The sequence below is a fragment of the Urocitellus parryii genome, chromosome 9 (assembly GCF_045843805.1).
Source record: "Urocitellus parryii isolate mUroPar1 chromosome 9, mUroPar1.hap1, whole genome shotgun sequence".
NCBI lineage: Eukaryota > Metazoa > Chordata > Mammalia > Rodentia > Sciuridae > Urocitellus > Urocitellus parryii.
The window spans coordinates 115,221,360-115,365,538 of NC_135539.1; the positions used below are offsets into that span (position 1 = coordinate 115,221,360).

The 144,179-nt window shown below is 42.5% G+C and overlaps 2 protein-coding genes and 1 non-coding gene across 3 annotated transcripts; 2 read left to right on the top strand and 1 right to left on the bottom strand.

The window, feature by feature from the left end:
- Positions 1–5,602: 5,602 nt before the first annotated feature.
- LOC113188693 (alpha-1,3-mannosyl-glycoprotein 4-beta-N-acetylglucosaminyltransferase-like protein MGAT4E) lies at positions 5,603–17,088 on the bottom strand. The gene is made up of 4 exons (XM_077802944.1): positions 17,083–17,088; positions 11,463–11,592; positions 7,271–8,401; positions 5,603–5,643 (listed from the first exon to the last, which is right to left on the bottom strand). Exons 1-4 carry the CDS (start codon positions 17,086–17,088, stop codon positions 5,603–5,605), a joined length of 1,308 nt encoding a protein of 435 aa, XP_077659070.1.
- Positions 17,089–23,307: 6,219 nt separating this feature from the next.
- Positions 23,308–102,548, top strand: Kdm5b (lysine demethylase 5B). Its single transcript, XM_026397155.2, has 27 exons — positions 23,308–23,687; positions 52,888–52,965; positions 55,088–55,210; positions 56,159–56,329; positions 60,814–60,948; positions 63,668–63,764; positions 64,048–64,157; positions 65,351–65,509; positions 67,285–67,404; positions 69,217–69,375; positions 71,163–71,344; positions 72,530–72,692; positions 77,573–77,692; positions 78,535–78,729; positions 82,251–82,432; positions 82,586–82,710; positions 84,144–84,294; positions 84,440–84,554; positions 85,272–85,627; positions 86,684–86,822; positions 90,342–90,521; positions 91,019–91,177; positions 94,217–94,702; positions 96,267–96,378; positions 98,110–98,264; positions 99,957–100,277; positions 100,790–102,548. The coding sequence occupies exons 1-27, from the start codon at positions 23,484–23,486 to the stop codon at positions 100,925–100,927; spliced, it is 4,635 nt and encodes a 1,544-aa protein (XP_026252940.2). The 5' UTR covers positions 23,308–23,483; the 3' UTR covers positions 100,928–102,548.
- LOC113188769 (small nucleolar RNA U13) lies at positions 59,705–59,807 on the top strand. Its single transcript, XR_003301582.1, has one exon. It is a non-coding gene; the product is annotated as a small nucleolar RNA U13 (small nucleolar RNA).
- Positions 102,549–144,179: the final 41,631 nt, after the last annotated feature.

Consider the following 144,179-nt stretch of genomic DNA (forward strand, 5'->3'; position numbering starts at 1 on the left):
AAGGTTTGGATGAATGAAGAAAAAGTGTCACTGCTGGGTCCTAGGTAGCAGCATGGGTGGGTGGGGGAGGGCTGGGCTTTTGGTTGTAGTATCCATCAGCCATATGGGTTTCTGTTTTTTGTTTGTTTGTTTTTGGTACTGGGGATTGAAGCCAGGGGTGCTCAATCACTGAGCCACATCCGACCCTTTTATTTTGTGCATTTTATTAGAGTCAGGGTCTCACTGAGTTGCTGTAGCTGGCTTTGAGCTCAAGGTGCTCCTGCCTCAGCCTTAGGAGCCACTGGGATTACAGGCAGGCACCACCCACTTGGCCTGTGTGAGTTTATCCATCTCTGGGAGTGACGGACCTTCTAGGCCTCTGCAGTCTCACCTCCACAGCCAGAACTTGTCTCACCTGGCCATGGCCTTTCTTAGCAGGAGCTGCTACCAAGTTCCTAAATGCCTGTGCTCTAAACATGGAGAACATGAAGGGCCTGCTTTTTTTCCTTCTCTGTGGTACTGGGTATTGAACCCAGGAGTGCTTTACCACTGAGCTACACCCCCAGCCCTTTCTATTGTTTTATTTTTGAGATAGGGCCTCCCTAAGATGTCAAGGCTGGCCTCAAACTTGCTATCCTCCTGACTCAACCTCAAAGCACCTGCTCTTGATAAAGGAAGGATGTGGCCAGAACAAAAAAAGAAAAGAGGTCTGCCTCTGGGATCCCCAGAGGATAGAAGTGGGGGGGCCTGCAGGAGGATGTGGGGCTTACACTCTGCCTTCACTTTCCTTGCCCCCCACAGGAGCCCAATGGCTCAAATTGGCCAGGGTCAAGTTGCCGGTTGCAGAGATAGGAGTATACCTACATCCCCACATCAGTCTGAGACCACCTCAGCCTTTCCCCTGGTGAGGGAAAGCCACATCCATACAAGGTTTGAGTGTGGGGACAGTGTGGATGAGAGGGTCAGGATGTTTAAGTGTCCCAGATTTGTTGGTGGGTCAGAGTTGGGAGTGTGGAGATAGGGATCACCTTCAGGGGAAGTGCTGGGTGTTGCTGGCAGGTAGCTTGGTGGTAATTTCAATGAAGTTTCTCAAAAGCCACCTCCCTCTGCTAATGGGAGGCTCCCCAAGACACCCAACCAGATGGGGTGAAGTAATTCAAGAACCTCAGGCAGAATCAGGGTGGTAGCAATCTAGGGGGATCCATGCAGTCTCCAGGGAACCTCTCTCTTTCATATATTTTACATGCTGGGGATGAAACCCAGGGCCTTGTGCATGCTAAGCAAGAGTCCAACCACTGAGCAACATGCCTGGCCCTTCATATACATGTCTCACCTGTAAAACAGCCGCTCTCCCTCACAGTGTGCTTCTGATGATTAAGTCCAATAGTATATCCTTAGGAACTTTAAGAACTCAAGGGACCTACAAAAACAAAGGGGTATTCACTCATTCCACAAATGTCCACTGAACAATGGATCTGGAGATGAAAATGGAACTCAAATCCAGCCACAGATGTATGTGGCTTGGAGGAGGGGATGCCAGGTGAGATATGGCCGAGGAGGCAGGGGTTATAATGCAGAAGAGGAATGAGGGGGTGGGGGTGCGGGGAGCCACGGCACACCTGATGGGAACCACATAAGCTGCCTTTTTACTGTATAACTAAAAAGAACCATTACATTTGAAACAAAATTGAGCTCCAGTGTTCAATGCACGTTTCACTTCATAATCCTCATTCTAATCTGTATTATCACCCTCATTTTACCTGATAAAAAACCAGAAATACAGAAGTTAAAGTAGTTCTCTGAAGTCATTAAATCTGGTGAATAACAGCTGAACTCTGAACTCTGCCACTCTGACTTCAAAAGCCATGTATTTAAACTTACTTTGTTCAATTCTCCATTAATAATTCTTCTTCTTCTTCTCCTTCTCCTTCTCCTTCTCCTTCTCCTTCTCCTTCTCCTTCTTCTTCTTCTTTTTTGTACTGGGGATTGAACCTAGGGGTGCTTAATCACTGAGCCACATTCCCAGTCCTTTTATATATTATTTAGACACAGAGACTTACTAAGTTTCTTAGGACCTCACTAAGTTGCTGAGGCTGGCTTTGAACTTTATCCTCCTGCCTCAGCCTCCGCAACCACTGGGATTACAAGCGTGTGCCATCATGCCTGGCCAAAAATCCTTTGAAAGCTACATTTTCTTTTTTAGAGAATGTCACCTTTATCTTTCTTTCAGGCAAAGTCCCCAATATCGGCCACTTTTTGTGAGAAGGTATCTGACTTATGAGAGGCCAGAACAAGGTCAGTAGGGCACGAAGAAAGGAAAGATCTTATGCAGGAATCAGAGTCTAGGATGAACCAGAAATCAGACCCCAGGCCAGGCCCCCTACCTCTACAACACTCCAGTCTCCAACAGCAAAAAGCTGGGGAAGAACAAGAACAGAACTGATGCTCAGAGAAGAATCTTGCTTTCTGGTAGCCACGGCTAGTCTCCCTGTAAAGTTCACTTCCCCCAGGAAAATTAAGGCACGTTTTATCAAGCTGACTTCTGTGCTAACCCTCATCTAAAAAAAAGAAGACAGGGAGGGCATCCACTCTAGGGGACAAAGAATGTCCCAGAGAGAAGGTCCTGGGGAAGGTGGGCCAGTAAGGATCGGTTGAGCCTATGGTAGCAAAGAGCCCTCACCAGAGATTGGGACTGTCTTTAAGGAGAGGACTGAAGGATGATGGCATTCTCAGTGTCATCACCAGGGCTCTGTAGCTCTCCTTCAGTGACCTGGGTCACCTTCTGTCCTAACCGCATTTCTTCTGCTAACCTCATAATGACTTACCTCCTGTCTGCCTTCACCATTCAGCTTCTTTGAGGTAGAACCCCACAACCAAGCACATGGAGTGGGGGCCCATCTTGAGGACATGGCAGCCTGCTTCCTTGTGTCTGATTTTAAGTCACATCACGCTCCAACCAGGTGCTCAGAGCGCTGTGCAGCCCCGATGGCCTGAGCTCCACCCTAATCCCTGAACTGCAGCAATCCCTTTCAGAAGCTGGCCACAAGCCCACGGCTCCCCTGTCTCCCCTGTCAGGATGACGCTGGAATTCCTGGGTTCTTACACCAGGCCTGCTCTTCCCATCTCTGTTACCTACGGCCCGATGGACACAGGAACAAAGCCTCAGCCACTGTTTAGGGCAGAGGGTACCCTGATAGGATCTGAGTCCCCGAAGAAAGAGGGAAGTGACAAATGTCATTTATCGTCTGTCATATGCCAAGCAAAGAAATAGGCTTGGCACACGTTATCTTGTTTAATTGGTTTCCTCATCCTGAGGCGCTTTTTTTGAAAAATATTTTTTTTTTAGTTGTAGTTGGACATGATACTTGTATTTTACTTATTTTTTTATGTGGTGTTGAGGATCGAACCCAGCGCCTCGCACGTGCTAGAAGAGAGCTGTACTACTGAGCCACAACCCCAGCCCTCATCCTGACACTTTATTAAAAATATTCTTTTAGGGGCTAGGGATGTGACTTAAGTGGTAGCGCTCTCACCTGGCATGCACAGGGCGCTGGGTTCGATCCTCAGCACCACATAAAAATAAAATAAGATGTTGTGTCCACCGAAAACTAAAAAAAAAAAAAAAAAAATTAAAAAAATTCTCTCTCTTAAAAAATGTATATATTTGTAGATGGACACTATACTTCCTTTTTTTAAAGGAGAGAGAGAGAGAATCTTTTTTCCTTTATTTATTTATTTATTTATTTTGTTGGACACAACACAATGCCTTTATTTATTTTTTTAAATGTGGTGCTAAAAATCAAACCCAGGTCCCACCCATGCTAGAGGAGTGCTCTACTGCTGAGCCACAATCCCAGCCCACAATACTTTTTTATTAATTTCTGTATGGTGCTGAAGATCAAACCCAGTGCTTCACACGTGCCAGGTAAGCACTGCACTACTGAGCCACAACGCCAGCCCCCAACCTGACACTTTTGATCTAATATTATTCACAGGAAACCTGTGTGATGTTTCCAAAATACCACAGGGCTCATTTTGCTGTCCTCCTAAAACTTCTGCAAAGATCAAGTCCCTGCTGTCATCAGGATAATTAAAAAACAAAAACAAAAGCCCTTTAACTGTCTTCTACAGTCCTTTCTATGATAATTTTGTTTATATATTTATTTTATATATTTATTTTTGGTACTGGGGGTTTAACTCAAGGGTACTTTACCAATGAGCCACATCCCCAGCAATTCCCCCCAACCTTTATTTATTTATTTATTTATTTATTTATTTATTTTTGAGGCAGGGTCTTGCTAAGTTAATTAGGACCTCACTAAATTGGTAAGGCTGGCTTTGAACTTTCAATCTTCCTGCCTTAGTCTCCTGAGTCAGTGGGATTACAGATGTGTAATTACCCAGGTATAAATGCCTGGCTTTTTTAAAAAAATAACTATTTTATTGAAATATAATTCACGGGCTGGGGATGTGGCTCAAGCGGTAGCGCGCTCGCCTGGCATGCGAGCAGCCCGGGTTCGACCCTCAGCACCACATACAAACAAAGATGTTGTGTCCGCCAAATACTAAAAAATAAATATTAAAATTCTCTCTCACTCTCCCTCTCTCTCTCTCACTCTCTCTTAAAAAAAAAAAAAAGAAATATAATTCACATACCATAAAATTCATTTTTTAAAGTACACAAGTCAATGTTTTTTTTTTAGCTTATTAACAGAGTTGTACAAGCATTCACAATGCTAGAACATTCTAACTACACCAAAAAGAAACCCTGTATTAATTACCAGTCATTCCCATTCCAACCTTTTTCTAGCCCCTGGGCACTAATCTGAATTATTTCTATGGATTTTTGTATTCTGAACATTTCATATAAACAAATCCTGTAGCACATGGCTTTTTGAGACTGGTTTCTTTCACCTAGCAGGATGTCTTTAAGGCTCGTACACATTGCAGCACGTATCTGTACTCCATTCCTTTTTGTTGGCAAATAATATTTTATTGTAGGATGTACCACATCTTTGTTATCTTCCATCAGCTGATAGTCCTGTGTATTGGGTTATTATGTTATGAACATTTGTGTAGAAGTCTGCATGAATGTTGGTTTTCATTTTCTTGAGTAGAAGCCTAGGAGTGAAATTGATGAATCATATTGCCACTCTGCTTAACATTTTGAGGAACTGCTAAACATTTTTCCAAAGTGCTATACCAGAAATATATGATGGTGCTCATCCTCGCCAGCACTTTTTGTGTGTATGTGGCATTGGGACTGAACCCAGAGACTCTACACTGAGCTACATCCCCAACCCTGATTTTTTATTTTGAGATAACATCTCCCTAAATTCCCCACTCTGGCCTCAAACTTGGGATCCTCCTGCCTCAGCCTCCCAAGTTGCTGGGATTACAGGTGTACATCACCAAGACCATCTTTTTTTAAAAAATTTTATTTAAAAACAAATTTTTTAGTGGTTGATGGGCTTTTATTTTTATTTTACTGTCGAGAATTGAACCTCTCACATGCTAGGTGAGCACTCTATCACTGAGCCATAACCCCAGCTCCATCACCTTGTTTTTCTTTTCTTTTTTTTTTTTTTTTGATTTTTTAAAATTTATTTTGCATTACAATTCTTCATACACCATTATACAATGATTTATCATATCTCTGATTATATATAAGGTACGTTGACACCAAATTCACTTCTTTTTTTTTTCTTTTAAAGGTTTTTTTTTTAAAGAGAGAGAGAGGGGGGGAGAGAGAGAGAATTTTAATATTTATTTTTTAATCATCGGCGGACACAATATCCTTGTTTTGTACGTGGTGCTGAGGATCGAACCCGGGCTGCACGCATGCCAGACAAGCACACTACCCCTTGAGCCACATCCCCAGCCCAAATTCACATCTTCATACATGTATTTTGTATAGTGATAAGGGTCTCCTTTCACCATCCATGCTATTCCCCTCTCCCTCCCTTTCCCACCCACCCCTATTCCCTATCTAGAGGTAATCTTCCTCCCTTGCTCTCCCTCCCAACCCCATTTTGAGTCACCCTCCTTATATCAGAAAAGACATTCGGCATTTTTTGGGGATTGGCCAACTTCACTTAGCATAATCTGCTCTAATGCCATTCATTTCCCTGCAAATGCCATGATCTTATTATTTTTTATTGCTGAGTAATATTCCATTGTGTATAAATGCCACATTTTTTTTTTTATCCATTCATCCACTGAAGGACATCTAGGTTGGCTCCATAGTTTAGCTATTGTGAATTGTGCTGCTATAAACATTGATGTGGCTGTGTCCCTGTAATATGCTGTTTTTAGGTCCTTTGGGTATAGTCTGAGAAGAGGAACAGCTGGGTCAAATGGTGGTTCCATTCCCAGTTTTCCAAGGAATCTCCATACTGCTTTCCAAATTGGCTGCATCAATTTGAAGACCCACCAGCAGTGTATGAGTGCGCCTTTTTCCCCTGCATCCTCGCCAACACTTATTGTTGTCTTCTTAATAGCTGCCACTCTAACTGGAGTGAGATGGTATCTTAGAGTAGTTTTAATTTACCTTGTTTTTCAATTATAGCCATCATGATGAGTATCAGTAGAATTTCATTTTTGTTGTTTTTTGGGGGGGCAGGTTGGAGGGAGTTTTGGTACTGGACAATGAACCTAGGGACACTCTACCTCTGAATTAGATCCCCAGCCCCCCTTTAATATTTTTTGGTTGTAAGTGATCACAATACCTTTATTTTTATGTGGTGCTGAGGATTGAACCCAGTGCCTCACACATCAGAGGTGAGTGCTCTACCACTGAGCCACAACCTTAGCACCAGATCCCCATTTCTTTTTAATCTCAATTTTGAGACAGGGTCTCCCTAAATTGCTGAGACTGGCCTCAGCTTGTGATCCTTCTGCCTCAGCCTCCTGACTAGCTGGAATTACAGGTGAGCGCCATTGCGCCAGCTCCCCAGTGACGAATGATCATGAAACACATTTTTTTTCATGTTCTTATTTGCTATCTTCTTTGGAGAACTGTCTATCCAAATCCTTTGCCTATTTTTTCAGGGTAAAGGCGGAGCACTGGGGATGAATCTAGGGGCACTCTACCCTTGAGCTACTCCCCCAGACCCCACATTTTATTTGGAGGCAGGGTCTCACTAAGTTGCTGAGGCTTGTCTGGAACTTGTGACCCCTTTCCTCATCATTCCCTTGTACCTTTCCTACGTCACTCACACAGGCCAGAAGGAAATGGCTTCATGACTTTAATTTTTTCATACTTTTAATGATGTACCGCCGTCTCTGATGAGCTTTTCCTTCTTGGCCTTTTCTTCCCAGAGGTAGATGTGCCTGATCATGAGGCCCCCATCCTGTTTGGCTTTGGCCACCAGCCTCACACAGTTCACTTGGTGTCCCATGCTTTTTGGAACTATCTCCTGAGACAGCTGCCCCTCCACCAGATGGCCCAGCACGAAAAATGAGGCACAGTACTGAGGCATCCCCTCGGGGTCGTAGCCCAGCTCCACCTGCCCCTTCCTCAGGGCATACTTTCCCTCCATGATGGAGCCTGTCATCACCTGCACTTTGGTCAAGTTCGATGGATGGTTCAAGATCACGGTCAAGTGGTCCCCTGCATTAACATCGTGCGTCCAGAAGTAGGACTCATCCAGAGTGTAGGCCTCCCAGGGGAAGTGGACATTAGAAACTGTCATATCTGTGAACACGGCAGCAGGGGGGTTGTCGGGACCAAAAGGGTCGGTTTCCCGATCGAGTGTGGCCTTTTGGTTGTCATCAAAGGTGGGGTGGGACATCCTGTAATAGAAAAGAAATGGTCTGCAGATGATTGATTTCTCCTGGACCATAAGGGTGCGGAAATGAAGGAGCAGTTTGTCAAGGGGCTTCTCCTGGTGGAAGAGGAGCAGGAAATGGGCCAGCAGTGGGAGGTCCTTGCTGTGGAAGAGTTTGCCAAGGAAACCTATGTCCGAGAACTCCAGGATCACCCACGGACTGGACTTCATGGTGGCCACCTGTGAATGGATTTGGGTGACAAAGTTGGGGGAACAAAAGACATTGTCCTCGATTAACAGGAAGTAAGTAGAGAGATTTGTGGCAAAGCTCACGAGGAAGGCATGATCCACGTTCTGCTTGGAGTACAGTTCCTCTCGACTGGCCTCATTCCGGGTGCCATTCACAGAGGGATAGACATCAGATGGAGCGTGGATCAGTAGCAACTGCCCGGCCAAGATCTGTGGACTGAAGAGTCTTGAAATTTGGGCAATGGTTTCTTTGAGCCAGAGGAGGTCAGAATCTGCCAGGTGGACCAGTACAGTGAGGTGTTTCTCCTCCTCCGGAGAGGAGGCTTGGTACAGGGAGACCAATGTGTACAAGAGGCCATTCGGAGTCCATTGTGACGCTGAGGAGAGCCCCACTGTGAGCCATGCTAAGGAGACATAAAATAGGGACAATTATCAGTGTACAAGTGGAAGTGAGGGTTGTCAAAAGAAGTGACCCAGCTATCCCTCTCCTCAATCTATACCCAGAGGACTTAAAAACAGCATACTACAGGGACACAGTCACATCAATATTTATAGCAGCACAATTCACAATAGCTAAATTGTGGAACCAACCTAGATGCCCTTCAATAGATGAATGGATTTTTAAAAAATGTGGCATTTATACACAATGGAATATTATTCAGCAATAAAAGAGAATAAAGTCATGGCATTTGCAGGTAAATGGATGGAGTTAGAGAAGATAATGCTAAGTGAAGTTAGCCAATCCCAAATAACCAAATACCAAATGTTTTTTCTGATATAAGGAGGCTGATTCATAGTGGGATAGGGAGAGGGAGCATGGGAGCAATAGAGGAACTCTATTGCTCATGAGAAAGGGGTAGGAGGGGAAAGAAGCGGGCATGGGGTCATTAATGAGGGTGAAATGTGATGGACATTATTATCCAAAGTACATGTATAAAGACACTAATTGGTGTGAATATACTTTACATACAACCAGATATAAAAAATTGAACTCTAGGGCTGGGGATGTGGCTCAAGCGGTAGCGCACTCGCCTGGCATGCCTGCGGCCTGGGTTCGATCCTCAGCACCACATACAAACAACAAAGATGTTATGTCTGCCGAAAACTAAAAAATAAATATTAAAAAGAAATCCTCTCTCTCTCCCTCTCTCTCTCTCTCTAAAAAAAATTGAGCTCTATATATGTAATAGGAATTATAATGCATTCTGCTGTTATATATAAATAATAACTAACTAACTAACTAAATAAATAAATAAATAAAGTGCAGATGGGGATGTCATTGAGGACCTTCTCTCTTCTCTATCCTATTTCTCATCTTTTCTTTCCTTTGGTAGAGGTGATGTTTATATCATGACTACTCAAAGTACGGTTCTTAGTCCAGAAATGTGGGCCTCATCTACAAGTTTATTAGACACACAGAATCTTATTTATATATTTATTTTGTAGTACAAGAGATTGAACCCAGGGGTACTCTACCACTGACCTACATTCCCAGTCTTTTTTTGTTGTTGTTGTTACTGGGGATTGCACCCAGGGGCATGCAACCACTGAGCCACATTCCCTAGCCCTTTTCTGTATTTTATTTAGAGACAGGGTCTCACTGAGTTGCTTAGGGCCTCACTAAGTTGCTGAGGCTGGATTTGAACTCAAAATTCTCCTGCCTCAGCCTCCTGAGCCTCTGGGATTACAGGCATATGTCACTGTGCCTGGCTCCCTAGTCCTTTTAATCTTTTGAGACAGGGTCTCACTGACTTGCCCAAGCAGGCATTGAACTTGCAATCCTGCCTCAGCCTCTGGAGTAGCTGGGATTACAGGCAAGCACCATCATGCCAAGCTAGACATCCAGAATCTTGCCCTTTACCTCAGAATTTGCATTTTAATAATAACACCAGGGCTGGGGCTGGGGCTCAGTGGTAGCGCACTTGCCTGGCATATGTGAGGCACTGGGTTAGATTCTCAGCACCATGTATAAATAAATAAAGGTCTATCATCAACTAAAAAAAATTTTTAAAAATATTAAAAAAAAAATAACACCAGACGACATATACACATGAGAGTACTAGGCTAGGTGATGCTAAGTCCCTAAGGGTTCCTCTGAATCATTAAACCTTAAAGTTTGAGACATATGGTTTATGTGCTCAATAAATAATAGATATTATTATAGTTATTATGATTTGTTTTGTTTTTTTTTTACCCAGTTCATCTTCTCAAAAGTCTCATTTGAAAACAGTGTATTAGAAAAAGGATTTTCTCTAGAAATCAGGAGCCCAAAGTTCTTGTCCCAGTTGTGCCACCGACTGTGGTCTTCAACAAGTCCTTTCACCTGTATGTTTAGTTCTAAATCCATAAAGCCAAGGGACTTGGACTATGTGATTCTTAGACACACACTAGCCCCCCCTCCTTTTTCATGGTACTGGGATTGAATCCAGGGACACTCTACCATTAAGCTATAACCCCATCCCTTTTTTTGCTTTTTATTTTGAGATAGTATCTTGCTAACCTGGGCAAATTGACCTTGAACTTGTGATCCTCCTGCCTCAGCCTCCTGAGTCGCAGGGATTATAGGCATGTGCCACCATGCCAGGTTAAGACCCCTTCTGATCCAAATGTTCTCTTATCCAATGATTGCACCACCTTCTTATAAATATTTTATCTTTTTCTCAACTTTTTTTCACAGTTACGTATTTTATTATTTTTCTACCTAAGCATATAGATAACCTCAACCTCAATTCATTTCTTTTTAATACTTCATACTTTTTTTTTTTTTTTTTTTGGTACTGGGATTGAACCAAGGGGTGCTTTACCACTGAGTTAGAACCCTGGCCTTTTTATTTTTCATTTTGAGATAGTCTCACTAGGTTGTTTAGAGCCTCACTAAATTGCTAAGACTAGCCTCTGGAGTTTCTGGAATTACAGCCATGCACCACTGCATAGAGCCACATAGTCATTCATTCCTAGGTTATCAGTCATAATTGCAAACTCAAATATTAAGTTCTATAAAATAAGGAGACTCATGCTCTTCATTGTTTACCTAATATGAACAGGTACACTCTTTTTTTTTTTTAAAGAGAGAGAGAGAGAGAATTTTAATATTTATTTTTTAGTTCTCGGCGGACACAACATCTTTGTTTGTATGTGGTGCTGAGGATCGAACCCGGGCCGCAAGCACGCCAGGCGAGCGAGCTACTGCTTGAGCCACATCCCCAACCCCAGGTACACTCTTGAAGATGAGAGTAAATACAGTGTAATGTTCAGTAATATTTTATGTGATTGACATATTTATTCTATATTTGTTTATCTTTTCCTTCTTCTCATACTCCTGATAGGTAAATGCCTTGGGAGTGGGGAGAGAATTGTCTGCCAGATTGAAATTCTCCTGCCTTTTCTCCTCCTCTGGCTTCCTTCCTCCCTACCTCCCCTACGTTCCTACTTCCTGGTACCATCCTTCCCCTCCTCAACACTCACTCTTTCTTCTGCGTTGGATTTTTTCCAGATATTTGAAGGTGATGGTTTGCCAGTCTTCTAGTGGTCTGGGGGTCTTACGGCTGCTACTGGTCTCCTGGGCATCGACAAAGGCAAAGCATACACCTCCTTTCTTTAAAAAAAGAAAACGTACCCCCCTTCCAGGGGTGACCCATAAGCTTTTCTAGGGAAAGTGGTGGAGTGGGCCACCTTCTCCAGCATATTTTCGGGATGTCCCAGTCATGAGTCAAAGGATCCAGGGCCCAAGCGGTTTTCATTCCCTCTTTAAAAAATACATGCAGCTTCTTTAGGGACTAATGGGCCCAGATCCATACCCCAATTCTCTTTGGAGCTCCCTGTTCTCTGGTGGAAAGGTACAGGGAAAAGGAAAGCCCAGGTGCTTTGGGGAATCTGCTTGTCCTTGTTGAGAGCCACAGTTTAGTTGGAATGACACCTGGCATTTTGCTAGAGGGAATGGTTGAAAGGTGACCCTGCTCTGGGATTAGGGTGGCTCAGGGATTAGGGCGGATCCTGCTGGGATTAGGGCGGATCCCGCTACTTTGGAGTTCCCATTTAGTTGTCCAGGGGTTCGGGGAGAATTGGCGCCTGGAGCCCGGTGGAGGGAGTGTGTTCCCGGGAAGTGTGGGTAGAGTGCCGGTGAGAGTTCGGGAATAAAGAGTTGCTGTTTGAACCTACAAGGCTTTATGGCATCTCGGTTATTTTGTGCCCAGTCAGACTGCGGCAGTCCTCACTATTCCCAAACTACACCCCCAATTCCCAAACTGAGAGCAAGGGTTGCTACTTGGCCCTTAATAGTCACCATCTTTTGGTCATCTTCAATTTCCCTAGGGATTTTCAAAATGAAGAAGAGCCACAGGATCCCCACTGAGGTTAGGAAGCATCGCCTGGTGGACCCCCACATTGTACCTGCTGCGTTGGGATGTGGGTCCTGTAACAAAAAGTCCACATGTTAAAAAAAAAAATGTCAACATGTAAAACTGGAGGACTCTTACCCTCCTGCCCATGCCTAGATCTTCCCTTCTATCCTTCCAGAAGGCTCCTGGCTTGTCTGCCCTACCCCCCAAATTCTGGCCTACCTCATGATCATCCTTAACTTCTGTCCAAATGCACTCTTTTATCTGATCTAGAAATCTACATGGAGAGAATACAGCTTTATTTGCTGCCTCATGAAGGAAGATCACGCAGGGCTTGGTGGTGCATACCTGTAATCTCAGCGATTTAGGAGGATTGCAAGTTTAAGGCCAGTCTCAGCAACTTAGTGAGACCCTGTCTCAAAATAAAAAATAAAAAGGGCTGGAGATGTGTCTCAGTGGTAGAGGGCCCTGAGTTCAATCCCCAGTATTGAAAGAAAAAATAAATACAACAGGGAAGGTGACCTGTCCTGTGATGATGTTTGCTTTGCTAACTTCACTTCATCCATTTGTTGGGAGATGATAAAGGCTTGCTGGGTCTTTACAGATGTGGCCACTGAAGCCCACCCAGGCAATGCTTTTTAAAACAAAAATAAAACTATTTATTAAAATAGCTAAAATTGAAATGTTGCTCAATCCTATGCCAAAATAGTGCTTTTCTTGCTTTAATTTTAAGAAAAAATGACACCCTTAATTAATTCCAATCTTTAATCTTCCAGATCTTGATTAAAATATGATTCTGTTTTTTTTTTTTTAAAGAGAGAGTGAGAGAGGGGGAGAGAGAGAGAGAGAGAGAATTTTTAATATTTATTTTTTAGTTCTCGGCGGACACAACATCTTTGTTGGTATGTGGTGCTGAGGATCAGAACCTGGGCCGCACGCATGCCAGGCGAGCCCGCTACCGCTTGAGCCACATCCCCAGCCCATGATTCTGTTAACTTAGAGTAAAACAATTTTTTCATGAGCCTTGGGTTATTCAGGCCACCTCAGCCTCAAAAGTACTTCTATGCTGTCCTCTTCCTCTTTAGTGTCTTTTCTGTAGTGAGAATGTGTTTCTCTGATGGCTTCTAGATTTTCAGAGGAAAAGCTTTAATATGCCTCGTCACCCACTCTCATTTCTTTCCCCAAATGCTCAATACACAAAAGAAACTGTAGTCAGTGGTTTCCATGCCCCACAGACTATGCTATTCTCTGATGTCCCCCATTTTAAGGGAAGCCTCCCTTATTTATTTTGGTAGAGGTTAACAGGTTTCTCTCTTTTAACCATGTAGTTTTTATTATAGTTATAAAATAGTACTTACAGAGTGATGAGCTATAAAAATAATACATGTAGTCGTAGGCTTTACAGAAAGCTGTTCTTACCTGAATTCCTTTAGTAAAGACTTTTTGTAGCCCAGGTGACTCAGATACAAACTTTCATGGGAAAGAACGGGACTTCTCTAGACCATAAACACATGCACAGAGAGAATAAGAAGGCTTTACAATGTCAGTTAAAGGATTTCACCCCCACAGACATAGCTGTGTCCCTTCTGTCCTGCTTGCCATGTTGACCAGTCACATGGGAGGATTGCTCTCACTTGGCCCACGGGGATCAACAGACTTCTGGAAGGTGGAGTAGAGAGAAAGAATAAGAGGAGCAGGGGTGATGAGGGTCAGTCACTGTGAGTAAAGAACAGAGGGTGAGGCTGAGCACAGCCATCTGGGGTCTCCACCGGTTTCCACCCCTGAGCTCAGCTCCCTCTGTGATGCTACTCTTGTGTCCCTGCCACCTACTCCCTAGCATCACAGGGATGCATGCTCAGGACTTACATGTGAGAAGATTATGCTTCATAATTGGGAGCTATTCATTTGCTTTCACCGTCAAGATCAGCTGCAGTAGGACTGTATCTTTTTGCGAGGAGGGGATTGAACTCAGGGGCAAGCGACCACTGAGCCACATCCCCAGCCCTATTTTGTATTTTATTTAGAGACAGGGTCTCACTGAGTTGCTTAGCACCTCACTTTTGCTGAAGCTGGCTTTGAACTCTCGATCCTCCTGCCTCTGCCTCCCAAGGCCCTGGGATTACAGACGTGCACCACCATGCCCGGATATTACTGTATCTTTCAACAGAGAAAATAGGAGAGAGACTCGCCGACGCTGCCCTCCCCATGTCCTCTGTTTCCTTGCTGCTCTGCCATATTCCCTCCTTCTCTGCCATCAGCTCCAGACATACTTGGCCTGGACTTCCACTCCCTCAACCTCAAGCTCTTTGCATTTATCCTTTCTCTTTTGGATGACCCCTTTGTCCTCTCTAGTGAACCACTCCCACCACTATGGAAAGAAGATTTATCTCCCAATGGGGGGCAGAGGAGGCAAAAAGCAAAATGCCTCCCTGAATTCATGTTCTCAAGTTCTGTCCCATGGCTCTGAAACTCTATTCGGAAAAGCCCTTGAAAGTGTTGCCTTTCTTGATTTGCCCACTTCCTTTCACCTTCTGTCTCATCCCACGCAACCTCCCTGCAGCCTTGGCATGCTGATCACTGCCTCCGCCTTGAAACATTTTTTTCTCTTCACCCACTCTTGCTGCACTGGACCTTTCTTCCCACTTTCCTTTCTGCCTCATCCTCAACCTGCCAGTGTAGAGGGGTCCCAGGGCTCTGTCCTTGGCTCTCTTCATACACATTCTCCCTGGGTGATTTTACCCAGGTGCCATATAAGTGTCTGTAGCTCAGTGGCTGTCTGTCTGTGTATATCAGGTAACTCCCAAAACTTTTTTTTTTAATTAATTGATTTATTTTAATTAGGTATATATGACAGCAGAATGCATTCTAATTCATCATACACAACTGCATCACAACTTTACTTTTCTATGGTTGTACATGATGTAGCGTCACACCATACATGCAGTCACACATGTACCTAGGGTAATGGTGTCCATCTCACTCGACCCTTTTTAATATTTTATTAGAGACAAGGTCTTGCTGAGTTGCCTAGGGCCTCGCTAAATTGCTGAGGCTGGCTTTGAACTTGTGATCCTTCTGCCTCAGCTTCCCTAGTTGCTGGGATTACAGGTGTGCACTACTGTGCCTGGCGCTCTCAACTCTTATCTCCAGCCCTGTCTCCTATTGTGACCCCCATTCTGAGCTCCAATTTGATTATTCATTTGTGTGAATAAGAGGAATAATACTAACAATAATAATAAAATAATAAACATTTGTATGAGTAAGAGGTATTTCAACATTTTTTTTTGTGTGTATAAACTTGGAATCAAAGAGGTATCTCAAGTTTAACAAAACCAAAATAGAACTATAGATTCTGCTTACTTCCTGAGTCATTGACCCAGTTTCTCTCTTTTTAGTAAACACCACCACCATGTACCTGATTACTCAGAAAAAAAAAAAAAAAGTCTAGGAGTTATCCTTAATGCCTCTCTCTTCTTAGCATCCCATATTCAATCTATTTAGACCTGTTACCATTTTCCCCAAAATTTGACCCTTTCAGCATCACCTCCTGCCTGGGCTATTGCAACCACTTTCTAATTGGTCTCTCACCTCTACCCTTGTTCTCTTGTAATCCATCCTCTACACTATGGATGGATGGTCTGAGATCTTTTAAAATTTGAAATCAGTAGGCACAGTGGCATCTAGAATATAAACCCCTGAAGCATGGGGACTTTGTTTTATTCAATGCTATAACTAGCACTTGGAATTATACTGGTCATAGTACAATCATGCTCAACAGTTCTTATCAAGTCACTGATTATTAGGAACCCTTTGATAGTAGGAAGGGATCATTTGTTCTTCAGCAAATACCACATGAGGTGTTGGGGGCATAGCAGTGCCAGGAGGCCTGGGCAGTATTAGAGAAGGGCAGTAGACGCATGATGATTAAGAGCTTGGATTCTGGACTTAGAGAGTTGGGCCAGAATCTGGTTCTGCTAAACTTCTTGTCCATGTGGCCTTGGCCACATGACTCAGCCCCTGTGAACCCCAGTTCCTCATATATCAAAAGAAGATAATAGCGATGGCCTTAAGAGTTTTTACGAAGAGGGAAAACAGATCATCCCTACAAAGATGCCTGGCACATAGCAAGCACTCAATAAATGTTAGCTCTTTTGTATGAAGAACTAGCACTTGCAACAGGAGAGGCCAGCACCACTTTCTTTCGCCTCATGTTTGAAAGGTCCATCTCCCCTTATTTCTAAACTCCAGCTAGGTTTTGCTTTTGGATTCTTCACTCTGAGAACCTTTCTGGATATTGCCATCAGATTCCCACTTCTCTGAGGGATTTGCAGGAGGGGAAAAAAAAAAAAAAACAGGGAGGGGAAAAATAAATATGAAAAAGCTCAGCTGGGCGTGGTATCACATACCTGTAATTCCAATGCTGAGGCAGGAAGATCCCAAGGTCAAGAGTCAGCTTCAGGGGCTGGGGATATAGCTCAGTTGATAGAGTGCTTGCCTGGCATGCACAAGGCCCTGGGTTTGATCTCTAGCACCCAAACAAAGTCAGCTTCAGCAACTTTGTGAGGCCCTAAGCAACTTAGCGAGACTCTGTCTTAAACAAAAAAAAAAAAAAAAAAAAAAAAGTCTAGGGATGTGGCCCAGTAGTTAAGCACACCTAGGTTCAATCCATAGTGTTCAAAAAAAAAAAAAAAAAAAAAAAAACCAAAAAACAAAAAAACCCAACCTGTGACATCTTCTAGGCTCCTCACCAACATGGTTGTTATGGGTAGGACACCTGCCACATAGTGCCAGTTGCCACTTTTAGTATGACTCTGACTTAGCTGGAAGTCAGGGTCCTCCTCAAGGCCAAGGAGCACGAATAGAACCCCTTGGGATAAGAATGGGACATGAGGCACCTTTGGTCCTGCCTCTCTCCCTGTGGCTCAGCAGGCGGTCCCTTGGCAACCATTGTCTCTGCTAAAGGACTCAAACTCATCCTCCCACTGGTGGCTGCTGGCAGGTGGAGAGGGAGTGGGTTCCACACAGAACATAGTCAAACTAAAGCCATATAGGGCCGGGGATGTGGCTCAAGCGGTAGCGCGCTCGCCTGGCATGCGTGCGGCCTGGGTTCGATCCTCAGCACCATATATATATATATATATATATATATATATATATATATATATATATATATATTTTTTTTTTGCTGTCTTTGAAAAATGTGAATAAAGATTGAACATTGAAATATTGGCATTGCTTACATGAAAGCCTAAATAATTAGCTTCTCATGAAAAACTTGGAACTTGGTGCAATCCCTTGTCTATGCAGTGATGGTCTGAGCAGTAGCTGGACATGCATTCTCACTTCTCCATAGACTCTATGTGACTGACTTCACTAGTGTATTTGTTAGGCCCCAGAAAGCACTGAGGTCTTTGTTTTTTGGTCCTGGGCCTCTAACCCAGGGATGCTTTACCACTGAGCCACATCCCCAGCCCATTTAAAAATTTTGAGACAGGTTCTCACTAAATTGCTGAGGCTGGCCTCGAATTTGTGATCCTCCTGTGTCAGCCTCCCAAGTCGCTGGGATTATAGGCATGGGCCACCACTCAGTTCTCTTATTTTGAGACAGGGTCTTGCTAAGTAGTGAAGACTGGCCTTGAACTTGTGATTTTGTCTTGGGTGCTCAAGAAACTGGAATTGTAGGCATGAACCACTGCACTTGGCAATATTTGAGTTTTATTTGTTTTGTCGTTTTGATATAGGAGATTGAAGCCAGGGGTGCTTTACCATTGAGCTATGTCCCCAGTTCTTTTTTTTTTTTTTTAATTTTTAAGTTATAGATGGGCACAATATCTTTATTTTTATTTGGTGCTGAGGATCAAACCCAGTAGCTTACATGTGCGAGGCAAGTGCTCTGCCACTGAGCCAAATCCCCAGCCCCTGTTCCCAGTTCTTTTTAATGTTTTATTTTGGGATAGAGTCTCATTAAATTGCTGAGGCTGGACTCCATTTTGTGATCCTCCTACCCCAGCCTCCTGAATCGCTGGGATTACAGCCACGTGCCGCCCACTATGCCTGGTGAGATGAGTCAGCATTTGAAGCCACTGTAGCATAGCAGGAGATAATGGATATTGACAGTTTATGGGGCAGCTGGTAGTGAACTTGAGATCAGGCCTCTATGTCCTTTTACCTTAGCTTTAGAACAGTCAGCCTGGTGTTTAGGGAAGATCAAAGGCAGGTACAAAGATGGCCATTCTAGTCCTGGCCCTGCTATTATTATCGGTTTGATTTTGACTGATCAGCCTTTCTGAATCTCAATTTCTCTGAAAGATGATGACAATAATACCACATACTTCATAAGTTCAGTCAAGTAGACTGTGAATTACTCCTGGCTGGTGGCCCTGTCTTATTCATGTTAGAATGTTATTTCCAGGTGTTCACAAATCACCCCTTCTTGCCAAGGAAGAGAAAAAGGGGAATGAGCATTTACCATTTACTGTCAGACGCTGTGCTCAGCATGATGTGGTTGAATGCAGAATTTCAAAGGGGCAAGGTAAATGGGGTGGTGCTCTCTCAAGTTTTGACATAGTGTTGCAGTCTTTTATCCTGTTAAAGTCTTTCATCCCAGATACAGAGGATTCCAAACATTCCAGCTATCCAAGGCCATTGAGCATACTGACAGGGTCCCCTCAACTCTGAGACCTGAGTTGGGGTGCTGGTGGTAGAGTTGCAGGACTAATGGGGAATGTGGGGTTCCCTCTAAGCTTCTCTCAGAAGCATGCACAATATTGCTCCTTGGGAGTTCCAAGCCTCTAAAGTGGCCCAACCGGAATGGGAAGGCACACCTGGAAACCCTGGTGTTACTCTGCCCCTCCTATAGGCAGGGTAGCCAAGGTAGCTGGCACCGTGGGAACATCCCATTTGCCAGTGCCTGACCCATACCAGGGTCTAGTCCTTTAGGTTCCACACCCAAGTAAGCCAAAATTTAGGAGGAAGGTGCAGTCATCTTGGATCTCAGTTGGGCTGAGTCAGCAGGGAAGAGATACCAGGACTGGAGAAGGTGCTGGTGGGTGTAACTCTTGGTATAGCCCTTTTCCTACCATGCAGAAGGCCCTGGGTATGATCCCCAGCAACAGAATAAAGAGAAAGGAAGAGCCAGGAATGGAGAGGGAGAGGAGATGGGAAGGAGGAAAAGGTATTTAGTTACCAGGAGCCTCCTTAAGACCTATACTCAGCTTCCTAAGGGCAGAAATGAAACCTTTACCCTGGTGTGAACTGCAGCTGGAGTTGAGGTAGAACAGGGAGCACTGAAGTCCCACAGAAGAGACCAGTGCAGCCAAAGGGAAAGGTTGAGGGTTCCAGGGAATTAAGTAGGGCAGGGGACTGGGCGGGGGAGACTGAGAGAAGACGGGATTTTCTCGTGTTCACCCACCATGTGGGCGCCCCCAATGCCCCACCTCCAATCTGCTGTGAGCTTCTTTCCAGCTCCGTGTGGGCAAGCAGATTCTTTCCCACAGTTGCCCAAAACTCTATCCTCAGCCTACTGGAGTCACAGAAACTCAAGCCCATTTCCCCTCCCTTTCAATATTGGTGAAGCGTCTATCACGTGTCTGGTTCCAGGCACAGAGAGGGACTTCAGTCCTTCCCTCTAGCGGCTTACTATCTGAGGGAAGAGGCACGTATGTGGAAGAAAAGACACTGGTGGAAGAAAAGACACTGGTGGAAGAAAAGACATAGCGAGTCACATGTGCAGCGATAAAGGGTAGGACCCAGTATTGTGGGAATCAACAAAATCAACAAGGAGACAAATCCCATAGGTTTGTGGTTTGTCCTGAGGGCATCTGACACCAAACATTCCAGAGCTTGGTGAGCTGAGAGGATGGCACGCATCCGAGATGAGCAGCTGAGATGCGCTAGCTGTGCACGGGACCCTCGGGAAACCAGGGAAGGACCAGCAGGGCTGCGGAGGGAAGGGTGTTCGGAGGCGCAGACCCGAAGTCTGGGCGGAAGGGAGGCGCGCGCGACAGCCGGAGCCCCGGGAAGTCGTCCCTGGCGGCCGCGGCGGCGGAGGAGGTGGGGAGCGGGCTCTACACGTGCGCTACGTGCTGTGCTGGCCGCCGCCCCCTCCCTGGTCGCTGGGGAGCCGGGCCTGCCCCCCACCATTCGTTGGCCGAGTCCCCGGCAGTGAGCGGAGGGCTGGGGAGGTAGAGGAAGGTCGCTCTCTCCGTTTGGAACCCAGGAGCGTGGTCTTCCCATCGCGGCGACCGGAAGAAGCTCCGGGACGCAGCAGCGGGCGGGCGAGTCTCGAGGCGAAGGCAGATCCGGGGGAGCAGGCCGGGAGTGGGACCCAGCAGGTTGGGGGCGTGAGGTCTGGGGGCTGAGAGGAGCGGAAGCAGATGACGATCCTAGCAATGTATCGCTACGATCTGAAGCCGCACAAATGGGGTAGTTTGGGGGACGGAGGCCCGGGCGGGGGTGGAGTGTTGTCCAAGAGTAAGGAGGGGGTTCCTGGAGACGTGGCACTCGGAACGGGGTTTGGTTCCGCTCGGGCCGCCCGGGCTGCAGCCCCGCTTTCCCCCGGGAACCTGGATCTGGCCCCGCCCAGGCCTTGCTCCCGGCCCTCGGGGAGCCGTAGCCCCAGCACCTCCCGGCCGGGGTTGCCCAGGTCCGGCCTCTGGGGCGTCCAGCCGGCCCCAGAAGAGACAATGCGGCCCGGGCTCCGCCCCCGGAGGCTGATGCAGCCCGGGCCGCGGCCAATCACGGCCTGTGGCTAGGCTCTTTAAAAAAAGAAGAGCCGGTCGCGGTGTGGCTGTCAGCTGGTGAGGGATCCCTCCGCCCATGTAAACACACATCATAAAGGGCAAGGGGAAGCGTCTTCTGCGGGGCGGGGGAGCTGTCGCCTTCCAGGAGAGCTCTCCCGGTCCCTAGGTTCCCCTAGCTATCCTGGCAACCGCCCCCTTCCTTAACGTCACATCGGGTGCGTGCAGAGCCAAACAGCTGCTGCCTGATCTGGGAGCTACAGTATCTCATCCTTTAGGGGCACTACCGGAAATGGAGGAAGCAGGATTGGGAGACCTTGAGAATTGGGAGCGAGAAGGAGTTCTACCATACTGCTGAAAATTGAAAAAGATTTTCTTAGGTTCATTCCTCCTGTGCCCTTCGGTTAAATAATAGTCTCTATTCACATATATCGAGATTTCTTGTCGAAGTTATACCCACCCAGCTCGTAGGATGCCAACACTAAAGGGTCAAAATTCTTACTGCTCTCCCAAGAAATAGCGCATGACAGGAAATCAATTCCAGAAATGCCCCCCAAATACAATGACTGCTCTCCCTAACACTTTATTGTGAAAAAATTTCAGCAAAGTTAAAACTGCACAAATTCCTCTATATCCACTGTCTAGATTCTACCATAATAACTTGCCATATCTGCTATCTTATACTGATTTTTTTTCCCTCTAATGGGGTTGCCAGCTGCCCCCTTTGCTTGAGGCTCTATTTCAGTGGGGAGAAGGAAAAAGCTTATCCAAAGCCCTAGAGATCTAAGAAAAGGTCTACCATCTCCAAGGACTGCTGTATACCTCTGGGAAGTTTAATGAAGAAGAGGCCTTCTTTTCTTTTCCTCCCTCCCTCCATTTTTTTAAAATCTAATTGGAGATCCTTAAGGATAAGATAAATCTGATGAAATTACTCTTGAAGAATTTGAAAGCAGGGGTAGGGCTTCAGTGATGACTCCTCAGGGCGATCATGATAAGCAGTCCTTTCATGGAGATGGCTGCTTTCTGAATAAAGGAGATCAATTCAGTGTTGAAATTCTACATTTTGAACTGTTATCACCTTTTCTGGGGCTAAACGTACTCCCCCATCCCCCAAAAGTGCTTCAAATATATTTATATCTCCAAATTAGTTACCCTTACTATGCCTCCCTTGCCTTTGCTGCAAAATGGGGATAACAGCAATACCTTCCCAGTGCCTTTTGCACGATTAACATTACATAACTAATAACTATTACCTATATGCTAATAATCCCCAGATTTATGTCTCCCCTTCAGATTTATATCTTTCAACCTGTTGGATATCTCCAGCAGTATGTACCAGAGACACCTCAAATTCAACACATCCAGAAGTGAACACATTATCTTCTTCCCTAGAATGGCTTTTTATGTATAGTATGATGAGTGAATGTCCAGGCGATGCTAGGGGGCCACTCAGACAGGTATGCCACATACTAGATTCATCCTTAATACTCATGGTTCCTTCCCTTCATCCCTAATTTTATTTCCTGCATGTGCATCTCTTCCTCCTAATCAATAGCATCACTGTCTTAATTTTAGCTCCACGATTTCAAGATTATTTCAAGAGCCTTTGTTCCTTTCAAATCCAACCTTGTCATGTGGTTGAGGATAACTCGTTTCCCTGCAACATGTCTACCTCCTAATAAATAGTTCCCATCACTTAATAGTTTTATGTATTTGGACAAATTGCTTAATATTCCTTTTTGTAACATGTAAGAAAGAATACTTAACTCATGGGGTTGTTGTGTAGACATATAAAACATTTAGAACAGTAGGATACGCAAGTACTCAAAAGTACTACCATCCTTACTGTTGTCTTCTCACATCCATGCTATTCTTCTGTTCAATCTGTTCCTTTTACCTGGAAAATGCTCTCCTATTCTCAATACTCTTTCTGCCCCTCCTGTATATATAAGTGTATACTTATATCGTGGCACAGTATACTACACGATTGAATGATCGCCTTGTGGGTCCGATCTTCTCTACCCGTCTATTAACTTCTTAAGGGCAGTAACTCTGATACATAGTAAACGGTCAGTAGATGTTGGCGCAACTCAATCCGAAGGATAGACTCCATCCCAGGCGGAAGGCCCGGCCCCTCCCGACTCGGGGGCGGGGCGGAGAGCTCGGCGCGGGGTGGGGGTGGGGGTGGGGGTGGGACTCTTTTTCCTCGCCGTGGCGGCGGAGGCGCACGGCGTGGGTTAGCGGCAAGACGTCCTCGGAGGAAGGCTGAAAAAGCCCAAGGTGCTGCCGTTGCTAGTACAAGTCGGACTTGCTATCACCCGAGCCGCGTCTGTACAGGTCTCGGACGGAGCGGAGCTCGCAGCCGCGGTCCCGGAGCCCACCTAGTCCTCGGCCCTGCCTGACCGCCGGTGATGGAGCCGGCCACCGCGCTGCCCCAGGGCCCGCGCCCGGCTCTGCCCCTTGGGAGCCCGGGGCCGCTGGGCGAGTTCATGCCTCCTCCCGAGTGTCCGGTCTTCGAGCCCAGCTGGGAAGAGTTCGCGGACCCCTTCGCTTTCATCCACAAGATCCGGCCCATAGCCGAGCAGACCGGGATCTGTAAGGTGCGGCCGCCGCCGGTGAGTCACGCCAGCACCCCGGATTCTGCTCGCGGCTGGGGGAGGGAGCGAGGACGCGCGGGGCCCGGAGGCCCGAGGCGCGGGGGGCGGGGAGTAGTCGCCCCGCAGGCCTCGTCAAGTTTGGGGCTGCCCGGTTGAGGCAATGGGAGGAAGACCCGGGCTTCTTCTGGGTGGGAGATAAGGAGTGTGGAAGAGCGGGGGCTTCGGCGATGCCATGCGTGGGCCGGGTGGCGGCCGGGCTCCGGCGGACGAGTGCGCGGCTGGGCCTGGGGGTTCGGGTTCGGTTCCGGACGGAGTGGTGGCAGGAGCCGGAGGTGGTCGCGGGGGAGTTTCCTCCCGGAGCTCAGCGGAGGCGCGGGCGTGGAGGGAGGGCTCTGGGCCCGGCCGGGCTCCGCAGGCTGGTCCTCGCCTCCTCCCCCGGGGTGCGGGGGTGTGTGATGGGGTGGGGGTGGGGGACTTTCGAGTTGTCGTGCGAGGAGGAAAGTTTTCAATATGGCGGCGGGAGCCCCTGGTCCTTTGTGTGGTGGCGGCGTCGGCCCGGAGCGGCCCTCACCTGGGCGCCCCACCCTCCAGACCAGGGCACCCCCCACCCCCTGGTCCCCGGGTCTCCAGGTGGCCCCCAGGCCTGGGTCGGGGAGAGGCGGCCAGCGCTGCCGGGGGGCGGGGAGGAGCTGCGGGTTGGGCCTGGAGCGGTGGTGTTTTGGGGGACACAAGTGTTTGGGGGGCACTTTTGGGATGATGTGAGCAGGACAGGCGGCGGTGGGCCCCGATGCCCGCCCACGCTCGCGGATGCTCCCACACCGACTTGTGGCCGGGCCGCGCGGCTCCCGGGAGAGGCCTGGCGGGGTTGGTGGGATGGGGTGGGGGAGATGTCAGACGCCGGACCGCGGCCGATTTCACCCCTGGCTCCCGACCTGCCCGAGCTGAAATGCGTCCACCCAGCGAGCCCTCCAAGCCCTGTCTGAAGCGCCTTGGGTCGGGGGGCTGTGAGTGAGGGGTGGGGTGCTTCCGAAACATCCCTAACGGCTCCAACGTCCGCGGAGGAAAACCCGGCCAACCCCTCCCTGTCCCCCACCCCCCAGCCGGAACTGGATGCGCTCCGACACCCCTGTTTTGTCGCCCACCTTTTGGGATGGTCCGAGCCGGAGTTGGCCTTGGCCTAAACGACGGTTGGACGGGCTGGGACGGTTGAAAGGAGGTTTAACTGCCTTTCCTACTGTTTTTAAGAATTTTCTCCCCACTCTTCCCCCGCCCCCCCCCCTCGGTGAGTGGAAAAAGACCCCCCTCCCCCTTGTCCCTTAAACTTGCTCTTTGTAATGACATTTCGAGTTGCCGGGATTCCGTGTGTAATCACTGTGTTTTGGAAAGCCGTTTTTGAGGGAGATCTCGAGTAAAGTCTTATCCACCCCCGCCCCCGCCCCCCAATAAAAAATAAAAACACGGACTCCAGACGTTGCCTTTTTTGGGGGGAGAAATTTTAAAATGGAGATGAAATATAGCCTCAAAAGACAGCTGGCCAGCTGGTGTGGGGAAAATGTTTGAAAATAGATCCGTTTCTTCCAGGGAAGTGGACAAGGTTGATTATTGTTGCTTACGGGAAGTACATTTCTTTAGAGTGTAGATAGGCCTGCAAAAGTTACACTGGGTTTGGTTAGAGTCAAGATTTTAATTCATGAAGAATAATGTTTCCAACATTCAGCAATTTAGCTTTATGGCAGATGTGGGGAAGGATGAATATGAATGTTGGACGTTTGCATTAATGAGATTTTATTCAGAAATTAGGCAACCTGAGCAAGTTCATGGTAACCAAAACGTGAAGAGTTAGGTTCCTGGGAGTTGTCCTCCATGTTGGTATTGTGGTATACTAGGGCTGGGGTAAGTCCTTTATCTTGCTTTCTTTTCCTTTTATAAATCCCTTTTACCGAAAACATAGTGTTGCTCTGGTTAGGTTTTGGCAACCCATTTCCTCATCTGGGCTAGCACACTAATGGCAGTCTTTGCAAAATGCGATTGTGTTGCCTTTTCCCACCCTGAATGTCAGACAGACATGATGGCCACCATTTTGTATTGAGAGTACTATATACTACAGCCTGAGGAAGGGGTAAGGAGGAACAAATAATCTACAAACAGGACCAGTGCTCTGTTTTGTAGACCTTCTTTGTGTGAAGGGGGCTTGCCTCCTCCTTTGTTTAACAAACTCCTTTCCCAAATGGAAAGAGTTTGGGACTATTTGCTGTTGATATAACCAAAAAAAGGGAAATCTTTCCAGAAGTTATAGTCTTGAAGAGGGGTCTTGTTGGAACAAAGGCTTCTTAAGATATGTAAACATTCTTTGTTTTAGCAACTGTTTTTTGGGAAAACTAACTGTGAACAAGTGGTTTCATACAGTTGAAATACAGCAAAAACAACAAAAAACACCTGAAGAGACATGAAATTTTCCATGGTGATAGCTTTATAATGTATATGTTTGTAGATGATTTTCTTGAGTTTTTGGAGTACCAGTGGCTGTATTAAAAGGGGCATTGGGACCTTTGGTATTTTCCTTGTTAGGAGGTAAAGGGTAGAATTATAAAGCATTTCTGTTCCCTTTTGTTTTTACCTTTATTAATGGTGCTTACATAGCTTAGGTTTTTACCTGTTTTCTTAGGGTACAGAGCTGCTTGGCTTGTGAAAACTTAGGATATTCATGTTACTTTGTATGTTGGGAGTATAGGAGTACACAGAAATTTGTGAAGATACAGTAAGATTAAAAGTGATAAAAGTAATAAGTCAAGAAGACTATACTCAAAACCTGGGTTTTGGTTTTAAAGAGAGAAATAAACCTTTGTTTCAAATGATAGCAAATACTTAGGATAACCAGATTTTCTCAGCAGAGATCTTTTTAAATTTACAATTAATCTGGTTTCTGGTTTTATTGCCTTTAAAATGCAAATTTTAATTTCCTCTTTTAATAAGATTTCTGTTTAAAGTGGTATTTTCCATATCACTTTCGGTGTTTGGAGATCATTAATTTTAGGAGTGTAACTATTAGGCAAGAATAGTTAGCTGCTTAGTAGACCCTTTTTTGAATCCTCCAAGTTTTATAGGGACATATTTGATGGCTTTAATAACTTTCTTGCCTTAAAACAGCTAACATTTGGCCATAGATAGGCAAGTTCCACTTTTGTCCAAAAGTAGATTTAGATCAAACCCCAAGTGGCACAACGGATACTTTTTTTCAGCTTTAACTTCTGTGGTCATTAGGGTTTTCCTTCACCTTTATAGCCAAGGTAAAAAACTACTTTGTTTTAACATAGTCAGCATCTTTGAGTAAGATCTTTCTTTGGTTGTGGTTATTATTTGGTCACATTAAATTTAAAAATAGGAACATCCTTGAGCAAAAAACAAACAAAAAAAAGGCAAACTTGAAATTACTTTTAAAAATTAACTTTATTAAAATAAACATATGCCATGCAATTCACCAGTTTATAGTGTACATTTATTGGTTTGAGGTATTTTCACAGAGTTGTGCATTCAGTCAATTTTTAGAACATTTCTATCTTCCCCAAAGAAACCCTGTACCCATTTGTACCTACATTTGTTGCTGGGGATATTGGCGATTGAACCCAGAAGCCTTTGTAACACTGAGCCACCTCCTTATCCTTTTTATGTATATAAATTTTTAGTCGTAAGTAGTTGGACATAAAACATTTATTTTTCTAATTCAGCGCCTCACAGGTGCTAGGCAAGCGCTTTACTGCCGAGCCACAACCCTAGTTGAGACAGGGTCTCTATAAATTGCTGAGGCCAGCCTCCAATTTGTGATCCTCTTGCGTCAACCTTCCAAGTAGCTGGGATTACAGATGTGCACCACTACTTCTAGCTTGTAACTGCTTTTTAAGACAAATTTAGGACTGTAAGTTATTGCAAGAGCGCTGCTGGTCTGAAGCAAGGCTATCCACGCTATCCCAGTGCTTGGCGCCCTTCCTGCATATGGCCATTTCAGTTCCCACTTGTGTGTCTGTGATGCAGCCAAGGAGGCCCTCAGCAGAGGCCCAACAGAGGGGGCCACCAACTTTGGACTTCAACCTCCAAAGCTACGATCTTTTAAACGTACCCAACTCTGGCATTTAGTTATAGCAACAGAAAATGGCCTCATTCAGAAACTAACGTAGCCTTGGAAATTGTAGGGTAAATGCAGGGACAGCTAGTACCCTCAGGCTTCTCCACCTCTGTCTCTGGAGAAGCACCCCCACCATGCCAGCACACTCAGGAGACTCCAGGCCAGAGCACGCGGTGGCGTCCCAACTATCTTGGAGCTGAGGAAGACTCTTCCAGCTCCAGAGGCTTCTTCCACCTCAGCTGAACAGAGAGCTGGGAAGCTGCATTCATGACCATGAAGAGGGGAAAGTCAGTTTCTGCCTCCCGCTCCATGATCATCATGTGGGAACAAATGGTCTCAAAGACCATTGAGCTGAGGCTGGGGCTGGGGCTCAGTGGTAGAGCGCTCACCTAGCATGCTTGAGGCACTGGGTTCAATCCTCAGCACCACATAAATATAAAAGATATTGTGTCCACCTAAAACTAAAAAATAAATATTAAAAAAAAAATTTAGGACTGTAATGCCCTGGAGGAAAAACTTAGTAGAAGGTAAGAGTTTGAATGAAGTTCTGCAGTTCTAGGTCACAAGTATTTACCTTAAACAAAGCAAAAATATACTTCATTTGTTGTAGTGTGTAAGAGGATATTTACCCAAATTTGACCTACTAGTGGCAAATGGGATGTACTATAGGAGTCAGGAACATCTATTCATCTATACAATTCTTACTGAGCTAATCAACAAATAGAGTGGAATGTGAATGATATTGCAAATACGTGAGTCAGCTAAAGATTGGTCCCTACCCCCATTGGAAAAATTTCCCTTCCCATGATTATAGGATATGATTTTAAACATGCAATCTAAAGTAAAATAAATTTTACTTTAAAAAGTAAAATGAATATAGAATTGCCTTTGTAAAGTGTTAAATAAGGGTTCTCTATTAAAGCCAGGGTTTACATTCTTTTATTTTAGAGACATAAAAAGGAAAAGTATTAACCCTTAAATTCTTTTTTCTCTTTTTTTTTTTTGCACTGTGGATTGAATCTAGGGGCACTTTATCCCTGACCTATATCCCTAATCCTTTTTACTTTTAGACACAGGGCCTCCCCAAGTTGCTTAGGGCTTTGCTAAATCACTGAGGCCAGCCCTGAACTTGGATCCTCCTGCTTCAGCCTCCAAAGAGTCTGGGATTACAGGCGCCCTGCCCTATAAACTCATTCATTTTTTTTTTTGAAGTATTTAGTCCCCCCCCCCTTATTTTTGTAGTGCTGAGGGTTGAACCCAGGGCCTTGTGCATGTGAGATAAGCCCTCCCCAGCTACATCCCCAGCTCTGAAGTATTTAATTTTGTTTATGATCTATTAACCTACTCTTGGAGCATTTCTGGTTGATAGCTTACTGATAAACGTATAAACGTATTTATTTGTTTAATTTGGGGGACAATAACAAAGTCCAGTATGTTTGGGATACTTGAATATATATATATATAGGTAGGCAGAAATCTGCCTTTGAGGGAGTTTTCTTTTAGAAAGGTAAGAAATTATTTGTAAACTAAAAAAAAAAAAAAAAAAAAAAAAAATAGAGCCAGGCCAGGGTGCATGCCTATAATCCCAACTTGCTGGGAGGCTGAGGCAGAAGGATCCAAAGTTCAAGGTCATCTTCTGGCAAGTTAGTGAGACCTTATCTCAGATACATAAAAAGGGTCTTCGATGTGGCTTAGTGTTAACACCTTTCTGGATTCAGTCCCCACTACTTGCCCCTTCCCTCCAAAAATCACCTGGTTTATGTACCATCATGGGATCTTTTTGTAGGTTCTTTTTTTACAAATGTATTTTCTCAGTTCTGGAGGTCAGAAGTCCAAGATCAAGGTGACTTGCTGGCACCTTTCTTTTTTGTGGTGATGGGGATTGAACCCAGGGCTTTGTGCATATGAGGCAAGCAGTCTACCAACTGAGCTATATCAGCCCTTTTTGTAGGTTCTTGTAACCTTATTGTTGTCTTAATTGGTCCACATTAATGTAGGCCATAGAAGAAGATAAGGGAAAGTCCATCTGCCCCCAAATAAAAATGCTAATTAGGTTCTTGGCATTTGCATTTCTTGATGCCTACTTATGTGCCTCTTTCCAAATGCCATTTCTGAGTTTGAAAGACCACTAGGAAGATCTTGCTTTTGTCCTTGCACATCTTTTTGGCTTGGTTTGTGTTGAAATTGTGTGATTCTTCTTTTTCTGGGAGCATTAGGTATTTTCTGGACATTATGCTTATGTTGCCTATTTAAAGTTTTGCCAACCTAAAAAAAAATAATAATAATAATTAGGTGAATAAATGTTAGGAATTGGAAGGGTCTGCTTTATAAAATTTTTATTGTTTGGGTTTCCTGAAGAGGAATCACCAAGAGGAGTATTGATGGAGCCCTTAGGGTGAGTGGGATTTTATCTTGGGAAGGCCATATCCCTGGGCTGCTGTTACAAATTTTTGTTATTTTGTTTTATTTTATTTTTGTAGCAGGGATTGAACTCAGGGTTCAGCCCTGTATTTTGTATTTTATTTAGAGACCAGAGTCCCACTGAGTTGCTTAGCACCTTGCTGTTGCTGAGGCTGGCTTTTCTACTGCCTCAGCTTCCTGAGCAGCTGGGCTCAACTTTTGGTTTTAAAGTTTGAGCAACTTTAAAAGTGGTAGAGTGCCCCTCCCCATCCTGATGGAGAATTGAACCCAAGACCTAGTGCATGCTAGGCAATTGTTCTACCGCTAGTCTGCATCCCCAGCCTGTGGTAGCTACCTTTAAAAAAAATCTGAGTTGTAACTGGGTGTGGTGGCACACACCAATAGTCCCAGTGATTTGGGAGGCTGAGACAGGAGGGTCATAAGTTGGAGGCCAACCTCAATAACTGAGTAGTGAGATCCTAAGGGTCTGCTATCTCAAAATAAAAAGTAAAAAGGACTGGGGATATAGCTAAGTGGTAGAGGGGCCCCAGGGTTCAGTCCCTTGTGTCAAAAAGGAAAAAAACAAAACAACAAAAAAACCCTGAGTTGTGAGGAACTTGGTTAAGATGTGAGAACTGTATGCACTCTAATAAGGATTTTTTTCTTCTTTTTTCATTTATGGGTGCTGAGATTGAACCTAGGGGCACTCTACCACTGAGCTATGTCCCCAGTCCTTTTTTAATTTTAATTTTTTTGGTACAAGGGATTGAACCCAGGGACACTTAACCACTGAGCCACATCCCTAACTCTTTTTATATTTTATTTTGAGATAGGGTGGGCTTTGCTAAGTTGCTGATGCTCGCTTTGGAACTTGAGATCCTTCTGCCTTAGCTTCTCAAGTTGCTGTGGTTACAGGCGTGTGCTTGCCCAGTTTAATTTTTTGAGACAGGGTCTTAAGGGCTCCCTCACTAAATTGCGGAGGCTGGCCTCCAATTTGCAATCCTTTTGCCTTGGCCTCCTAAATATAGGTGCACACCACCACACCTGGCTAGGATTTCTTCAGTATTTATTAACTGCTATAGTTTGGGATTGAAGATGACCTTTGTGTACTTTATTTTATTTATTTATTTTTTTTAAAGAGAGAAAATTTTTTAATATTTATTTTTTAGTTTTCGGCGGACACGACATCTTTGTATGTGGTGCTGAGGATCGAACCCGGGCTGCACGCATGCGAGTGTGCTACTACTCGGGCCACATCCCCAGCCCCCTTTGTGTACTATATTAAAATAAGATGACCTTTGTGCATCTTCAAAAAAGTTCTTTTTCTTGGGATCATTAACTGTTAGAAGAGTTGTATGGTGAATTTGCTTTTATAGCTAAGTTTATGAACTAAACCATACTAATGAAGAAAAGCTACCTCTAGGACATTGAGGCATTTCATCTCCATACTTATAAGATTTTTGGAAAAAAATGTGGAATCTGACTAAGTGCATTCTTTTTAGTACTTTTTTCCTCATCATGGTTTAAATATATCCCCCCACTCCCTTTCTGTCCCCAACTGCCCAGGGTCTCACTTCAAAGCCCAGGCTGGCCTTAAACTCCTGTGCTCACACCGATCCTCCTGCCCCAGCCTTCCAAGAAACTTAGACTAGGAGTACCCACAACCTTGCCCAGCTTAAACATTCAAATCTTTAATTGTAGGCCATTCCTCCCAAGGCATTGTTCCTGTGCACCTTTATATATGATCTTAGATTCATTCCACTTTTAAAAATTCTCTTTTAAAGTCACTAAAACTTTCTTAGATGTAAAAACTGATTACTTTGTTCTGCCAGGGTATAAATTTTTTTATTGCAAATATTTTTTTATTATGAAAAATTTCAAGCATACACAAAAGTATAGAAAATAGTCCTTTAAACTATTTTTTCTGTATGTAAGAGCAGAAAGAGTATCAGCATTGGTATTGAGACAACTACTAATTAATATTCAGTCATAGACTGGACAACTTGACCTAGCTCTTTTTCTTGGTGGTGGGAGGCAGTTCTGGAGATCAAACCCAGGGCTTGGTGCATGCTAAGCAAATGCTCTACCACTGAGCCATATCCCAAGCCCCTTGGCTTACCTTTGGGTCCTGTTCTGGTTATAGGTGATATTTGGGCAATTCAAAGTAAGTTTAAAGCCTTTAGTGAGTGATGGTCACTTTGCCCAATTAGTGTGGAGATTGTTTCTCTTGAGTTTTAGCAAGTAGCTTTGCTGCATTGATACATATTTTTTGTGACCTTTGTAGAAACGTGTTCATCTGCAGGCTGCAGGTGAGGGAGTGGCTGGAGTGCATTTTCTATCAGCATCTTTCCATTCTCTGATATTTGTCCATTTCGTGTTGACCGACCACGTTTTATCTCAACTTATGGTCAGAGTGGGTAGTTAATCTGACAGAACAGAGTTGGTAGTTAGTCTGATAGAACAGAGTTGGGAGTCAGGAGTACCAAGAAACAGAATGAAGTCCCTTTTTGGAAAAGGAGTTTTAGGGAAATGAGAATTAGAAGAGTAATGTAGTTGATTGTGTTGTTTTCTGTGCAGAGTGGTAATTTGACTTGAAGTAGGATGGATGTTGCAGTTTCTGTTTAATTTTTATGTTAACTAACATGTTTTCAGATTTTTTTTTAAAATGGGTAGTTTAAAAAATAGATCCTCAAAAAATGTCTTCTACCAGTAAAATCTTGGGGCTTCCCACTCCCTCCTTCTGGGGGTGACTTAATTTCTTAGCTAGGAGACACCACCAGGCAGAAGTTCACATAATGATTTAGAACTTGTTGATTCCAGTTCATATGGTAATCTCTTGTGAAGTGCTGTAAAATTTAAAGATTGTTTTGTAGAGATAAAAATTAGTTATTATGTGGCTGTATTTTATTTATTACTTAAAAGCCAGTTCTTTTATTATGTAAAAGAGAAACGGAGGTGGGGGGTATTGTTTCTAGATTTTAAAAACCTGGTGGATAGAGTTTTCAATCTAATTCCAAAATGACCTTGGACAAAGTTGTTGTACCCCGTGTGTGCCTTCTCATCGGCTCTAAGGAGATCTGACACTGACCTAGGGCTGCTGTCTAGATTAATTAATTGATGGATTGCAAAGAGCTTAAATCCCAAAGCTTTATTTGTCCATTGCTAAGAAGAGTCTGGGGGCAGATTTAGTGAGACACAGTGCCAAATATATCCTTCATTTTCCTCAAAAGTGAAGGGATTTTTTAAGTGAAACTTGAAAAGGCAAAAGCCTGTTGTCAAAACCAGAAAATGTAGAATGTTATTCTTCTATTGTTTTAGATGAATGAAGCTTTTCTGTATTTGGATTTTCCCCCCACCAGGAATTGAACCCAAGGGTGCTTGCTTGACTATTATGCCACATCTCCAGCCTTTTTTTTATTTATTTAATTTTAAGACAGGGTCTCACTAGGTTATACAGCCTCACTAAGTTGCTGAAGCTGATTTTGAACTTGTGATCCTCCTGCCTCACTTCCCAAGCTGCTTCTATTACAGGCGTGCACCACTACACTGACTGAGCTGTATGTATTTGGATCTTTTCTATATTTTTTCCTTTTTTTTTTTTGCAGAGCTGCGGATCAAATCCAGGGCTTTGTGCTGCTAGTCCAGAGCTGTACCACTGAGCTACACTCCTAGCCCTGTACCTGGGTCTTTTTTTTTTAAAAAAAAATATTGATCTTTTTTTTTGGGGGGGGCTGTTATAAATTATTGCAGAAAATGTGCAGTTGCATGTGTGTTTCTTGTGCACATGCAGGAATTTCTTCTAGGTGAATTTTTATTTGGTTTATAAATTTACCTGTAAATTTGCAAGCAAATGTTTATCATTATTTTCATTTCTCCTAGTATGAGACACCTGATGCTGTGGAAGCCATGCAAATGGATGGGCATATGTATTTAGCAAATTTAAATAATCCCAATGCATGCCTAACAGGAAGAATCAGAAGACAAGAGTCCAATGTTTTTTCAGTTATCCCATTTGTAAAGTGAAGAGAAATATAAAAGAGGTAGCAGGAAAAAATGTTTAGTTTGGTCTTTAAAAAAAAAACTACATCAGTCTGAATGTGGTGGTCTATACTTATAATCCCAGCAACTCAGGAGGGTGGGCAGGAGAATAGGATGGCATGTTCAAGGCCAGCCTTTGCAGTTTTTTGAGGCCCTGACTCGAAATAAAAATAACAAGGGCTGGGTGGTGGCTCAGTGGTAGAGCGCTTGCCTAGCATGTGTGAGGCACTGAATTCAATTCTCAGCACCACATACAAATAAATAAAAAACAAAAGGTCCATTGACAACTAAAATATATATACACATACACAAAAAAATTAAAAATAAGTAAATAAAAATAACAAGAAGGGCCGAGGATGTAGCTCAGTGCTAGAGTGCCCTTGGGTTCAGCACTTAGATCAGGAGAAAAAATGAAATATATCAAGATTGTATTTTATTCTTTTCTAACGATTAGACAAATTACTACTGTATATAATCATACAAACTTAAAATTCCCAAATTTTTGTTTAAGTATATCTTATGTTATTGTACCTTGTAACATTACTTCTTAGGTTGGCCCTATATGCTGTGGTCTTACTATGACTTAATGGCTTTTGTTTTCGGCGGACACATCTTTATTTGTATGTGGTGCTGAGGATCGAACCCAGTGCTGCGCACATGCCAGGCGAGCGCGCTACAGCTTGAGCCACATCCCCAGCCCGACTTAATGGCTTTTGTGTGTGTGTCTTGAGTCAAGTATTTTAATAATAATGCTTTCTAGATGTATTAAAATACTCTGGAGTTGGGAGCAGTGGTGCAGACCTGTAATCCCAGCAACTGAGGAGGGTGAGACAGAAGGATCTCAATTGTGAGTCCAGTCTTAGTCCCTGTCTAAAAAGACCAGTGTGGTGCTACATGCCTGTAATGGTTTGGGAGGCTGAAGCAGGAGGATTGTGAATTCAAAGTCAGCATGAGCAATTTAGTGAGGGACCTAAGCAACTCAGCAAGACCCTGCCTCTAAATAAAATATAAAAAAAAAGAGGCGGGGGTGGGGGGACAACAGATGGGACAGGACATGGCTCAGTGGTTAAATGCTCCTGGGTTAAATCCCCAGTACCAAAAAAAAAAAAAAGTAATTCCGTGTGATATATATCAACTTTTAAATCTTCAAATGTTATGTTAGTTATTTTATTTGGGAACAGACATCTAGGCTAGGATTTATCTTCTCAGCTCTTCTCTTTGTATGGTCCTAAGCAGATTTTTGTGCATTTTTGAGTTAATTTTTGCTAACTCACTGACTTGTACTGGGGATTGTTAAACCCAGGGCCTTGTGCCCGAGATGCAAGCAGTCTACCAACTGAGCTATATCCCCAGCTCTAGCTTAGTGTATTTTGAGCACCTGGTCTGGGATTTTTATTAAGCATGTATTTGAATAAGATGTTATTACACTATAGGTTCCAGATCCTGAAACATTGCCAATTTACTCTAATCATATAACTCCAGAAACAAAGAACAAATCCCTATCAAACCCACATAATTACAAGGTCTTTAAGGCAAGATCCTCCCAATTTTCTGTGTGGTTATACCAACTCATCATTTGGTGATATTTAAACCATATGGTAACATCTTGTCCTTGCCATGCTTTAACTTGTAGGGAAGAGATGGAGAGGGTTGGCTCTGCTTCATTTGTACTGATTCTTTTTTTATTTGTTGTGCAGGGAAGGGAATGTAGAATGAGAAAGGTCTGTGCAGAATTTTTGGGCTATAACCTCTACTTTGTAAAATTTCCAGGTATTTAAGCTCTCTGCCAGTATTATGATGCATGGGACAAATTGAGAAGAGCACCAGATTTTCCAGTGGGAGGCTGGCTTTAGGGTTTGTGTAGGTTGTGGGTTTGGAGTTTTAAAAAATTGTACTTGATGGCAGCCCATTCCTCTGGTTTCCTCTATAACTGCTGTTTTCACTGTTAAGCTAATGTTAATGTCTTTTTCCATCTTCCACTATAAAATGTGTTTTTGATTTATATAATAGATAATTGGTCATCAAGATCTTTTTTTCTTTTTTTCATTTTTGGTACTAGGGATTGAATCCAGGGGTGCTCTACCACTGAGCTGCAATCCCCAGCCCTTTGAGAATAGGGTCTTGCTAAATTACTTAGTGTCTCAGAAGTTGCTGAGACTGGCCTTGAACTTGCAATCCTCCTGCCTCCTGCCTCAGCTTCCTGAGTTGCTGGAATTACAGGCATGGTCACCATGCTTGGTTTATTAAGGCGTTTTTTTTCTTTTTTTTTCTTTTTGACTAGGCATGGTGGTTTATTCCTGTAATCTGAATGATTTGGGAAGCTGAGGCAGGAGGCCAGCCTATGCAACATAAGAAGACCCTGTCTTAATATAAAAAATAAAAAAGGGTTGGGGACAGTACAGTAGTAGAGTACTCCTGGGTTCGATCCCCAGTACACCTCTCCCCCCAAAAAATTATTTTGAAAGGAACAGGGTTTAACATTTGATTTTGGATTCTAAAATAATTTTTTTTTTGTGTGTGTGTGTGTGAGTGGGGGAAATGTTATTATCCAGTTACCAAATGAAAACTTTTGAGAATAGGGCTAATAGGGCTGCTGGTATAGCTGAGTGGCATCTTGCCTAGCATGTATAAGACCTTGGGTTCAATCGCTACAACCAAAAAAAAAAAGAAAATTTTTAAGAGAATGGAAACTTCATGAGAAGAAGACTAGAGTAAAAGTAAGAACATTTGGCTTCTGGTGTGTATCCCATTACTTACATGTTATCCTTGAGCTGCTAGCCTTAAGAGGGGACTATTTTCAGAACTTTATTCCTGTTAACCTGCCTATAAAAGGGGATAATGTTTGCCCTTCTTTACAAGTGAAGCCTAAAGAGGTACATTTGCCCAAGGTTTCCTGGGTAATAAGTGGTAGAGCTAGGATTTGAATCTAAGCGGTACAGGTCCAGAGTTAATGTCCTTAAACATTTTTTAATATTGCATCTTATAAAACCATAATTATGATGTAGTTGTGATTACATGAGATAGTTGAAGGGAAATTATGAAATTTTATTATTTTTGCCTACATCCTTTTTTTCATTTGCTTTATATTTTTTCTCATTTTTAGTGATGCATTAAAGTTGTGATTTATAATTACATATTAAGAAATGCTTATTTTTGACTAAGTACTTTCTTTTTAAAAAAAAAAATATATTTTTTATGTGGTGCTGAGGATCGAACCCAGTGCCTCAACACATGTGAGGCAAGCTCTCAACTACTAAGCTACAATCCTAGCCCTTGACTATGTACTTTGTATTCTGGTAGGCTACCATTTTTTTTTTTAATTTGGCAAAAGAACCTTTTATTTTAGTACTGGAAATTGAACCCACGGGAGCTTAACCAGTGAGCCATATACCCAGCCCATTTTTATTTTTAGTTTATTCAATGTTTTTATTAGTTATTGATGGATCTTTATTTATTTCTTTGTTTATATGTGGTGCTGAGAATCGGATCCAGTGCCTCACAAATGCTAGGCAAGCGCTCTATCACTGAGCCACAATCCCAGCCCCCCATTTTTATTTTTTATTTTGAGACAGGGTCTTGCTAAATTGCTCAGATCCTCACTAAATTGCTGAGACCGGCCTCGAATTTGGTATCTTCTTGCCTCGCCCTCCTGAGTTGCTGGGATTACAGGCCTGTTTTTCTTTTTTTTTCCAATTCTTGCTAAGATAGATCCATTTTACTGATGAGAAGAGCCAGAGAGCTGTTAGGTGACTTGTCCAAATTGGCATAACCTTTAGAAGAAGATTGGGGTACTGGGCCTGTTGGCGCATGCCACAACTCTAGAAGCTAAGGCAGGAGGATCACAAATTCCCTTAGCAAAATGCTGTCTAAAGCAAAAACAAATGAAGTGCTGGGGATGTAGCTCAGTAGTAGCATGAGTGAGGCCCTGGGTTCAGTCCTCATTACTACCTTAAAAAAGGCGGGGTGTGTGTCAAACCATGGCACTGTTTCTAAATTCAGTGTTCTTCCTTCTATTTAATATATCGTGGCTCTCCTCATCTTGTTTCTTTCATGTCCCCCAATAAGCCTTTTGAGTGTGGTTTTCCCATCTTCCTTTTTGTTATCCAAACACAACTACAGGGAAATCAATGCTGCATCTATATCAAAGTACAATTTAGGTTATTTTGTCTACTATATTTATATAGTTCAGTTTATCAGTAAATAATAGCATATTGCCTTTATATAATTTTTTGGTTGGGTGGCTCCTTTATATGGAAGCTCCTGATTCATGAGCTTTTCAGTGACTGTTAACACATAAGAAGTATTTAGGACTAAGGGCCTCCTAAATGTCTTCCTGCCTCCCTTCAAAGTTTTTTTGGAGGGTCCTTTTGAATTAGAATCTCATGTTGGGTTAAGTGTTTGAATTTTAAGAAGCTCCCCCGGTCATTCTAAACCTCAGCTGCCCTTGAGAACCACTGGTTTAAGTAATTCCCTAATAGGGAAAATAGGAAATTCTCTTGCCTGTTGGCTTCAGATTGGTCAGAAATTGTCATCTCTACTTCAGGAAATCCTTTTTATCATCTCTGTTGAATGAAGAAATGAATTGGATCTTTGGCATTAGTTGTGATTTCTTTCTTTTTTTTGAGAGAGAGAATTTTTTAATATTTATATTTTAGTTTTCGGTGGACATAACATCTTTATTTGTATGTGGTGCAGAGGATCGAACCCAGCGCCGCGCGCTTGCCAGGCAAGCGCGCTACCGCTTGAGCCACATCCCCAGCCCACTAGTTGTGATTTCTGAGAAGTACAATTATCAATGTCAGTAAGTACTAGGCGTTGTGTAAAGGTTCTAGGGCTTCAGAAGTAAATTAAATAGCTTTGACTTGAAGGAACTCATATAATCTACTGGTGAGAAAGGTCTAAAAGATTATAAAGTATGACGTGTGGATGTCTGCATGGAAAGAAGTTGTATTAGAATGGCTGGAGATAACCAGGGTTAGTGGGGTAATGCAAGTGGGGGGAGGGTGGAAACAGGAGAGGCTGCTAGGGGTGCTCTGGAAGGCTTTGCTTCACCTGAATTGGAGTAAGAGTATATGAATATAGAATTAAAATTAGGGTCATGACAAACTCCAGAAATACCAACATTTAAGGAAAGAAAAGGATCTGGTTCGAGGCACCAGGAAATTGATGCAGGGAAGCCAAGTAACCTGCTAGATAAATGCAGGTTTATTGATAGTATTTCAGGCTTGCATGGCGAAGTGGTAGTGATTCCTTAAGTCTTAGATGCAGCTTTCATACTCTTGTATTCAGAAGCTGGAAAAGTAGATAATTGCAGTTTGTACAGAGTGATTCCGGGCAGCTAAACTGAGTTAGCTGAAGTGAGTTATATTTCAGATCAAATTTATTTTAGGATGCAGCAGTAAATGTGAAGGAAATAAAGCAGTCAATAATGCTAACTCTACTATAGTAATACACAGAATGGTCTGGGTTACAGTGTTGAATAAGTTTAAGATCTTTGGAGATAATGACCTGTTAATTTACCATCTTAAGTGGATGTGCATCATCTTAAATGTTTGTGTCTCAATACATCCGTTATTCTTTCAAACGGGCATCTATCCATGAAGCCTGGTCACTGTCTTAATGTGTTTATGCTGCTAAAACAAAATCCTGGACACTGGGTAACTTGTAAATAATAGAACTTTATTTTTCACAGTTCTTGGTAGGTTTTGATATTTGGTGAGGGTTAGGTCTCTGTTTCCAAGATGGTGTTTTGAATGTTGTGTTCTACTTGGGTGGAAGGGTAAAAGGGTCTGGGCTAGTTCCTCCAGCCCTTTTATAAGATTTCTAATCCTATTATAAGTACTCTGCCCTTGTGATTTAATCATTTCCCAAAGGGCCCTACCCCTTAATACTATCATTTTGGTGATTAAATTTTAACACATGAATTTTGGGAGGGGCAGAGACAATGAAACCATAGCGATCAGAATCTATTAATATATTGAATGGACTAGCAGTTTGCCTTGTGTAAACGTTTAACAGTAGTGGGGTCAGCTAAGCAATTTCCAAGCTAATTTCAGTTCAGGTTTAAGTTTAGGCTTTGACTTTAAATATGACTATTAGGGGGGCTGGGGATGTGGCTCAAGCTGTAGCGCGCTCGCCTGGCGTGCATGCGGCCCGGGGTTCGATCCTCAGCACCACATACAAATAAAGATGTTGTATCTGCCGAAAACTAAAAAATAAATATTAAAAAATTCTCTCTCTCTCTCCTCTCTTTAAAAAAAATATGACTATTAGGGATCATATGTAGGGTTTAAGAATATTTCCACTTTGAATGTTAGGCTTAAAGTTAATGAATCTTAATTCTAGGAGGGCTAAGTATTTGCTGTTAAATATTTGCATCTATTAAAATAGATAACCATTTAACTTCCTTTTTTGAATATAATTACAAATGTATGTTTAGTTGGGACATCAACACAACAAAGTTTTTGTGATCTTTTTCTATCTTTTCTGAGGCTCAAGATGATTTTTAGTCTTACTACTATCCCTTTCCTGACCCTGGCTTTGAATCTCTTCAAGTTACCCAGAGTGATTAGTTCATACAAGACCAAAGGTAGAGCTTCTGTTTACAGTCTAATGAGACCTTAAAAGTAGGGTGTGGGATGTTTGACTTTTCCTGCCTTTGGTGCCCAGGTAGGTTTGGGTGTTGCTTAGGGAAGGGAGTGGGGGCAGAGTCCAACCAGAACCCCATTCCTTTTCCTTAATGGGATCGTAAGTATGGAAGTATGGAAGAAAACTGAACCAAAACTACTTATTAAATAATAACTTTCTTGAGAGAAAAGCTGTGGTGTTACATCTATTTGGTCACAATCTGGCTTGGTGTAAGCATTCCAAAGTAATGTGTGTGCCTGTAATGGTAACAGTAGGGAAGAAGAATCTAAAGTTTCTTCTGGTCCCATTCAGTGATTTACATATCATAACTATGAGTGACCAAAAAGAAATATTAGTTTTCTGTTAACTTGTCATGATTAGCCCACATCATGATATCAGTCCATTTGGGTAGTAGGTGATTTGTTCTAGGGATTCAGTTAGCTTTTTTAGAATCCTTCTTTGTGAATTTTAAAAAGGATATTTTCATTATAGGCCTGTTAAGACTTTCGGGGATATGCCAAAATCAGTATGAATCATTTCAGTAGGTGATTTTTGGAGACTTCTGATGAGGAAATTTGGGAATGGTAAGGTATTTATGTGGTCTAGTTAGCTTCCTTACTCTATTGTTTATGAACAACATGATACTTGGCTAGTTCCTATAAAGTGACCTGACAGGAAACTATTTCTTTGAGGTTTGATGAAAAAAGATCTCTGAGAGCCATTTTATATTTTCTTCTGGTTTTGAGGACCTGTAATTGCCAAGTTTATATATACATATGCATATATATGTACTTTTTATTGTTCTAAAGATTGAACCCAGGGCCTAACTGGCTACATACCCAGCCCAATTACCAAGTTTTGTTAAAAGTGGTGAAAAGGGAATTTATAAACAACTCAACTTAAAATTAACACCCCAAGCCCCAAAATTAACCCAATTAATAAATGGGCAAATGAATTAAACAGATACTTCTCAAAAGAAACATACAAATGACCAACAAATATATGGAAAAAAATGCTTAGCATCTTTAGCAATTAGGGAAATGCAAATCAAAACTACATTAAGATTTCATTTCAAATTAGAATGTTAGCCATCAAGAACATAACAATACAGCTGTGATTTGGGAGGGGGTAAAGTAGGAGGATCAAGTGCAAGGCCACCTCAGCAATTTAGTGAAGCTCTAAGCACCTTAGAGACCCTATCTAAAAAAAAAAAAAAGGATTGGTGAGGTAGCTCAGTCTTGGGGCCCACCTGGATTTAATTACCCTCCCCCCCCCAAAAAAAAAGGAAGAAAATACAAGCAATAAGAAATGCTGGAGAGGATGGGAGGAAAAAGTAACACTTTTAAACTTTTGGTGGGATTATAAATTAGCACAACCACTATGGAAATCAGCATGGAGAAACCATCATATGACCCAGCTATTTATCTTAAAAAATTAAAGTCCGAATACTGTACTGATACACGCATGTTTATGTTTATAGAAGCACCATTCACAATAACCAAACTATGGAACCATAGCCTAGGTGTCTCTCAGTGGATGAATAGATACAGAAAATGCGGTGTAAACATAATGGAGTTTTATTCAGTGATAAAGCAGAATGAAATTGTGTCATTTGTGGGAAAATGGATGGAACTTGAGAACACTATATTAAGCAAAGTAAGCCAAACTCAGAATGTTAGAGGGTCAGTACGTTTTCACTCATGTGGAAGCTAGAGAGGAAAAAGGAAAAGAAAGGTTGGGGGAAGGGGTCTCATGAAAATGGAAGGGAGATCCGGTAGAGTAGAATAAAGGGACCAGTGAGAGGGAGAAGGGTAAGGGGAGATCCTGGAGAATGATATATGAACATATGTGTTAGCAATGAATCCCACCATTATGTATAATTAAATACACCAATTAAAAATATGGGGGGAAAGTAAAAAGGAATTTACTAGTGCTTGGAAAGTAAATACCGCCCCCCACCCCCACGTGTCTCTCTCTCTCTTTTTTTTTTTTTTTTTTGGTACTGGGGATTGAACCCAGGAACACTTTACCACTGAGACACATCCCCAACCCTTTTTATTATTTATTTTATTTTGAGACAGGGTCTTGCCAAGTTGCCAAGGCTGGCCTTGAACTTGTGATCCTCTATCTCAGCCTCCTGAGTAGCTAGGTGTGTGCCACTGTGCCTGGTTCATAGCATGTTTTTTTATTACCACTATATTTTATTTACAAATAGACGATCCACCAAACAAGTTCTTTAAAAACTGATGGCCTTTCCACAGGCTCTATCTCTATATATAAAGTTCTAATTTTAGTGAAGGTTCTTATCCCTTGGCACCCATTATTTTTAATATGACTATTAAAAGTCCACAAATGATTGTGCTATTTTCGGGATCTTTTTGGTGGTAAGACTTCAGGGAAGATTCAGTTGACCCAAGTATATCTTTTCTAAAAATGTTGTCATTATACAAATACATCAAAAACTGTTATTCACGGAAGATTGAAGGAGAACTTCATTGTTATATAGAATACATATATGATGTTGTAATGAGAAAACGAAAAAAGTGTGTCATATTAGATTGGATAGAGAGAAAGGATGGGAGAGGAGTGGAGGAGTAGGGAGGATGGGAAGGGCAACAGAATAGACAATATGATTGATGTATGTACAATCCATGTTTGTATTATATGTCAAAATACATTCTGCTGTCATGTATGACTAAAAAAATAAAAATAAATCGTATGGTAAAAATGAATTGTTATATTTTTTTTAATATTTATTTTTTAGTTCTTGGTGGACACAACATCTTTGTATGTGGTGCTGAGGATTGAACCCGGGCCGCACGCATGCCAGGCTAGCGCGCTACAGCTTGAGCCACATCCCCAGCCCCCAAAATAATTGTTATTAATAGTGAATGGAAGAAGAATTTCAGTATAGTTCTTTGGAGGAACAGATTAGATAGGGGGATCACTAGGGTTTGTTAGGGCAGTTGGTTTTTTTGCTTTTGGTAAAGGGATTGAACCCAGAGGGGCTTAATCACTAAGCTACGCCCCCAGACCTTTTCATTTTTTATTTTGAGACAGGACAGGGTTTTGGTAGGTTGCTGAGGCTGGTCTCGAACTTGCAGTCCTACTGTCTCAGCCTCCAGAGTTGCTGAAATTACAGGTACGTACACCACAGCTGGCAGGGCAGGCCAGTTGAAAATTTCCTAAGACCCTTTTAAACTTCTCATTTTCAACTAAATATCTGTGTGAAGTCAGATTTTCTTCATATACTTTTTTTTTTTTTTAATGGGTGAAATATTTATTTATTTATTTATTTTTTTATTGGTCGTTCATAACATTACATAGTTCTTAATACATCATATTACACGGTTTGAATCAAGTGGATTATGAACTCCCGCTTTTACCCCGTATACAAATTGCTGTATCACATCAGTTACCCTTCCATTGATTGACATTGCCTTTCTAGTGTCTCTTCATATACTTTTTAAAGCCTATATATATATATTTACTGTGCTGAGAATTGAACCCAGCACCTCACACATGCTAGACAAGTGCTCTTCTACTGAAACACAACCCCAGTCCTCTTCATATGCTTTTAACCAAAATAATATGCCACAAACCATTGAAGAAGAAATGAAAACATGGCTTATTTCTATTAAATTAGACATTAAAAGATTTGGAAAGTATTTATAAAATAAAACTGTGCATTTAAGTATTGAAGAGCTTATTTAAAATGTCTTAGGTCTAATTTCTTTTTTTTTTAAGAGAGAGAGAGAGAATTTTTTTTTAATATTTATTTTCCATTTCTCAGCAGACACAACATCGTTTGTATGTGGTGCTGAGGATCGAACCCGGGCCGCACGCATGCTAGGCGAGCGCGCCTTAGGTCTAATTTCTAATGTGATAAAAATCAGTAGTGTTAAAATATCTATGTCACTGTTCTATGAAGGCAGATAGAAATTTAAATTTTTCCTTAAAACCATTTTCACGTTTTATGCAGTTGGTGTCTGGATCCAGAATAAACCATAATTCTAAAAGGAGAATCTCGGGCCACTACGATCACTGTGCTAAAGTTTGTTTTTTCTCCCGAAGGTTGGCTCTGTAAAGTAGGATCTGTGTGAGAGTGCTGTTTTTTCTCAATTTTTACCATGCCTATGTGTGTGTGTGTGTGTGTGTGTGTGTGTGTGTGTGTGTGTGTGTTACTGGGGATTGAAACCAGGGCTTCACACGTTAGGCAAGTGCTCTACTATCAAGCTATACCCCAGCCCATTTTAACACAAATTAAGGCCATTTCCCCACTAGCTCTTTAAAAAACACAGTGACACTGTTTATCTTAACCTTGTACTGTACAGTAAAATAGATATATAAGAGGACATGTTGTGGAGTCACACTGCCTGGGTTCAAATTATGACTATCGTGGCTATTTACTATCTTTTATATAAGTATGTTAAACTTGTCATACCTTACGTGTGTATTTGTGTGTGTGTGTGTGTGTGTGTGTGTGTGTGTGTGTGTGCGCGCGCGCGCGCACTCACATGTGCACCTGCCTGTGCGTATATAATAATAATTGTGAAACCTGAGTACAATAATAGGAAATTCCTAAGACAGTTAAGTAAATGGTAAAAAATGTTAGTGACGATTAGGAAAAGATTCATGTTAAAATTGCTATGATAAAAAGGGCTGGTTGAGGGGCTGGGGAAATAGCTCAGTTGGTAGAGCACTTGCCTCGCATGTACAAGGCCCTGGGTTCAATCCCCCGGCACCACCAAAAAAAAAAAAAAGTGTTAGTTGAGGGCTGGGATGTAGCTCAGTGATAGAGTGCTTGCTGAAAATGTGAGGCTTTAGAAAAAAAGTGCTAGTTGACAATTAGATGCCAACTCAAGTTAGGCTAGAAGGATAAGGTCCTTAAAAATAAAGTTAAGAGAGCAGATTCTCTTTACCATACCCTACCTCACCAGCCCTTTTTCCTTTTTTAAAAAATTTTGCTCCTGCCTTAGCCTCCTGAGTAGCTGGCAAACAGTGAATTTTATTTGCCCAGGGTAAGATTACATTTTAGAGGTCAAAATTAAATGTAATGACATTGTCATTTTTGTTTCATAATTTCAATAAAACCTTTAACTTGTAATCTCAATTCTTACCATAGTCCTGAAAGGTAGCTCTTTTTCATATTTTATGGAAGAAATTGAGATCCTTTAAAGGAAAGAACAAAAAGTCAAATCCAGGTCAGTGTAGGACAAGAAGAGATGTACTGAAAGTATCTGCCTTAACTATATAACCCCTTGGCTGACATTCTCAGAAGCAGATATCTTTTCCATTATCATGTCTTGGTTAAGTAGCAGGAGGAGTTGAAAGAGACCAAGTATAGGAGTAATGAGATAAAAATGTAGAGGGGTGATGAATTTTTTTGAAACCCAGAAATATAAGACATTCTGGAAAGTTTATTTTTAAGGTTATAGAGTACTTTGTGACCCTGTTGAAAGCTGTGGGCTGTCTTAGAAAAATCCATATATACTCAATTCTACGCAAAACATAAAGCCTCTCATTTAAGGCATAAAATATTCTATAGTAAATCTTCCAAATTTGTTTGTTTGTTTGTTTTTTCTAGAAGGCTTATAAGAATGGGAGGTCTTAAACCCTTTGAACAAATGGGTAGCTAAGTAAAGCTGGTTGGTGCCAAGCCTGCCCTGAGGACAGAAAGAAGCAAGGGTAGAGTGAGTAAGCAGCATTAGCTAAGGAATTTTATTTTTGCTTTTGTTTGGAAGATATATATATTTTGGGGGTACTGGCTCTTGAACCCAGTGGCATTTTACCCCACTGAGTTGCATCCCCAGCCCTTTTATTTTTTTTTGAGACAGGATCTTGCTAAGTTACTGAGAGCTAACCTTGAACTTGGGATCCTTCTGCCTCAGCCTCCTAAATTTTTGGGATTACTGGTATGTGATGCTGTGCCCGGCTGTTTGGAAGACATTGAATGCAGTTCTTCCAAAGGTGTTGTAGTTGGTCTCCATCAGGGTCTCATAAATAATAACCCTGCTTACTTGTTTGTAAGAGATTTACAGTGGTGGTGGAATTATCTGGTTTTCCTGCAGGTGTTTTAAGGGCATGTTACTGACGGGTATGGTGATGCCCGCTTGTAATCCCAGTGACTCTGGAGTTTCAAAGCAGGATGATTACAAGTTTGAGGCCAGTCTGGGCAATTGAGTCAAGCCCCTGTCTCAAGAAAAGAAAAAGAAAAAGAAAGAGGCTAAAAAGACTAGGATGCTCTTTAGTAGAGCATCCTTGGGTTTAACTTGGATGTTAATTTTGATATACTAAGAAAATATGTATGTAGAAAATGGCTCTTACTTCTGTTGGCTTTGGGTTGAAAATCCTATGAGCACATTTGTTTTGTGATGTCTGGGTTTCATAGAACATATGCAATTAGAAAAATGCTTTTGTTCTTAGTTAATGTTATTCTTTGTAAACTAACAAGAATGTGCTTTTGACACTGATTTTTAATTGGTTTTGTCTGCAGGGAGTCAGAGAGCCAACTTATGTAGCCTCTGTCTAGAGTACACTTTTCTCATTTTGCTAATTATCAGATCTCAAAATGATGACAGTCTCTATAATTAGAAAGATTAAAGGAGTATTCTAATATGTGAAATATGGATGCTAATAGTAAGTCATCTACAGAATGAATTTTCATGGCATTTAAGAATTTTTAGCATCCTTTGAATATTATTTTCTTACTAGTTGATTTAGTCTTTGAAATATTTCAGTTAAATGTGTTTTAAGTTGTTGCCAAGTTAGTGCTGAGACTGAGGAAAATGTTTACCTGATGCTTTGCAGCCTCTGAGGATTTTGAAGCTTCAACTTCTTACTTAATTGCCTGTCCAAGGAATACATTTTTGAGTGCTAATAATTGAACCTTTTTTTCTGTCGCTGAGGCTGGCTTTGAACTCGCAATCGTCCTGTCTCAGCTTCCAAAGCAGCTGGGATTATAGCTGTGCACCACTGTGCCTGGCCTACCTTTCCATTCTTGTGGGTTGTACATGATGTGGAGTTACATTGGTCGTGAATACATATATGAAAACAGGAAAGTGTTAAATAATATAGTTCTTGTAGTTTTTATTTTGAAAGTTAAAACTGTAAAGTTTTAAAAATGAAGGAAATTAAATCTCAGCAGGGAATTTATTTAGATCCACTTGTAATCTATGATTTCTTATTACTTTATGGACTGAAAATACTGTTTTTCTGTAAGAAAAATGGTTTATTATTGGGCTGGGGTGGTGGCTTGCCTAGCATGTTCGAGGCCCTGGGTTCGATCCTCAGCACCACATAAAAATAAACAATTAAAGTATTGTGTACAACTATTAAAAAAAAGAGAAATAAAAAATGACACTTTTTTTGGGGGGGGTGTACAGGGAATTGAACCTAGGGGCACTCACCAATGATATACACCCCCCAACCATTATTATTTTTTGAGATTTAGGTCTTGCTAAATTGCCTATGGCCTCACTGAGTTGCTGAGGCTGTCCTTGTGATCCTCCTGTCTCAGCCTCCCCAGTTGCTGTGATTACAGGCATATTGCATCACCATGCCTGGCTAAAATTTTTTAAAAATCTTTTTTTCTGTAGTGCCATGGATCAAACCCACAGCTTTGTTCATGCTAGGGAAGCCCACTACTGCTGAGCCACATTCCCGGCCTTTAATCACTTTATTGATTAGGTTACACGATATATTCCTTTTAGATTAAGTGTTGAATTAGAAAATTTCACAATGTTTGTAAGTGGAGATCTTATTATTTGACTACTTAATTTGAGAATCATTTCCCTTAATTTTTACTTATTAGAGCCTTTTTATTATGGTTTCTTACCTTTCTTTCTTAATGGCTTATTTAAAACACATGACCCAATGAGGCCATACTTTGCCAAGGCTGTCTTGGGTTCCCCATGATAGTGAGCACTCAAATAATGTGCAGTTCTTGTGTTGTTTTTTTAACACTGGGGATTGAACTGTGGCACTCATCCACTGAGCTACATCCCCAGCCCTAGTTTGTATTTTATTTAGAAACAGAGTATCACTAAGTTGCTTAGGACCTCTAGTTGATGAGGCTGGCTTTGAATTAGTGATCCTCCTGCCTTAGCCTCCTGAGCCTCTGGGATTACAGGCACATGCCACCGCACCCTGAAATTCTTTTTTTTTTTTTTTTTATTGGAGTACACCTTTGTTACTGAAAATGAAAGTCCCAAAAGGAATGGCATTTATCTTTTTTCCTCTAATTTGCAACTGAAAGAGGAGGCAAACATTTCAGTAGATATTTTAAAATGAAAAAAAGATTTTTGAAACTTTTAATTATAAATTTTAATTGATGTGTCATTATAAAATATAATTGAAGTGACTCTTGATGTGTCACTTTTAGTATTCATTTTATTTGAGGCTACAGGCTAAAATAAGCATAAATTACGTATATAGAAATATAAAGATATACTTTAATTTTTCAAAAGTTTTACAGGCTTATCAGGACATGAAATTTCTATATCATTGTGTTTAGGGATTAGAAGGCTTATTATTTATCTGATCAGTCAGGGAGTAATTTATATCACCTTTAAATCCTTTTGGATGGTATAATAAAACTAAATATTTGATCACTTGTTTGTATATGTGATACAGGGATTGAACCCAGGGATGTTCAACCACTGAGCCACCTCCCCAGCCCTATTTTGTCTTTATTTAGAGACAAGGTCTCACTGAGTTGCTTAGGGTCTCGATAAATTGCTGAGGCTGTCCTCAAACTTGCCATCCTTCTGCCTCAGCCTACTGAGCTGTTGGGATTATAGGTGTGTGCCACTGCGCCTGGCAGACTTTCATCTTTAAAAAGATGGACACAGCACTTTTATTTTGTTTATTTAGTTTTAAGTGGTGCTGGGGATTCATCCCAGGGTCTCACACATGCTAGGCAAGCGCTCTACTACTTAGCTAGAACCCCAGCCCCTAGACTTTCATCTTTTTGACTAGTATGGAGTATTTTTAACTTTCATCTTTAAAAAGATGGACACAACACCTTTATTATTTAGTTTTAAGTGGTGCTGGGGATTCATCCCAGGGTCTCACACATGCTAGGCAAGCGCTCTACCACTAAGCTAGAACCCCAGCCCCTAGACTTTCATCTTTTTGACTAGTAATGAAGTATTTTTATTTTTTTAATTTTATTTTTTTAAAGAGAGAGAGAGAGAGAGAGAGAGAGAGAGAGAGAGAGAGAGAGAGAATTTTAATATTTTTTTTTAGTATTTGGCGGACACAACATCTTTCTTTGTATGTGGTGCTGAGGATCGAACCCGGGCCGCACGCATGCCAGGCGAGCGCGCTACCGCTTGAGCCACATCTCCAGCCCTAGCAGGGAGTATTTTTGTCTTGAAACATATTTAGTATGTCATTAACTACCATTTAAATATTAGCCATAGTCTTTATTTATTTGGTACCGGGGATTGAACTCAGGGGCACTCGCCACAGAATCATATCCCCAGCCCTATTTTGTATTCTATTTAGAGGCAGAGTCTCAACTGTTGCTTAGCGCCTCACTGTTGCTGGGGCTGTCTTTGAACTTGTAATTCTCCTGTCTCAGCCTCCTGAGCTGCTGGGATGGTCATAGTCTTCATTGAGAAAGGAGTGTGACTGAAATGGCATTAAACTTGTGAAGACTTTTCCTGTAATTGTATTCTTAAACAACCAACCCTCACGTGTCCCCCCCCCCCCCAAACATTCTTTTGGTGTGATGGTAAATACTTTTGTACTAATTTGTAATCTACTTTTTAACTCAACATTTTATTAGAACTTGCAGGTGGGCATTTCAACTGGAGTCTTTCATATCACTAAAACAAAACTAAACTTTTAAAGTTTTCTTTTCTATTTTTTGTTAACCCCCCCCCCCAATCCCTGGTACCACTGGGGATTGAATGCCAGTGTGCTCTACCACTGAGCTTCCTGCAGTATAGGTTCGAAAGGTGAAAAAGCCTTTTTTTTTCTTCTTCCTGTTATGGTAGTCTTTAAAATAGGTAAAACTGTGAACACAATTTTTCATGTTTTGTTTTTGTTTACTCATTGAATCTTAGCTATTTTCAATGTTGAATGTCTAGATGTTTTATTTATTACCGCTGAGTAGTATTATTATTTACAGATATACCAACATTTATTTAACTTACTCCTCACTGATACATATTAGGGCTTTGTTGTTGTCATTTATTTATTTTTGTTTTGTTGTACTGAGGATTGAACGCAGGGGCTGTCTACTGCTGAGCTATGTCCCCAGTGCTTTCTGTTTATTTTGCTCAGGCTGGCTTTGAACTAGTTATTCTCCTATCTCACCCTCCCAATTAGTTGGGATCACAGCTGTGTGTATCACCATGCCCATCTTAGTGTATTTGGGTGTGGGTTTTTTAAAAATAATTTTTTATTTATATGTATATTTTTAGTTGTTGATCAACCTTTATTTTACTCATTTATATGTGGTGCTGCAAATCGAACCCAGTACCTCACATGCTAGGCAAGTGTGCTACCACTGAGCTACAATCCCAGCCCATGTATTTGGTTTTAAGTTGAAACAATTCCGCAGTGAATTTCCTGTGTCTACATCTTGTTATTGTGAATACTAATGCATATTTATAAATTCCTGTCAGGGAATTTCTTGGTCAGAGGGCATATGCCTTAATAAGCTTCCTAAATATCTTCCAAAACTTATCTTACCATTAAGAGTGCACAGTTTGTCACAAATTTCTAATATTGATGATATGAAACAATATAAGCTTTGATTATTTCTTATTTGGAATTAATTTGGACACCAATCTTGGGATGATTGGTCATTTTCCATTTCTTTTTAAAAATTTGGTTTGGGGGATTAAACCCAGGGCCTTATGCATGCTAACACTACTCCCATTTTTTCTTATTGATCAGAGATTCTTTATAAATCTGGCGTTTTCAAATGCTGTATGTTATTCATTGTTATTTTAATATCCTAATGTTTCTTCCTAACATAATACTGCAGTTAATTTCACACATGTAATTTGTTCACTCTGGTTGAATTATTCTCTTAGGATAAATTTCTGTGTATGAAATTGGGCTAAAGGATATGAACTTTCTTGAATTATATCTTTTCAGTATTTAATTTTTCTATTTCAAAGCCTCTTTTTCTTTTTTTCCCTGATCTCCTTTATTGATTTCCCTGTTCCTATGATTATGATTATGATTATTTTGGTTGAATACATTTACATTGTTGTGCAACCATCACTGCTATCCATCTCTGGACTTTTTCATTATTATTTCAAATGAAATTCATTAAAAAGCATTTTAAAAATATTTTAGCTCTTCCCTTATTGTAGATTTTTGTTTGTATTAAGTTCCACATAGGTATGCATTTATATGTTTTTCTTCTTTTTTTTTTTAAAGAGAGAGAGAGGAGAGAGAGAGAGAGAGAGAGAGAGAGAGAGAGAGAGAGAGAGATTTTTAATATTTATTTTTTAGTTCTCGGCGGACACAACATCTTTGTTGGTATGTGGTGCTGAGGATCGAACCCGGGCCGCACGCATGCCAGACGAGCGCGCTACCGCTTGAGCCACATCCCCAGCCCTATATGTTTTTCTTCTTGTTTGATTCTTTCCTCATGATCTCACTTCTCCCAGTATAGAAGGATTCTCTAGAGATAAAGTATCTATATGAATAGACATGTTAAGGATAGTGAAAATTGGTTTTGGATGTCAGTTCCTCTTTCCCCCTATTGAAGAACTTATCTTCAACTTTTTAATAAAAGCTAATGTGACTAGAAGTTGAAATATATAAAAATATATATTATAGTGTTGATATAGTATTGTAGTAAGATACTTCTGTAGTAAATAAGAAGTTAGAGTGTCTTTTCCTAAACCTGGTTTTTCAACACAGACTGGGGCTTAGTGATGTTGCTGGGCGGCTCAGCAGGGAAGGGAGGGAGTATATGGGATATATCATTCATTCGTATATATTCTGCTACTAAATGTCAAATAATTAAAAATTCTTCTAATAAGAGCTTTTGCTCTCTCCTAGGATTGGCAGCCACCTTTTGCATGTGATGTTGATAAACTTCATTTTACTCCACGGATCCAGAGGCTGAATGAATTGGAGGTAATGTCTTTACTATTGTTCCTGTTTCTTGTTTTCCTGAGGGGTCCACTTTGAAGAGGATTTGTCACCAATCTGGTAGGGAAAGAAAATATGTCCAATAGTTGATCATGGTAAAACAATTTGCTGTAAGGCCATTGAAACAGACAAATTTTATTAAAAGCAATGATACTTGTTAGACACTTTTTGGTCTGTTAGTAAATCCTATATTAAGGCGATAATCATTAGAATTTAGGTTTTGAAAAGAATTACACAGTAGAACAGATTCTATAGTCCAAATTTCTTCAAAGTGCATAACTTTGTTACTTAGATTTAATAATACTTTAGTTTCCTAAGGAAGAGTGAGGAACACAGAACATTCTCTAGAGAACAGGTGTTTCTTCAGTTTCTAGCCACCAAGAACTTATAGTGCAGAGTAGATAAGACTTGTGTTGTTTGTAGTTTTAAAATCTGATTTTAATATTGAACTAAATATCCTTAACTGATACAGAGCACGTATCCAACAGAATTTTATAGACATTGATAATAGGATTAAAATGTGTATATTGTAAAGAATTTCAAGTTCAAATTAAACCTGAAAACAGGAGATAAGTACTAACTTGAAATCTTGGTATGATTGAGAATATCTGAATATTGATCCCAGTTTTGGTCTGGCTTCCAGTTAAATCTCCCCAAACTGTCCAGCTTATATTTGACAAGGATAGTAAAAATAAAAATGACTGTATAGTAATAATATGTTTAAAAATAATATTTAAAAAAGTTTCCTTTTTTATCTTTAAATATAGGGGCTTTTAAAAATTGATATGGGGGCGCTGGGGTTGTGGCTCAATGGTAGAGCATTTGCCTGGCATGTGAGAGGTACGGGGTTTGATTCTTAGCACTGCGTATAAATAAATGAATAAAATAAAGATCTCTCTTTTTTAAAAAAATATTTATTTTTTAGTTTTTGTCGGACACAACATCTTTGTTTGTATGTGGTGCTGAGGATCGAACCCAGGGCCGCACGCATGCCAGGCGAGCGCACTACCGCTTGAGCCACATCCCCAGCCAATAAAGATCTCTTAACAACTAAAAATATATATATTTTTAAAAAAGACTGATATAGGCTGCATCTGGTGGTGCATGTTTATAATCCCAGATACTTGGGTGGCTGAGCTAGGAGGATCAGAGCTGGGAATGTACAGTGTTTATCTAGCATGCACAAGGCCCAGGATCCAATCCCCAGGACCATTGAAAAAAATTTGCTATAGAAGCACTATTGTAAATCTGATTTTAGATTTGTGTTTGAGCAAGTAAGAAAATTTCTACTTGCAACAAGCCTTTGAAATCTTGTTGTAAAAAGACCAAGGTGGGTATATAAAAACTTGTCACATGGACTGGGGATGTGGCTCAAGCAGTAGCCCGCTCGCCTGGCATGCGTGCGGCCCGGGTTCGATCCTCAGCACCACAAACAAAGATGTTGTGTCCGCTGGGAACTACAAAATAAATATTAATAAATTCTCTCTCTCTCTCTCTCTCTCTCTCTCTCTCTCTCTGTATCTCTCTCTTTAAAAAAAAAAAAAAACTTGTCACATAACTTAAGCAGTAAAATGAAATTGTGATTACTCTGGTACCTCTTAAATGAAGCACCTTTTAGGTAACCCTAAAAGGGACTGTTTATTGAATAAAGGACTGTTTATTGAATGTTGAACTTCTTGCCTGGCGCATGTATGGTAAGGGCTAAATTAAGGTTTTGTTGAGTTAGTATATAAGTTTTTAGCCAACTTTATTTTATATACTTTCAGCTATTTCTTTATTAAAGTATGATTGTTTAATCAGGTTTATCTTGTTTCCTTTGATTATTTCTCTTGAATTCAGAAAGTAGTTTTGCACTTAAATATTCTAAGAATGAAAATATGGCACAGGCAGGTAATAGACATGAGCTTTAAGATAAACTAGGTAAGTTTATTTTGTAAGCAGGCATATGTGCCTGTGGTCTGAGATATTCAGGAAGCTAAGGTGGGAGGATCCCTTGAGCCCAGGGATTCAAACTAATCTTGGGCAACATAGTGAGACATGTCCAAAAATAAGTAAACAAACACATAAACAAAATATTGAGATTAATGCTCAGTTTTTTGTCATTTAGGCTCAAACTCGTGTAAAATTGAATTTCCTGGACCAGATTGCAAAGTATTGGGAATTACAGGGAAGTACTCTAAAAATTCCACACGTGGAGAGGAAGATCTTGGACTTGTTTCAGCTAAATAAGGTAAAGGGCTAATGACCACCTTACTCATTTATATAATTGTGAGCAGTGCATTTGGTTTTCTTTGCCTTATGAAGAAAATTGTTGTTTAAAATATTTAAAGTGAAGCTGGGTGAAATGGCACACTCCTGTAATCCCAGCAACTGGGTAGGCTGAGGCAGGAGGATCGTTAGTTCAAAGCTAACCTCAGCAACTTAGCAAGGCCCTAAGCAACTCAGCAAGGCCCTGTCTCTAAATAATTAAATACAATAAAAAGGGATAGGGATGTGCCTCAGTGGTAAAACACCCCTGAGTTCAATCCCTGGTAAAATCCTAAGTAAAGTGAGATTTTTAGTTCAGTTGAGTGTAAGAATCTGAAAGTCTTGTCTGATCTGGAAGTCTTGTGGAATATTTTGCTGCCACCCGTTTTTGTCATTTTTAAACTCACCAATAATTCTGAAAACTATTTCTTTCCATTTTAGTACACACAGACAAACTGAAGCTCATGGAGATTTAAACAAACAAACAAACAAACAAAAAAACAACCCAACCAAAATGGCTGAGCTCATAGTTAATTTCCAGATCCCACTTTAATCTAAAGCCTGCATTCTTTCCACCAAACATCATTTCAGGCTTTCTGTCCCTTAGTTTGTGGAGATTTTAAGGGTCACGGAGTAGGACCAAGTACCCAGGGCCTTTTTTTTAGTAGAGATTTGATTATTAACCTTATTCTTCTAAGATGACTGCTTTGGGGAAGCGAGAAGTCATTTTGGGAGGGACAAAATGTTTATGAACATGTTGTTAAAAGAAATGTTTTAATTGTCTAGCTTGAAATTAACAGCACATGCATTTTTTCTTTTCACTTAGGAAAAATATTTTTAAAATATAACCATAGCCAAGAACATTTTGTTCTTGGAGTCTACCTAGACATGATTTCCACATAAGTGTTTCTAACTTTTGCTATTTTAACAGTTAGTTGCAGAAGAAGGTGGATTTGCAGTTGTTTGCAAGGATAGAAAATGGACCAAAATTGCCACCAAGATGGGTTTTGCTCCTGGCAAAGCTGTGGGTTCACATATCAGAGGGCATTATGAACGAATTCTCAACCCTTACAATTTATTCCTGTCTGGAGACAGTCTGAGGGTGAGTTTTGGGGCTCGCCACAAACTTGTTTCATTCACTGCTTGTTGGTACATTATCTTTTAGGGGGAATGAAAAAGCCTCAGTTGTGTTTGAATGACACTGTTCAGAAGACTTTGGTTTTTGGCTGTTTTCTCCAGTGTTGTTATTCTGTTTCGAGAGCAACCATACTTAGACATTTGTTTTTAGAATGAGTAAGATTATAGAGGACATGTCGTTTTACTGTCAAAAACTGAAATCTGTATTTACTCCACTACAGGTGTTTCTTTACAGCAAGAAGTTAATTACTGTGTAGTCAAATACTTTTGCATTTGCTTGCTATTTAAAGCATCCCTGGTAGCCATATTATGAAAGTATAACTTGGAAAATAATTTATTTGTTCTTTTTTGCCAGCAGAGATTCCCAAGGAAATGGTCATGTAGAATGCTTATATTTGTAAAGGAGAAGGAATTCAAAAATACTGCATAGCTTCAGGCTGTGTGGTGGGATTACAAACCTGTAATCCAGTTAATGGGAGCCTGAAGGAGGAAGAATACAAAATTTAGGACCATCTGGGCAATTTAGTGATGCCCTATCTCAAAATCAAATTAAAAAAAAAAAGGCTGAGAATGTAGCTCAGTGGTAGAAGATTTGCCTAGCATATGCCATTCCTGGTTCAATCCCCTGTACCACACCTCAAAACAAAAAACCCCAAAAGCTTTGTAGCTAATGGGTTCCTTTTTCAGTAGTTATTACCTAGCCATGTTTGTTTCCATACAGAACTGGTATTTGTGAATTTACTCAGATAAACACTTTTGTTCTCATTAATTAAGGTAAAACAATATTGTAGAAACTTCCTACCTATTTCAAGGTTCTGGCAAAAGAGTGTCATAATTTATTTACATCCTTTGAGTTATTCTTAAGACTAGAGCAGTGAGCCCTATAATTTTAAAAGTTGTTTCTGTGTTATAGAAAGGTAGATAATAACATGGTTTCTGAAGGCAAACCAGTAATCAAAACTCTGTTCTAATATTATAATCTAGTACCATCTGTAATGCTTAAATCCTATAGATTTTCTTCCCTTTCTTCTTTCTTGATTCCAAGTAAATTTTCTTTTTAGCCTAGAAGAAAGTGACCAATCTGATATTCAGAAAGCTGTGTGTCTATTTTTGTTACTGGGAACTGAACCTAAGGGTGCTTTTATCACTAAGCTACATCCCTATCCTACCACCCGCGCCCCCACCTTTTTTTCTTTTTTCTTTGTTTTCAATTTTGAGGCAGGGTCTTTTTGTTAAGTTGCTGAGGCTGACTTTCAAACTTGATCCTCCTGCCTCAGCCTTCTGTGTAGCTGGAATTACAGGCATGTGCCACCATGTCCAGCTGTTTTAATGTATATTACATGAGTGGTTAGTGAGTCCATGGATGAAATTAAAAACAATTATTGAATTTGGAACTTTTATGGTTCTGTTTTATAGTCAGACCTAGATAGAGTTGTCCATATAGATTTTCTCTTTTTGAATCTGAAGTGTGGAGGTTACAGTGAATCAGGGGAGAGAAAGTTCCTGCTTTAAAGTTCCAACATTTTAGAAATATGTCATCTGTATACTTAGGCAGTGGAAATATCATGAAAATAAATTGCCCCTAATCCTCCCACTTGTTATTTCTCATGGCTATTTTTATGCATGTATATATAAATTGGCAATGGGTTCTTCCTATACAATATTGTTATCCTGTCTTTTTAGCATATCATGAGCATCTGCTATGTCATTGAATGCTTTTAAAAACAGTTTTGAATGATGGTGGCTTTCCATTTTATATTCAGGTCTTGATTTAATTTCTTCTACTGTTGAAAGTTTATATTGGTCCCCCTTTTTTGTGGTGGGGGGTGTGGACAGGGAATGGGAATCTGGGATTGAACCTAGGGTCTCACACGTGCTGAGCAGGAGCCATACCACTGAGCTACACCTCTAGCCCCTGTGCTCATTTCTCATTGTCAATATTTGTTTTTATGGTAAAGGAGAATTAGAAAATATAGAGTTTTAAAAAAGAAGTGCACATAGTGAAGGATTTATTGCAAAAGGGTGAACTTCAGCCTAAATTTGGAGAAACTTGAGAAAAGTTGAGCAGTGATATATGGGCATTACAGAACACAGGTCTCCATCTTGCATCATCATGTTTTTTAAATGTCTTAAGAGATTACTCTGTGGGATGATGTGCTTATGTTATGAATCTGTAAATCCCTGTTTCTCAAGTAGAGGTTAAAATTAGTGTTTTTGATAGCATTAGATATAAAACCAAAGCTTCAGGTGTGTGTTTTGAATTATGGTTCGGACAAAATAATGAAGCTCTTCATGTATATTCTAAAAAGCTGCTAAGCTTGTAGGTCTCAATATATAGAGTCCCTATAGAACTGAACTGATCATAGATAATGGAAATCATTGAAACTAGTGGGAAATAAATATGGTCTGAATATTTAGTATCTGAATTTCTGACCCTCTTTACAGTAATTAGTATTTCCCAACTTTGGTGTCTCAAATAGAGAGTTCATGGAACACATAAAAGGGTTAATTTATGTGATGGGCAAGTTTATTCTTCTCTGTTTGCTTTGTTTAAATGTGCTCCAGATGCTCAATAGAAGACTTGTTATAGAATGGTAGATATTGTTTCATAACAATTTTTTTTAAAAACTCAGGTTCTCTCACTTATTACTGGTGTTTTATTCATAAGTTTTTCAGACTATTTAATTATAATATTAATAATATAATAGTTGACTTTTCCAAATAAAATCACTTAGAAAGAACAAAATATTTAGTATGGATATGTTGTTGTGCCTTTGGTGTATTCCTTACTTGATGTTCTGTTTTATATGTTATATGTTATATATGTTTTATGTTTATATGTTATATTTCTTAAACATTAGAAATTAAAAAAAATTGTATTCTAATGTTTAAATTTCTTAAACATTAGAAACAAATTGTTTCTCTATGGTTTCTTTTGTTTCTTCTCCCTACAGTGTCTCTATTTTCTCTGCAAATATAAAGGAAAAGGAGCTAAACTTGTAAATAAGACTATATGGTAGTAGTGGTGCCCATAATGCCAATAATTCTGGAATTTTGTTATTTTAGTACCTATCATACCAAATACAAATGATATGAAACATCTAGATGGTTACATTTTGGAACATTTTGCAGGGGGGTTTGCACAGCTGGTATAGGGGATTGAAACCAGGGGAACTTTACCACTGAGCTACAATCTCGGCCCTTTTTATTTTCTATTTTGAGATGGGTCTCACTAAGGCACTGAGGCTGTCCTGAAACTTTTGATCCTTCTGAGTTGCTGGTATTATAAATGTGCATACTGTGCCTAGCTGGAACTCACTTTAAAAAAATGCTTTGCATGATCCTTCGGTTCATAAGCGTGACGACTGGGTGTTCATGCTCCTGTGTGTGAGATGTTCCTCCCTCTAAACCTTGTTACCACATGGCATATTACCTGTCTGGTGTGGAAAAAAAAAATGCTTTGCATGCAAGGTAGGATGGTGCACACCTATAATCCCAGCAACTCTGGGCCTCTGGTTGGAGGATCTAAAGTTGCAGGCTACCCTCAGCAATTTAAAACAGTAAGACCCTAGGCAACCTAGTGAGACCCTGTCTCAAAATAAAATAAAAGGACTATGGATGTAGCTTAATGATAAAGTGTCCTGGGTTTATAATCTCCTCTATCTCCACCTCCTGAAAGCTTAAGATGTTTGTGGGTTCTCTTATGAAATGGAAGTGCTAACTTAAAATTCATATTAGCTTCAGTGGTGATACTTTGTTGTGTTATGCTGTATTGGCATTAAATACCATCTTTTAGCCAGCTTAGAATTAAACTAAAGGAGAAAGTGAATAAGTAGAGACTTGTATGATGAGCCAGTTATTGCTTTGAGCTACTGATTAATCTTTGCTTTGTGAGTTAGACTTTGTTGGAGACATGCAAACCTTGGAATGCTTGTCACATGTCCTGTTTTCTCAATTTAGGTGGTATATTTTGGTGACAGAATTGCTTAGTTATTTCTAAAACTATAAGATGGTAAAATTGTAAAAAACCTATTGGATTCCCCTTCTTATTACTCAGCACTTTTTGAAAAATAATAAGTTCTAGTAGGGGTCTTTTTAAAAGCTTGTCTTCAGTTAATTGACAGTTGCAATCAAGGGAAATTGCAAATGGCTCTTTGGGAGTGTCTGGAACCTGCTGTGGTTTCCTGTGACTTAATGAGATCAATGAAATAAATTGAAGAAACTAAATTCAGTTGTTTAAAAAAGTTTAAGCTGTTGTACTTATTTCATGTATGTATATTATTAGTTGTTAGTTTTTTAAAACAGATGCAGACTTTGTCTTTGTATTTAGATTTTAAAAAATAGACCTGTTTGTTATCTACATAAATAATTGTACCATGTAAAAATACATCAAAACAAGATTAAAAAAAAAGAAGGGAGATTCATTAATGCAATTTATTTTATGTTTAGTGTCTACAGAAGCCCAACCTGACCACAGACACAAAGGACAAGGAGTACAAACCCCATGATATTCCCCAGAGGCAGTCTGTGCAGCCCTCAGAAACCTGTCCCCCAGCCCGAAGAGCGAAACGTATGAGAGCTGAGGTGAGAGCTGCACCAGGTCCATTAGCAGGCATTGTAGAGTTGTGGTGCTACGGCTGTCCAACAACTGTACCTCTCTCATAGTATGCTTTTTATAGTTTTGAACCTTATTAGTCTCACACAAGGAGGCTTTGTGTATTCCAGCATTTACACTTGTGGGGTGGGGTGGTGGGAATTGTGCCAGCCTAGGGATAAGAAATTGAAGAGCTTTTTCTGGGCTTATGTTGCTTGGATAGCTGCTGAGTTGTAACTAGTCAATACTTGGGAAGAAGAATGGGTGTTCTTGTGCTTCTATTTGGATTGCCTGTTGCCCTTTTCTTTCTTTCTTCTTCTTTTTTTATTTTAATTTTTAGTTGTAGATGGACACAATACATTCATTTATTTAATTTTATGTGGTGCTGAGGATCAAACCCAGTGCCTTATATGTGCTAGGCAAGTGTTCTGTCACTGAGCTACAACCCCAGCCTGCCCATTGCACTTTCAAAGGTGATATACATTGGAGATTAAGGGTGGGAGATGTGAAGATGGGAAGTTATCAGTTTTTTAAAACAGGTTAGAGAGTGAAAGGCATAATTCTCAGACTTACTGAAAAGTAGCATGGAATCAATGTCAAATACTTAAGCTGGGAGAGAATTGGGCAGCTTAAAGTAGCTTTAAATATATGAGGTGAAATAAAAGGAAAATCAGGAGGAATAGTAAAAGACTGATAAGAAGTTTCCCTGGAAGAGAAAGAATATTTTTTCAGTTATCTTGTTCCATACAGAGGTGTAAACTTTTTGGATTCCTGTCTAGTATGTCTGATAGTATGTATGTTTTAGGATTCAGAATATATAGGGAACATTTAGAAATGAGAAGCTTCATATTGCAGTAACCACACTTCTCAATCTCTGACTATTTAATAATCATTGACAAAGATGGAAAAAAAAAAGACTCAGCCATTTTGCTTTCTGAAAAAATGAGTAAATAAGAGAAGTGTTTTTTTACTTTGATAAGTTGGAAATATGAAAAACTTTAGTGACCCCATTTTTTGAATGAGGGAAACTGTCTAGAATAGGAAAATAGTTATTTAAAAGCCATAAACATATTAAGTTTGTTAATTAAAGAATCAGTTCTTTTTGAGCATATCCTTGATCTTTAATAAACCTAAGTACTATGTGTAACTATAATGCTCTAATAAAAAATAATTGTGTAGATAAGCTGGGCATGGTGGCACACCCTTGCAATTCTAGCTATTTAGGAGGCCTAAGGCAGGAGAATCACAGGTTTCACTCTAATCTGGCATAGGTGAGACCCTTTCTCAAAATAAATAAGGGCTAGGGATATAGCTCACTAGCAGAATACTTGCTTACCATGAGCAAGGCCCCTTGGTTCAATTCTCATTACTTCAAAAAAAGAAATAATAGTCGGGTGTGGAGACACATGCCTGTAATCCCAGCAGCTAGAGAGGCTGAGATTGGAGGATCACAAGTTCAAAGCTAGCCTCAGCAACTTAGTGAGGCTCTAAGTGGGACACTGTCTCCAAATGAAATATAAATAGGGCTGGGGATGTGGTTTAGTGGTCAAGTGCCCTGCAGTTCAATCCCTGGACACCCCCCTCCAAAGAAAACAACAACAACAAAAAAAGATAAAAGAAATAATAAAATAACTGAGACACATGTCCTAGGATATGGATGCCTACATCTTGCCTCAGTGACACCTAATGGTAATGATATCACCTGTGGAAGAAAATCTCTTACTTATGGCCATCCTTAATATACCTGAATGAACAAGGGCAAAGTGATATATAGTTTCAGAAACACTACTTGGTTAACAGATCACAAAAATAATTTTGTTTTTTTTTTCCCCAAAAGATATCAGTACTGGGCTGGGGATATAGTTCAGTTGTTAAGAGTGCTTGGTTTGCATGCACAAGGCCCACGGTTCTAATCCCCAGCACCATAAAAAGAAACAAACAAACAACAACAACAACAACAAAACCCAATAAATATTAGTACTTTGAGAAACAGTAGAAACCAAGACTGGCTTATGCCCTCAATGAGAAGGAAGTCCTTAATAGTTTATTGATGCTAAAAGTATAGTTTATAATGATGGTTTGTAAAAAGAATTGAAGAAAATTTTAGAAGCTGAATTTTCTGTGAATACTGGTAGTCAACAAAAATAAATAAGCTTCCAGGAGGAAAATAAGAGTTGTTTCCAATTTGAGTAGTAATATTTCTCATAATTTGTTCCTGATTTTCATTGTTATTTTTGGTGGGGGAGGGGGGTTATTTTATTATTTTTAAACATAAAATAGTGGAGAATACTCTGCTAACTTCTAAGTTTCTCATTCATACCTTAAGCCAGAGTTGTTTCAGGGCTGGGATTGTGGCGTAGTGGTAGAGCACTCACCTAGCATGAGTGAGGCACTGGGTTCAATCCTCAGCACCACATAAAGATAAATAAAAGTATTGTGTCCATCCACAACTAAAAAACATTAAAAAAGTTGTTTCAAAGATAAGGTGGTCTCTAAGGGAAGAGAGAAGTGTGTTTTGAATTTCTTTTTTTAAAATTTAATTTATTTTTTTTTATTGGTTGTTCAAAACATTACAAAGCTCTTGACATATCATATTTGAATTTCTGATTAACAGATATAGTTTGTAAGTTATACAAACCTGTACAGTTTATATTCTTTAAAGATTTCTTTTTAAAGAAAGTATTCATGTATATGATAATTTTTTTTTAGGCCATGAATATTAAAGTAGAACCAGAAGAGACAACAGAAGCCAGAACTCATAATCTGAGACGTCGAATGGGTTGTCCAACTCTAAAATGTGAAAATGGTAAGAAAGTTTATTCATGAATAAGAAAGAAAACATAGCTGGGTATGGTGTATTCCCAGCTACTTAGGATGTTGAGGCAGGAGGATCACAAGTTTCTGTGCAACATAGAGAGACCTATCTCAATAAACTTGCCTGGGATGTAGCTCAGTGCTTACCTAGATTTGGGAAGCTCTGGGTTCAATCCCCAATATAAAAAAAGAAGGAAGAAGGAGGTGATGGGGTGAAGAAGGAAGCAGAGAACGGCATAATACAGAAAGATCTAACTTTGGATTGCCTCCCACAGACAAAGAAATGAAAAGTAACATCAAGCAAGAACTCACTGAGAAGAAAGATTATATTGTAGAAAGTGAGAAGGAAAAGCCCAAGGGTCGATCTAAAAAATCCACCAATGCTGTGAGTTGATTTCTTCCTTTCTCTTTCCCCCCCATTTCTTCTTTTCTCCTTTCATTTCTTCCTTTTGAATCTCTTTACCCTGAAGCTTATACTTTTGTGCCGTACTTAGGTTAACTTACTGCATGACAATGAAAAGATCTTTTTAAGTCAGTTTATACTATCAGTTTATAAATGAAGAAATAGTAATATGGGGAGGTGGTAGGGGCAGCTGTTTTTTTAGAGTACATTCTGTTTAGCACTGAATAGTAAATGAGCTGTATCATATTGAATCACGAACCTGCCTTCAAATGAGCTGAAGGCTATGTCAATCAGTTTGGCGTTTTCCAACTTTCCATTTAGCAAGGGAAAGGAACAGAAAAAAGAAATGAAAGGTAAAACAGAGAAAGGAAGGAAAGAAAGAAGAAAGGAGCCTAGGGATTAGTGGGTAAGGACATGGCAGAGATGGGGAGCTGTTAGACAATTTTGTTTAAAGTGAAATTAGAGTGTTAGGCTCTGGTTGCCCTCTTTCCTGCTCCCAAACCGGTAAATATACCTCACCACTGGGTATTTTGGGGGAACTTTTAAACACTGACCCTTACTTAATTAGAATTTGAAGTGGTAGTTTAATGTAGTTAATTAACTTTAAAACTTCTCTCCTTTTAAATATGGCAAAATTGAATTCATAAATTCTAATTTTGGTTAGCTGGTTATTATTACCTACCACCTTATTCTTCTAGAAGACTTTTTTTTTTTTCTTTTAAGGTTGGGTCATAAGCTTTTTAAAAAAATACTTGTTTTAATTGTATATAAACACAATGCCTTTATTATTTTTTATGTGGTGCTGAGGATAGAACCCAGTGCCGCACAGGGTCTAGGCAAGCACTCTACCACTGAGCCACAACCCCACCTCTGAAAGACTTATTTTTAAACTACCAAAAGATAGCAATGTAAATATAGGACAATTGAGAAAAAATATTCAGAAACTTGGGAGATCACATTTTGGAACTGAGGTTGCATGAAGTATTATGAAATACCTTTTATAGAAAATGAAGGTTTTTTTTTTTTTATTTTAAATATCCCTTATAGAAGTTGTACAACTGGAAGCAGGCTGGAAAGAATACATACATGTCTTAGATCCATTTCATTCTTAAAATTTCATTAAATCAAGTAATAGCTCATTCTGCTTTGTTCTACCCTCTTTTTCATTGATGCAGGTGGACTTGTATGTCTGCCTCTTGTGTGGCAGTGGCAATGATGAAGACCGGCTTCTCTTATGTGATGGCTGTGATGACAGTTACCATACCTTTTGCTTGATTCCACCACTCCATGATGTTCCCAAGGGAGACTGGAGGTGTCCTAAGTGTTTGGCTCAGGTAAAAATTAAAGACGGTGGTAGCATTAGAAAATTTCTTCTGGAGTACTTTTTCTTTGCCTGGGGGTTTAGATTTGGCAATAGATAATAGTAAAGTCCAGGAAGAAAATTGGATTGACCCTGAATAGGATAGAAGTCTTAGAAGTAAATTCCACAGTGTGGCTGAGAGGGGGGGAAAAAAGTAAAAAAAATGTAAGATATAATTATATTGCTTTAAAAAAAATCTCATTGTAAAAAGCACTGCATATTCTTAGCAAGAATTCTTGAAACACTGAACAACTGAAAATAGAGATGGTTCACAGTGCATAGATAACCATCATATCAGTGTATATTCATCAAGACTCTCTTCTATTTTAAACAAATGAAATTACATTATGTAAGCAATTTTAGTGATCTACTTTTTAAAGTATTTTTGTGTAGTTACTGATACTTGCCATCACTTTTTATGAGGGTTATTTTATACTATTTATAATGAAGCAGTCACTTGAATACTATGTTTGCATTAGGATTAGATTATATAATATGGTGGATAATAGGGATGAACTTGGCTGGGGTTGTGGCTCAGTGGTAGCACTGGATTTGATTCTCAGCATTACATACAAATAAATAAGATAAAAGTCCATCAACAACTAAAAAATATATTTAAAAAAAATAGGGATGAGGGGCTGGGGATGTGGCTCAAGCAGTAGCTCGCTTGCCTGGCATACGTGCGGCCCGGGTTTGATCCTCAGCACCACATATAGATAAAGATGTTGTGTCCACCGATGACTAAAAAATAAATATTAAAAAAAAATAGGGATGAACTTGCAAGATGTCTGGAATATTCAAATTCATTAATTTGCTATAATCTAGGGCCGCCTGTAACTGCCTGCTAACTTCTCAATGTTTAGTTTTATTTATTTTAGTACTGGGGATTGAACCTAGGGGTGCTTTACGAATTAACTACATTGCTGATCCTTTCTATTTTTTATTTTGAGACAGGATTTTACTAAGATGCTTAGGGCCTTGCTAAGTTGGTGAGGCTGCCCTTGAACTTGGGGATTCTCCTACCCCAGTCTCCCAAATTGCTGGGGTTATAGGCATGCACCACTGTGCCTGGCTCTGTTTGTTTTTGATGGCATAATTTGGATATAATTAACTAATGCTGTTCATAGAGCCATTCTACTTCCATCAAGTGTTTTATCTCTATTTTGATGATATGTTATGTGTTGATTTTTTTCTTAGTTTTAACTCTCTGAAGGACATTATTCCTCTCATTCATTATTGAAAACATTTTTTGGTCCTGAAAGAAGCAAGGTTTTAGGCTGCCTCTTTTTTGTGTGTGTATGTGGGTTTGAGGACAAAGAGTTAATAATTGGTGATTGAACTCAGGTAATTGTACCACTGAGCTGTATTCCTAGTCACTGCTTTATTTATCCCCTCTTTTAAATTTATTATTTTGAGACAGGATCTCACTTATTTGCCCAGGCTGGCCTGGTACTTGTTATCCTTCTGTTTCAGCTTCCCCATGCCCAGCCTAAGATGCTTCTTTATAGAGATTTAAATTATTCAAAGTTGTTATCATTTAAGTAAATATTTTATTTGCTTGCTAGAACACGCTTCAATTTCAGGCAGATTGATTTTTTTTTTTAAACTGAAACATTGCATAGAAGTAAAATAAATAAAACTTTTTTTAAAAAAAGAAATTCTGTCCTTTTGATGATTGACCAGATAGACTTGTAGACTTGACATTTTCAGGTGCCACCTAGAACACAAAACTTTCTTTTTTATTTGCAGGAATGTAGTAAACCACAAGAAGCATTTGGCTTTGAACAAGCAGCCAGGGATTACACCCTTCGTACTTTTGGGGAAATGGCAGATGCATTCAAATCTGATTACTTCAACATGCCAGTCCATGTATGTACATATTTACTGCTTTGATAGAGGATTTTAATAACTTTTGGAGACAGAATGACACTTTTAATGATATTAAAATTCCACAATAAAATGCATTCTGATTCATTTAAGAATTTCACTAGAGATACCTTTTTCACAGAGATTATACAGTAGCAGTAGTAAAAATAGCAATAAAGAAAATCACCTACAGTCCCTTTAGCACAATGCATGTAATTTAAAGAGTATGGCAAACATTTATTGATAACTTACTATGTGCCAAGCTGTGTGCTTTGCCTTGGAAATGCATTTGTTGTATATTAGCTAGTTGCATGTAAGTTAGTATTATAAACTTCATAAGATTCTGGTTTTAATTATCCCTGGTTCACTTAGCACTATAAGCATGCTCCATTCAGCATTTAATAGTCTATCAAATGAATATGACAAAACTAAATGATTTCCTTTAGTAATTCTGGGTATTTAAAGCTGGGGTCTTCCTCAGTTCTAAATAAATGCTATAGCAAACACTTCATCCATGTTGATCTCTGTAGTTGAATTATGTTCTTTGAATGATTGCTGAGGGTCTAATGTTCTCATAAATATTCTTAATTATTCCTTACCCCACTCCAACAGGTCCATAAATTTATGGCACTCCTGCTTTACTTTGTGTGTGTGTGTGTGTGTGTGTGTGTGTGTGTGTGGTGCTGGGAATTGAACCCAGAGCCTTGTGCATGCAAGGCAAGCACTCTACCAACTGAGCTATATTCCCAGTCCCACCATCCAGCAGTATATTAATGAGCCTGTTTTTCTTTATTATCACCAACATTAGCTAAAATGTTTGTTTATTTAATTGGCTTATATTTCTTCTCCATTTGAATTTTTAGGTCTTTTGATTTCTTGTATATTATAGTATTTGCCAGTTTTTGCTCAGCCAGTTCTAGTGACTTGCAACCTATCTATGGTTGGCTTTTTATTTTAATTAAAAGATGAAGATTTTGAAAGATGTTTAAGTTACTTACTTGCCTGTGTACTCAAATCAGATATCAACAGATCCTTGACAATCTGGTGCCTTTTATAGGGCATTCTGCCCAAATTAATTGTTCTTTTTGTTCATAGACTGCCCCCTTGTCTCTTTTTTAATCATCATTGCCTGCTTTACTCTTCTGTCTCATCTAGTGAAAAGAAAAAAAATGGATGGACTCAAGACAAATGTGTTCCAAAGCCTCTTGAAGTATTTTAAAGCATCATTCTAAACACAGATTACCATTATTTTTATACTGTCCTCAACCAAGTTGTGTACTACATTTCTGAAAAGACAAACATTCCCAATTTTTGAATATCAGCATTTTACATTCTTTAGCTACTTTTTATAATCATAGCCAGGTTCATGGTAGAGGAACATGAATTCTTAATTTTTATGTTGCTGTTTCTTTTTTTCTTTTTTTTCTTTTTTTTGGTACCAAGGATGGAACACAGTGTGTTTTACCACTGAGCTTCATCCTTGGCCCCTTTATGTTTTATATTTTAAGACAGGGTCTTACAAAGGTGCTCAGGTTGGCCTGGAACTTACAATCTTTGTTTTAGACTCTGAGACTCTGGGATTATAAGCATTGTACCATTGTACCCAACTCTTAATGCTCCTTAATTATAAAATTCCTTTTAGAAAATAAGGATGTTTCCTGAATTGCCTGGGATCAATTATGGAATGATATGGAGAGAATCTTCCCTTAGAAGTCTGGTCCATGATTCCTATCACTTAATTTACCTGGTTAGATCATCATAGGCAGTTTGTAAATGAGTAAGAAAAATCACCTTTTCCTCTTATTATATTTCTAGATGGTTCCCACAGAACTGGTTGAGAAAGAATTCTGGCGATTGGTAAGCACTATTGAAGAGGATGTCACAGTGGAATATGGAGCTGATATTGCTTCAAAGGAATTTGGAAGTGGTTTTCCTGTTCGAGATGGAAAAATCAAACTTTCACCTGAGGAAGAGGTAGGCCCAAGTAGTAAGGAACTTTTAGTTTGAGGGAGACTTGTGCATTTCAAGCATATCATTGATCTAAAGAGCCTGCTACTGGATTAATAGCATCCTTATTATTATTATTTTTTAATGTAGATCTTTTTTTTAAACCTTTATTTCACTTATTTTTATGTGGTGCTAAGGATCGAACCCAAGGTCTTGCACATGCGAGGCAAGGGCTCTACTGCTGAGCCACAACCCCAGCCAGTCCCCCCAACCCCAGCATCCTTATTATAAAAAATGAAAGTCCATGTATGTGGCTTGAAAGTTTAAGTACTTATTGAAATTCTGTTTGGTCCTTGAAGTAATTTATGATTACTTTCAGCAGATCCTTAATTATCAGATTTTTAGTGATTTCAAGAAAAGTTGGAAGACAATAGAACAATTCTAGTCCTAACTGTACCACTACATTTTATATCATGGTGATAAGGGAAAATAACTTTGCCTTCAGATTGTATAATTTAATTTCTCCTTCTGAAGAAGATCTAAGAGTTTTATTTATTTATTTATCTTAAAACTTTGTCTATGAGTCTATTGTTTTCTACACCATCAGGTTTCTAAAAAAAATTATTTCTATTCTGTTAGAATATATTTATTTATTTTTCTTTTTTTTTTTTTTTAGAGAGAGAGAGAGAGGGAGGGAGAGAGAATTTTTTTTTAATATTTATTTTTTAGTTATCGGCGGACATAACATCTTTTGTATGTGGTGCTGAGAATCGAACCCGGGCCGCATGCATGCCAGGCGAGCGTGCTACCGCTTGAGCCACATCCCCAGCCCAGAATATATTTATTTATTCTTTTTTTTTTGTTACTTCCTAACACACACAGGAAATGGATAATCCTATATCTATAGCTTCACGAATTTTCACAAACTAAGCACACCCATGTAACCAGCAGTCGAATAAGAATTAAGATAGGCCCCCCCCCAACTCCTTTTGCCCTCTCTCCTTTATTGCTTTACCTCTTTCAGGATAACCGCTATTCTGACTTCTGATACCCTAGATTACTTTGCCTACTTTTGAACTCTAGTATCTCTGTATCCAGGATCTTTTTTTTTTTTTTTTAAGAGAGAGTGAGAGGAGAGAGAGAGAGAGAATTTTTTTTTATAAGATACATCATTGCCATTTATTTTATTTTATCTTTTTTTTAAAGAGAGAGATGAGATGAGAGAGAGACAGAGAGAGAGAGAATTTTTTAATATTTAGTTTTTAGTTATCAGCAGACACAACATCTTTGTTTGTATGTGGTGCTGAGGATCGAACCCGGGCCGCACGCATGCCAGGCAAGCGCGCTACCGCTTGAGCCACATCCCCAGCCCGAGAGAGAGAATTTTTAATATTTATTTTTTAATTCTCGGCGGACACAACATCTTTGTTGGTATGTGGTGCTGAGGATCGAACCCGGGCCGCACACATGCCAGGCGAGCGTGCTGCCGCTTGAGCCACATCCCCAGCCCCATGTGTCCAGGATCTTGTGAAGTTGCCCAGACTGGCTTTGAAATTCCAGTCTTCCTGCAGCAACCTCTTGAGTCACTGGGATTACAGCCTTTTCCACCAAGCCTGGAACAAGTCCATTTATATAAAGCTTTAAATGAGGCAGAACTAATCTACGGGCATCCTAAAATTGAGCATGTTGAACCCTCTACTTCCCACTCCCTTTTATTTTGAAGGAAATTATTTTCCAGACAGCCTTTGGAAACAGAATTCTAAAGTATTAGCATGGTACAGCTAAAACTTTACCCTCATTTTTCTTATTTTTAGGAATATCTTGATAGTGGCTGGAATTTGAACAATATGCCAGTGATGGAGCAGTCTGTCCTTGCCCACATTACTGCTGATATATGTGGCATGAAACTCCCTTGGTTGTACGTGGGAATGTGCTTTTCTTCATTCTGTTGGCATATTGAAGACCATTGGAGCTATTCCATCAACTACCTGCACTGGTGAGAAATCCCACATAGAAACTATAGGCAGTATGCAAACTGGGTAGAAAAACTTTCTGTTCCTCTCAGATATGTCTCAGCTATGTTTGAAGACTGATGAGCTAGTTTTTTTCACTGCTATTATAATAGGCATCCTATTAAGGCAGTAGTAGTTTGTGAAACGTCCTAGAAAGTGCATGGATCCTCTGAAATTGTACACTATTTAAACTGTAGCCTGAGAAGTATAGTCTGTTTCTGGGGACAGGATAGTTATTCTTTGAAGTGAGTAAGTTTTTACTCATAGAATGGTTAAAAAAGCTTTGGACTATACTTTCCTACAGAAAATTGCATTCAGTGGCAATTTGGGAATAGAGGCAGGCTATAGGTACATAGAATCTTCCAGGTCCTTGGGATGCCAGCTTCCTTTTTGTTGGGTGGAATTCTGTCACCACAACACTTTGAGGGAACCTCATCCTTGTGTCTGTGAATTTTGTGGATGCAGATACTTGGACTTCTTTACCTCTTAAAACTGTCAAAGCCATTTCTTCACACCTGTTTTCCCCCCTTTATTCATCTTGCTTCTAAATATAAAAATACTTGAAGATTCATAATTCACTTAAATCCTTATATAAGGAATTCAAGAATGTACCACAAGAAAGAAGAGATGGCATATATATGTATAGCATCGGTTCTGCTTCCCTGGGCAATTACTCCCAGCTGTAAAGTGAAGATGATATTTATCATACCTCACAGGGATGTTACAGATTAATTGGTTGACAATTTAAAATGCTTTGAAGAATAAGAGTTCTTTAGAAGTGCTAATTGCCTTATCATTTTTTATTTAACCTCATCTGTCAGAATGGGCAAGGGAAGAGGAAGATGGAGAGTTGCCATCTCTTGTCAGTTGCTGTAGGAAACTGTGGAACTTCATATCCTGTAGATCCCTTATATTATTAAAAATTCTAGATATCTGCATTTTTTAAAGGGTGGAGATTAATGGACCTCAGCTAGAAAGTCCCATGCTTACACTATACTTGAAGGTAGAAAATGCATTACATGTGTTCAGATCTCATTTATAATGATACCTCCTCAATTTGAACATTCCTTTGTAACTAAGCCTTACATAGCAAGGTCTGAAAAATACTGATTAACATTTTGTTTTGTGTTGGTATTACAGATTGATTTATTTTTATAATCTATTTCCAGGGGTGAGCCAAAAACCTGGTATGGAGTCCCAGGGTATGCTGCCGAGCAGCTAGAAAATGTAATGAAGAAACTAGCTCCAGAGCTTTTTGTGTCCCAACCAGATCTCCTCCATCAGCTTGTGACCATCATGAACCCCAATACCCTGATGACTCATGAAGTGCCTGTATGTTCTGGTTAATCCTCCTATCTCTCAGACTTACTAATTCACCACTTTTCTTATTCCCTATTATTTACTTTTTAATAAAGTTGATTTGGTACCTATTTTCCATAGGATACTTTATAGCAGAAACAGCTGCTTGATACCATTTGGTACTGTATATATAGCATTAACCCAGTGGGGATAGTCACTCAAATACCACAGAAACTGATTTGTTGCAGCGAATACCTGGATAACTGAATGGCCTGCTTTGCAGAAAAAAAAAAAGTGTGATATTTTTCTTTTTTTCTTTCTCATTGTTCATTCAGTGGCTTTAGTATATTCATAGGTTGTGCAACTATCACTACTAATATGTTCTAGACTGAATTTTTGTTTATGACTTCAGTCTTACAATCAATAAAACAAAAGCTTTTTTAAAAAATTTTTTTAGTTGTTGTTGGGCACAATACCTGTATTATTAATTAATTAATTAATTTTTATTTTTATTAAGAGAGAGTGAGAGAGGAGAGAGAGAGAATTTTTAATATTTATTTTTTAGTTCTCGGCGGACACAACATCTTTGTTGGTATGTGGTGCTAAGGATCGAACCCGGGTTGCACGCATGCCAGGCGAGCGTGCTACCGCTTGAGCCACATCCCCAGCCCCTATTAATTTATTTTTATGTGGTGCTGAGGATCAAACCCAAGGCCTTGCACGTTCTACCGCTGAGCCACAACCCCAGCCCTAAAACAAAACTTAAATGATCTGTCAGTATACATAGTTTACTATGAAAATGGCTAGATTTTGTTATAAGTAGAATGGTGTTAGAATGTTTTGTATTCTGTCCCTATTGGAAAAAATAATTATATTGAATCTATATGATTTTCATTTTGAATGGTGAACCAAAGTGTCATTCCTTTTTTTAAAAAATTTTTATTGTTGGTTGTTCAAAACATTACATAGTTCTTGACATATCATATTTCACACTTTGATTCAAGTGTGTTATGAACTCCCATTTTTACCCTGTATACAGATTGCAGAATCACATCGGTTACACATCCACTGATTTACATATTGCCATACTAGTGTCTGTTGTATTCTGCTGCCTTTCCTATCCTCTACTATCCCCCCTCCCCTCCCCTCCCCTCCCCTCCCCTCCCCTCCCCTCCCATCTTCTCTCTCTACCCCATCTACTGTAATTCATTTCTCCCCCTTTTTTCCCTTTCCCCTCACTTCCGCTTGTATGTAATTTTGTATAACCATGAGGGTCTCCTTCCGTTTCCATGCAATTCCCCTTCTCTCTCCCTTTCCCTCCCACCTCTCGTCCCTGTTTAATGTTAATCTTATTCTCATGCTCTTCCTCCCTACTCTGTTCTTAGTTACTCTCCTTATATCAAAGAAGACATTTGGCATTTGTTTTTTAGGGATTGGCTAGCTTCACTTAGCATAATCTGCTCTAATGCCATCCATTTCCCTGCAAATTCCATGATTTTGTCATTTTTTAATGCAGAGTAATACTCCATTGTGTATAAATGCCACATTTTTTTTATCCATTCATCTATTGAAGGGCATCTAGGTTGGTTCCACAGTCTTGCTATTGTGAATTGTGCTGCTACGTTGATGTAGCAGTGTCCCTGTAGTATGCTCTTTTTAGGTCTTCAGTCAATAGACTTGAGAAGGGGATTAGCTAGGTCAAATGATGGTTCCATTCCCAGTGTTCCAAGAAATCTCCATACTGCTTTCCAAATTGGCCGTACCAATTTGCAGTCCCACCAGCAGTGTACAAGTGTACCCTTTTCCCCACATCCTCGCCAGCACTTGTTGTTGTTTGACTTCGTAATGGCTGCCAATCTTACTGGAGTGAGATGGTATCTTAGGGTGGTTTTGATTTGCATTTCTCTGACTGCTAGAGATGGTGAGCATTTTTTCATGTACTTGTTGATTGATTGTATTCCTCCTCTGAGAAGTGTCTGTTCAGGTCCTTGGCCCATTTGTTGATTGGGTTATTTGTTTTCTTATTGTTTAATTTTTTGAGTTCTTTGTATATTCTGGATATTAGGGCTCTATCTGAAGTGTGAGGAGTAAGATTTGGTCCCAGGATGTAGGCTCCCTATTTACCTCTCTTATTGTTTCTTTTGTTGAGGAAAAACTTTTTAGTTTGAGTCAAGTTCCATTTGTTGATTCTAGTTATTAACTCTTGTGCTGTGGGTGTCCTATTGAGGAATTTGGAGCCAGACCCCACAGTATGTAGATCGTAGCCAAGTTTTTCTTCTCTCTCTGATTTGATATCAAGCTCCTTGATCCATTTTGAGTTAACTTTTGTGCATGTCGAGAGAAAGGGATTCAGTTTCATTTTGTTAAAGTGTCATTCTTGATGGAAATTATTTATATTGTACCCCATCCCCAAGTTTTATTTTAAGTGAAAATTTACTTCTAGGTCTTGAGCTTGTTTAGGGTTCCCAGTCTTGACTGGAAGGTGCTGTGGATATTTTCTCTGAGATTCCTATTACATAAAGTAACATTCATATGCTTACTTTCTTTTGGAGAATACTCTGAAGATATTTTGGGAGTCTATATATATATATATATATATATTTTTTTTTTTTTTTTTGGTGCTTGGGATTGAACCCAGGGCCTTGTGCACTTGTGTATGCAAGGCAAGCACTCTACCAACTGAGCCATATCCCCAGCCTGGGAGTCTATATTGAGATGTATGGAATTGAAGAGTCCATCCCAATTAGCTAAATAAAATGTAAATGATAGACTAATAGTGTTAAAATGAATTCTTTTATTTTTATTTTTATTTTTTTAGTTATAGATGAACACAATACCTTTGTTTTACTTATTAATTTATATGTGGTGCTGAGGATTGAATTCAATACCTTATATGTGCTAGGCAAATGCTCTGTGACTTAGCTACAACCCCAGCCCTAAAGTGAATTCTTGATCTTGCTGTGACCTAAATTTTATGTGTTTGGCTTCACAGGTTAGTTAGTCAATGGGAATAGACTGAAAAGACATTACATTATGGTATCATAAGTTATGCATGGGCTATAACTGATAAAATAATGACCAATGAGTACCAAAATTCTTCCATACTTTCATTGTTAGTACTTTGCTCATTGATCCCGTCCCCCACCCCCCACCATGTGGATTGGTCTTGCCCCATTTGTCAAAAGTAGCTTGCTCAATGCAAGACTTGGCTCTAGTTCTTTAGTATTTGAGCAAATCATGCAAGAATACATTCTGGACCTACAGAAGTATATGAATAAGCTGGGTGCAGTGGCTCACACCTATAATCCCAGTGATCCAGGAGGCTAAGGCTGGAGGATCCCAAGTTCTGCCTCAGCAATTTAGTGAGGTCCCAAGCAGCTTAGTAAGACACCCTGTCTCAAAAATAAAAGGGTCTTGCCAATTTGCACCCCTGAGTTTAATGCCCCATACCCCAAACAAACAAAAAATAGATGAATTAACTCTTTGTGCAATAGGGATTCACAATTTAAGGGGAAAAGGGACAAAGTTTATGTAGAAAATGGAAAGGGTGGTGTGGTTTGTTAGTGTCAAGTAGACTATTGAGATTCAGAAAGGGCTTATAAATTAGATGCCATCTGAAGTAGGAGTCGGAACTTCTGCGTATCAGTGTCTGGCAAAGAGTAGGAGAGGAAGAAAGTAGTTCAGATAGAAAGTAGTTCAGATCATGTGATACATTCTTTATGAGAACCCTAATAGAGTCATTACCATGCATATGTCTGGCCCCATCACTAGAATTTTCTGATTTTTTGGGGGGTCTTTTTTTTTTTGGTCTTGACCACAGTTGGAACAACCATAAATTCGAGATAGGGGCTTAAAAAGCTGTGTGCTCTTATGTAAGTTCAGTGTAAAAGTTGTGTGCCTTGAATAATTCAGGTGCGTTTGGTGTTTGGTTAATCCAAAGAGTGGAATGATAGGAAGTAAATTTGAGATCCAAATCAGGAAGAGCTCTGTATGAGATTCTTTTTTTAAAAAAAAAATATTTATTTATTTTTTAATTGTAGTTGAACACAATGTCTTTATTTATTTATTTTTATGTGGTGCTCAGGATCGAGCCCAGGGCCTCCCACGTGCTAGGTGAGCACTCTACCATGGAGCCACAACCCCAGCCCTATTATTATATTCTTGAAATAGAATCTTCAGCTGGTGGTAGGTTATCCTGTTTGGGGGTAATGAAATTACATTAGGATTTTTTTTTTATAATGATATCAGGGATGCTTAACCACTGAGCCACATCCCCAACCCTTTTATTTATTTATTTATTTTAATTTTGAGACAGGGTCTTGCCAATTTGCTTGCCTTCCAGAGTCTGCCCTTGAATTTGTGATCATCCTGCCTCAACCTTCTGAGATAATGGGATTACTGGTATACACCATCATACTCAGTAGGATATTCTTTATGGTAGCTGTATTTAGAAAAATGTGTCTTGATCCTGGATGTGGTCAAAGTTTTGTATTAGAAGCCGTATTTTTTGTTCAGATAACTATGGTAGCCTGGGGTACTGCTCCATCTTGTGGCAGAAATTAGGTGACATTCTATCTATAATTTTTCTTTTCTTTTTTTCCTCAGTTTTAATTGTCAGAAAGCTTCATGTTTTGAGACTCACCTAATAGTTTATGTCCAAATTATCTTTGGTGAGACTGTAATTGAGAACCTCAAAAATCTCTAATTAGCGGCTGGGGATGTGGCTCAAGCGGTAGCGCGCTCGCCTGGCATGCGTGCGGCCTGGGTTCGATCCTTAGCACCACATACCAACAAAGATGTTGTGTCCGCCGAAAACTAAAAAATAAATATTAAAAAAAAAAATTCTCTCTCTCTCTCCTCTCTCTCACTCTCTCTTAAAAAAAAAAAAAATCTCTAATTATCTGTCTTTTTAGGTTTATCGAACGAATCAGTGTGCTGGGGAGTTTGTGATTACATTTCCAAGAGCTTACCACAGTGGTTTTAACCAAGGGTTTAATTTTGCTGAGGCTGTTAACTTCTGCACTGTTGACTGGGTAGGTAATTACAAATTAGTGAGCTTTTTCTGATTGTGGAAATGGAATATAATGCTTTCAAACCTGCCCTGTATATTGTTACTATAACCTGTTGATGATCAGCTGGACAGTCTGCAAATTGTTTTCCAGTCCATAAAGAGATAAGGCTCTTTGTACCACATTGTAAATCAAGCATATGTAATACAATCACATTATTTAATTCCACTAACGTTTTCTTACTTTTGTAGCAAGACTTTATTTTTTGTTGTTGTGACTTTTGTTTTTTGTTTTTGATTATTGTTCTTTTGAGATGGGGTTTAGCTATGTTGCCCAGGCTCACCCCAAGTTCCAGGGCTCAAGTGACCTTCTTTAGCCTCTTCAGTATCCTGACTTAATGAATAAAGGAGGCTATTGATTAATATTCTGCAACTCTAGTCTGGAACTTTGTCCATACTGGTTTAAATTATCCACAGTATTGCAATTTACTCACACATTTGGTTTCCTTTGGTTATAAAGTTGAATATTTTAAAAAGGTATATTTTAGTTTTTGATGGACCTTTTTTTTAAAAAAATATGTGGTGCTGAGATTCCATTGCCTTCATACATGCTAGTGTGATATTTTATAGTGTGATATTTGGTGATATTTTTAATACCACTTTTCAACTAAGGTACCCAATATGCCAGATCTTTGAGATGCAAAGATAAATAAGGTCTGAGTCTAGTCTTGGTATCTTAGTCTGGTTTTAGAGTTGATAAATGTTTTAACCCAGAATGCGACATTTGATAAATTGATAGTACAAGTTAGAAGTTTTGGGAAATAGAAGATGAATGTATCTCCTCCTTTCTCCTCCTTTCACACACAGCTGCCATTAGGCCGACAGTGTGTGGAGCATTACCGCCTGCTTCACCGTTATTGTGTGTTTTCCCATGATGAGATGATATGTAAGATGGCGTCTAAGGCTGATGTACTAGATGTTGTAGTGGCTTCAACTGTTCAGAAAGACATGGCCATTATGATTGAAGATGAGAAAGCCTTAAGGGAGACTGTTCGTAAATTGGTAAGGTTTCTCCTCACCTAATTGCATGTCATCCGGGTATAACTATTATTAAAGTTCTTACACACTGTAAGAAGTCTTTTCTTAGTGTATTTAATTTCCTTGAAAGCCATTCTAGTAGATGTATAGTAATATATCATTTTGGTTTTTATTTATTGCCTATCTTATTGTGGACTTATTTGTCACCTATTTCTCTATCTTTATGTTCAAATGTTTGTACCCCTCTTTTAAAATATTTTTAGTTGTAGATGGACATAATACCTTTTATTTTATTTGTTTTTATGTGGTGCTGAGGATAAAACCCAGTGCCTCACAGTGAGCCACAACCCCAGCCCATATTAGGCCCTTTTTATTTATTAAATTAGATTGTTCTAAGAGTGCATTATATATTCTGTATACCAGTCCTTTTTCAGATAAGTGTTCTGCTAATATTTTCTCCCAATCTGGTTTATCTTTGGTTCTCCTAGCACTGTCTTTCACAGTAGAAGGTACTCATTTTGATGAAGTCCATTTTATTTCTTCCTTTTTTTTTGTTGTTGTTGTTGTGCTAGGGATTGAACCCAGGGTTTTATGCATTCGAGGTATGCACTCAACCAACTGAGCTATATCTCCAGCCAGGTTTCTTCCTTTTGTAGATCATGTGGTGGTGGTGGGTATGGGTCCTGCTTAAAAAAAAAAAAAAAAAAAAAAAATCTTTGCATCCCCAGCACTACACCCCGTGCCCCCTAAGACAGGGTTTTTTATTGAGTTGCTGGGAATGGTCTTGAACTTTAGATTCTCCTTCTCCTGTCAGTCTCCTGAGTGGCTGGATTATAAACGTGTGCCACCACTCCTGGCTGAAATCTTATAGTTTGAAGACTATTTAGGCCTTTGATCCATTTCAAGTAATTTTTGTTGTTAATTTTTTTTTCCAGCATCATATTTTGAAAAAAGTGTCTCTGTTCATTGTTACCTTGGCATATTGGTTGAAAATCACTTCATACACGTGTACATCTGTCCTATTGCTAATGTCATATGCTCTTTGTTATTGTAATTTTCTAAGAAGTTTTAAAATCTTGTATCTTATAAAACCATCCCTGCCTCCCCTACTGGGGGTTGGGGGTTCAACCTAGGGTGAATGCTCGGCAAACATTTTAACACTGAGCCACATCACCAGCCCCTATTTGTTTTGTATTCTGAGCCAAGGTCTCACTTGCAGTCCTCTTTATTCATCCTCCCAGGTTTCTGGGATTACAGGTGTGCACCACTTTGCCTGGTTTACAACTTTGTTCTTTATTTTAAAAATTGTTTTGTCTCTTTTATTTTCTTTGAATTAGCTTATTGATTTCTACCAGAATGACTCATTAGGATTTTGTTTGGGACTTTATTAAACCTATAAATAGTTTGGGGATAATTGATGCTTTTAACAATACTGAGTCTTTTAGTTCATGAACATGGTATAGTTATGTTTTTCTCTTTTTTGGCATTATTATAAGTGGCACTTTAAAATTTTTTATTTTCTAATTGCTAACATGTAAAAATACAATGGATTAATTGTATTCTGCAACCTCACTAAACTCACTTTTAATTTCTAGTAGATTTTTTTGGGGGGGTGGGGTGGGGTGGGGTACCAGGATTGAACTCAGGGGCACTCAGCCACTGAGCCACTCGGCCACTGAGCCCAGCCTTATTTTATATTAGAGACAGAATCTCAACTGAGTTGCTTAGCACATTGTGTTGCCTAGGCTGGCTTTGAACTCACGATTCTCTGGTGTCAGCCTTCCAAGCCACTAGGATTACAGGCGTGCACCACTGCGCCTGGCAATTTCTAGTAGATTTTTTTTAAGTACCTTTTTTGTTTATTTATCTTTTTATGTGGTGCTGAGGATTGAACTCAGTGCCTCACACATGCGAAGCAAGCATTCTACCACTGAGCCACAACCCCAGCCCTCTAGTAGATTTTTTTTTTTAAAGAAAGAGTGAGAGAGAATGAGACAGAGGGAGAGATAGAGAGAATTTTAATATTTATTTTTTAGTATTTGGCGGACACAACATCTTTGTATGTGGTGCTGAGGTTCAAACCCGGGCCGCACTCATGCCAGGCGAGTGCGCTACCGCTTGAGCCACATCCCCAGACCGCCCTCTAGTAGATTAAAAAAAAAAAAAAACAAAAAACAAAAAAACTGTACAAGTATAGGCTGTCAAAGATCCTTTTTTAAGAGAGAGAGAGAGAATTTTAATATTTATTTTTTAGTTTTCAGTGGACACAACATTTTTGTTTGTATGTGGTGTTGGGGATCGAACCTGGGCCGCACGCATGCCAGGAGAGCACACTACCGCTTGAGCCACATCCCCAGCCCCTCTAGTAGATTTTTAATGGATATCTTTGGGGACAAGTCTTCAAGTAGAATTTAGTTAATTTTTAAAAAATGTGCCTTTTTTGGGTGTATGCTGAAATGTTGACTCTCTGAAGTCCATTATGAATTAGTTGCAGGATATCTACCTTCCCTTGATACTTTATAGTTGTGGAAAACTATGCCCAGAGGATGTATGACCTACTAAGCTCATACATTAGTAATTGTAGCTAATCTTATTTTAAACAAAAAATTTCAACTGTCTCCATTCATAAAAGAGCAAGTGGGAAAGATACTTGGGTATCTTTCCCACTTGCTCTTTTATTTTTATTCTTTTTATAATTGACATTCTCAATTATAGATGTAAGACAAAAAATTACATATTAAAGAGAAACATTAATTAGCATTTTCCTTACTCTCCTTGTTTTTGTTGGTCAATATATTTGTTAGAAGTGAAATAGCCAAAAGGTTAAAATAAAACAGAAGGCTCATAAATTGACATAACCAGGACTGGCATTTTCAAGTTGGATTTGGATCTAGAAGCAGATAATTAGAATAGGTAGTAGAGTTTAGGCTTTGAGTGGCAGAAGATACATCCCACAAGGGCCCTCTAAAAATTGGATGGCATAGAATATAGGTGAAATTCATTGCTTAAGACTATTTTCCCTTGAGAGTCTTTCACTTTGAAGTTACAGTCTCTTCTATTACACATATTTTATAATCTCATGAGATAATGATATTACTGCAGGTAACTTTCTGTAAAGAATTAAGAGACCACTTAGTAAACAGTTACTACTTGGGTATCTTTCCCACTTGCTCTTTTATTTTTATTCTTTTTAGATTATCTAGGAATATCACTATGAAGCTCTATGTAGCATTTTCTCATAAATAGAAAGCTTATCTATTTCTTTTATCCCCATCTTTGCTGAAGACGTGGACAAGGCCATTTTGGAGTAGGATAAGCAGCTACTTATTGTTAGTCATTCTGTTTTTATACTTAGATCAGAAAAGCCAAACATAAGACCTTACCTTATTAAAAAAGGGTGGAGGTCCTTGTTACTTTGTATTCCACACATTTTTGGCCTGCTTCTGTGTTTTGGTAAGAGTTTTTTTTTTTTTTTTCCCGTTTAGTCTTGGGGGCAAGGAGATTATATTGTCCTTTAAAAGTCTCTAAAGTCTAATTCATTTTAGGGAGTAATTGATTCGGAGAGAATGGATTTTGAGTTGTTGCCAGATGATGAGCGACAGTGTATAAAATGCAAAACAACATGCTTCATGTCTGCCATCTCCTGCTCTTGTAAACCTGGCCTGCTTGTTTGCTTGCATCACGTAAAGGAATTGTGTTCCTGTCCTCCTTATAAATATAAACTGCGGTAAGTAAGAGGAATGATTTTCCCCCCCTTTATGAGAATCTTTATTAAAAGCTCAGTGATCTCCTTGTTCTCGGGCTAAAATGGTAAGTATATAAAACATTAAGTTTTCTCCAGAGCCATGTGTCTCAAAGCTGTCTGGTATTCTCTTTCCAGTTATCGATACACTCTGGATGATCTCTACCCTATGATGAATGCATTGAAGCTTCGAGCAGAATCTTACAATGAATGGGCCTTGAATGTGAACGAAGCTTTGGAGGCAAAAATCAATAAGAAGAAAAGTATGTGGCACAGAAAGTGGGGCTTGCTGAATAGCAAATTGGGGCTGATTGTGATGCAGGCAACTTAAAGTTATCAACAAAACATTATTAGAAAGAGCTGAAGTCATCCTTGGTTACCACCTCTGTGCAGACAGGTTTCTAGAGCATTTGCAACGCATTTAAAACCCAAGAGTGAATAAAGCAGATGCCCTTATATCAAAGTGAAGACTTAATATATGAATTGTGCTTGATAGTTTATTGTTAGGAAACACAATAACCTTTTATACGTCTTTGTTTCAGAGAAGAAAGCATTTTACATTTCACACAGAATCTTGGGAAAGCTTGCATTTATTTATTTGTTTATATTATTCATTATTTTGTGGTATTGAAGCTAAAGGCATTTTAGCACTGAGCTATATCCCTATCTTTTTATTTTCTTCCTTTGAGATAGGGTTTTGCTAAGTAGTTCACATTGATCTTGAACTTAGAGTCCTCCTGCCTCAGCCTCCTAAGTTGCTGGGATTACAGGTGTAATCCTTGAGTAGATCTTAATATTTTCATATTGAAGACCACTTCTAGACAGTTGTTTAAAATCTTTTTCTCCAGCCAGGCATGGTGGTGCATGTCTGTAATTTCAGTGACTCGGGAATCTGAGACGGGAGTATCACAAGTTTGAGGCCAGCCTAAGTGAGACTGTGTCTCAAAATCAAAAGGGCTAGAGGGCTGGGATTGTAGTTTATTGGTAGAGCCCTTGTCTCACATGTGTGAGGCACTAGGTTCAATCCCCAGTACCTCCTGCACTGCACCCCTGCCAGTCAGTTTCTTGCCCAGCTGCCACCCCCCCACCACTCAAATGAATAAGTTTATTTTTTTTTATTTTTATTATTTTTAAAAGAGAGAGTGAGAGAGGGAAGGGAGAGACAGAGAGAATTTTTAATATTTATTTTTTAGTTATTGGCGGACACAACATCTTTGTTTTGTATGTGGTGCTGAGGATCGAACCCGGGCCACACGCATGCCAGGCCAGCGCACTACCGCTTGAGCCACATCCCCAGCCCTGAATAAGTTTATTTAAGTAATCAACTAATTTCTTTTTACATTTTGGTATTGGGGATTGATACCAATGGCATAGAAACACTGACCCACATCTTCAACCCCCTTTTTTATGTTTTATTTTCAGATAGTCTCCCTAAGTTGCTTAGGGCCTCACTAAATTGCTGAGGCTGGTCTTGAACTTGCAGCCCTCCTGCCTCAGCTTTTCTCAAGTTGCTGGGATTGCAGGCTTATGCCACTATGCCCACTTCAAATGAACAAATTTATTAATGACCATTGCAAATAGTGTTCAAGTTATGTTTATAGATAAGAGTAGATAAGCAATCTCTTCCTCTCAGTTCTATGACAGTAATAATAAATATAATGATTATAAAAAATGTGACTTTTTTCTTTATCCCTAGGTCTTGTCAGCTTTAAGTCTTTAATTGAAGAATCGGAAATGAAGAAATTCCCAGATAATGATCTTTTGCGTCACCTTCGCTTAGTCACACAAGATGCAGAAAAGTGTGCCTCTGTTGCCCAGCAGTTGCTTAATGGCAAAAGGCAAACTAGGTATGTATTTCTGATCATTTTTGACACCTAAACTTGGAAACCTGTTTTAACTGATTTTTCCTTCTGTCCCAGATTTCTTTGACATTGGAACCTGTGAGTGATGAATAAGGTTCTCATACAGCTTCCTTGGGCTTTTCTTTTGCAGATATCGATCTGGTGGAGGAAAATCCCAAAATCAGTTGACAGTGAATGAACTCCGACAATTTGTGACACAGTTGTATGCTCTTCCATGTGTCCTCAGTCAAACACCACTGCTAAAGGTAACTATAGAGGATGTGTGGGAGTACATTATTAATTCTGTGTTCTGTAAATAAACTTAAATCATTAAATTCTCTTTCCTAATTACTTTGTACATTTATTTCAAATAAATTTTAATATACATTAAAAATATGTGTGTGCATAAAGAAATTATAATATGTCCGTAGAAGAGAGATAACATTTAAAATTTTTATTTTGAAAGTAACCACCAGCTAGTTCTTACAGTTGGTGTAAAGTTTTTTTTTTTCTTAAAAAAAAAAAAACATAGTCTCTTGTTTTAGCAAGAAACTTGCTACAGTTGGCTTATGTTAGTTTCCTCATTTACTTAATATTATTAGTAAAATCAAGGAGGGATGATGGCAGAGGATCACATTGAATGTGAATTAAAGATTCTAAGTTTGAAAGAAGCCAATTCCTGAAATTACTTGTTTATTTATTAGCAATTAAACTCAAGGGTGTTTAACCACAGAGTCATATCCCAAGCCCTTATTTTTTTTTTTTTCCCCCAGACAGGGTCTTGCTTAGTTGTTTAGGACCTTGCTGAGTTGCTCAAGCTGGCCTTGAACTTGGGATCCTCCTGCCTCAGCCTCCCGATTTGCTGGGTTACAGGTGTACACCACCATGTCTAGCTTTGAAATTACTACTTTGGTGGGACAGCTTGTAATTTGTTGCATTTGCATCAAATTCAATTTGTGTTTGTTTGCTTTTTTTCCTTTTAGGATCTCTTGAACCGTGTAGAAGACTTCCAACAACACAGCCAGAAACTACTCTCTGAGGAAATGCCTAGTGCTGCTGAGCTACAGGACTTGCTAGATGTTAGCTTTGAATTTGACGTTGAACTTCCACAGCTTGCTGAGATGCGGATACGCCTGGAGCAGGCCCGTTGGCTAGAAGAAGTGCACCAAGCTTATCTAGATCCCAGCTCCCTTACTTTAGATGATATGAGACGTCTCATAGACCTGGGAGTGGGGCTGGCCCCATATTCGGCAGTGGAGAAAGCTATGGCCCGGCTGCAAGAACTGCTTACAGTGTCAGAGCACTGGGATGACAAAGCCAAGAGTCTTCTCAAGGCCAGGTAAAAAAAGTAAACCCATATCCCTGTCTTGGGGAAGGTTGGATGATAGTTACATTTTAAAGCATAGAGAGCAGATTTGTGGGCTTTTTGCAAGTGTTCAGTTGCTAAAATGCATATAGAATACATGTGGAAATAGCTTAGATATTTTGGCCTACTTTGCAACTTGGGTGAAGAATATTATTATTATTATTATTATTATTATTATTATGTATTTTATTTTACTGATGATGAAATGATTTAAATGAACTACCTTTTCTAGGGATAAGATTTAATGAAAAATTCCTGGATCCCAATGATAGGGATACAAAATAGGTGGAAATGTTTAAACCAATAAGTGGGGTGTCAGGAAGTCTTAAGAGAAATAGCTGAGAGATAACATTTGGATAATGCAGCTTTTCTATAGAAACAGGACTGTGCATTTGTGCTGTTGATTTAGTAAATCAGGATACTTTATCTGTTTTTGAGGTTTAGATTTAGATTGTACACAGGCTAACTATCTGAGGGAGAAGAGAGAATGAAGCTTCTTCCTACTCTTGCTTTTTCTGCTAGATTTTTGTTGGTCCTCTTGACAACATAAAGCATAAAATTATCTAGGTTATAGACATTCTTTTGTAATCCTAAAATAGAGGTCTTTGAACAGAGCAAATTTTTGGTACACTGCTTTGAATGTGTTAATATCCTGTAGAATTTCACTTTGTCCTTAGTGAAACTCTGAATTTTGACAGTTTATCTAGTTTAATGTAGAAGAGATGTCTGCAGTAAGTTGTTTACCTTGTGCAGATGGAAGTTTGAGTTTATACCATCATAAGATCAGGTCCAAGTAGAGCTTAAATGCTTTACTGAGTCATTTGCTTTTTAATCCTATTTGTGATTATACAGCAATTAAAATTTAATTTGATATCTAATAACCAGTGCCATTTGCATTTGCAGATTTATTTGCCATACTTAATTTCTTATTTTTTAAAATGAGTTTTTTTTTAGCTTTTTTTAGTAACCAATAAGAAAAATGAACCTTCATAGAAAATGCTGAGAAGTCTTTTTGTTTAATTTATGTAGACCACGGCATTCGTTGAACAGCCTTGCTACAGCTGTAAAGGAGATCGAGGAGATCCCCGCATATCTGCCCAATGGTGCAGCCCTGAAAGATTCAGTGCAAAAAGCCAGAGACTGGCTTCAGGATGTTGAGGCTCTGCAGGTTGGTATAAAAACAAAAGAAAATGTCACAGATTTGTAAGTACATCTGTGAAGAGCAATAATTGACAAGCAGGTTTTTTGGGGGGAGAGGGGTGTGTGTGTGTGTGTGTGTGTGTGTGTGTGTGTGTGTGTGTGTGTGTTTGGATTTTGTTTTTTGGTACTAGAAATAAATGGAATCGAATCTTCAGTTAGTGGTAGGCAGTCCTGTTTTGGAGTAATAAAATTACATTAGGATATATATTTTTTTTGTACCCCAGGGATTGAACCCAAGGGTCTTAATCACTGAGCCACATTCCCCAGCCCTTTTTATGTTTTATTTTGAGATAGGGTTTTGCTCACTTTTAGGCCCTCGCTAAGTTGCTGAGGCTGGCTTTGAACTTGGGATCCTCCCACATCAGCCTCCTGAGTCACTGAGATTACAGGTGTGTGCCATGGCTCCCAGCTAATAATTGACATGTTATTAAGGATGGTGTGTGGGATCTTATTTCACTGCACAGATTCAGTGTGTTTTTTTTTTTTTTTTTAAAGAGTTGAGACCCAAATACTGATTCTTTTCAGCCTTTTGGGATATACTTACCTGTTATTATCCTGACCAATTGGATCAAATATTTAAAGCATAGACAGTTGAACCCACTTTTTGAAGCTTTGTAGTCTTTCTTGTACTTGGTTGCAGATCAAGGGAAAAAAAGAAAAGAAAAAGAAAAAGTTGTTGAGAGAAAAAGGTATGGTTGCCTTTACCCTCTCACACCCCCCCCCCCAAAATAGAAAGAAAATGGGTTTCAAAGTTATATCCAAAGTAATTATTACCAATTAAGTAATTATGTGGCCCTTTGTTAGATGTTATTGACTTGGATATAAAGTTTTAAAAAGAGAATAAAATTTTTAATCTAGATTATAGACATTCTTTTGTAATCCTAAAATAGGATTGTAATCCTAAAATTTGGGCTAGGAATGTAGCTAAGTGATAAAGGCCTTGCCTAAAATACATGAGGTCTTGTGTTCAATCCTCAGTACTGTCTGCTGTGTTTCCTTCCATCCCCAACTCCAGTTCACATGAAACATTAGTAAGGTTCAGAAAAAATGCCTTCTATGATTTACCCAATTTTTAGCTGGATAACAATTTGAAAAGCAGTTGGTGGGGGAAATGGGCGTCTTCTTTTATCTTTGTAATTATTGTAGGTTTGATGGACCTTTTGAGGGAGGAAAAAGAGCCTCAAGTTTTCTTTTCAGATTCTAGTAATAAAACACTATCTTGTTTTCTAAATATTTGTGTAATTTTAATTGATGCTAATTGACCACTTGTTAATAAGAAATATCAAATGGGACATTTGTAGATAAATGTTTGCAACAAAATATCTGGGCCTCTGTTCTGGTTCACAGGGCTTAAAAGAAGATACATTGTTTGAGGGATATTATGTAATTAAAATGTAATCCTAGCAAAACAAAAGTGTTTTACATGCATGTAAAGCCCAAGGAGTTGTAGTTGCAGGCTCTTCTCCATAGTTGTTGATGTTATAGTAATTAGTTGTAGTCATGGCCCTCTTTTCACTCAGTGATTGGTAGCAACCAGAAGGTGAGGTCATGCAAATGGAGAGGCTAGCTTATTTAAATTAGAAAGCAAGGAAATGCTTCTGGATATGTATATTGCATTCATTTCTTTGCAATAGTGTCCTTAAGACCAAAAAGCAAGTTTTGCTTCTTATTTGAAAAAAATAGCCTTGCCTTTTCTTGCATAGATTTGATTAACAACAGGGAACCAATCCACTTGATAGTTAGATTATTTATTTTAGAAGGTTATGGAGTATTCTTTTTCCTGCCTCAGCCTCTGGAGCCACTGGAATTATAAGCGTGCACAGCTGTCCCCAGCTGTGGGAGGCTGTCACATCATGTGACCAGCGTTTTTCCCTCCTGATCGGTTGAGGCACTATCAGTCATCCCTGTTGATCTGGCTACTTTTAAGTCGCTGAAGACGGTAGCCCCAATCTTGAGGGTAGTAAAATTGCAGCCAAATGTGTCTCCATGCGTGGGCGTGCCTTCCTATATCCCTAGGGATTGAGTTACCTTACCTGTCCTCGTAACCCTGCCCCTCTTGACCTTCATTGGATGGAAATTTCTAAAGAATCTAGAGTCCCCCCAATAAAAGTCCACTCTGAAACGTGCTCACTCTCTCTCGCCAGCCTCTATGATATTCCTCACTTTCCCGTTTAGGGAGCTTGAGGCCGAGGGCAGAGGAGCCGAATTTAAAGGTATGTGGTGGTGCATTTGTGTTTTATTTGATATCTTAGGAAATTCACTCCTCTAGTTTAGCTGCCTCCGCTGGCCACGGACAGTACCCAGCCACTCCATATTCTTCTAAATAACAATCATAGGAATGGCATGTGACTCATGAGTCAATGCTTTTATTTTAAATGTCCATCAGAAATTTATGCCCTAACAGATTCATTTCTTTAAGAATAAATATGAAAGACCATAAATATTCAACTGCCCAGTTTTCTCTGTTGCCCTAGAAATGTGTTTTAGGGTTGTCTAATCCATTGCACCTAATTGGTATAGCTCTTTTTATTTTTTTTTCTTAAACTCATGGAGTTCTCCCCATCTCATTTTTCCCCCCGTTTCACTGTCCAGTCTAATTTTCCTGAGGTATGCTCCACCTTCTGGATTTGTCTGGTTAAGAGATTCTTTGTGGTGTGTTCTGTCTTCTATATTTTCTACAATTGGAGTTAGTTTCAAAGCCTTGCTGGATTTGAGTTAAATATGTTTAACTAGAATAAATACATCCATATGTGAGGTGATGTATCTGGAAGACTGACCATTAGCCATGTTAAGTTTTACCATTGTATTAGAGCAACACTGGTGCAGTTCATCCCCCATAACCTAATGCTTTTATTCTTCTTCCAGTTTGGCATTATCATTCTCAAATTGTGGTTTCTGGACCAGCAACATTAGCATCAGCAGCAGCAGCAGCATCACCTGGGAACTTGTTAGAAATGCAAATTCATGGACCCTTCCCTCACCTACTGAATCAGAATGTCTGGGGATGGGACCCAGGAAACTGTGTTTAAACAAGCTTTCCAGATGATTCTTATGCATGCTAAAGTTTAAGAACCACTGGGCTTTCTCAACTCAGATTTTAGTTTCCTGAATAATTTATTCTGGGTTACTTTAATTCATCATTGGTGAGTGGATTGGAGAAAAATACTTTTTTGTTGCTTTTTAAAATATAAGTCAGTATATGAAAGGCTAGGCTCACTATAAGCTTTTATTTCTGTTGAGTTTTTTCAGATAGTCCATAGGGACCAATGTAACAAGTCAATTTAGAATGACATAAATAGAACAAAGAGACACCACAGTGTTTGTCATGTTGACATCCCATTGGAACATCTGGGAATTAAACATGTTGAAGTCATGGAGTAATTTGAATTGGTCCATTGATCATGGACCATCTGAATTATGCTTTTCTTGTTTTACCTGGAATATTTTTTTCTTCCCTAAATTGCTGTAATTTTTCTTAATGTATTAGGCTGGAGGACGTGTGCCAGTGTTAGACACACTCATAGAACTTGTTACAAGAGGTCGATCTATCCCAGTTCATCTAAATTCTTTGCCAAGACTGGAATCACTAGTAGCTGAAGTTCAGGCTTGGAAAGAATGTGCTGCTAATACATTCTTGACTGAAAATTCTCCGTATTCTCTCTTAGAGGTAAGTTTATAGCGGGCTCACTTGGAAGCACTAAAATCTCCTAGCTTGGTAAAATATGTGGTCTATCATATACAAAAGTCACATCATTACTTATGAATCTGTGTTCTGAATTGTTTTTAGCAATCTTGGATACCTGTTGGCATTCAGTGTCTAAAGAAGACCATTTTTTCATTTAAGTTCCTCTATCTTCATTGAAATATGTACTCTTAAACTTAGTTGTACTTCACTACCAGATTAGAAAGCACCTATTTCATAAAGTGCTTTATCTGTACTTTTTATTATTTTTTTCTAAGCTGATGCTCATGCATCATCACTAGAATCTGTGATATATTGCACATTTTTACCTATTTAATTGAATCTGGAATCAAAGTAAATATTTTGTAAGCACTCCTGTCTTCCTTTCCTTTCCCCATTCTTCCTTCTTTCCTTTTTTTAGTCTTTTATTCAGCTTTATCTGAAACCCATTTTGCTGATGTTTGTGCTTTGTCCCACATTAGGTGCTGTGTCCTCGATGTGATATTGGCCTTTTGGGATTGAAAAGGAAGCAGAGAAAGTTAAAGGAGCCCTTGCCAAGTGGGAAGAAGAAAAGCACCAAATTGGAGAGTTTGAGTGACCTGGAGAGGGCTTTAAGTGAAAGCAAAGAGACTGCTTCAGCTGTGCGTAGTAGGGTTTTTTCTTCTCCTTTATTATTGGAAAGGATATGTATATATATTTTGTAGTTGTAGATAGACAGAATGCCTTTATTTTATTTGTTTATTTTTAATGTGGTGCTAAGGATTGAACCCAGTGCCTCACACATGCTAGGCAAGTGCTCTGCTGCTGAGCGGCAGCCCCAGCCCTGGGAAGGATGATTTTTAACCCTTTCAGATATACAGGTATACTGGGAAGGCAAGTAGAATAAAGTGGCTCAGTTTTTTAGAAATTGTCAAGTACAAAAGATTTATACTTGCCAGGATACCTGGCATGGTAGGTAGCACATGCCTATAATCTCAACTACTTAGGAGGCTGAGGCAAGAGAGTCACAAGACTAGATTTGGCAACATAGACTGTCTTACAAAACAAAAACAACATCATCATAAACAAAACCAAAAAACCCGACCAAAACAGAAAGATGCCAGGGATGAGGGAATTAGCTTAGTGGTAAAGTGCTTGTCTGGCATTCACAAGGCTCTGGGTTTGATGCTTATCTGAGTCTAACCTGCATTTAGTAAAACTGTTGATTCAAGATATCATCTTCAAGTTAATGAGTCAAGTCTAGCTCATGTTCAATGAACAGTATTAGGATAAAAGAAGATAGCTGCATGATTTGGAAGCTGTTTTTGTGTGGTGCTGGGAATTGAACCCAGAGCTTTCCACATGCTAAGCAAGCACTCTACTATAAAACTACACTCTCAACCTGATTTGGATGCTTTTATTGGCACAAAGTATGGCCCATTACAGAGCAGGTATACCATCACCTGTTGCTTAAGGATGGGATAAGTTCTGGGAAGTGTGGCATTAGGTAGTTTTGTTGTGTGAACATCATAGAGTGTACCCTTAAAACTAATAGGACTACAGTGTCAGTAGGCAGTATAAGCTTACAGGAACACTGTCATATATACAGTCTATTGTTGACCATAACATTATGTAGCAAGCAACCTGCTGTTGGAACGTGACTGAATGGGTTCATCTTTGGGCCAGGGCACCTTTTCTCCTGTTTGCTTTTTTGTAGCTCACTGACCTCTTATGATGGATGTGGGATTGCATTGGTTTATTTATATATTTGACACATTCTTTCTTTGGGGTATATTTATATATTTCTGCAACCCAAGCACTGTTTTGGTGTAGCTACTGTAGTTCACAGATATAATAGTGAACTACACTATTATATCTGTGCTTCATTTTTGTAAAGACTGAGTCATAGTCCCTTTTCCCTGAAATGGATATATGTCTGTCTGAAACTTTGTGTGTAGTCAGTCTCTGCCCATCTAGTCCATGGACTCTGGTTTAAGAGCTCCTCCTATGCACGCATGGCAGAACCCTGAAAGGTCAGTCACTTGCTTTCCATTTTTTGGTTACAAGAGGGCACCTTGTTATTGGATAACGTATATATTGCTGAACATCATGTTCATTTACAAAAAGATTTTTTTAAAAAATACATCACAGGTTTGTTACTTAGTATACTTTTTTTTCTTGCCCATCCCCGCCCCATTCATATATTTTCTTCCTCAGTCCCAAAAAGAGACAATAATTCATTCTGGTCTTATAATTCATGGTGTGACTGAAGGAGGATGGGTGGATATGATCATGGGGAATGGTTTCACCTGTGACAAATTAACATTTTAAAGACTTGGGAAAACAGAATAGGTCCTTCATCTGATAGTTTTTTTAAAAAAAATCTGTTTCCCTTCATGTATCTGTTTTCTTTTAGTAATGTGCTAGAGGAGGGCTTTAATGGTCCAGCTTTTGGTTGAGGTGATGGTCAACTCTGACATGGTACAAATTTGAATTTGCCACCTTTATACTCTACTTTTACTTCATGATGGATAGTGAATAAATCTGTAATGCTTGGGCTTGCTTGTTTACTGGAGGCCTTAAGATAGAAAGTGCTTTAGTCTGTGCATGTAAAAAGTTTCACTTATGGGCAGCTTGTAAATGGTCATTTCAGCTTAATGACTATGAAGTTGATTGTGTTTGTTTTCAAGACAAGGTGACTGAACTCTGCTGGGTCATGGCTCTCTTTAATAAAGAAGAAAGGCTTTATGAATACATTCAATTTGCTGCAGAACGGCAGCTTTGCAGATTACTTGTTTGTGTTTGCATTAAATGATCTTAGTTTTAGTATGCATGTGTACATGTAATAAAATCTGAGCTGGACATGGTGGTAAACATCTGTATGAGCAACTCTGGAAGCTGAGGCAGAAGGATTAAAAATTCAAAGCCAGCCTCAGCAATTTAGCAAGGCTCTGAGCAATTTAGTGAGACCCTGCCTCAAAAAAAGGCTGGGGACATGGTTCAGTGGTTAAGCACCCCTGAGTTCAATCCCTGGTACGGAAAAGAAAGAAAGAAGGAGGAGAGAGAGGGAGGGAGGGAGGAAAAAAAATAAATCTGGTTAAAAGGTTTCTTTTTCTTTTTTTTTTTTCTTTTTTAATGAGGACTCTGGTTTCATTGCCTGTAATTGCTGTACTCAGCACACATGGAAGACCTCAGCATTCAAGAGCAGTTAGACATACACTTTACTGTGTAATGGCTGACCTAAGAAACCTCTATCTCATGTACCTTTCTAGAAGAATGCAAAAGCTAATGGGACTGAAAACAAGTGGAGAGCCTCAGAAATGAGCTCACATGGAGTATAAAAAACGTCTCAATATTTACAGAGAAGTAAATTTTTTAGGAGATAAATGTACATAGATGTTGGAATTTTAAGAAGTGATGTATGTTAAGTAATTGCTCATACTGTGCTTCCTATGCCCCAGGCAGAGTGATCTATCTCACATATCATAGCTAATCATCATTGCGGTCCTGTGAGGTGCATACTGTTTTCATCTCTATTTTATACAGAGTGGAATATGTTCCCCACAGTTCCTTGCACTACAATGTGAGGCTGAGCCAGGCTTTGAATGCAGATAAACTACTGTGGAGCCCTTTCTGTTAACTACTAGGACCTTGAGTTCTGGGGAAGGCAATTTCTTTATGATACCATCCTCTCTTTTCAGATGGCAACACTTGGGGAAGCTCGCCTAAGGGAAATGGAAGCTTTGCAGTCTCTTAGACTTGCCAATGAAGGGAAGTTGCTGTCACCTGCCCAAGATGTGGAGATGAAAGTCTGCCTATGTCAGAAGGCCCCAGCTACCCCTATGATCCAGTGTGAACTCTGCAGGGATGCTTTCCACACTAGCTGTGTGGCGGTACCCAGTATTTCTCAAAGCCTCCGAATCTGGCTTTGTCCCCATTGTCGGAGGTCAGAGAAACCTCCATTAGAGAAAATTCTTCCCTTGCTGGCCTCCCTGCAGCGTATCCGAGTTCGCCTTCCTGAGGGAGATGCACTTCGATACATGATTGAAAGAACCGTGAACTGGCAACACAGAGCCCAGCAACTGCTCTCATCAGGGAATCTAAAATTTGTGCAAGACCATGTGGGCTCAGGACTGTTATATAGCAGATGGCAAGCCTCAGCAGGACAGTTGTCAGAGACCAGCAAGGTGAGTCTGGACTCCTCAGGTTTTGGGAATCTCTGTACCTTTCTCCTGATCCTGGTGTCACTAGCTCTTGTGTCACTGTTTGTTCCCTTGGTAATCACTTTGTGTTACCAGCACTCGCAGCACCTACAGCTTCCTACTTGAAGGACTGTGCTCATCTGCCATATCCTTTTAGTTTCCTCTGCTCCTAATAGTTGTTGCCTAGGCACTCCATTTCCACAGAACAGATGTTCACCTTTTTCATATATACAAGTATTTTTTCCATTTATATGTCTGTTAAATACAAATGTGTATATACAAATGTGTATTTCATGTGTGTATATATCTTTTTTTTTAAATTTTTAGTTGTTGATGGACCTTTATTTCATTAATTTATATGTGGTACTGATAATCGATCCCAATGCCTCGCACATGCTAGGCAAATGCTTTGCCACTGACCTGCAACCCCAGCCCATATGTGTGTATTTTAAATTATTGTTTGACTACAAATTTGGCACCTGTCCCCGTTTTCCCTCATGGAATTTGCTGAAAGTGGAAGAGCTTCTTGCCTTCTGTGTATTCAGCCTTTGAAAAAGAATAATTTTTGGAAGTATTGGAGTCCTTTATTTCTTCAGTAGAAAGGCTGTGAGTTTCAATACCTTGTGCATTCTTTCTGCCAAAGCCGATTCCCTGACCATCACTGGAAGGGTAGGCCGTTTTCTGTCTTCCTCCATTGAAGCTGCAGGAGAAGAATGTGAAGATACCAGGAAAGCACAGTCAGAATGACAATAGTCAGTCTTTTTATAATTTGACTTTTAAATCTAGTACATATTTCTCTATCAGAGATAATTACAGTGTTATTGTGCCATTAAGAACACAGACATGAACTAAATGAATTAAATCTTCAGCAACTTAAAGGGTTAAGGAACCAAAAAAGCCTTTGTCATATTTGTTTCCTTGGTTTTTGTGTTTTTATTTCTTTCCAGGCCTTAAAAATAAATACAGTGCCTGGCACATACCAGATGATCAGTTAAATACTCACTGCATAGATAAATTGGGGCTATCTATATCGTGGAATTGCTTGTGTTTTTTTACACAGGGTTTGCTAGGATTATACCAGTAAAGGCAAAGGACACAACTGTTAATAATAATAATAAATTAAATCTTGGTCGATTTCCTTTAAATACAGGAGAAGATAGGGAGGTGGATGTGAATGATTTTGACAAATTCTCCTTTTATCTGTTCAGAGGGGTACTTGACTACGTTTAAATGTATTGTAATCTTCAATAAGGATAATTACATAAGGTTATATGATCTGTTCTCCAAGAAAGTGGCTTATTTCCCAGTGGTCTTCTTTACCTTTCTGAATTCAGTCCAAGTAAAACTGGGAAGATTAAAGGCTTGATCTTCCAGACAAAGAATTGTTGAGTTGGTCAGTTTAGAAACACCAGGAGACTCTTCAGTTTGGGAGAATTAGTCTTTCTTTTTCCCAGTTACCTTCCTGATAACCCAAATTACTTTCCTTAGGTTGGTGCCAGTATTTTTAATCCTGAAAAGGCCTTGTTGTAAGATGTTTTTTTTCCATTAGGTATCTCAGCCTCCTGGTACAACATCTTTTTCCTTGCCTGATGACTGGGAAAATAGGACCTCATATTTACACTCTCCCTTCTCTACTGGACGGAGTTGTGTCCCTCTCCATGGTTTGTGTATCATTATTATCATTACTACTACTATTACTACTACTACTGCTATTTTGAGGGCTGGAGAGTAACAGGTCATCTTGCAACCAAGTATTTTGTTGTAGAGGATCAGGTACAATAAAAAACTTTATCCTTCCATTAGGGTGGTGGAGGCAAGAAGACCGTAAGTTCAAGGCTAGCCTGGGAAACTTATTGAGACCCTGTCTCCAAATAAAAATAAAAAGGGCTGGAGATGTAGCTCAGTGGTAGGGAAAAAATAAAATAAATCAACTTTGAGCCCCCTTTCTTCCTCTTCCTTTTGGTATTAGGGATGGAACCCAGGATGCTCTACCACTGAGCTACATCCCAACCCCTTTTTTGCTACCAGGGATTGAACCCAGGGGCACTTAACCATTAACCACATCCCCAGCCCTTTTTTAAAATATTTTTTTAGTTGTAGATGGACACAATATCTTTATTTTTAGTGCTGAGGATTGAACCTAGGGCCTCACACCTGCCAGGCAAGCGCTCTACTACTGAACTACAACTCCAGCCTCACGCCAGCCCTTTAGAGACAGGGTTTCAACGAGTTGCTTAGGGCCTCACTGAGTTGCTGAGGCTGGCTTTAAAATTCTCCTATCTCAGCCTCTCTAACTACTGCGATTACAGGCTTGCGCCCCATGCCCAGCCCTTTTATTTTTTTACTTGGAGACAGGGTTTCAAGTTGCTGTGGGTCTTGATGAATTGCTGAGGCTGACCTCAAACTTGGCAATCCTTCTGTCTCTGCCTTCCAAGATATTGGGATTACAGGCATGTACCACTGCACCCAGCAGAACTTCATTGTTAAATGTAGGATATGGGTTACTGTGCATTCACTAGGTAGGGAAGAGGGATAATGTTTAAGTTTTATAAGTGCAAAAGAAACAGAGAGAAAGGCCTTGTCTATTGCTTTCAGGGACAGAAGAGTCAGTCCCATACAATTAATAATTGAGCAGCAAGTATTTAAGTCAGGTGCTAAATCATGGACTGTCTTATTAAATTACCTAAGAGATTTGTGGAGGATCTCAGAGATAATACACATTTGAAACCTACCCCGTCCCAATTTATTTGGAATCAGATTCAGGGCCTCATGCATGCTAGCAGATGCTGCACCACTGGTTTACACCCAGCCCTTAAAAAAATTTTTTTTTTCTTTTGAGACAGGGTCTTGCTAAGTTGCCCAGGCTGCTTTTGAACTTGTGATCCTTCTGCCTTAGCCTGCTGAGTAGCTAGAGTTACAGGTGTGCTCCACCATGCCTGGCCTACCTCCTTTTTCTTACTTATAAATGACTACCCCATGATTTCTGCCAAAAGCTGCAGCTGGAATCCTGAGCCTTAGTCACACCTTCTCAGTGTGCATCTAGTCTTGTGGTCAGAGCCCCTTGATCCACTCAGATTATTCATGCCCTGGGCTAGCAGCTTGTTTCTGAGTTTTCTAGTAGAAGCTGTCAGGGTAGAGGGTACTGTCTTTTCTGTATTAGCAATTAGCAAAGGGATGAAGTTAATACTTCTCTAGTAATAAGGAGTCTTAGGAAATCTAGTTTGGGGCTTTGGGCACATTAAGCGAACCTAGCTTGAACTGAATGCCATTTAAGGAGGATAGAGGGTGGAAGTGGTATGAAAGGTAGTCCTTCTGTAAATTTCATAGGCCTGAATGCACATGTGTGAACACTCTTTGTTGTCATCCTTTTGATTGGGTCTGGTCTTAAACAGGCATCAGTCCAGAAGTGAATGAGCTATTGATGGAAGCCCAGTTGCTCCAGGTATCCCTTCCTGAAATTCAGGAACTTTACCAGACTCTACTTGCAAAGCCAAGCCCTGCTCAGCAAACTGACCGAAGCTCACCAGTTAGACCCAGCAGTGAGAAGGTGAGTGTCTGAGGCTGCTGGAGGCAGCAGAAGCACAAAGGCTTTAAGATGATTTTTGATCCACAGAAGGGTGCCAGGTGTCTGCCTTACAGCTTGCTCTTAAGGGAGTCGGTGAGAAGGTAGGCACCAGCCACCATTTGCTACAGTTTAAGCTTATGGCCTGTGTTTGGGTCTTGTTTGAGGTGACTGTGTGAATTTCTTTCCTTTTTTTTTTTTCTTTTTAGTAAGGTGTATGTTTCATCATTTTTTTTTTTTTTAAGAGAGAGTGAGAGAGGGGAGAGAGAGAGAATTTTTAATATTTATTTTTTAGTTCTCGGCGGACACAACATCTTTGGTATGTGGTACTGAGGATCGAACCCGGGCCGCACACATGCCAGGCGATCGCGCTACCGCTTGAGCCACATCCCCAGCCCCTATGTTTCATCATTACCATGTGATAATAGTTACCATGAGAGTTAGTGTTGTTTTTGACTTTCACAGAAATACTAAGAGGTGAAAATATAATTATAACTGAGAGGGCTTTTAATTATAACAATTTCAAAAATCAAAGATACTTCCAGAGTCAACATTGAACAAATGCTTTTGCTACTCCCTGAACAAGGCAGCTGGTGTGAAGATTGAGGATGCTCATCTTGAATGCTGGCTTACTTGAAGGATTCTCTACACTGTCCTATTTCTTTGCCTAGTTAAGGGTACTATTTCTGCTTCCTTCTAGTGAACTAACTGACCTGGCACTTCAGGCCCTTGAAAATAGTCAGAATAGAAACTTACCAGGAAGACTGAAGCCATATTAGGGAAGAATCTCATGAAAGATAATACAAGGACTAATACTAGCATTTAGGATTTATTTTTCATTATGATAGCAAATAATATAGCACCATTATTATTGTTTAATACTTTTATTAGTTGTTGGCGGACCTTTATTTTATTTTTTTATATGTGGTGCTGAGAAACCCAGTGCCTCACAGATGCTAGACAAGTGCTCTATCACTGAGCCACAATCCCAGCCCCTAGCACCATTATTGATTGTGTTCAGATAATGTTCCTATGAAGGGTAAGTGTGTATGGTTTTAAAGAAGGAACTAATAGCTTGGTTCCTTAGGAGCCAGCAGATCAAAGAGTAGACATAAACACCCAGATAGAAACTATGTAAGTGGCCAGTCACTCCCTGACTTGATGAAAAGAATCTTTGGAAGGATCTTGCATCTCCTGGTGCTGGTTGAGTAATTTAAGGCAAATCGTTTTTTATTTATTTATTTTTTCCTAGTGTTCTTTGTAGCACTAACAGAGAGGAGGGAAGGAAGTTAAAGTCAAATTGTTGTCCATAGGATTGGAGGGGGAGGTGGCGGTGATGTTTAGGATGCAGGATATTCACCAGGGGAATAATTTGGTTTCTTATTCACCTATTTTCCCTTTCTGTGGTCCTGGGGATTGAATCTGGGGCCTTGCACATGTCAGGCAGGTGCTCAACTGCAGAGCTACATCTGCACCCCTTTTTATTTTGAGACAAAGACTTACTAAGTTGTCCAGACTGGTATTGAACTTGTGTTCCTTCTGCCTCAGCCTCCTAAGTAGCTGGGATACAGGTGTGTACCACCATGCAAGGCTCATTCGCCCATTTCCTTTAGCTTCACTAATTTTAGTAGTAGGGAAACTGTAGGCTAAAATTGAATTTGCTCATCTTCCACCCAGAATGATTGCTGTCGAGGAAAGAGAGATGGAATCAACAATCTTGAGAGAAAACTGAAGAGACGCCTGGAGAGAGAAGGCCTCTCCAGTGAACGGTGGGATCGAGTTAAAAAAATGAGGACACCCAAAAAGAAGAAAATCAAACTGAGCCACCCTAAGGACATGAACAATTTCAAGTTAGAGAGAGAGCGTAGCTATGAGTTAGTTCGTTCTGCTGAAACTCATTCCCTGCCCTCAGACACGTCCTATTCGGAACAGGAAGACTCTGAGGATGAAGATGCCATCTGTCCAGCTGCGAGCTGCCTGCAGCCAGAAGGAGATGAGGTCAGTGAGGTTTGGGCCGTAGAGGACGTGCTTTCCCTTAACTCAGAAACCCTGTAAGCTAGACCTCATCTCGCTGGGGCTTTCTCTTCTGCTTATCTGCTTTGAGCTGATCTGAATGGATTGCTCAGTCCTCCCCCCACTGATATTTCTGCTCTTACCATCGTTCCTGGTTCTCCTCCCTTCTCTTGAAGAAACTCTCGTTCTTCCCTTTTTCCTTTTCTTGCTCCTCCAGCTTTCACCGTCCCGGCGCTAAGAAGGTGGGAGGGATGCTGACGTAATGCCCTTTTGCTTACTGTCACAGGGCAGCACTGTCTTAACCCCAAAGCAGTCACGACTTGAAGATGACTTTGACTCGGTTGCTTTGGCTGGTGGGCCAGCTACACTCGTTTGGTCCCAGTGGTGGGACGGTGGCTGTTAATGGCAAACGGCCTGAATATCTTGAGGCTGGCCTACCCAATTTTGAATGGCATTCTTTCCTCTGAACACCCCATCTTCCTGCTCTTTGTAACCAGGTGGACTGGGTCCAGTGTGATGGCAGCTGCAATCAGTGGTTTCATCAGGTCTGTGTTGGTGTTTCTCCAGAGATGGCAGAGAAAGAAGACTACATCTGTGTGCGCTGTACTGGGAAGGACGCACCAAGCCGAAAGTAAAAACAAAACAAACACCCCCACTTAATGTAATTCAGGACTCCAACCAAGAAGATTTCCTCAAATCTCAGCAAAGCTACAGGACTGGTTTTCAAGCCAGTCTGTACACGGTGCTATTTCTATTCCTCATGGGATCATTTTTCCAGAACTCTTTGAAAAAAAGAAAAAACAACTAAAAAAATTTTTGACACTTTTTGTATTTTTTTCCTTAAGAGCTGTTTGTGGTTGTTGAGGTTTGAAACGCTGACTGTTTTTTGCAGGGGTTTCCACCAATTTGGAAGGCATTGAAGCTTGCACCTTTTCATGTACAGCATTGAAATTGTACCTCTGTCTGGGATTTACCGGATTAAGACCCAACTCTGTTTCAGTGCCCAGAGGGGCACCAGAAATTCCAGTAAATCCTCATTTGAGGAATCCTTCTCTTGTTTACTCTGTTACCACATTGGGAATTTTAAGTTTTTCCACTTTTGGGATTTTTGTTTGTTTCTTCCTTTCTTTATCCACTTTTCTTTTTTCTGGTAGACTAGGTTTATTTATCTGAGCAATAACTTCTATGTTGGTTTCAGTGGCTGGAATTAAAACAAAACAAAACAAACTCCTGAACAGTGTGTTGGTGCTTTAGCATTTGGTTGATGTACAGAACGCAAATGTCTAGTTTCTAGTGTCACTGATGAACTAGTGATGTAGAAAAGAGACTGCTCTGTAAGTAATTGCCACAGCTGTATTTTGGCTTTCTCCCTGCCCCTTCCTCCCTCCCCTATTTTTTGGTAGCTTGTATCAAATGTTGCAGTTTATATTGTGGAATAAATCCTTGGTCCTAATACTACACTATATGCTGGTTATTTAGAGCCATTAGAACAGCTTCCTTTGCCCCTCTGCCTTGTGGGCTTGCAGAACCAGAAGGGGTTGCTTGCCTTGACTTCTGCCCAGCCAGGCTGTGGTGGCAGTGAGTGTATGCCTGTGAACAATTGGGGGTTTCTTCTTTTGCATCCTGCTCTTTTTGGTGGGTCATATGCCTCCAGGCCCCACTAAAAGAACCCCTCAGTCTTCGAAGACTAGAACCTGTCTTTAAAGCCATGCTCTATTTTAATAAACGCTTCAGAATGTTGGTGAGTCAATCCTCAAGTCAGTCCTCCTTGTGGAAATGACACCTTTATTATATCTCAGTTGACAGGGAAACTTGATTTAGGGTTAAGATATTGGAAGGAAATCTAAGGAAGTTTCATCCTCATAGAGGGTTGGGTTTAGTGTGAGGGCAGAAGGGAAACTTGAGAACACTCCCAGGCTCCGCCTTCCTGGTTTCCTTCCTGTCCCTTTCTAACTCTGGATCTGGAGCTGGATGGTTATGGGGTGTGGACTGCCACAGCTGTTTCCCTCCTTTTCTTTTGAAAGAGCTCTCCTCTGCAGTGGAGAGGGCATCCTGATCCTGGTCAACAGAAGAAACTGTTGCTCGCTCTTCCTCTCCTCTTTCTCCCATATTCTATAGCCATAAACCTGCAGACGGTAAAACTCTAGTGGGTCTTTAATAAAATAAAACAACAAAAAGCAGTTTGTGATGTAGCAGAGATTTAAATGTACTACCCCCTTTTATGCAATTCAAATAATTAAATCTCTTTAAGAATGACTTCTAGTCAGTTTTCCTGCAGTTGTTGTGATGTCTCTCCTTGTCTCATGGGGGTTATGGGGCCAAAAGAAATGCATAGCTTCCAGTGCACAATCTGGAATAACAGTGGTTTGGCCTTTTTAGTATCCAAATTCTTAACCCCAACTCACCCCACCCCTGGTGTTGGAACAAGATACCAGCTGACCCAGTCCTCACCTTCCATCGAGAAAGCAAGCTTGAAAGAGGACATTTCTTGGGCTTGGGAGTAGCTTGTGCACAGGACCCTGGGTCCCACCCCCAGCGTTGCAAGGGGCAAAGAAGACTGCTGCTAAAATAAAGCCTTTGCCTTTAGAGAGCTCTCACCCATGTTGTACAAGCCACCCCCACCCCTCCCCACCATCCAACCCCACTAGTCTTTCTTCATCTGTAAGTTGTGCACAATCCCCAACAATAGCCTCTTTGGTGAGGTAGTATCTTCATCTCTGAGGGGATAAGATAGGCAGGTGTGTATTTGAGCCACCCCTCCCCCAGGTGGAAACCACTGATCATTTTTTTTTTTAAATAATGCTGAAGCTAAAGATATAGACAGCATTGGTTGCCTACAGTTACACTGCTAGTAAATGACAATGCCTGGCTTTTTCTTCCAGTTCTGCTGTCTTGCACACTATCAAACACTGCAAATGAACAGAACACGTTTTTGCTTCCATTGCGTACCCAATGTGACCACAGACTAATTTTTGTTATCTAAAAACTGGCCTGGACTCCAGAGAAACCTCTGACCTTACGGGAAATATGAGGAAGCTAACACACCAACTGACACTTGAGTTTCCATCTCAGTAGTTCTGCAGCCCCCTGAGCTCAGAGAGAAGGGTTGAGGGAGGTAGAGCCTGAGCCAGGAGGAACTCATTGGTGAAGAGCAAGTCTGGGGACTTCGCCAGCAAAGGGTAGATGAGGAGTGCTGTCACTTTTCCCATGATGTAGTGGGTGCTTTTTCTTCCAGATCAGACTCTGGGATTTCTCCATTTTTTCTTTTCCCTACCCTGACTGATAGCAGGGATTAAACCCAGGGGTGTTATGCCACTGAACTCTGTCCCTAGCCTTTTTTATTTCTATTTATTTTTTGCAGTACTGTGGATTGAATCCAGGGGTGATCTGCCACTGAGCTTACATCCCCAGACCCCCCCGCCCCCCTGCCCCAATCCACTTTTGGTACTAGGTATTGAACCCAGGAACACTTAAACCACTGAGCCACATCCCAGCCACTTTTTTTTTTTTTTTTTTTACTTGCTGAGGCTGGCCTCAAACTTGCAATCCTCCTGTCTCAACCTCCCAAGTAGCTGGGGAAAAAGTCATGTGCCACTGTGCCCCACTTAAGGGATTTCTTATATAAAATAAATGGCTTTCTTATACAAGCCTCCAGCCTGGGGGAAAAATAAAAGACTGTGTCATTTGGACTAGCTGTAAGAGAGGTTAACATCTTTATCACCAACTTCCTTGCAGCCCTCTAAGAGGTAGGATTCACTTTTCTATCTCAAGAAACCTAAAGCAGAGGTGCCACTTTTGGCAGTGGAGGTGGGTACAGACTTGTTACCCTGCTTCATTCTGCCATGCAGAGCTTAAGAAAATAAGATGTGAAGGTCTTGAGGCTTTGAATCTTCAGTAATGAGATGCACCTGATTTGCCATTATACCCACCATAAAAAGCAACACAATCTTTTGGGTATCAGTGGAAGATAAACTTGAGAAAGCAGATGCCAACTTGAAAGGGGCTAAAGCTTGGCATCTATTTACCATTTTGTAGTGGATCTCTGCCCCCACCTCTTGCCCTCCACCCCCGTGGTTCCCCCCCCCACACACACACACACTGATATTTGGCAGTCCATTAAGACCTGCTTCTAGCTTGAAATAAGCCTTGATTGGTGTTTAGTGCCCACGGGTGTCTTTGTGGGTCCAACCTACCTAGGTTTCAACTCAGTCTGGAATGGATCACAGGTGCTATATTCCTGTAATAGGAAATGGAATTACTGAGTATTTTGAGTCTGCCTGTTTGCCAGGCATTGAACCAGAGCTGGTCATTCAGTAACAGGCTTACTTACATGTGCTAGAGGTCAGCCTATATTACGTTGGCTTTTCCCTGCTGTGATGCTGTGTAAAACTGAATTCCCTCCTGAGGAAATGCTGCCTGTTGGGAAGAAGATCTGAGGAAAGCAGTGAAGATCTCAGTGTCGAATCCTTTAAGGACCGGGGTCCTTCCTCAACTAGTGTCTAAGAAACACCAGAGCGATGGCTTCATCTCTGGTGACTCTCTGTTCCCAGTCCTCTGCTCGTGGCTTTTTAAGCCTCTTCACATTCTCTGAAAGGTTTCATGTGTAACTTGTACTGGAAATGTTATTGAAAGTTGCCTAAACAAAAAATTGTATAAAGCAATACTATTGTAAATCTATTTTTTAAGGCATAAACAATTTGTAAAGTATATTTCACTTTGAAATTTATGTAAACAAATTTTCATGTTTAAATACTGCTGACATTGGAACGCACCTGTACATTTTCCTTAGTATAAGTGGAATATATATTCAGCCAACAGCAGAATGGATAATCCAGCTCCCTGTCTTGGTTTTGGGTTAATTACATAAGGTGAAGGGCTGTGATCCGGTGAGTTTGTGTTTTTAATTTTCAGGATAACCTACTACTTACCAAAGTGGAATTGGAATGGTGAGATCATTTGATCTGTTTCAGGTGAGTGGAGGCCAAAGGACTGTTCTTTCTGCTTTCCCTTCAGGAGGAACAGACATTTAAAAAAAAAAAAATTGCCCTTCTGGGTCTGGGGATACGGTTCAGTGGTGGAGCACTTGCCCAACATGCAGGAGGTCCTGAGTCAATCCCAGCACCACCACCACCCCCCAAAAAAAAGCCGTTCCGAGGAAACATTATTTGCTGTATTTAGGATACATCAAAAATTTTGGCTCCTGGCAAACTTTCTTGGCTAGAAGCTGCTGTTCTCTGCCCCAAGGATTCAGGAGGCTGAGGCAAAAGGATTGCAAGTTTGAGGCTAGCCTTTGCAACTTGGTAACACCTTCAATACCCTGTCTCAAAGTCTAAAAAGGACTGGTTGATATATTTAGATAATATAGCACCCCTCCCTGGTTCAATCCCCAGTACTGCAAAAATAAAGGATGAAAAAATACTCATTTAACTAACAATTCTAGTTTGTGGGTGAGGACCTGAGCAGACTTAAATGCTCAGCAGGCCAAGACTGAATGCACATGTTAGAGAAGGAATGTAGAAATAGGATTGGGGTCAATTTATAAATTTTAAATCATGTAGTTCAGTGATTGTAAAAACTGTTCTAAGCTCCCAGGAGACAGCTGCCATTACAGATGAGGCAAATCCTCTACAGCAGCTGTGATGCACTGGTAGTTAGTCTGCTTGGAATTGTGTTCTTCAAAGCTAGTCTACTGTTCCTGAGGATCACCTTTCAGGGTGTATGTAGCAAAGAGCCCGATTTCCCTATTTCACAGGTGTGAAAACTGAAAGACTAACTTGCCAAGACAGTTCTAGGAGATATGAACTTTGGGAATGAAATGAGACTGATCTAGGCACCCTATTCTAAGGGCAGAGCCTGTTGCTCTGATTTGCAGGTTCCTTTCCACAACTTTCTACAGGTTTCAGAGAACCAAGAATATGGGCATTCAGGTGGGTGATCTTGCTTCCTTTCTCAGTCTTCCACCTTCCCCTTTCTCCCAGCCTGAAGGGAATAGAGTGGACAGATGTGACTCAGGATTTAACCTCCAATCACCGGATTCTTAGTTGTGGCCCTGGTTGGGAGGTGCTTTTGGGTTTTAGAGATGTCTGAAAACTAGCAGCCACATTTAGCATTTAACACTAGAACGACACTACCCACCACCCACCTCCATAGGCCCAATACCCTACTTCCTTTTCCCTACTGAGACTGAGAACACGTAGTCAGTAATGGGTGTTTCATAACTAACCCCACCAGATATTGCTGGTGTCCTCAGGCAGTTTCACAAGGGAAAGCAGACCCTGGGCACAAATTCCTGGACTTTGTTCATTTCCTTGCTCTCTTCATTTCTATCCCCCACCTCCACACCACCCATTGCTCAAAGAAGCTCCTCCAGGATCCTATAGGACTTATAGACTATAGGGAAAGCGCTGTCCAGAAAGCAAATCAGAGGAGGATTTGGAGGTGATGTGCCTGGGTGTCCAAGCTCCCAGCTCAGTGATGATTTTCCACTGATTGAGCACACCCTCTTTGAGCCACTGCTAGACTTAAGGAGCTGCCACTCCTGGCGTGGCCACCAGATGGCACCATGGATCCTCTGGCCTTGTCCATGTATGTTGGTCCTGTTCAGGTTGGCCAGAAGGAGGTAAACTAGAGTGAGTTTAGGCAAACTTCAATATGATTATTAGGGCTTTTAAGGCTCTAACCATTTTTAGTTTTTTGATTTTTCAGCAATACACCACTGAGCTACCTCCAAACCCTTTTTAAAAAGTTCAAATTTTTATTTTGAAATAGTCATGCTGAATTGCTTAGGCTGATCTCCATTTTGTGATTGTCCTGCCTCCTGAGTAGCTGGGATTATAGTTGTGTGTCACTAGGCCCAGCTGGGCTCCAGCCCTATCTTAGCAGAGAAAGCCATTGGGTCTCTATACATTGCTTTCCTCCCAAATCAGTCTCTTTTTTGGGGTGGGGTGTGTGTTGGGGATTGAGCCATGGGGCCCTTTTGAGATACATTTTCACTAAATTGCTGAGGCTTGGCTTGATCATATGATTCACCTACCTCAGCCTCCAAGTCTGTGGGGTTATAGGCCCCACCATGCAGGGCCAAAGTGTCTTTGGATAGGTTTGTTTTTCAATTCAAGGCCCTCTTTTTTTGTTAGCCTGTTTTGCTTTTGATACCAGGAATTGAACCCATGGGGACTTAATCACTGAGCCACAATCTCAGCCCTTTTTACTTTGAGACAGAACCTCACTAAGTTGCAGAGATGGGCTTTGAACTTGTGATCCTCCTGCCTCAGTTTCCTGAGCCTCTGGGATTACTGGCATTTGCTACAACAGCCTGCTGATAGAGGCTCTCTTGATGCAGGCTTTACAGTGTAAGTGATGACCACAGAAAAATGCTGGCTCTGGTTAGAGGGTGGGGGTGAGCTGACTTGAAAATCTCAATACTCATTTCTTTCCCAGAGCTACCTTCATTGGAGAAAGGTCAAGGACAGTGTGCACTTATTCCTGAGAATCTTCTATGAGTCCAGAATGGCTGGGTCCTAGGGAAGCAGATAGGAAGTGATCATTGTTCTCTTTGCTAGATAGCCTGCAGGATGAGTACTGAAAAAGCAACCATGGAGGATGTGTGACTTGAGTTGGGATATAGATAGAACTTGTATAAGGCTTGTACCCAGGAGGTGAGCCAGTCCCCAAGCTGTGTGTGTGTGTGTGTGTGTGTGTGTGTGTGTGTGTGTGTGTAACGCTGGGGATTGAACCCAGGGCCTTGTGCATGGGAGGCAAGCACTCTACCAACTGAGCTATATCCTCAGCCCACTCATGTTGTTTTAAACGTTTTTCCTTCATGCTTTCCCACTGTACCATGACCTCTGCCACATCACTGAGTTGTTCTTAAAACATTTCTATAGGGCTCGGGTTGTGGCTCAGTGTAGAGCTCTTGTCTAGGATGTGTGAGGCACTGGGTTCAAATCACAGCACCACATATAATTAAATGAATAAAATAAAGGTCCATCAACAAAAAAATATAAAAATGTTTCCATAGAGAAATATAAGGTAGAGTCCCTCTTTTTTTTGTTAGCCTGTTTTGCTTTTGGTACCAGGAATTGAACCCATGGGGGCTTAATCACTGAGCAACAACCTCAGCCCTTTTTACTTTGAGACAGAACCTCACTAAAGTTGCTGAGACGGACTTTGAACTTGTGATCCTCCTGCCTCAGATACTATTCCTAGGACTTTATGTATATTTAATCCTCGAAACAAGGTAATATTTCCCTGTAGGTAAGGATGGAATTTTTATGCATAATTGTGCCCTTAAGTATTAGCTTTAGAGTTTAGGAGCATGCATGTACTTGTTCCATGTCTGCCAGATCCTCAGTGGAGGGAAGTCCAGGGTTCGGAAGGGAAGAAATGCTTTTTGCCCAGAAAGACCATAGTCTATTTTCTAGTCTGAACTAGAAACTGTGGCAATCACAGCTTTCTTGCTTCTAATATTGACCTCATGCACTGAAACCATGAGGGTGTGGGGAGAAGGGGTATTAGAAGAGGAGTGGTGTTTTTCAGACTGAAGCAGAAGCCACCAGGAACTTCTAATAAACAACAGAAGAGGGCAGCAGAGGACCAAGATTAAACTGCTCTCCCATCCTATTTCCCAGACCTGAGCTAGGCCTTGTAGAGAGAAACACTTAGGTACCCAAGGTCACTCTGCATTCGTTTACGTCTACATAACCAACCCTAAGCCAGAGGTAAGGATCTGTCTTCTGCAATGTGTAGTCTTTCAGTTCATCATCTAAATCTAACTTGCTTGCTGTTTGGGAGAAGATTGGTTATTGATCTAAAACCGAAGCTCTGAACCCTTGTTCTCTCAGTTGATTGATAGGAGGCAAGCCCTAAGCTAGTGATGATCTCAATGAATTGCCCAGCACATTGAGCACCTATCTCCTATATTCGTAGCCTTGCTCTAGGTTTTATAGATTCATGACCTTAAGGAACATGAGCCCTGTGTTCAAATGAACTCAAAGTTGAGGGCAGGAGGGAACTAAGAAAACAAATCATTCTAGTTTCTTGTTCTCCTGGGAATACATAATTTTAGTAGAACTAGAGAAGAAAAATAAGACTGGCTATGAGATCCCTCTCCCTAAATGTTTGGCTTGATTGCCACTCCCTTAAGTGGTACCTAAGATCAGCCAGAGGCACTGATGGCAAATTGTTCCAGTAAAGGTGTTCTCTGAGATGGACAGGCTTTGGCCCAGGAGGACCTTTGGGTATTGAGACTGGGAACAAATTTTTGGATATGTGAGTGGAGAAGAACCAAATGAAATGGTCCTGGAAGTCTGTGTTCAGTATCTTTAGGGAATGACCAGAACAAAGTGTATGTTTAGGGAAAGGTGAGGAAGAGGCATTTCAAATGACACCCATCACGAAGAAAAATGGTAAAACTAGCACAATGCCTAATGCAGGCTCAATCTTTACCTTATCCCAGCGGGGTCTGTACTATCAGGCCCACTTTACAGATAAGAAACTTGAATTCAGAGAAGTAAAAGGCCATCTAGCTGGTACATAGAGGAACTAGAATTTGAACCCAGAGTCTGAACCTCAAAAGCAAAATGAAAACCCTCTGAGTACCCCTGATCCTCGACTCTGTGACATGTGGCTTCCCAAAGCAATAAGCCATTCCTAAACACTCCCCAACACAGCTACTAACTCCCCATAGGCTGTGAGTTTCTTGTTCTACCCCTGGTTTGGTGAGGCTTATGAAAGCCTCATTTCAGAGAACCCAGTGAACATTCTTTTTTCCTAAACGGGTAATTGAGCCACGTTGGAAAAGCATTCCAGCAGCCTCTTTAAGGTCCCGGTGCCCGCTACACGCAGGAGATAGGTGTGCAGGTCTATGCTGGGACCTTGCCCTCAGGAACTTGCTGGCAGGTGGGTGGCAGCTCCACCACAGCGCTCAGCCTCCAGCCACTGTGAGCAAAGTCACCTCAATTGGGACTGAGGCCAGGCATATTCATTGTTCCTGGCAAAAAGAGCAAGTCAGTCCCAGAAAGCTCAGACCTTTAGAGATGGAATTGCATAAGTAAAAGTGGAAAGTCTCAAGGTGACTGGCCTGACTGGAAGAAGAGAACCTCAGGCCTGAGGCAAGCTGCTCTTGTGGCAGACACTTACCCAGGAGAAGCACTTCCTCAGTGCTCTGAACCCAGGTAGCCAAGCCCACAGACTGCCCTGCTGGTGGGTCTTAGCTGCACACACAGGGCAATCATTCATGCAGAAAGGAGGACATACCTGATGCCATGTCCTGTGGTGGGGGGTCTAGCTCAGGGCATTCAACGGTCTTCAAACCTTCCCCCAGCCAGGCCACTGAGAATGAGGTGGTAAGCAGATTTCTAGACTCGCTGGGTTTCCTTGGGAAAGTCACTCAGCCTCTCCGAGATAAATGATGTGGGAAATCTGCACTTTCTGGCCTTCTGGAGCTAAGGAATAAGTTACCGTAATGCCCAACATTCATTCAGCTCTTGCTCAGCATCTACCGCCATGTTGGATACTTAAGAGTTATCGTTTGATTATGAGGTATCCCCCCAAATTCCCGTTAATGTAGAATGTTCGGAGATGAAATGATTACGTTATGAGAGCTGTAATCAAATTAGGCATTCATTTAATGAATAATTTGAATTTTTATTTTATTGATACTGGGGGTTGGATTGGGGCATTTTACCACTGAACTACATTCTGAATCATTTATTTATTTCTTTAGAGACAGGGTCTCACAAAGTTGATAAGGCTGGCCTCAAACTTGCCATTCTCTTGACTTAGCCCCCCAAGTCACTGGGATTATAGGTGTGTGCCATCACATCTGGCTTTGATGAATAGTTTGTTTCCCCCCCACACACACACACACAGTTTTTATTATTATATTATAGTTGTACATAATGACAGGATTTGTTGTTACATATTCATAATCCATGCACATAATTTAGCAATATAATTTGGCCAATATCACTCCCCAGCTCTTTCCCCACTCACCCCATGGTTCCTTTTCTCTACTGATCTCCCTTTGATTTTCATGAGATCTGCCCCCACCTTTCCTTTCATTTTTTTCTCTCTAGCTTCTGCATATGAGAGAAAAAAGTATGACCCTTAACCTTTTGAGTTGGCTTATTTTGCTTAAGATAATGGTCCCAAATTCCATCCATTTTCCTGCAAATGACATAATTTCATTCTTCTTTATGGCTGAATAAAACTCCATTGTGTATGTATAACACATTTTCTTTATCCATTCATCCATTGAGGGACACCTAGTCTGGTTTCATGGTTTGGCTATTGTGCATTGTGCTGCTATAAACATGGGTATGCATGTGTCACTGCAGTAAGATGACTAATTCTTCAGGATAAATACCAAAGATTGGTATAGCTGGATCCTGTGGTGGTTCCATGCCTAATCTTCTAAGGAACCTCCATACTGATTTCCATAGTGGTTGTACTAATTTACAATTCCCACTAACAGTGTAAAAGTTACTTTTTCTCCACATCCTCTCCAGCACTTATTTTTTTTTTTTGAGAGAGAGAGAGAGAGAGAAGTTTTTTAATATTTATTTTTTAGTTTTGGCGGACACAACATCTTTGTTTGTATGTGGTGCTGAGGATCGAACCCGGGCCTCACGCATGCCAGGCGAGCGAGCTACCTATTGAGCATGTCACATCTCCAGCCCTCCAGCACTTATTATTATTTGTATTCTTGATGGCTGCCATTCTGACTGTTGTGAGATGAAATCTCAGAATAGTTTGATTGTTGATGATGTTGAACATTTTCTATTTGCATTTCTTCTTTTGATAAATGTCTGTTTAATTCATTTGCCCATTTATTAATTGGATTATTTGGCATTTTGGCATAAAAATTTTTGAGTTCTGTATATATTCTAGATATTAATCCTTTGTCAGAGGAATAGCAAGCAAAGATTTCTCTCCCATTCTGTGGGCTATCTCTTCACATTCCTAATTGTTTCCTCAGCTATGCAGAAGCTTTTTAATTTGATGCCATCCCATTTATTAATTCTCAGCATTATTCCTGAGCTTTAGGGTCCTATTGAGAAAGTTGTTTACTGCGTCTATATGCTGGAGTATTGACCCTATGTTTTCTTCTCAGAGTTGTATAATTTTTGGTCTAATTTCTAGGTCTTTGATCCATTTTTAGTTGATTTTTGTGCAGGCTGAGAGATAAGGATCGAGTTTCATTAACCATTTTTCCCAGCACCATTTGTTAAAAAGGTTGTCTTTTCTCCAATGTATGTTTTTGGCCCCTTTGTCAAGAATCAGATGACCGTAAATGTGTGGGTTTGTGTCTTCTAGTCTGTACCATTGGTCTATGCATCTGTTTTTATGCCAGTACCATGCAATTTTTTTTTCTTTTTCGGCTCGGGTCTTTTTTTTTTCTCCCCCTTTTGGAACTGGGGGTTGAACCCAGGGCTTCACAGATGTGAGGCAAGCACTTTGCCACTGAGCTACATCCCAGCCCAACAGGCAGCGTTTTTTTTTTTTTTTTTTTTAACTATAGCTTAATTTGAAGTCAGATATTGCCTCCAGCATTCCTTTTTTTTTTTTTTTTTTTTTTTTTGCTTAGAATTGCTTTGGATATTCAGGATCTCTTAGTCTTCCAAGTGACATTTAGGACTGTTTTTTTCTAGTTCTGTAAAGAATGTCATTGGTATTTGGATGGGGATTGCATTGAATCTGTATATTGCTTTTGGTAGTATGGCCATTTTAACAATATTCTGCCTATCCATGAGCATGGGAGGTCTTTCCATCTTTTGAGGTCTTCTTTAATTTCTTTTTCCAATATTCTATGGTTTTTTGTTGTAGAGACATTTTACCTCCTTGGTTAGATTTATTCCTTGTTTTTTTGTTTGTTTAGGCTATTGGGAATGGAATTGTTTTCCTGATTTCTTTCTCAGCCAATTCATTTTTGGTATATGATAATTTGAATGGACAAACTGGGTGGCATCTGTATGCGGTAGAGCATAAGGCTAGAGTTGGCGGTGTCACTGGGTGCGTACCTTGGGATTACATATTTTGTCCCTGGCTCTTCCTGCACTCTCTGCTTCTTGTCTGCCTGGGCTGAATAGTTTTCCTCCTCTATGCTCTTCTGCCATGATGCACTGCCTGACCTTGGACCTAGAGCAATGGATTTGGCCAACAAGAACTGAATCTCTGAAACCATGAGCCAAAATAAACTTTTCCTCCTCTTAAGTTGTTCTTGTCAGTTATTGGAGTCACAGCAATGAAAAGGTTGACTAACATACTTAGATTACTTAGGTTGGTTCTCGGCATATTTCTATAAATGAACTAACCTGCCCAAGGTCTTACTGCCTGTGAGAGGTGAGCTGAGATTCAAAATCAGGTGGTTTGGCTCTAGAATCCAAAATGGTGAGTACTATGCAATGTGGGCTCTTTTGAGAGGCCATCAGGGAAAGGGTCCCTATGGGTGTTTCAACTTAACTTCAGACTGAGTGATTTTTCTAAAATCAAGTGGATCAAGTTTTGTTGGAGGCAGTGGCAAAAGCCTATAATCCTAGTGGCTTGGGAGACTGAGGCAGGAGGATTGCAAGCTCAAAGCCAGCCTCAGCCTTAGTGATGCCCTAAACAATTTATGCAACCCCTGTCTCTAAATAAAATATAAAAAGGGGTCTGGGATGTGGCTCAGTGGTTAAGCGTCCCTGGGTTCAATCCCTGGTAGCAGAAAACCAAAACAACAAGGGGTGTGTGTGTGGGGGGGGGGATGTGGCTCAGTGGTAAAAGCACTTGTATGAGGCTCTGAGTTCAATCCCCAGCACCGCCAAACAAAAACAAAAACAAAGCAACAACAAAAACAAATGGATCAAGTTTCTCCTGAATGTAAGGCCCTAATCCACACAGCTGGCCAACAGGCTGTGGCGTGGTCTTGCCCTGGCCTCCCTGCTCCCCAAGCCCACTCTGCACTCCAACCTCACAGAACTATTTTCACTTTCCTGAGCATAATCAGGTAACTACCTTTTGCTAAGGCCCTGCTCAATCTTTACACACTTCTAATCTTCACAACAACCCCTCAAGGAGATGGTGAGGCCTCCATTCAACGAGGTTTCAGAAGGTGAAGACGTGGTATCCCAGGTCACAGAGCTTTCCCCCTATAAAGCTTAAGCGCTTTAATAAGTGCACTCTACCCATTTACCCCATGATTGTCTCTGACTGGCCGGCCTTGGACTTCACTGCCCATCCCAGAGAACTAGTCCTTCCTCTGGAGGTAGCTGAAAGGTTCCTCTAGGAGGGAAGGCTGTCATGGCTTCTGCCTTCCTGCCACGCTGACCTGGAGACTCTCGCTGCCATTCTCATGGTACCTTTTACTTTCCTGTCCCTGAACATCTCACTCCCTGCTTCCAGGAGGCTGTGAACTCTTGGAGGTGTGTAAATGTCCCCTCCATACTGCCAGCCCCTAGCAGGGGTCCTGATAGACCTTGTCCTAGGAGGTGAGTGGAAAAATGCTGACTGGGTAGCCGATGGGGACATGGATGATCTGAAGCTTAAGAGAACTGGCTCCAGAGGTGCAGAGAAGGGTGGCAGATGCACCTGGGGAACCGAAAAGAGGACTGTGTCAATCCTAGAGCTCTTCCCTGGTGTCCTCTGCTGTGGCTTCTGGTACTCACCTCCCACAGCTGGGGCTCATCCAAGGGCAGTTCTGTGCTACGGCCCCAATGTATGAAAGGTTTTAATGGACGCTGGGATATTAAAGTGCCAGGGTTAATTTTCCAGAAAGTGTTTCAACTGACTTGCTTTCCATCTCCTCCTGATGGGTAGCTTCGAAGCCCATGGTTGCCCTCTGGAAAGGAAAGACATCCTGCCCTTGTAGATCTGAGTTCTGAGCCATTTGTTCCTCACGTCCCGGAAGGTATGCACCACCCTGTGCACAGCATCTCTTCCTCATCTTTAGAGTCACCCTAAGAGTGTAAGGGGGAGTGGCTGGGGAAAGTGGCAGTTTTCACACTAGGTAGAATAGTCCAGAACCCTCTTCTGTATTTCAAGGGCGGAAACTTAGGCTCAGTATAACTTGTCTGGGACATAAATCTGTGTGACAGGGACTCCACTGAGGAGGGAGGAAGTCTGCTCTGGTGTTTTAGATTATTCCCTTTGAATGTGAGAATCATTTTTACTTTCGGACAAGAATGTGAAAACATGAAGTCCTCATGATGCCCTCTCATCCCTGGGATCTGATAAAATTCTGTGGTTAGTTTTTCAACTTTCTTCAGTATGTCATATATGGTCCTGAAAACTTCCAGACACTTTCCTTCTAGGAGTGTTAAGTTATAAATAGCCCTCTCCATTCTGTTGTATTTAAGAGTTTTATTTGTGCTCCTTGTTATTTGTTTTATTGTTTTGTTCACTGCACAGATCATAAATAATTACAGTTCATTTAATAGCCTTCCTAGAAAAGCTGGCCTTCACCACTTGTTAGGAAACCAGAATTTTTATTTTTAGTTACAACTAAAAATAAGATATCTTATATTCACATGAATTATACGATATTTAACTTTATTTTACCCATGTTTCATCCTCCTCTGTCTGATGAGTTAGTGTCTTCTATTTTTTCTTTTTCTTTTTTTTCTTTTCTTTTTCTTTTTTTTTTTTTTTTTGTAGTAGGGATTGAACTCAGGGGCACTCGCCCACTGAACCACATCCCCAGCCCTATTTTGTATTTTATTTAGAGACAGGGTCTCACTGAGTTGCTTAGCACTTTGTTTTTGCTGAGGCTGGCTTTGAACTCATGATCCTCTTGCCTTAGCCTCCTGAGCTGCTGGGATTACAGATGTGCACCACTGTGCCTGGCTTGAATTAGTGTCTTCTATATTGAAAGCATTTTTATAGGATGTCTAAAAATTAAGTGGACTTTATAAATATATATAAATAAAATCAAGATACATTTAAACTTGCTATGTGTACAAAATCCAAGCAGCAAACACTAGTGAAGAAGACCTCAGTGACAGGAACTGCATGTCAGTTTTATAGACCCATGTACTGAGTGCCTGCAGTGGGGCAGGTGTGTTCAGAGGCAGGTCCAGCAGTTGTTGGCTTAATTGTCGGGAACAACATGCAGAGTTAAGATGGATGCTCGTGGGCTGGGAGGATGGGAACGGCAATCCCTGGCCCCGTGTTTGTGTTTGAGTGTGAGGAGAGGAGGCAGGAATGAGTTGGCCAGGTCTGCAGGTGGACAGGAAGGCGGATGCTCCTGCCTGATCTCTTCTGTTTACTCTAAGGACAGACAATGGGCAGGGCTTTGAAAAGCTGTGTGAGAACAAAGACCTTCCCAGGATAGAGGGGGAAGCAATCCAGGTGTTCAGTGTAAGTGCTAGCAGACCTGGGAGCAACCAGGGACAAAAATGCTGGGCTTTATGTGCCAATTAGTGGCAAGTGGGGGAGGGGCACAGAGACTCTGCGTCCCCAGAGAGTCGTTTGGAGGGAGATGCTGCAATTGGTTCCTTGCTTTCTCTTCTTTCCTACATGGGAAAAATTAGAGAATGAAGCTACGAGGAAGCAGTGTTTAGTAAAAAGTGGCAAAACAATGTAATCAAGGGAGGTAGATTTCCCTCCAGTTAGCTCCATGTTATATGGGCAGACCCCTACCTTCATGGGTTCAGAATGATCTTGCATCCAGGCAGAGGGTTTGCCCTAGTGGTCATGCAAATCAGTGATGATGGACTAAGACTACAAGGGCTCATCTTTTAAAAATGATGAGTGGTTGAAAATAATAATAGGTTGGGTGTAGATAGAGTGGATGTCTTTTCCATTCTTTGCTCTTCTAGCTCCTGGGGGAATAAGCGAGAGGGATGCTGAGCTCGTGATTAGGTTTATAACTCAGACACTACTGGTCCTGATGAATTAAAAGAACATTAAGGCTGTAGCCAGGGACACCACATTTTTCATTTAACCAAATTGATTGCAGCATTGACTTCCTAATAGTCTGGGAAGGCAGGCTGGCTTCCCCTGACCTTAGGTTCCCAGGCAAGCTTAGGAGAAGTTGGGGCACCAGATTGACACAGGCTTTCATTGCATGCGTGCAGCTGGGCCAACTGCCATAGAATTGAAGTGTGTTAGCCCGGTTAGCATGGGAACTGCAGTCCCTGTCTGGCTGCAGTCCTGTAGTTACACACTGTCAGTATTAGGAGTATGAAAGAGCAAGGGGAGAAGAGCTTGTCCCTGTGTCCAAGAAACAAGTCCTTGAACATGCCTGGCTCAGAGAGAGGTTGGACATCCTCTTTTGCATGGGAACAACAACATAATGACAGTCACATCTTCCTTGATTAAAATTTGACTCTGCACATGTGGAGCACACCTGTAATTGCAGCAAGTTGGGAGGCTGAGGCAGGAAGATCACAAGTTCCAGGACAGCATCTGCAATCTAGTCAGGTCCTGTCTCAAAAACAAAAAGGGCTAGGGATGCAGCTCAGTGGTAAAATAAATCAATAAATACTAATACTAATACCACTACTAATAAAAACGGACTCTGGAAGAGTTAAAGTGGGTATTGGAGTTTGGTGCCTTCCTCCTCATGCCCCCAGGGATCCTGAGTAGGTTAGGGCTCCACCCTGTGCTTGCAATCTTCTTTCTCCCCAAACTCTCCCTCAGTGCCACCACTTGCTGTGTGTGGCTCCTTGGTCCAGTACTGTACCTGAACTGTTTCCCCATCTATAAACTAAGCATAATACCCATCTTAAAAGGGATGTCTCACATATTCAGCCAACTAACACGTAGGGAAAATCTATCATTTAGGAGTTTCCTCCCTACCTCCTCCCCTCTTCCTGGACACCACCCTATTGTCACAGGCTCCAGGCACCTTTATCTTCTCCCAGAGATCCTCCTCTTCCTCACTCACCCTTTAGACTCAAAGGCCCCCACCATCCCGGTGACCACTGTAGGTAGACTTACTGGGGTGGGAGGAAAGAAAGGGATTCAGGGGCCCCAAATGGCTACGGGGGATCCTGAGCTTAATAACTTAGCCTTGAGCTGCAGAGGGTTCTGCAGATTGGGGAGAAAGGCTGGCTCAAGCGAGACAACCCGTCGCAGGTGGGAAGGAGGCGGCCGCTTTCCTTGTCCTGCTCTCCCTGCCCTGGGAGCAGCCGCCTTGACCTTGAGCAGGAGGCGTGGGCGCGGAGCGGAGGGGGCTGCGCAGACCCGACCAGGTCCCCGCAGGCAGGTCCTTCCCTCCGCCTCCTGCAGGCCTCCTCCCTCCGCGGTCCCCGCCCTCCCGCGCCGCCCGCCCGGTCTCCTCCCCTCACTGCAGCGCTCGCCGCGCTCGCCCATCGATCAGGCCCCCTCCCGCCGCCGCCTCGGCGCAGACTGCTAAGCTCAGCAAGTCTTGCGGCAAAGGCACTTCGGAGCCGAGTTGGGGCCGGGGCGGAGCGGGGACTCCGCGCCCCGGGGGAACGGACGCCGCTGCTAAACTGTCGCCAGCGCCGCATCCTTACAACCCAACGCGCCCTCGCAGCGGGGACCCCGAATCTCTCCTTCCTCCTGGGGGTCTGTCTCCAGTAAGTCCGTACCCCGCCCGTGGGGGCATTGACCTCCCCCTCCGAAGTTTCTCCATCCTCGCTACAGATTAGAGGGGCCAGGGTGGCGCTCGGGAAGTTTGAGGCCAAGGGGTCCAGGCGCCCGCGCCTCCTCTGGGGGAGTTTGGAACGTCCAGGGGAAGAAGGTTCGTTTGGGGGAGCCGGTCGAGGGTCGAGGGGCCGGCTCCTCTGCGGGCTGGGGGCCAAGAGGGAGCAGATTTCCTCTCCCACCTCCCCTAGAGGAGCTGCGGAGGAGAGGGGGCCAACGACCCCTGCGCCCTCGCCCCACTTTGCTGTCTCCCGGAGCCCCCTATGCGCATCTTGCGCTCCCCCGCCCGCCTGAACGGTCTCTGACCAAGTGGGGACCCCCCCCCCCCGTTCCGCCGTCGTGGGAGGAGAAGGGAGGGTCCGCGAGCCCTGCGAACCGCAGCCCCTGGATCAGAGAGCGGTTGTAGAGCCAGATACAGACACTGTCTGGAAGTGAGGGTCCAGAGGAGCAGGGACAGGGAGGAGCAGGGATGGAGGAGCCCCTTGCCTCCCTTCAAATCTCATGACTCAGCACGACCTAGGACGTCCCATTCCTGCTCCAGCCCTTGTCCCCAGGTGCAGACAGCCTCACTCTTCTTTCTGGACTCTTCCATCTACCTTTGCCTTGGCACGGGGTTACGTGAATCAAAGAGGAGCTGTATCCTTTCCCCTCCACTAATCCCAGGCATCCTCCCTTCATTTCCACACTCCACAGGTGCCTCCTGCCGCCCCTGACCCACGCAGCCCATGTGGGCATGGGTTTCTTGTTGGGGTAGAGGAGTGAGAGCCCTCCCCTCTACTCCCCCCCCCCACCCCGCAGTGGAAGAAAACAGTGCAAGGACAGAGAAGGCACTAGCCCAGAGGGACCACTGCAGTGTGGAGAGGGCAGAGGCTGGCTGGGTGCAGGAGGCCCAGATTGGAATGGGGTGGGCAGGAGATGAGGAAATCCTTAGCATCCGGGGTCCGGGCAGGAAGGTGGTCTGGGGCCTGACCCAGAAAGCCTGGGGGTAGATGCAGTAACCTCCTCTCCTTTCTCTGCCCAGAGGGGTCCTCTCCCTGAGTAATAGATTGTCCTCAATCCAGCCGCTCCAGCTCTTGGCAACCTGGGCATTTCATTACAAGCAGTGACAGGGAGGCACAGGATGGCCTTAGTCCTTCCAGCCATCTCCCCCTACTTATCCAAGTTCAGCTTTTGGGCTTCTGGAAACATCTCTGTGATCATCAGAGGTGTTGAAGAAAATAGCCCTGCCCTGTGCCCCTAGGGCTGAGTGGAAGGGGCAGGTGGAGGGGGCAGGGAGGCTCTGATGCAGTGGGACGTGCCTGGCGTCCTGGCCAGCGAGCAGTGGCAGTGGACTGGCAGGCACTGCAAGCTGCAGCTTGTGCCAGGGCCTCAGGGGGTGAGTCAGCGTCAGGGGTCCATGCCAGGCACACTGAGGCCTGGCCCTGGGAGTCCAGCCCCAGACCTTCTTTTCCTCCTGCCCCCTGGGGAATAACCCATGAGGGCTGCACCCGCACTCCTGGGCTTCCTCCCTCAGTATGGCCAGCCTCTGTCCTGCTCGGCTCCCAGACACATCCTTAGGACTTCCTCATCTAGGACACATCCTTAGGACACATCTAGGACTTCCCTCAGGGTCTGGCTTTTACTGGGGACTTCTTGGGTTTCCTCCTCACCATCTCTCCTCTGCACCTGGCCCACGGGGGAGCAAGGAGATTTGGGAAAGTGGCGGAGGGGGAGGCAGAGGTAGGTGTTCCAATTACAGCCTCCCATAGACTGGCCTTGCGTCCCTGGAGAAGCAGAGACCAGACCACTGTGTTGTGAGTCAGCTTTACACGTGAGATCTTTCCACTCAACCTGGGATCTTTGTTTTTTTGAGAGGGGTGGGTTGTGCAAGCACATTTCTTTTTCTTTTAGTTCTTCAATCAGACCAAGGGGGGGTGAGGTGCGCACTTTGCCCATTTCCCCATAGAGGAGGCCGACTGGCTTCACCTGTGACCGGGGTTGGTCACATCCCTGGACCTTTCCATAGTCTCTGCGTAGCCAGAGAGGCCTTTCCAGAGCTGGGTCTGGGTTGCTTGACCTACACTGCAGATGGAGCTCATTCCAGCTCTTTCCTCCACTGGCATCTTCCAGGCAGATGCAGCCAGGCCACCCCTGATACTGTGGAGAGGGGCGGGGTGGGCTTCGGAGGTGGCTGGAGAAGTCTCTTCCCTGGCAGCCACCCCAGTCCTCCCCAGCCTAGGTGTGCCTGACCTTGAATGGCCTCTGCTTGTTCTTTGTCCTGTCACCCCTGGATCTCCTCTTTCTCTGCTGAGTGGTGGAAGGGGTATGGGCAGGACCGTGGGGGCGTGGTGGTAGTGGTTGGGCCTAGTGCACTGGAGGAATGACATGTCATTCCCTTGCTTGCACGGAGGTGCCTCGTGGATGATGGAAGGCCGCGGCTGAGTAGAAATGCTGCTTTGCTCAGCTTTGGGATTTGCTGTGTGGACTTTCCTGATCTGGGCAGGTTCTACTAAAGCTGGATTTGCTTATCTTAAGCTAAACATCTTAGATGGTCCAGTTTGCTGAGATTATTCTTTAGGAACTGGAAGGACCAGCCAGAGGGAGCAACAGAGAGGGCTTTTACACAGATGGTGGTTAAAACAGGAAGCAGCAAAGTAGAGAGGCCCGGAGCCAGCTGGGCTTGGGTTCAGATCCCTGGGTCCTGAATTACAATGGTGTGGCCTTATTCATTCATTCACACAACGAGTATTTTTATTAGCGAGTACCTACTCTACCTACTCTGTGCCGATGTTCTAGTCACTGGATGCAGCCGTGAGCACAATAGACAAAAAATTCCCGTCAATCTGGATTTTGTGTCCTTTGCCACCCCGATGTCACTTTCCACACTCACTCAGTTCTTGCTGTTTGACAGTCTGCTGTGTCCAGAGCTATGCTAGGCAACAGATTCAGATGGCAACAAAACAGACCTGGTTCCTGCCCATGGCGCTGATGATCTAGTGAATACCAAACAATTAGACAAATAATTACACCAGGAATCCACCGCAGCCCTGATAAGTATCATGGCAATAATAAAAGGATACGAGAGCATTTCATGGGGTGGCCTGACCAGGTTCAGAGAGTTTTCTCTATGAGAATAAGTAATACTACTTACCTTACAGGGTAATATTGTATAAATAACTATACTATCGTCTTTAAGATAGTCCCTGGATCACTGGATAGATGCATTTCTAAATTCTGTGCATGAATCATCTCTACACAGGCAACAAGTTGATTATTCATCCTCCACTGGGTCAGAAGCCAGGTCAGGAAGCTGGGATTCAGTCCTGGGTCAGAAAGCCTGTGATAAATGACAGTTTCAGTTTCATTGGAGAAATGTCAGTCATCCTTTTTTTTTTTTTTGGTACTGGGGATTGAACTCAGGGTACTTTGTCTCAGAGTTACAGCCTCAGCCCTTTTTATTTTTCTTTTGAGACAGGGTCTCCCTAAGTGGCTCATGGCTTCACCATGTTTCTGAGGTTGGCCTTAAACTTTCGATCCTCCTGTCTTAGCCTTCCAAGTTGCTGGGATTACAGGAGGGTGCCACCATGCCTGGCTTTTTATTTATTTTTTTCTAAGAGGCAGTAGAGTGACTATCACCAGATTGCCGGGGTTCCTCCTGGTTCTGCCACTTGCTCTGACTTTGAACAAGTTAATCAACTTCTGAATCTCAGTATTCCCATCTGTAGAATGGAACTAATATTCCTCCCTCTGACTTAGGTTGCTGTGGGTGAGGAGTAAATGAATTAGATCTTGTAAAGTGCATTGCTCAGGATGAGAGTCATATAAGCTTTTCTGTCATGGTGCTTCTCACAGCCCTTTCCTTGCCCACAGACAGGACTCTGTCCTGGGGTTCTCCAGCTGAAGGGAACCATATTTCACCTCTGTTCATCTTAAAAACTCAAAGAAGATGCGCTCTAACTGCCTTGGTGGTCACTGCAATATTTCATCCTTGCGATTTTCAGGGGCTTCTTTATGGCTAACAAGCCGTTTCTTGCCAAAGCTTGATTTCTGGGAAGGCTCTGTCCTGGCAATCCTTCATCTTCATCCCTGGAACAGACAGTTCCAAGAGGGAACCAGAGGAAATTTGTTTGCAAACCCAGAGGGACCTGATGAGTGAGTGGAGTCCAGCCTGCAGGGGGCACCCAACTGGTGGCCCCACCCCTACAGACTGGCTCTGAGATCCAACCCCACGGAGGACACTGAAACGTGTGGCAAGCAAGAGCTGCCGTGGAACCGCCTCCTCAGGTCAACTTCCAGATGAGGACGGAGTCCCCCAGTGAAGGGATGAGGAGTCTGGGTTCTGGAGGCCCCTTCCAGACCCTGCCCTGTAGGAAGGCAGGAGGAGTGTGGGGGCCGCTGAAATGACCATTGCACCTCAGAGCGTCTGATGCTCTAGCCTGCCCCCACACTGAGGGTCAGAGACAAGAAAGAGAGAGAGAGAGAGAGAGAGAGAGAGAGAGAGAGAGAGAGGAGTTGACTGCTGTTGTCAAGTCAAGAGAGGTCCTTCTTTGGCCACTTTATCTGGAGCCCCAGGATTTCAGCTTTGGCTGAACACATGCCCCTTGTCACCCGCAGCATGCTGCCTGCCCACAAGACAGCAGTTCAGTACCACCATCAGATCTCGGAGCAGCCATCACTGTCCCCATTTTACAACCGAGAGGCAAGGGCCCAGAGACATGGTGTGACTTATCCCAAATCTCCAGGCCACGGGTCCTTGCAGGACGGAGATGACTGCTCAGAGTGGGGTTGCCCTGCTGTCGTCAAGTCCCTCCCCATCCTCACCAGTTCTGCCTCCAGCATGGAGCCAGAGAATGGAGTTGGGGATTCTCGGGGGTCCTGAGGGATGAAGTTACTCAAACTTTGAGTATAAACTGGAGACTAGATGTTTGAAATCAGGCAGCAGATTTTTTTTTTTTTTTTAAATTAGGCAGTGAGACTTGGAGAAATTGAATTGGCTCTCCTTCCCTGCCGGAGGGTTTCCTTGGGATTCTCCATAAAGGCTCGGGCATCTTCTTCAGGAGCACCTGCTCTGATGGGGTAGGGAGGAGCCATGGTAGGCTGCTGGGGTGACTGATGGGACGCCTGCTCCAGCTGAATCTGAATCTGCCCAGCCACCTTGGGTGTAAGGGGACACTGATCCCCTGGGCACCTGAGCCTCTGCAAGTTCCCAGTTTGGTGATTAAATGATAAATGTCTAAGATGCCAGACATGTGGCAGCCTGTGGAGCCTGGCAGCAGTGTGTGTGTGTGTGTGTGTGTGTGTGTGTGTGTGTGTGTGAGTGTGTGTGTGTGCTGGGTCTTAGGATTAGCTGCAAAGGCAGGGGAAACGGGAACTCCTTGGAGCCTGCTTGTCTTTCAGAGTCCAGGCTCAAGAAGTCAGATCCCCGTGGGATGCGCAGCCTCAACGCCAACCTTCAGATGCATGGGTAGCTGGAGTCCACGCACAGTCTGAGCCACAGTGCCCTGTGCTTTCCTGATTCCCCACCATCCTCCTCGTCCCTCCACTTTCCATTCAACTCAACTAAGTACCCACGGCTGCAAAGGGAGCTCAAGTTAACCACGGCTCCTCTGCCAACCTGGAGCTCCCCAAGGGCAGGGCATGGGACTCTTTCTCCTGTCTTGGATCCCCGAGGACCCAGAGGGAGCACTCGTGATGGCCTGTGTGGGGCGGCAGGGTTCCCACTGCTCCCCCAGCCCAGGCTTCCTGACTGCACAATCTGGGATCCTGGGAGGAATCAGGAAAGCTCCCTGGAGGCATTTGTGGGGACCAGGTGCCTCTGAGTGGGACAGGAAGTTGTCAGGCTGTGAACACCGGCAGGACTTTCATAATGGGGCTGATGTGGTAGCTCTGGAATTTAGCAATTAGGGAATATTGCAATTAGAGGCAGAATTTACCCATTACTATTCCATGCATCTTAATATCTGGTGTAAGTGGTTGTGACTATTAGCGTGGCACTAGAGAGCTGGGAAGATAGAAATGAATGAAGGGATGCTGTGAGGGGCTTGCAGGCTGAGCATGGGGTGGGGCTGGGAGGAGCTTAACCCTTTACATGCCCAAGCTGAGGAATGACCCAGGGATGCAAGCAGCTGGTCGCATTTGTAAGATGTGACTGAGACAAAATCGCCCAGGCTCACCCTGGGCCTTTTTTAAAAATGACTTTTATTTTTAGTTCACACACAGTAATCACACATATTTATGGGATATAGTGTGACATTTATATATATATATATATATATATATATATATATATATATATATATACACACAACATGTAATGATCAGCTCAGGGAAATCAGCATCTCAGACATTTATCATTTTGTGTGTGCGTGCGGGGTGTGTGTGTGTGTGTGTGTGTGTGTGTGTGTTGGGAAACTTCAAATTCTATGTGCTTCTTCAGCTCAGGTTGCTTGCAGGTGCGGAGGGAGTGGTGGTGGAAGCCATGGGGCAGCCCAGCGGAGAAGCAGAGAGTGAGTCCTGACCAGCTGTGTGCGTTTGTGAGAGAGGGCACGGTGCCTTCCTCACACCTGACCTTCCCTTTTCCTCTTGTTCTTTTCTCTCCCTCCTCACTCCTACTCCTGGCTTCAATTTCTTCTGAAGCCAAATGTGACCAGATGTGTTGGTGCAGGATCAAGTCAAGAAGGGACATGTGGAGTTAGTGGCTCTTGGGATGGTGCCTGTTTGTCCCTTTCCAGAGCAGATGTGGCTTCCCCAAAGTCAGCCAGTGCTCTGGGCTCCAAGGGCCCTCTGGACAACCCCTGCTCCCTAAGAGGTGGAGGATTTGAGAGAAGGGTTTTTTCCTCACCGTTGATTCTGCTCTGAACTAATGGTCCAGATGTTGGGCTGCTGCTTCCTGTTTTGGAAAGTGTCTGGGGAAAGAGCTTTTATGTCTTAATGAAAAGGAAGTCCTTTCTGATGTGTGACCTCACCTTCTCTTGCTGCTCCTTAGCTTCCTAGAGAGGAGGGGAGCCTGAGAGACAGCCTGCAGGGGGGTCCTGGAGGGTCCTTGACTGTGGTGGAGGTCTCTGTGTGCCTCTGCGTCTTGTGTGTATCTAGGAAGATAATATTTAACAAACACATAGTCCCTTATCTCTGTCCTTCCTGGGGCTGTCTGGTTCCCTGTTTTGATTGTCAACCATGGATCACTCATTGTGCCAACTCAGATGAACCCAAATCACACGCCCCAGGGTAGGGTCTGGGACCAGATGCCAGGAGGAATGGGATCACCCACTCCACAGCTCAGGAGTGGAGGGAGGAAAACAAGAATCTGTTGGTTCAGTGCTAGGGGTCCTGCAGGGAAGCAGACCTGGGACTGAAATCCAGCCTCCCCATTGGGAGCCAAGAAAAGTTAGAGGTTAAACCCCAGGAAAGTCAAGGGCGGCCTATGGCTAGGATCCGCGTTAGCAGGAAGCACGGAGTTAATTGGTGAGGGGGGAGGCCTCTCTTTCCCAGTGTGAGTCTCCCAGGAGGAGGAAAAAGCATCACTTTAATAAGGCTGCCCTGGTTCCAAATCAATCCTGGCGTTGCAGGAGGCAAAGGGGGAGACACAGCCGAGAAATTGGATTAGCTCTTTGATGCTGGGAACTGTGCTCCGCTGCTGTGGGAGGCAGGGAAGAAGCAAGGAACTAAGCCAGCCATTGGCAGCCCAGTTCCAGGGGTCTGAGGCTGCGGGGAGGCCTGGCCCCCCACTACCATCCAGTCTCTGCTGGTGGAGGGGCAACGGGGAACCCAGGATGCAGGCAGTACCGAGCCCAGGCTCTCACTGCTGCAAAGCTGGGAGGTGTCCAGTGAGCTCCAAAGACCCCAGGAGGAGAGGAATGAGAAGGGAGAGAGGAGGCGTTTGACACCCCTGGCTCCATGCCCCCAGTTGCATGTTATAAAAGACACCTCCAAAGAAGGTGTGGGACAGTCAGGTGGCCTAGGTTTAAACCAAGACTCCCACCTCCTGGCCATGTGTCCCCAGGCAAGTCACTTAAACTTTCTGTACCTCAGGGTCTTCTGAGAATGGAACTATGAGAATGGAACTAGTAACACATAGGACATGTGGCCCTGTGAAGACTACATGTGATGTCCTACAACAGTAGTTCCCCAGATGGGATCCACAGATACCTGGGAGCTCCCAAGAATTTTTCAGAGGGAGCCCCAAGGTCAAAGAAGTTTTTGCAATAACCCTAAGTTATTGACATTTTCACACATGATGGTGGTGGGTACTGAAGCAACTGTGGGCAAAACTGCTGGCACCTCTGCACAAGTCAAGGTTGTGGCACCAACTGGACTGGTCATTGTCTTCTTCCCCACCACACACCTGCTAAGCAAATAAGTCAGTAAATGAGGAAATGGCAGTTTCACCCGAGAATGTCTTTGATCAAGCAGCAGATGGTATGGTTTTATTAAATCCTGACTCTGCAGTACACACTTTCTCTCTCTCTCTCTCTCTCTCTCTCTCTCTCTCTCTCTCTCTCTCTCTCTCGTGTGTGTGTGTGTGTGTGTGTGTGTGTGTGTGTGTGTGTGTTGCAGTGCTGGGGATCCAATCTAGGGTCTCGCATACTAGGCTGAACTATATCTCCAGCTCCTGGAGCACACATCTTGTTTTGTTTTGGTTTTGGAACCGGGGATTGAACCCACTGAGCCACATACCCAGCCCTTTTTTGTGTTTTATTTAGAGACAGGGTCTCACTAAGTGGCCTAGGGCCTCACTAAGTTGCTGAGGCTGGCTTTGAACTCTCAATCCTCCTGCCTCAGCATCCTGAGCCTCTGGGATTATAGGTGTGGGCCACCACGCCCAGCTTGGAGCACACATCTTATAAATAGTCATTGTGGTGAAATGAGAAGTACATACTGAAATAATTCTCTCATAAACTAAAGATTAAGGGTTAGGGATATAGCTCAGTGGTAGAGCACTTGCCTAGCAAGCATGAGATCCTGGGTTCAATCCTTAGTATCTTAAAACAACAAAACAAAACAAAAATCACCACCAATACCTATGCATTTGTTTGAGTTACAAGCTAAACTAACCACATTTAGTGGGGGACACCATTTTTACTTGAAAGAATGAAGGGCAAATTACAATTATTTAGAATTGGGCGTTGAGCAGGCATTTTTACAAAAATGAATGAATAGAGACTGCGACTTCAAGAAAAATCAACTGACAGTATTTGTTCCCAATGATAAAATTCAAGCTTTCAAGCAAAAGAATTAGAATTTTGGGAAACTCACATCTATTGCCATGAAAAATAAAAGACTTCTGATTAGATTAGCTAGAATATTAATGGATGTGATTTGTCAATATTTTGAAGTTTTTCAATATCTGAAAGATCTGCACAACTGAGCAAACCAGTATCTTCAAAATGATAAATTATGGTGTTATAAAATCATGCTCAGAGTTAAAAGATCCATTCCAAACTTAAGGTTTCAGATTCCACACTTCAGCTAAACCTTTAAGAAACTACCATGTATTGAGTTTTGGTGTCCCATCAAAGAAGAATATCCACAGTGATCTGCAAAGGCTTTAGCAAATCCTCCTCCCCTTTCACAACTATACTTCTGTATGAGTTTGGATTTTCTTTTCTACTTCAATCAAAGTAACTTATTGCAACAGATTGAACACAGAAGCTGGCATGAGAATTTAGCTGCCTTCTAGTAAACCAGCCATCAGAGAGATTGGTGGAGATGTAAAATGAGGCCTTCTTACTAGATAGAACTTCCACTGTGTGTGTGAGAGAGAAAGAGAGAGAGAGAGAGAGATACTGGGGATGGAACTGCATGATAAGCAAGTGCTCTACCACCTAGTTATATCCCCAGTCCTTTTTATTTGTGTTTTTTAATTATTTTTAAATTTTTAATTAATTTATTTTTGTGGTACTTGAAATGGAACCCAGGGATGCTTTACCACTGTGCTATATCTCCAGCCCTTTATTATTATTTTTTTTAAATCTTGAGACATGATCATACTAAGTTGCTGAGGTTGGTGCCAATTTTACTATCCTCCTGTCTCAGCCTCCCAAGTTGCTGGGAGCACAGACATGCACCACTGTACCTAGCTTATAGTTACTTAAAAAGTATTTTAATTAGTTGTTGATGGATCTTTATTTTATTTACTTATTTGTGGTGTTGAGAATTGAACCGAGTGTCTCACACATGCCAAGCAAGTGCTCTACCGCTGAGCCCCAGCCCCAGCCTTACAGTTACTTTTTATTGAACTATATTATGATACTATATAAAGAGTTTATTGCTTTTTTAATATAATAATTTAGAAATTTCTCAGTTTTAATTTCTAACATCAGGGGCTGGTGTTGTGGCTCAGTGGTAAAGCACTTGCCTAGCACACTTGAGGCACTGGGTTCAATCCTTAGCACCTCATAAAAATTAATAATAAATAAATAAATAAAGGTATTGTGTTCACCTACAACTAAAAAATACAGTTAAAAATTTATAATATGGTAATTATTGGTAGCTATAACCCACATAACCACAGGCTCTTGGAGGGTCCTCCATCAATGGGTCTTGGGACCATATTTGAGAACACCATGCTAGGTGAAGGTAAGCTGGTAGCTGGGCACCTGGTAAATGCCAGACAAAGACTGCTTGCTCCTCAGAGCTCCTGACTTCCCAGGATTTGGTACTGTGGGACAGAACCTGGGGCATTCTGTGTCTCAAATGTCCAGGGTCACCTAGTAGCCTTGCTGGGCATCCTGCATGAGACCAGCTGGCCCCTAGAGATGCACATCTAGGGTCAAAGAAGCCCTGGGGGATACCTAGCCTAGTGGCTTCACGTGGGCCTCTGGGGCAGAGGCTCTTCCAGGACTGCTTTTCTTGGAGTTGGGAGAGAGGATACCCAGGGACCGGCCCCCTCAACTGCCCCAGTCCTTTGTTTTAAAGACAAGACCAACAAAGGGAAAGTGACTTCTCAAAAAAAACACAGTGAGCCGTCAACTCAGCAGTGATCAAGGCATAACCAACACCTGAGTCAGTCCCTTGTAACTGGAGCACCTCAGCCCACAGCGCCTAGGTACTCTGTGGTGGGGCCCTATAAATGGTCAGTCGTGCATTCCGATGCCCGCTGTGTGTCATCCCGTTTTATGTTTATAACAAGGCTGAGCTCTGCTGAGGTGAATTTGTAGATCACATTATCATCTGTTTAAGGTGCACAATTCAATAGTGTCTAGTAAATTTACAGCATGGAAATCCATTACCAGAATCCAGTTTTAGAGCATGTTTTACCCCATTTATAGAGAGAAACCGTCTCAGGTAAAATAAATTCCAAGGTCACCCTGGGAATGGGTGGCAGAATTAACACCCAGATTCAAGTTTATTTGTCTTCCCACGCCACACTCCCCAGGGCACACTGCAAAGAAGAGGGTCAGCTGGTCCATTGTTTGGGGGCTGTGGGCAAATGTCACCCCTAAAGGCTGGTGTCACAAGACTCTCTTGAGAGCTGGTCATGTCAGTCTAGTTTGAGCATGATTCTGGCCACACAGCTCTGTGGATGCTGAGGAGATCCGGATCTCTGCTCCTCTCCAGGGTAAAATTGCATGAACGGGGAGCTTCCATTGCCTAATTTACAGGAGACCTAGAGCTCCTTGCTGAGCAGGTCCTCTAGGGTCTGGGAAATAAAAATTTCAGGAAGTAAATAAAATTGGTTCTTAACGCTAGTAACCCCTAATGGTAAGGCATCTAGCCACATTCCTCCTGCTGCATTGACTATCCTTTTCCACTTCCTATCCACTCTTCCAGTCCTCCTACCCAGTGAGTCTGGCGGGGGGGGGGGGGGGGGCGTCAATGTACATAGTTTAGGGAACAACTCAGAGCCAGATGCAGATTATGGACTGTGTCTACCTGGACACCTGCCTGTTATAATTAAGATTCAAGACCCTGATCTCTGAGGCTTAGAGGTAATTGCTTTCCCCACAAGAAGACCAGGCAGCCTTCGTGTCTCTTCTGTGGCTTTTGTGGCTCTGGCATTGAAAAAATGTGGTCAGTTTATCCTGGAAGGACAAGTGGAGGGTGGGGAGGCTCTGGAGGACAGCAGAAGAGCCACCTTCATGCGGGGTCATGCACATCTGCTCATGCACATCTGGCCTAACAGGGAGCTCACCTCCCTTAGCTCCTGAGCAGAACAGGCTGACATAATTGATTGTCCTGACACACGGCTCCTTCCTCTGCATGCGCATCCCTGGCTGCCCAGCTTTTGAGTGCCTCTGCAGGGCTGCTTCCACTGCCCATTTTAGACCAGGAATGGGAAAGACCAAGACATAGTAAAAGATGGGGGCCCGGGTGGGAGAGAAGGGTCACTTGAACTTTCCTTGGATATTGCTTTGGAGGGGGAGACATTGCCCACGGAGGTCATCCAACCATGGCAGGAGTGGGGTCTCTGAGCTTCACCCTCTTAGCACCCCCAGCTGTGTTTTCCTTTCCTCTCTACAACATCGAGCAGCACTGTAGAAGGACCCTGAGCTGGCAGCAGTCGGGTAGGGGAAAATCAACACTGAATTTGCAAATGCTCAGAGGTGGGCTGGGGCAACTCATTAGGCAGGATTACAATTGTTTTAAATAGTTTTTTTTTTTTCCCAAGCTCTATTTCGGTATATTTGACAAATAAAAATTCTATCTATTCAAGGTATACAATATGATGGTTTGGTATATGTACTTACTGTGTAATATTCACCATAGTAAAATTAATCAACACATCCATCATCACACATAAATACCTTGTGTGGGTACGTGTGTTAGATAGAAGGAGGTGATGCAAGAAATCAAACACGTGGTGGCAAGTGGATGAGCTAAGCACATCTTTGCACCTGGCAAAGGGCATTATCCTGGAACCTGGCTACCAAGTGGGGCCCGGCGAGCAGCCCGCCTTCTTTTATCTTTAACCTAACGCAGCTCTGCCCTTCACTCTGATTGGACGAGTTCGGGGTTACCTTCTACGCGATTGGCTTATTTTAGAATTGGGGCGGGCAAAAGGGAAGGGCTCCAATCAGATCCAGTTAAGGCGTTATACTATATTCTGAAAATGAACCATGAGGCTTTCTGTTTCTCACAGTGTGGACGAGGACTTGAGGGGCAGGTGGGTGCCCCCAGGACCCACCTGTCATGTCCGTTCTGGGGCACAGGGTTCTGGCCACCTCCCCCTCCAAAACAATCGAGACAGGTTCCCAAAGCAGCTCCTGGAAGGGTCCATCTGTACCCCACTTTCTGAGAGCATCTCCTTATCTGGGGTTGATGGCACCTTGGGAAATTTGGTTCTGAGGGGGAAGGATGCACAACGTCCCACCAGCTCACAGGCGAACAGACCGCCTAGGCCCAGCTTTTGGCAGGGTGGCTGTGGGCAGGGGCCCTCCCTCTCACAGTCCTTGGAAATCGAGAATGAAATTCAACCTGAGGCCTCATTTCTGTGTTGTCCCTGGAGGAGACTTCTCAGGTGACACAGGGCCTCCTTCCCCAGTCCACACACCACTGCCCCAGCTTGGCTCAGCAGTGCTCTGGGTCCTGCTTGGTGCTGGGCAGTTATGTGGCCTGCTTGCAGACTCTAGACCCAGGTTTTGGAAGCATTTTCTGGAGAGGGACTTGGGTCAGGGGGAAGGTGAATGAGACAGTGTATTTGGGACCAAAGCCAGGGACTCCAGTCACTGCTTGAGTGACAGAGGTGGCAGAGGAGAAGCAAGAAGAAAGCTAAGTAGGATAGTATGTATATTCCTTGGGTCCTTTCACCAACTCCAGATGCTGGCCTGATCCATGCTTCACCCTGTAGTGAGAAGATGTTTTTTTTTTTGTTGTTGTTGTTGTTGTGTCTGAAATTCTGTAGAAAAGGGAAACTCTTGTCAGTGTTGAAACCAGGAAGAGGAACGGGGACCTCTGCCCTGCAGCCCTTCACTTATGGACGCCTCCAGGTCATCACATGCCTCAGGGCCACCCTTCCCTGGGATCACTCCTCCATTCGTTTATTCCTCCAGGCTACCAACAATCAGGGAACCCCTCTGTGTGCGACTACAATGGTGAGGAAGATGGGACAGAAGGTCCCTGTCCTCCTGGCCCTTATTGTCCAAGGGAAGCAAGACATTAAGCAAGAGAATCACAAAATTGTTCATGTAATTGCAACTGTGGTCACTGGTATGCAGTGAGAAATGCTTAATGCCTCCAGGGTTTATAGTGGGGAATGGGTTTGTGGCCACCTCAGCTCATGGGCTACAGAGGGGACACAGGCATTCCTGGGCCTTCTTGAGGGGTGTCAGGCCGCTCTCCGGCAGTGCCCGAGTGTGTACACCTGGCAGGCACGTGGAGGAGCACCACTCTGGCTTGTATCGAGAACTGGGATTTCTGGCTCTGCCTTTAGTTAGTTCCCCTGGTGACCTTGAGCTTGTCACTTCTCTTTGTGCCTCTGTTCTTTCTTCTGTAAAATGAAATCTTACTCGAAATTTCCTGATGTCCCTTCCCAGAATCCCAGAAAAGCATCAGTTTCCAAGGGACAAATCATAGTTCTTTCCTGGAAAGGAACTCAGGAATGGGATCTTCAGCCACTCACTCCAGAGAACAACAGATAGGGAGGAGAACAAGCCAGAGTCAGGAGATCATGGTCCTTTGACAGCACAAATGGAGGGGTGTGGGTATGACAGGTGCATCCTACAGTGGATGGAATCAGGGAGATCTTGTACTAATGGCAGGACCCCAGGGCAGTGGTTGAAAACTACAGCAAGCAGGGTTTAGGTTAGATATTAGGCAGTACTTTCTTGCCTATAATACTAAGACATCTGGCAGGCGACCAAAGAGGTTGAAGGAGAGTGAGTGTCATAGCTATTTCATAAAAAGCAGAGAAAGAGCTTTTCAGAGGGAGATGGTTGCATGGAGGCAGGGGCAATGGGTGACCTTACAAGGTCTCTCCTCAGACAAGTCCATGAATCTTTCCTGGCGCTGCCACTGATGTCAGTGCTGTCCGGGTGTCTGGGAGAGGAAGATGTCAGGTCCTCTTGGAAATGAGTTTTTGAGCATAAACTATCCCCGACTCACGTCTCTTGATGACACATGTGGCTAACTGTGCAGCTGTCACCCTCAATCAAATGGAGGCCAATTACACCTCTGCCCTTGTGTCCTCCTGTAATAGAAACATGGCTTCTGAGAAGTGTATTAGTTTCTGGCAACCTGGGGGCTGGGAGGCATTTCATGTTTCTGACCCAGAAACGAGGTCTGAGAATGCGCTCCTCGAGGGTGTGGCATTGGGCAGCCAATAAAGCCTTCTGCTTAGGGGGCACCAGGGCAGTTATGTATCTTGATAAAGGGGGATGGATCCCATGTCTTATCAAGATCCTTTGTGTCCTTGGACTTTAAAAAAAATTGTTGTCCAGGGACACAGGTCATTAGGGGGTTTATTACTTTTTTTTTTTTTTTTGGTACCAGGGATTGAACCTCGGGCACTTAACCACTGAGCCACATTCCCAGCCTATTTTTGTTTTATTTAGAGACAGGGTCTTGCTGAGTTTGATTTCACTAATTTGCTGAGACTGACCTCGAACTAGTGATCCTCCTGCCTCAGCCTCCCTAGCTGCTGGGATTACTGCATATGCACCACCACCGAGCCTGGCTGTGTTACCTTGATGCACATGTCTGCACCCAGATTCTGAAAAGTCCTCCGCTTCTACTGAGGAACATACTGCGCATCTGAAAAACATGATCCATATTGTCAGAAAGGCAATGGGATTAGCTCTACCATGAAGAATATCAGGTAGATGGAAAGAGGAATTTTCAGACATTAAACATAGACATTGTCACAGAAGATCAAGCGGGTGGTGAGACAGACATCCTTCAACAGGAAGAGAAGCCTCAGATGGGAAAGACATCGGGGAAGGAGAAATTGACAAGATTTCTTCCATACCAGGGTTTGTGTGAGTGTGGGTGTAGACAAGGTCAGAAGAGCAGCTCAGTTGTCAGTCCATGAACGTGTGTTCAGTGAATGCATTTGTGTCAGGGCAGAGAGGAGCTGGGGGAAGGGAGGAGGCGGGAGGAGAGTAATGCTGGACCTAACAGGACTCAGCAGAGTGGAAGCCCCTTTTTATCAGTGTCATGGTGTTATCTCCGGGCTCAGGGACATTGTGTGGGTGAGTGTGTGAATCAGGAAACTTGAGTTAGGAAGAGTCAAACCTGCCACAAGGACCCCAGCTGAGTTAGCAGCGCTGCCCGTTTAAATTCAGGGTGCCGCGCATCTCAGTCCTTTGGGTGTAGTCTGTTTACACACGCTGAGCATCTACCCCGCCAGCAAGCCACGATCCTTGAGCCTCAATATTGAAGGGAGCATGAAGAGCCTGGATTGGTGATGAATACGGTTTCCAGATTCACTCAGGAGGACTCCAGCCTGGTGTCAGGAGAGACTCCACTTCCCCGCCTCCCCTCTCTGTCTCTCTTTCTTTCTGCAGCATTGAGAATGGAGCCCTGGGCTGCTCCATTACTGACCTATATCCCCAGTTCATTATTTTTGGTACAAATCTCCCTAAGTTGCTGAGGCTGGTCTTGAACTGTGATCCTCCTGTCTCAGCCTTCCAAGTTGCTAAGATTACAGGTGTGCGCCTCCTGGCTTTCGCTCTTTTTCTAATACAACTCTGATGTCATTCCAGATGTTTCTAAGTGTATCTCAGCCAGAAAATGCATAAACCTCATCTCAGGTTACTTTGTTACCAACACAGAGGCTGAATGACCAGTGCATTAATTTTTTTTTGGTGATCTTCCCAACTTGACTCCTAGGACCACAATCCAGGAAGGGTTATGATTCTGGATTTTGAAAGTGTGACCTTGAAATGTCCTGGTACCAATTCTCCCGCCTCAGGGTAGGACCTTCCTAAATCACCCCATATCCTGTTAGGTACATGTTCTCCAAATTTCTCTTGGCCTTTCCTTCTAGTAGTGTATATATATATATATATATATAAAATATATATTATATTTATTTATTTATTTATTTATTTATTTTTATGTGGTGCTGAGGATCGAACCCAGTGCCTCACATGCATGGTGGGCGCTCTACCACTGAGCTACAGCCCCAGCCCCTAGTAGTTTCCTTTTTAGAAAGTGTTCCTTTTGGCTAACTAGTATCCATCATGTTGTTTTCTCACATTTGGCTTCTGGGAAAGGGTCTGATTCTCAGCGTCTTAGGGCCAGGTTGTCCTGCCAAATTCAAGATGATAGTGAGAGGTTGGGACTCTAGACTACTTTTCTTTGTGATCTTGATGTCTGCCTATTAATCCCCTTAGAATTATTCTCAGCCTTCAGGTCTCTTGCATAGTGCCTTTGCAAAGCTGGAAGCCTCAACTGTGCTTAGAAATGTAGTCCGTACCCGCTATGGTGGTACACCTAATCCCAGCTACTCAACTGGCCATCCCAGCCTGAGCAACTTAGTGAGACAGACCCTGTCTCAAAATAAAAACAAGAAGGGCTGGGGGTGTGTCTCCGTGGTTCAATCCTCAGTACCTCCCCGCAGCTGGGCTTGGAAAAGGTTCAGGACCATGGACAGAGCTCAGCACCGGCCTCCTCAGACAGGAAGGCCACAAAGCTGAATCCTGACTCCAATATTGGAGGTGGAGACAGGGACAAGGGAAAACCGGTGTTGTAGGATATTGTTTCTGCTTTTTACAAGGTGAGGCCTTGTCGGAGATACTTCCTGTCTCTGGGCTTCGCTTTTTCATGTGTAAAACGAGGTGGCTGAACTCCAGGGCTCCCGGCTCCGCTGCACTGTGAGCTTGAGTGACTGTGAATGTCTTTCCCAGAGGGTCTTTATGAGTGATCTCGACCTGTGAGGCGTGGGTAGAGCTACTCTGGCCTGTAAGGGGAAGGATATGTGTTCCCAGGTCCTCCATCCTGGCCATGGCCCCCAAATCAGTGTCATGCATATTTCTCCAACATGTAGAGCAGGGCCGTCTTCTCTGCCATATTCATGATTCCAGATCCCCGACCGCCCACTCTGCTGATGGGCAGAACCTGTCCTGGGTTGTTGGGAGAGGTGAGCTTTGTGGAGGCAGTGGGTCAGGTGAAGCTTAATGTGGGGTAGAGCCTCCATCCAGGCTGGGGCTGAGCAGAGTAGACACACCTGGGGGGGAGGAGGCTACCTAGGCATTGGGAGGGAGAATCCAGACCTTGCTGCCTTGGCGATGGGGGCAGGGTGTCTGAGCCAGGTCCTCCCTCCCTCGCTCTGTCGCAGTGGCTCTGCCTCAGTACAGGGCTGGACTGCAGAGGATCCTGCAGAGGGAGGAGGAGGCGCGGCCGGATAGAATGGCGTGGGGCCAGATGCGAGGGCAGGGCTGGGCGGAGACGGGCAGCTCTCCAGAGCTCGGGGCTGTAGGAGTGACAGTAGGAGGAAGGATTGAGTGCCAGACTGTGGCTGTGTCCTCATGTGCCTGGAGCAGGGCTGCACCAGGCTTCTGGCCTCTTGATGAGTCTGAACAGGGTCATCCCTCAGTTCCCAGCCCTCAGGTCGCCCACAGGGATGGGACGTCCCTCCCCTCTGTCCTCTCGCTCTTCTTCCCATCTTCCCCATTTCTATGTCTTTTCCTGACCTCCACGCCTCTCACCAAGCCAGGAATCCAAGCCCTGTAGGTTCCCCTGTCCAGGGCACTTAGCTGGGGTAGAAGGCACAATTGTCATCCCGAGAAGTCACGAGAAGGCAGCCCGGGCCTGTCTGCTGAGTGGGGTAACCTGGAGCCCTCCAGACCTACTGAACAGCAAAGGGGAGACTCCAGGCAGTGTGTAGTTACCTGCACCAACCCTTTTGGTGCTCTTGCCGTTAGGCTCCCCTCAGAGATGACAGGTACACCTGCTGTCACTTGCAGGCTCACCTCATCTTCCTCCCCCAGCCCTAAGAACAGTCTGGTGTGTCTTATTTTACAGCCCCAGGCCCAGGTTCATGGTCCCCTCCGCCTCCCTCCCCTCCCCGTTCTCTTCCTCATGAAGGGACACCTGCATGTTGACTATGCAGTGAAGTGACCCAGAAAAGGCTGGGTAAGCAGGCTGGGAATCCGGGCACGGCCGAGGCTGCTGGGGAACATATTCTAGGCAGGACTTCCCTGTACCACTTGTGCCGCGAGGTGGCTCACTACCTACCTCACCCAAAGCTAGTTCTTAGGTGTCGAGGGGTCTGGGCGAGGTGGAGGCAGACTCTTGGCTGGCAGAGACATCAGGGGTGCACACAAGTGGGCACAGTGTTCTAGGGGATGGATGGGGGCTCAAACCTCTAAAACCAGGGCTCCCCAATGCTCAGGTCCTGTTCTGGAAACCGTTGCCCAGATCAGGAGGGCAGTTCCAGGGCACAAGCCCAGCCTGGGGGAGCAGGCTGAGTCCCACAGTCTTAGAGCAGGGACCTCATGGCTTTAGGTAGCAGAACTGATTCACATCTCCCCCATCTCCGAGCAGGCCTGGGAAGCATCAGCAACCTGGGGACTAATTTTGTCCTTTTCTCAGGAAGGCAATTCTAACAGAGAAAAAACTTGGCCTGTTTCAGTTGTAAACCAGGCGGGTGCCTCATTCAGTACCAGGTGCATTGAAATTCAGTAAATAATTGTGAGGTTGTAGAATTAACACTGTCCCGAGACTCAGTGGCCTGCCTCAGATATGGGTATTTGTGCTTGGGCACAGTTGAGCTGAGGCCAGGTGTTGGAGGGACTTAGGGACCACTGATGGCTTGAGGGCTTTTTCTCTTTGACTTTGGGATTCCATGATTCTGTGACCTCTTTTGAAGAAAGGAGACCTCAGAGTGGGGCCAGAGCTGAGCAAGCCATGGGTGTCTCACTCAGGGACACGCTATGCAGCACCTTTTGCCCTGCTACCTCTGCTACATTAACCTGTCGTCAAACTGGGTAAGGAGAGCATGTCTGCCTCTCCTTTCTTGGAAATCCATATTGCAAGCTTCTAGGTTGCAGTCTCAGCTTGGCCTGTGTCTGGGCCATCTGTTCAGTTGAGCGATATCCATCTGACTCCTGAATACACTTTTCAGAAGTGGGTGCTCAGGAGGCCCCAGGTGGGTGGAGCATGGGAGAGACTGTTGACTGTCTCAGGGGGCGTGGAGGTGGGGTGGGGGTGGGTCCCAGCTTCAGCTGCTCCCTGCTGCCTCCCTGGCTCTGGCCCTGATGGGGATGAATAATTGATGGTGACTAATGGATCGTTGCTCCTGTATGAAATATTCAGCAGGGACTGTGGCAGGTTTGTATAATCAGATGTTTCACGCTGCCCTCCTGGTAGGTGTGGGAATCCTGGGTTTCCCTGACTCTCAGAACCATGGGGTGGAAGGGGACCCTTTCCTACAGATAAGTGGATCCTGTGCAGAGAGCTGAGAGGCATCCTTCTCAGGGGGCACTTTCCTGGGGAGGGTGCCCCACAGTCCATAATTCTGGGGACTGGACTTGTCTACTTTGTGGAATGTCTATACTGCCCAACATTTAGAATATTGGGGAACTACCTGGAGGGGTTGCCAGCAGCAAACATAGGGATTGCATACATCCCAAAATGACTGGGATGCATAGTAGGGTGCTGACTCTGGACATTTAAAGCATCCCTGTAGATCAGCCTGATTATGCAAATGAGTAAGGGTGCCTGGGGTTTTGAATGACCCTAAGGCCTTACAGCTTTTGCTCCACAGAGCTGGCTCCGCCCACAGCATCCCTTCATAGTGCTGTCCGCCATGACAGTGCCTTGGTCTCTTCTTTCCACCCCACATCCTCTCCTCTCCTTTGTCACTGACCCTGTAGGAATGATGTCATGGGATCCCAGGATGGAATTACAGCCACCAGCTGCCATGTGTTTGAGAGGGCTGTTTGGTCTGCGCTGGGGGATGGGGCGATGGGTGTGTGTGTGTGTGTGTGTGTGTGTGTGTGTGTCTGTGTGTGTGTGTGTGCGCGTGCGCACATGCACGCCCACAGCCTCATCCTTGCATGTGTGAAGTGTCATGCCAGTATGTGTGCTTTGGAGGGTGTGCTAGTCCTCTTCCCCTCCTTCAGGAGTCCAGGGCTAAGAGGGTTCCGGTCACACCTGCCTCTGCCCCTTCTGATCAGCACAGATCAGACCTCGGGATTCAGGGAGGAGACAGGCCAGAGTCAGAGGTGGGGTTGGCTGCACGGTGCGTTGCAGGAGGCCCCTTCCTATGCTTGATGTGGTCCCTTTGGGGCTGCTCCCGTGGGGGTTTAACCTCCCATGGGGTCCGGGCCACCAGGAGAACCAGCATGTCCTGTCTTCTGCTTTGGATCTTCCCTCTGCCACACCGTTTGCACGTCTCCCATCACTGTTGGAGGCTGGATGGGGAGGTCCCAGGAAGGCATCCCTCCCTGAGGGATGAGCAACTTAACTCAGTCCACTCTCACCAGCTCTGAAAGGTCCCAAACAAGGGTGCACCCCACCATCCATTTCTGAGTATCAAAATCAAGCTCCTTCCATCAGTAGGAAGTTGTTCCTGCTCTCTAGTCTGAGGCCTTCCTGCTGCCACCAGATACATCCTCCTGTTTCTTGGGCTGCAGATCTCTCCCTTCAAGGTCTCAGGTAACATTACCGGCGTGGGAGATGGATGAGTAATGCTTGCTTAACAGAGAGGAAAATGCAATTCAGGATTTTGGGGTTGGAGCCAACTCCCTCCATAGTTATCTCTCATTCCAACTTGACACATCTCTCTACTCGATACCTGGGCCCTGTCCAGGGGGCTGAATCAGAACATCCTTGCAGGAGGATACAGTGAGGACCTGCTGGCTGTCCCCTGCTATTTACAACTCAACCTATTTCAGACCTGGGCCCTCCCGCTGGGGTAGGCCCCAGCATGGTAATCCATGGTCATCCCTGCTAAGGAATGAATAAGACCTTAGTGAGCTTTTACCACAATCTGGTTCCACCCTTATGGTGGTGGGGATGGAGGAGAATGGCTGAGAGAGCCCTTGGCAGAGCCAAGGGTGGGGTGCACCCTTGTTTGGGGCCTTTCAATGGCAGATCACATTGTCCATTTCACAGATAAGGAAACTGAGATTCAGAGTAAAGTGCTGTGCCTGGGTTCACACTGCAGGTTGGAATGTGAGAGCATTTTTTTTTTTTTTTTTTGGTGTGTGTGGGGGTCTGTCCTGAAATCCAGCCTCAGGAAGTGAAGTGTGATGGTGACAGGAAGTCCTGCTCTCAGCCATGAAGGGGGTCCCCTGCCGGGGCCTCTGCTGCAGGAGGCTCTGGCTGAGGTGGTGGCGGCGTGGAGCAGGCCGGTGTTGCCATCCAACATCCATCTCATTAACGTGTCCTCTGTATTGTGAGAACTGAAAAGACATTTTTTTTTGTTGCTCATTTTAGTGTCAGGAACAAAGAACTTGGGAGGGAATGGAGGGGAGGAAGGGTGGGCTTTTATCTTTTTATGTCTCAGGTTCCCAAAGGGAAAAATTAATGCCGTGGATGAAGATCCTTATTTGTTTTTTTAAGGTGAGCACTGGGGGGGGGCTGAACCCCGGGGGGCATGCTACCCCTGAGCCACATCCCCAGGCCTTTTTATTTTTGTTTTGAGACAGGACCTCCCTAAGTTGCTGAGGCTGGCCTCGAACTGGCACTCCTCCTGCCTCAGCCTCTTGAGTTGCGGGGATTTCAGGTGTGCGCCGCCGCTCAGCCTGGCCAGAGGATCCATCTTACAACAAATATGCACTGAGCCCTTTGAGCCCTTGCTCGTCTGAGCCCCGTGGGCTTTTGGCATCACTGTCTGCCAGCAGGGCTCCCTGTCTCCTCATCTGGTCCCGGGGAACCCCCCTCCCCACAGAGAGGGCCCCCTTCTGGTGTCAGCCACTCAGTCACCAACCTGGGCTGATTTCCACCCCACAGCCAACCTGGCACTGGGCTTGAGAAAAGAGTGGCCCCTCTCTGCTTGTGGAATTCAGAGTACCTTAAGTAGAGACAGGAAAGGGACAGGGAACGGCCACACAGACCCGTCACAGGGAAGGGCATTTCGTGCCACCTGGGGAGTCTTAGCAAGATGGGCTTTTGGAATTCAAGGAGGGTGAGGAAACTAAGGGCTGGGTTGAAGGACACTTCAGAGAGGAGGACACTTAGACTGGGCCCACCTCTTCCTGGGGCCTTGGGGATCCTCGTCATCCATGCAGCTAACATTGTATGGTGCACACCCCTGGGGGCAGGCCTCTGCTAAGTGCTGGGAGGTGAAGATGTGTGAGTGCTGCGCTCCCCAAACCTGCAGGGCAGACACTTTCAGGGAAGCAGCTGGAGGAGAATTCCCAGAGCAGGAGGACCTTGAGGGGCGTCTTCTGGCATTTTCCAGATGGACAAGAAGAAGGGAAGTGTGCAGCAGAGGCGATCCCAAGAATGAAGGTTCAGAGTGTGCAGAGCCTCAGTGGGCGGTGGGGGCCTGCAGGGGCGAGCCAACACGGCAGAGAGCCGGGCCAGGCCCAGAGAAGCCATGATGCTGGGTTCCATGGGGCAGGGTAGAGGGAGAGGGAGGATGTGCACTTGAGCAGGTATAGAGAACAACATGGAGGGTATAGTAAGAGGCAGAGAGCTAGGGGTCAGGGACAATGGCCATAGGAGATGACATGACGGGTGGCAGGAATTGGTAGGAGTGAGGCGGTTCTGTCTGCTCATGCTCAGCAAAGTGCAGGGAATGTGTTTCAGGACGACCCGACCTTGTCCCATGGAGACATCACGCAGCAGGACTTCAGCTCAAGGAAGGGAGCAGCTGAGGGCTCACGGTTTCCTCGAGAGCTTGTCCGTGTCTGAGGTTAGGGTGGAGAGAGTGGTGGGGAGAAGGGCGGGGCAGGAAGGGCCAGGGAGGACCTGTGCCCCAGTACTAAGGGTGGCAGGGCTGAGGCACTCTCTGACACATGTGGCCGGACCTGCCCAGACTCCGGGCCTTCGACCCCCTGGAAGGCAGAGCTGAGGCCTGACTGTACCTGCGGGCTCTGTGCCCAGGACCTATGAGACCATTTCCGATGATCTCATTCCCTCTTCTCGCTCGCAGGGAACATGCCTTCCAGCAGTGTGCGCCTGTTTCCCTAGTTAATGGAGCTGGGGAAATGTGCATTCATTTCTCCCCTGAGCTGTGACAGGCAACGAAATTTGCCCTGAAATTTGCTTCAGTGTGGATTGAAATAAAGATGCAGCATATTTTGCAACAGAGCATTAAGGAGGAAGAGTGTGGGCACCTCACCCCAACAACAGCTTCCCGGGGAAGCATTTCCCCCAAACTTTCTTTTCTTTCCCGCTCAAGTACCCCTCAATGTGCTACAGTGGGGAGATGCGTGGTACCTGGCAAGAAGCTACGGGTGTTAAGTAAGCACGATGCCAGTGTGGCCGCTGGCCGGAGACACCAGGAGACCCGGGAATTCGCATTTCTAGAAGAATGGGACTCTAGAAGTCTGGAGGTAAGAATGGGTGTATTTAAAGTGCCCAATGCCTGGATCTGAATAATTAAAGGCCATCGATTCTCCTCATTGCTAATGGAACCTTGTCGGTGTGTGCCATGGTGGCAATAGGATGGGGCCAGAGGGATGCGCACATCTCTGGTTGGTGGAAGCGCAGCCCTTCTGTTCTCATAACCTGTTTACAGTCTCTGCCCAGAGATGACTAAGGCCAGCCAGGAGTGTGAAAGAGGCTCCGTTTCAGCTTACTTTACTCGTTAGGAAGTGATAACACTGTGTCCTGGCAGCCACTTTTCCAGTAGGTAGGTTTGCCAGGAGAGGGCTGAACCCCAGAGCCTGAATCTGTCAAAGGCTCCGTCTCCCTCTTGGAGAGCTCAGACTCCCCCCAGGGAGCCACCTCTCCAAAAACACCTTTTGAGCATTTCATGCCCCTGCCCAGATGTTTATGTAGGATCATGGCAGATGAATAAAGCTAGAGATTCAACGTCCAGCACGGGCCACCGTTAACATTATATACTGAAAATTTGCTAGGAGAGTGGAGGTTAGGTGCAGGTGACTGGGGAAAGTGATGGCAATGTTAATTTGCCTCCCTGTAGCAATCATTTCACTATGTGGATGTGCATGAGAGCATCATGCAGGACACCTTCAATGCGTACAATAAATACAATATTTTAAAAGTCTGAAATATATATACAGAAAAGTGCACAGATGATTTAAGTGTAGAGTTGGACGAACGAATATTCACCAACAGAACACACCTGTGTGGCCTGCAGCCAGCTGAAGAAAGAGAACCTCTCCAGCACCCCAAAGGGAGGAAACCATCCCAGGTGGATGAGAGAAGCCTCATCTTCCCCAGCCAGGGTGTCCTGTGCTGTCCATTAGCTTGACCTGTGTTTGAACTGCAATAATATGGCATGGACTCTTTGGTAATTGGCTTGTT

Excerpts from the sequence above, each read along its gene's own strand:
- LOC113188693 (XM_077802944.1), bottom strand. Across the intron at positions 8,402-11,462 it reads AATCCAACGCAGAAGAAAGA|CATGGCTCACAGTGGGGCTC; the intron begins GTGAGTGTTGAG and ends ATGTCTCCTTAG. Across the intron at positions 5,644-7,270 it reads AAAGGCCAAGAAGGAAAAGC|ATAATCAGAGATATGATAAA; the intron begins TCATCAGAGACG and ends CGTACCTTATAT.
- Kdm5b (XM_026397155.2), top strand. The coding sequence starts at position 23,484 with ATGGAGCCGGCCACCGCGCTGCCCCAGGGCCCGCGCCCGGCTCTGCCC. Across the intron at positions 56,330-60,813 it reads TGTCTGGAGACAGTCTGAGG|TGTCTACAGAAGCCCAACCT; the intron begins GTGAGTTTTGGG and ends TTTTATGTTTAG. Across the intron at positions 82,433-82,585 it reads CCTTATAAATATAAACTGCG|TTATCGATACACTCTGGATG; the intron begins GTAAGTAAGAGG and ends TTCTCTTTCCAG.